This window comes from Microchirus variegatus (genome assembly GCF_963457635.1).
Source record: "Microchirus variegatus genome assembly, chromosome: 9".
Taxonomy (NCBI): domain Eukaryota; kingdom Metazoa; phylum Chordata; class Actinopteri; order Pleuronectiformes; family Soleidae; genus Microchirus; species Microchirus variegatus.
In genome coordinates, this window is record NC_139810.1 from 14294139 (window position 1) to 14425996 (window position 131858).

The 131858-nt window shown below is 41.4% G+C and overlaps 5 protein-coding genes and 1 long non-coding RNA gene across 6 annotated transcripts; 1 reads left to right on the top strand and 5 right to left on the bottom strand.

The window, feature by feature from the left end:
- Positions 1-6062: 6062 nt before the first annotated feature.
- On the bottom strand, positions 6063-28184 carry epha2b (eph receptor A2 b). Its single transcript, XM_083895056.1, has 17 exons — positions 28055-28184; positions 27367-27446; positions 25140-25788; positions 14900-15055; positions 13691-14050; positions 13367-13497; positions 13044-13215; positions 12854-12953; positions 12169-12224; positions 11947-12072; positions 11079-11276; positions 10919-10980; positions 10303-10512; positions 10057-10206; positions 9757-9950; positions 8704-8859; positions 6063-7270 (listed from the first exon to the last, which is right to left on the bottom strand). The coding sequence occupies exons 1-17, from the start codon at positions 28137-28139 to the stop codon at positions 7162-7164; spliced, it is 2994 nt and encodes a 997-aa protein (XP_083751182.1). The 5' UTR covers positions 28140-28184; the 3' UTR covers positions 6063-7161.
- An 18992-nt stretch (positions 28185-47176) lies between these two features.
- Positions 47177-48438, top strand: LOC310931357. The gene is made up of 3 exons (XR_014592917.1): positions 47177-47390; positions 47954-48059; positions 48142-48438. It is a non-coding gene; the product is annotated as an uncharacterized lncRNA (long non-coding RNA).
- Positions 48439-58674: 10236 nt separating this feature from the next.
- spen (spen family transcriptional repressor) lies at positions 58675-85960 on the bottom strand (the record flags this gene model as incomplete). The annotated part of the gene is made up of 15 exons (XM_083895764.1): positions 58675-58840; positions 58963-59121; positions 61130-61324; positions 61408-61752; positions 61888-69694; positions 69823-69923; positions 70022-70135; positions 70221-70334; positions 70420-70545; positions 70631-70782; positions 70887-71087; positions 71207-71364; positions 74667-75281; positions 81464-81784; positions 85878-85960. The coding sequence occupies 15 exons, from the start codon at positions 85958-85960 to the stop codon at positions 58709-58711; spliced, it is 10623 nt and encodes a 3540-aa protein (XP_083751890.1). The 3' UTR covers positions 58675-58708.
- Positions 85961-91399: 5439 nt separating this feature from the next.
- On the bottom strand, positions 91400-93599 carry tmem82 (transmembrane protein 82; the record flags this gene model as incomplete). The annotated part of the gene is made up of 6 exons (XM_083894631.1): positions 91400-91550; positions 92078-92265; positions 92404-92818; positions 93027-93225; positions 93323-93395; positions 93506-93599. The coding sequence occupies 6 exons, from the start codon at positions 93597-93599 to the stop codon at positions 91482-91484; spliced, it is 1038 nt and encodes a 345-aa protein (XP_083750757.1). The 3' UTR covers positions 91400-91481.
- Positions 93600-97732: 4133 nt separating this feature from the next.
- On the bottom strand, positions 97733-102800 carry mad2l2 (mitotic arrest deficient 2 like 2). The gene is made up of 8 exons (XM_083894487.1): positions 102628-102800; positions 102343-102461; positions 101718-101789; positions 101534-101634; positions 101297-101391; positions 99963-100036; positions 99017-99109; positions 97733-98203 (listed from the first exon to the last, which is right to left on the bottom strand). Exons 1-8 carry the CDS (start codon positions 102665-102667, stop codon positions 98165-98167), a joined length of 633 nt encoding a protein of 210 aa, XP_083750613.1. The 5' UTR covers positions 102668-102800; the 3' UTR covers positions 97733-98164.
- A 4214-nt stretch (positions 102801-107014) lies between these two features.
- LOC310932129 (solute carrier family 35 member E2A) lies at positions 107015-116801 on the bottom strand (the record flags this gene model as incomplete). The annotated part of the gene is made up of 8 exons (XM_083895422.1): positions 107015-107243; positions 110207-110352; positions 111120-111192; positions 111271-111324; positions 111404-111524; positions 113394-113521; positions 114861-114996; positions 116522-116801. The coding sequence occupies 8 exons, from the start codon at positions 116799-116801 to the stop codon at positions 107015-107017; spliced, it is 1167 nt and encodes a 388-aa protein (XP_083751548.1).
- Positions 116802-131858: the final 15057 nt, after the last annotated feature.

The window sequence follows — 131858 nt, forward strand, 5'->3', positions numbered from 1 at the left end:
CTACAGATATGTGATATAATGCTTTAAATTAATCAACTGTATATTTGTTCAATAGAAGACCAACAGTTAAAAACTGAGCTCATTTACACACAAATCAAAGAATAGCAGCAAAGTGAGAGGATTTAACCAGGGGATATTTTTTTTAAATGACATAAACTGTGATTAAAACTGTAGTCAACAAAAATATAAACAAATGTCCAACTTTTAAATGACTGTCAAATGATTTCTCACAATGCTAAAGACTATCGCACGACTCACTCCGTGCTTCTCAGTACACCAGTGTTAAGATCTCATGGCAACCGGAAACATTCCAGTGCTGCACACAGGAAGTGATTCGTCTTATGTCAAGTCAAACGGAGACAAAAGCAACATTAACCAAAGAGACTGCAGCAAACAAGCTGGAGTGTGAGTGAGGACACAAAGCACAAACCCAGTCGTCCTGCAGTTACACTACACGACACTCAAACGCTCCCCCAGTCAAGTCTGATAGTTTTGCTTGACAGAGCCTGTTTACAGACGAAGGACACAGAATGATAACAACAAAAGTTGTTCCATTAATTACTCCTGTTGTGCTACACTTTGAAACAAATGTTATTGTGTTAATAATGTTTGTATTGGCAGCACAGTACTTACAATAAACTCGATTCCGTTAATAATAGCACAGCAGTCACCAGATGGCAGCCTCTGTTGATACGCAGCAACAATTTGACCTATATTATATTTTTCCTACTGCTGCTGAACATACATACACTCCTCTAATAACTACTTGTTTATATTTGATTGTCTACAACAGCGATGCATTCCTTGTTGTCTATGTTCTTTCTTTCTTTATTTCTTTATTTCTTCTTAATGATATGACTGTGAAAAACCCTATAGATGTTTACACGTGGAAAAATCGCTCGCTGCTTCAGTCCTTTCTTTACTGTGAGGAGGTTTAACGTCACATAATATCTTTGAGAACATCTAAAGGACTGGTTGTTGAGTCTTTTTGACTTTCTGAGATCAGTGTGTCTGAATAACTGTGTTTTATTTTTTTAATTGTATTTTATTGTTTTATTTGTGTCTGACGTACAGCACTTTGTTCCAGCTCTTGTTGAATTGGATTACAAAGCAAAAGTGGGAACAATTTTATTATAAATGTCATAATTTTAAGACAGAATAAACTCACTTTTTTTTCCCAGTGACTGCTACTTTAGTGCTGATTATTATAGCGTCCTCTTGTCTTGAGTGACTGCAGCTGCAAAAGAACACTATATATTCTCTTGTTATAAAGCCTGTACATATTGTTAAGACTGACATTATACGTGCGCAAGACAGGTTTTTAGGGGTAAAAAGCTTCAAATGTGAACCATATGACTTTCTTCATGCTGTAGCCTTTAATCCTGTCACCTCGGTTTTTGGACCCGAGACTTTAAACAAACATCTTGGAGAAGATTTTAGGTCTGTTGTGGCCAAACAATCAGGTACAGATGTTTTGTTTGAAACAGTTGCTCTAAATGTGGAGCTGGGTGATTCACTCTTCCTTGAAAATGGTCTGAAATGACTGCTTAGTAACAGTAGTGGTGACATGCAGGCTTTTTAAAGACAGACCTGTGAGAATTTTAATGTGTTGAGTGACATCAGGGCTGCCATTAGCAGGAATATGGGTTGAATTAGGCTGCCACTGCAAAATATACGGAGGGTCTGCAGAGAGACGAGGCTTGTGTCAACAGGGGCTTGTGTTTCTGCTTTGCTCTCCCCCTCATGTCGCCTCGTGCTGACATCAAACAGATCTCAGCAGTAGTTTGGGGGATGTAAGATGCTGGAAACAATTATTTGCTCCTCACTATCTTATTAAGCAAGTTTATTACAGCATTTAGGTCCTGCAGCTTACTTTGTTTCTACATGGAGTAAACCTGGAGAAGAGCTCTGGCAGCACTCAGGGTGTAATCTTGGATATGAAATCCTTTAGTTGAGAATGTAGAGGAAAATTGAGGGGCTTGAAGGAGACTTAGGGAGAAGAACAATCTGCGAAAAGCCCTGGAGTGCTGCAGGGTAAGAGAAAGAGCAGCGGAAAGACGCAAGAAGACCAATATAGACAGAAATTGGAGGATGTGTTTTCTGGTCAGGAACCCATTGCTAAAATTAGTGAGGATGTAAATTCCTCAGCGTAGCCGGTTTTCAAATCCGCACATGACACTGAGAGTTGCCAGGAGAACATTAAACAAAAAGAAGACATAAAGAAAGAAATGGGAGGGCAGCGGTATAGGGAGAGGTCATACATGAATAGAGCCATGGTTTTGTTTACTTTGTAAACCTTATTTCTTTTTAAACTGACCTTCGCCCTGAGAACAAAGGCAACGAACAAGCCACAAGAAGGAGGAGAGAAGCTCTCGAAAAGCAACGGCCCCCGCACAAGAGTCCACAGGGGGAGGCTGGAGGCCTGGACGCCAAGCCTTCAACACAATCACCACACATGATATTGTGGCCTCACAGTAAAGCCCTGGCATGGCTCAAATCTCCAGTTTACCCCCCTGCACCACCACCACCACCAGGCCTCACTCGGCCCCCCCTGCTCTTTCTCTGTCTCTGCATGCACCCCTGTCATTTACAGTCCAAAAGACAAGACACAAAGTTGCACACATTCATCCCCCGCAGAGCACAGATAATCTTGTTACAGCCGCCGACGGGGACACAAACCAAATTCCTGCAGCAGTCACTTTGGATGCACTCAGACGTGGATTTGCATACATTCAAACACTACAATCAGCAGCTCAACTGTGTGGCTCTGCTCCTCTTTTTCCATCACGGATAAAAAGAAATCTCCACCACGCTGTGCAACACTGAGGGAATGGATGGATGGAGATGGAAAATAGTAGAAGGCTCTCTTGGTTTACAGTTGCCACACAAAGCCAGGACTATTTCTAGGGTATCCATTGGTTTAAGAGGCGAGAACACACAGCCAGCTGGAAGTCAAGGACAAAGAGCCATGAGGGAGTTGATGGCAGATCCAAGTTCCCATGCTTTGTCCACACAGTGTGTGTGTGCACAATATTCTTGCTGCTTCTCTGTTTACCTACAGATTAATTCAGTACCTAAATATTGACATTCTTCTTTCTTGTGTGCTGCTCTTATCTGAGGAATGCATTTACAGCTTTGTCACTCGCATCAATCAACCAAAGCTGATCATTTTCGAAATGCAAGGCGCCAGTGATTTCCTCGCCACCACAGGGTTGTAGAGTGAGCGAGATAAGGCAAAGTGGATGATTCAGTGCAGAGTGTGTTTGCGCGGGGCCATGTTTGAATGAAGGCTCTCACTTGTACTGCTACGATTGTTTTTTAAGCATATTTTATCCTCAGCAGGTGCGAGCTATGAAACCCGAGAATGTAACCGATGCAACACGCCAGCGCAACATTTGCCGCTGACATTTAGCCACTCTGCTTCCTGCCCGCCCGCTGCTACACTGATGCTGACCTCACATAAAAATATGAACCCACAGGTCGTCTGCGAAAGCAGCTCATTACGATCTGCGAGACGACATCAGTCTTTTCAGCAAATGCTAAAACAACATGTCGACATTTATGGCCGCGCTCAGACTTCGCTCAGACTGCACACGTGTAATTCTAAGTGATCAAATAGGATTTGTGCGTCCAGACACGACCATTTGATTTCATGTGGGTGTTTTTACCTCCGCCAAGGAGGTTATGTTTTTGCCGGAGTATGTTTCTTTGTTTGTCTGTTAGCAACATAACTCGAAAAGTCATGGATGGATTTGGATGACATGAAATGTCCGCAATGGGACTAGGAACAAGTGATTACATTTTGTGCGCGATCCGTAGACGCTATCACTGGTTACAACTCTCGCTGTCTGACCCAGGCGTGCCGACAGGGTGTATTTTGTAGGCACTGAGCTGCCTTGGCGGAGGTCTGCGCTCTCCGAGTGCTTTTCTAGTTTGTTTTGTTTTGTGGATAAAATCTGGATACAAAAATTAAATTCAGAGTTTTTTCTTTTCTGTCAGTCTGAACCCTTTAGTAGCCAGCTCTAACAGGAGCAAAGGTTAACATCAGCTATTACAGTGACAAAGGGGTCGTGAGTAGATCAGTTTTGGCAAAAGGGTTGACAGGATATCGGCCTTTTTCGCCCTTACAACGTCAGGAAACAAATAGTATACATGGAAATGTACAGCAGAGCACTAATGACATCTTACTTTTTGTGCATTGTTATTATTAGAGCATAATTTAGAAACCCTGGACCCTACTTAGAAATAATAAGCTGTGTTTAAATGGGTTTGTCTCCCATATCCATGAGAGAAACTCATTCCAATCATCCAAGTTTTCTCAAAGTTTTCAGTTCAGGATACTGTTTCCATCCCATGTTCCAAGCTGAATGCAGCAATAGTCAGTGAGTAACGGGCCTTTTCCTCCTGGACTCGTCAGTAACTTGATGCATGCATGATGTGACGTGACTGTTTTCATGGTCGATTGTGCTCGTTACGTTTTTGAAACGCTGCTGCACACTTTGCATTTGGCACCTTCTACTTCAGAGTCCACTGTTTGTCTCCTGTTTCAAACCTGTAGTCATGATTGTTTCTCGACCACAGGTTTATTATTGCAACCATCACAAGTGACCTCAATTTGAGTAAATATTACATTTTATCCAAAACACGATTTCACTTGGCTCAGACCTAACAAAGCCGTCTTTGTGCCTGAACCTGACCACACCTTTACCACAACATCGTCAGACTACAAGTCATTTATTTTTGACAGTTAATCTTCTTTTGCTCTGAAGGATTTATAGTCATGCAATGCTAAAAAAATTATGTATAAAAAACAGTGAAGCTCGGTATATGATACCATATAGAAAAAAGTCTTATTTTCCTCCTTGTAAGCATTGCACACTGCGTTGGTCTTTGTGACGCAACAGAAACGTTTGTGGGAGAAGAACATCTGATATCAAGCTGGAGGTCATTTTCCCAGGGCACGAGCAATCAAAGGGCATATCACAGTGTGATCTCCATCTAAAAAAAACACACACAAACATCAGAGGCTACCTTAGAGATTTCCAAGTTAACTTTTATCTCACACTTTAATATCTGCTCAATTTGATTAGAGACTATAAAAGAAGTATTAAATGAATAGTTGCTGAGAGAGAAAAGTGTACAGAACTTACAGCACGTACAGTTTGTGCCTGCACATCAGCTTCCCTCCTGCGCCTCAATGAAGCGTGCACGTGTTTATTACAGGCTCAAACTGGAATTCAGCAGCATTATGAGGAACTCTAGGTGGAAGTATAAACATCCCAGTGCCTTTTAAAACAAGCAACGACGTTCATCTCCTCTGTTTTGTTTCAATCACACAAACAAAGTTAATTTGAAGAATAATTCAGGAACAAAAGAGACATTAAAGCTTTTTTATTATCATTATTATTATTAAGAATGAGAGAGAGCAAACTTCAGTTATAATCCCAGCTCAGTGTTTATCAGGATAAATAAATACAAGTAAAAAATAAATAGACTATTAAATACAGTATTAAACAACAGGAGAAGGGGGAGGAGTTTGCTCTTTGATGAGGGAACTCTCAAAATGTCTGGAAAATAGGAGACACCACTTTGGAGGAAAGTGATGTTAACATAAGAATAAGAATAATCATGGTGGTAATAGGGCAAAATGTGAAATCATACAAAACCAACAAACCAGCATAATAACAAAAGAAAATCCCTTTTTCAAAGATCTATCAGCTAAAGCAGAATTACAGATACAATTGAAAATAGAGTTAAAATTCAAGTAAAGGAAGGTGCACATCAGTAACACAATGATTTGCAGTCATCAGTGAAGAGAAGATCCACTCCATGATCCCCAATATTCTGTAGAGCCATTTCATTACAGAAGAGACAAACTCCTGCTCCCACAAAACAAACATTTCAAAGTTTTAAATGTCAAAAATTGTCAAAGCTTGTAGTTGAATTTACAGTTTAGTTTGATGAGAAACTAAACGTGATTTAAACCAACAGAAATATGAATGGATATTTGTAAAAGCCGAGTTTCTTCCAAACACACTAGGACATTGAAATTGCAAACCAAACTATTATTAAGTATGAAATCATTTCAACCACAATGAAACATTTTTTTCTTTCTCATGGTGGGGCTAATTTCACCATCTCCCTCTTCATTACCGGCTTCATGCTACGAACAGATCTACTGCACTCTAATTGAAACTTTCATTTTAATTTAATCCATACAGTTACGTCACTTTGATACCGTTCCTTTAGCTCAGCTAGCTTGAGTGGTTTTCTTTTTTTTTTTGCAAATCAGTGACAAACCAAGAAAGACCATGTGATTCTTGATCCAAGTGCTACATTTAAGTTTGCAATATTTTTGGTAATCAACCATATATGAAGAGAAATGAGAGAAAAAGAACAAAAAATGAATATATACACAAAGAGTACCGCAAAAAAAGTTCTAACATGAGTATGAGTTTAGTTTATGACTATAGCTTAAATTTCAGCGTGGCACCAGCAGACAGACGGTCTGTAACAGCACCAGGTCAGTTTGTGTTTACACACCTAAGCAGCACCATCATCTCTTCAGCTCCAGGCCAGCTCAAGCTCTTTTTAGCTCCTTCCTCATTGGTCCGACAAGAAAAGGGACCAAAGTGCCAATTAAAGGAAGACGCTATGACATCAGCACCCACCACAAACTGAGCTGGGCCTGGATTCCACTGCAGCCATACTAACTATCACGCTTACTGTGCTTCTCTTGTTTGTTTGACACAGGAGGAAACAAGCTCGGGACGCCACTGGAGCAGTTCCTAGAGCTGGATTGATTGTTGGTTTTTATGGAGCCGGAATGCGAAATGAAGGAAAAAAAAACAAAAAACAATAAAAGCACTGGCGCTGAATTGTATCTGTACAGAAGACATGGGTAATAAAAATAGATATCTAAATATACAGAGTCTAATCGAGTCATCTTTTGCTGAATGTTTGCTCCATTCCTGTGTGGATAAGGTGAAGAAATACAATGTACAGTGAGTGAATGTGTTTCAGACGGCCCCAAAATATGGCAGGATATTTCTCCTGGTTTTGCCGATCCAACGCCGTCCCTGCAGTTTTGCTCCAGCTCAGCTTTGAGTTCAAAGGGCTTCCTGCTTCAGTGCCTGATTATAATGTCCACCGTTGCCAGGATCACACTGCAAACACACTCAGGGTGCTGGTCTGGTCCTTTAACCCCAAAATGCTGTAGGCAATTCTTTTCAAATGGCCAGGGAGCCTCACCCCAATGTTCTTGATATCCCTGTGAAAGAGAGACAGGACAGTGTATCAGTGGAGCTGCACGTGCGTTTAAATTTTGGACTCGCTCCAACACTTTTCACGCACATCCTTCCTGCCTCTGAAGCCTCGAGATAATCACAGACTCATCCAATGAGCTGAAATGTTAGCCTCAAGCTCACGCCATTCATGTCTGACTCGAACGAAGAACCAGTTCATTTGGGTGGAGCATCTTTAAGTTTGCTAAACTGCCAAGTTTTCAATTGATCTTTGCAATTAAATGTTAATGCTGGGAATTTCACTCTTCACAAGCATACAATGCAAACCTGCAGAAGCTCTGCGACACAGCAAAGACCAAAGCCTTAATTACAGCCTTAATTACTTAACGAGGATTCTCCCTGTTGGCCATGAATCACTTGTCTGGCAACCAGAGGGTGGGCTGTAAATAACTGCTGGTTTTTCAAGAGTGCTACCAGATGCCCTGCCATGGAAACATGGGGCCATGAAATCACACCATTCTGTATGACAAATACTTCAAAAGAGTTTTGTCGTCTGCTTCACAGTCTGCCCATCTTCCCGAGTCTACTGGGATACGTTTACCATGGCAGAACGGGGGGGGGGGGGTTCCTTTTGGCTGGTCATGTGGTTAGGAAAAGCTCTGGTGCTCATTATAGCCCCAAAACAACCTTATATCATGTGCTTCAATAAACCTTTTTTCTAAAAGGTTGAGCCCGTTTTATTAAATCAGCCACTTGTAGCTACACTTCTGAGAAGATCCAGTTGCCCTAAACTAAGCCATAAGTTCAGGGGGTACCCTCTGAGTGCACCTCTTCAATCTTTCTACATGCACAAATACGCCGTCAGTAGGGCTTCAAATCTCATCCATCTATTTCAATTCCTTAATCTCCTCAAGTTGCTCCTGCTCCACGAGTTATTCTCTCCTCCTCCTTCCCTCCTTTAATGTTGAAGAAACCACAGAAGGCCTTTGCCCTAAACAGGCAAAACCCGTGGTTTTTGGGGGCTCAAGCAAAAGTGCTGCCCAGGGTAGCTCGTGTGTGAGTGAAGGGAGGGATGAGAGAAAGAATGAAGAGAGGATAGAAGAATAAGGACTGCAGTGACCACAAGCCAGCACCACCAGCCAACCACAAATGAGCCCACTCCTTCTCCTTCCATCTATTGCTTTTTCCATCTCAAAACATTTTTCAAGTTGCAAAGTGAGGGCAGAGATCATATTATGCACAAACTAGTCTGCTTGCTGTTAAAAAGCAAAATTTTTTGGGAAAACAAAATACATAAACTATGAGGAGGAAGTCCATAAAAGACTTTCGTAGGCGGAAAGCAGCATATTTCATGGCATGCGGTAATTTGACAACAAAATCTCCCTCCTGTATGCCAAGAAAAAACAATTAAACAAAGTAAACATCCGCATTTTTACTGTCGTGTTATAATTCTACTTACTCGTTCTTCATCTGGAGAACCTGGTCCATGGTCACGATCCCAGCACAGTTGAAGTTCTCGCTGTACTGGCTCATCTTAATGGACTCGAGCCACTCGGACACTGACCTGAAGGGGGAGCCGTCTGAGCCGCTGGTGCTGGGCAGGCGAATGGACACGCTGCAAGCAAAAAAAACAAAAAACAGAAGTAGAATCTTAATAGTAGATCAAAATGATAATAATAAACAGGCTTTGCCACAGCAAAGGGTGGATGGCTGAGGACTGTAATTACTGTGTACGAAACAAGATGGTGGAAAAACAAGAACCAGTTGGAGCAGTCAGGGTAAGAGTCGATTAAGACACACGCAGGAGAGCTATTGTCCGTTCTCACCGTTTCTGGCTTTAATGCTCCGTCACAAATGTGCAACTATGCATTTGCGCTTTCAATCCTAAACAAAGGGGGTTTGAGTGTTCGCACACAGAGAGTTTGCACACATTGCTTTCATTATCCTGACAGGCGAGGTGTCAGTATGTCTTTTTAATGGTTTAAGTAGACCTTCCTCGAGCCATTCCCCATTTTCCACCCCTGAAACCTAGACCTTGATACGCCCTGTTCTTTTTCTTTAACTTAAGGTAAATAAGAAAGCTCTGGCAGAGCTGTTTCATGTCAATTTGAGCAAGTCCAGGTCAAGTCTCCGCTAAGTTATTCAGGCTACAGTAAATTTAAGTTGCACGTTAGGTAAGACGAGTCCAAATCAAAATAATTTAATCACGGCAGCAAGTCAGAATCAAATTCAAACAAGACGAGACCAAGCTGAGTCAGTGTTGCATGAGACAAGTGCAAATCAAATTTCAAGCCAGAGGAGACAAAGAGCCAAGTCTCAGTGTTTTTTTACACTGTTGTTCAGGGGAGTTAGCAGAAGTGAGATTAAAAGTGAAATATACTGTATATAATACTTGTATTGTGGGGAAACACCTGTTTCCAAGAACTGGCAGCTGATCGTGGCAGCTACTGGAGACTCAGCACTGTAAAAATATGATCTCAAGCCCTTAGTCTGGTATGTAAATAAATCTCACCGTGGGTCAAAGTCTGCGATTGTCTTCAGGGAGTCCGGGCTCCGCAGCAGCTTGTCCAGCAGACTGACGATGTCTCCAAAACGTGGCCTCTTGGAACGATCCTGAAGCCAACACTGCAGCATCAGCTGGTAAACGGCTGACGGGCAGTCCATAGGTGCTGGCAGCCTGAAAGCCTCGTTGATGGCTTTCATCACCTGTGAGCAGATTAAGTGAATAATTACATCTTCTCTCACTGATAAAAACCTGTCAGAGACTCTCTGTGTTCACTTAAGCGAAATGCCCAGAGGCACCAACACTCACCTCGTGGTTGCTCATGTCCCAGTACGGTCTTTCACCAAAAGCCATAACCTCCCACATGACGATACCAAAGCTCCACACATCGCTAGCTGAGGTGAATTTCCTGTATGCTATTGCCTCTGGAGCCGTCCAGCGGATGGGAATCTTTCCTCCCTGTTGAATAAACTTCAGTTAGAAACAAAGACGCATACTTACTCTTTACACCATGGTGTGGCCTCATGCTCTGAGCGTGGAGTTGTATCTACTCACACTTGTGGTGTAAGTCCCTTCGGGATCGTCCTCCAGCACACGAGACAGGCCGAAGTCTGACACTTTGCACTCCAGTGTGTTGTTGACGAGGACATTGCGGGCGGCCAAGTCGCGGTGGACGTAGTTCATGTCAGAGAGGTACTTCATTCCTGCCGCAATGCCGCGCATCATGCCCACGAGCTGGAAAGAGGAGAACTCACCGTCGTGGTCCTTGTGGGAGAAAACAGGCACATTTTAGTCACCACAACACAAACACATAAACATGACAGAGAAGGAGCAATATTTCAGTATCATCATTGTGGAACTGATACCCCATTTCCACCAAGTGGCACAGAGATAAAGTTTAGTATGTTGTGTTTTGAAATTATTTGCATTTTGATTGTCAAAAATATCTATGCTGTCCATTGTCTGGTCAACAGAGAATCAATGACTTCCTAGTGGACTGGAATGGAATGGGAAAGGAACACCATGTATTACAACAAAGAGATGATTCAAGGTCATTTGTTTTCCCTTTTAATTAATAATTTTAGCATGAAGCAGTGTTTTAAGTGAAAAACCTGGTGAAAACAGGTTTGGAGACATGTCCATATGCACAGACGTTATGTGGTGGACTCACCCTGAGGTATCTGTCCAGTGCTCCGTTCTCCATGTATTCAGTCACAATCATGGCATGCTTAACTGTGCACAAAGAAACACAATTCGATTATCTGAGTGAAAAGGCTGAGAGAAAAAATGTTAGAATGTGATGAAAGAGCAAAAAAAGGGGCACAACTCACAGAAATCCTTACATTTGGTGACCACCCCCTCTAAGTGAATGATGTTCTGGTGGGAGAACTGGCCCATGATGGAGGCTTCACTCAGAAAATCCTGCCTCTGTTTCTCTGTGTAGCCGGGCTTCAGTGTCTTGATTGCCACCGTCACCTCTTTCCTCCCTGGCACCTTCAGATTACCACGGTACACCTCTCCAAATTCTCCTGCAGGAAAAAAAAAAAGAAAACAAAAACACAATGAACACAATATCAGGTGCCTGTGTGTGTTTTTCTTGTTCTGCTTCCAGCTGAGTGATAGGGGGGGAAGTTTTGCCTGGGGCTGTCCTCCAGAGGTGTGTTCTAGCTGCGTGTTGAGAGACACCGCCAATGTTGCTTAATTGGTGGATGGCCTGTGGTGTGGGAGCATGGGAATCAGCTGTCACATGAGGATGAAGGAGGAGGGGGGGGCACGGTCGTGAGAATTAAGGAGGAGGGTGTGGAAAAACAGAATCCTGGTTCAAAGGGTAAAGGTGGTCGCGCCTGAATAATTGAATCGTGTCGGAAAGATGCGGGCAGGGCCGAGCGTGGTGCTCTGATATCTGTCCAAAGTAGTGTTTCTGCAACAATTTCTTTTGTGTACTTGTTAGTCAACCTGAGCCAAAACACACAGGTACAGCAGCCAAGAGTTGCGACACAACAAAATGCCTCGACTTGTTTTGTGAGAAATGAGAAGGCAGCCAGATAGACGTTAATCTCGCTAGAGTAACCACTGTCAGTCAGCGTCTTAAGCTGTGAAAAGAGCTCAATATAAACAGCAAAGTTGGGGATTGAAAGATCTATCAACATCTCACAGTTAAGCCTCACAGCAGATTGTCTCAGCAGGTTCGTCACTCACCAACTCCAATGACTTTCTGTTTGGTTATATGGCTGGGGTGGATTTCAGAGGCAAACTTGAGCACGGCTATGTTGGGGTCCTCGTAAGTATGTGGATCCACGTAGGTCTTCAGAGGCTTGAGTTGATCTGAGAGTAAAAGATGAAATAATTGTTTACCGTTATAAAATTAAACAACTGAATACACAGAGATAAGAAAATAAGCGAGATGTTTTTTTTGTCTACCTGAGCTGGAGAAGTAGGTGTCCTCTGGTCCCTGTCTGGCGTGAGAGTTTCTTTTCCTAAATAAAGAAATTTAAAAAAAATTATTTAATATTCCACTTTCAATCAACAAAAGAACTTCTTAAATTATCTTCCTACTTAAAAAAAAATGTGAATAGCAACTTTCTAACTATTTTTCTTGTCCTGACAGAACTGCTGTGTGTCTATTCAGAGGGAAGCAGCCCTTTGAGAGAGAGGCTGAGGATTACAGACTGTTTGCCAAGCTGATCCAACAACCGAAAGACAGACAAGCAGGCGGGAGGGAGGTGGACAGACTGTCCACAGGCTGTTAATGTGCACATTACGGGTCACCTTCACAAAGTGCCTGAAGTCTGGTACAGAAAGAAACGCCTCTTATCACAGACAATGCACCACAGTTTCCTTTCAAAAGCCTCAACGCTCACTAGAATATAATCATTAGGTGCATTCGAGGCAGCGTCTCCTCTCGTGAGTGCTGGGACACAGATACAGATAAAGAGAAAGGTGGCTAAAGGAAGAGAGAAAACAGGAGGTGACGAGAGAGTGAATGCACAGGCCATTTGAAGGCCCCACAAAGGAAGAGCAGAAGAATTAGACAGGAAGCCAGTAAAAGAGGGTGTAAATGGACAGAGAGACAGGGAGAGCAGGAGAGGGGGGTGCAGATACTGACCGTCTGCGAAGGAACAGGACCACGAACACTATGAACAACATGGCTGCTGCTCCAACTGCTGCAATGAAGATGATTGCTGTGTTGTTTTGAGTAAGGTGTCCTAGGAAGGGGGAAAAAAAAACATTAGAGAAATCCCATTCTTGAACAAAGCAACAAGTGGAACTTTTTGCAGAGTGTTTTCACTCTGTACCTTCAGAAGAAGTCTCAAACTGTTCCTCCATGCTGGAGCCTCCAGGGCTGCCATCACTGCCCAGGGCCTGCACCCTGAACAAGTAGGCTATGCCCGGGGTCAGGTCATTGATCTGGACAGAGTTTTTCTCAAATCTGTGCACAACGTAGGTCGTCCCGTCCAGGTTATCGTCCTGGCAGACAGAGGAAGAAAAGCAACAGAGAAATTAATTCATGTGTTCCTGCTGAATATAAAAGCCTCAGTTCTAGAACAGACAGTTGTCATAAAAGCATTAAATAAATTCTAATTAACAAACAGCACATGAGTAAAAAAGAGTGGGGCACCTTCTTGCGATAGGTAATTTCATAGCGGATGGCTCGATGCTGGGCCCGTGGTTGAGGTGATATGTCCCAGGAAAGGGACAGACTGGTGGAAGTCCTCTCTACCAGTCGTATAGATGTGATTTTGGGAGGATCTGTGAACAGAGGACAGGGAATGTTTCAGTGTCTATGACATGAGAAAACCTCGACAGAGGTGACGTAATTCGTTCACTTCTCAATCCTGCAGCATGATTCTACTTGCAGAGCGGCCGCTGCCTTTCAGATAGCATCTATCATTACTGCAGCACAGATATCATCACTCCACTGCCTGATATCACCAGCACTCACCTGTGTAGTGCAGATATGTAGTCAGAGCGCTGGTGGAGGGCGGTTTATAAGCCCGCGGCGTTGCCTGACTCGCGAACACCGACACGCCACTATGTGCCTCCACAGTGAAGGTGTAGTTGAGGTGAGCGTCAAGCTCGCTCACTGAAACCTTGGTGTCAGTCAGGCCCATGCTGGCAGGCTCATAGCGGATTTTTTCTCCACACGGCTGACACATGGTGCCCTCACAGCGCTGGCATTCAACACTATAGGTGATGTCGGTTCGACCGCCGGTGTCTTCAGGTGGGCTCCAGGAGAGCAGGAGTTTCCCTGCAGAGAGCTGGGTGGTCGTGGCCACAAGATCTTGTGGGGCAGAGGGCAGACCTGGTGAACACAGATTTGGAAAAGAATGTGAGATAAAGAGAAAATGCACAGGCGGCAACACATCGGGTGTCTCAAGTGAATGTGAATGTCACACCATCCATCATTAAAATCAAAAGCTTTACACAGTTTAATCTGGGCAGAGAAATAAAGGACAAAGGACAAATGAAGAATATTTAATCCTGGCACATTAGGCTTCAAACAAAAGTCACTTCCTGTGTCACTTTCTGATTCACACTAAGAAAAGGTGTGACATTACTCAGTAGGAAGATAAAGCCGAAAATGTTTTTTTAGTATAATAAATTAATTAATTTGATAATTAATAATAAAGCTACAAAGATAGGGATAATTCTCAGGTGGTATGTGATGCCCATGCAACATTTGAAGCCAATACCTGCAATACTTTGGAAGATACAGGCGAAAATATGGTTTTTATATCATTAATTAATTAATTAATTAATTAATTAATTAATTAATTAACAATAATAGTAGACAGCTCAAAATCAATAGGGATCATCTACAGGGGGTATGTGACCCATAAAAATGTTTTAATCTCAAACGCCTTTCCAGTTATCGCGTTAACGGCTAAAATCTGCAGACACGGCACGCGAGACCGATTCCATAATATCCGTGCGCATTTCTTGCGGATATAATAAACACACAATTTTAAAGACTAAGCTTAGTGAAGTGTTTATAAATGGTTTGTATTTATATGTAGAATTTAGGAGTTTGTTTGCAGTGATTTTGACCTGCACCAATTAAGAGAATAATACTGGCTCATCCCTGCTAATGGCTGGTATTTTCATATTTTCTAAATGAGCTGTTCTTCTTCTGATCAAGGGGAGTCGTCACCTGAGCAGGGTCCAGTAGTGGGATCAGTAGGGGCCCGGTAGAAGCCATCCATGCAGGGACAAAACAGCGCCCCGGTGTTAAGCCTCTGGGTGTTGGCAGGACACAGCTCACACTTGCCACTGACAGCATGAGCTTTGAAGAAGCCAGGCCGACATTCTGCAAACACAAAACATATATTTGCATGAAGAGGAGAACAAAGACAACAGTGACTGCAGGGAACATCACATATGACACGGCACGTCGCCACTTCATTCTAGCAAGAAAGATCCGTCATGGTGTGAGTGAACTTTTCACCTTTCTGGCAAGGCAACAAGGTTGAGAGGACGTGTTATTGTGTCAAGGCTAAAGGTCAGATTTGGACAAGTGACAGAGATATGGGAGGAAAAACAGAGGCACGGCTCTGCACAGTGTTGACCTTACTCATTAAAACACTGTCCACTCCAGTGAAGAAGCAGGAGTCCAGCCCTTAAACAAAAACATGGCCGGCACTCCTACTCTTTACTTTTTCATCCAACAAATGCCTCACTGCTGTTGCTTTCTTACTGTCTCAACAAACAAAACCAGTCATCCCACATTCCCCAACAGCAGCCTGTCTCCAATGCTGCAAAACTATTGAAGTTAAGACAACAAGAGTCGAAAGACTCCAGTATTTGGAAGTGAAGCTCTTTTACATGTAGCTTCCGTTTGCACTCAACAGTCCATTATATTCTTTTTCCGTCGCAGACCCACATGTGGACTTTTGAAACTGTATCGCAGAGATAAGATGACACCTAATTTCACAAGTCCAGCACGGGTTCGAAGGAATGCAGGTAGAGGCTCCAGCTGTGTGTAACGGTGGTGAAATATGAACTTAATACAGTGTGAAATTTCTGAGGGGGCACACTATAAAGGAGACTGAAAACGAGACAGCCCTGACCCAGCCCCCCACCACCCCCACTGCCCCAACTTTGCGAGAGCATTCCAACGGCTGCTGCTCATGTCCTCACACCATCACACTTTCATCCACACATAACACACATACATACACACACGCAGCCACATGCACATGTATTCACAAAATACACATACATGTATGCAAAGCACACCCATGGACACTGGTCTGACATCACAAGACGGATTATGTGCAGTGCCCGTCACCTGTTCTCATTTCTCTTCTGAGTCACACACACACACACACACACACACACACACACAGATATATATATATATATATATATATATATATATATCATATATCATATTGTGTAAAGCACTGTGCTACAATGTATATTTGTATGGAAAGTGCTTTATACATCCAAGAACTTAAAATGTAAAACTCTTTGAACTGGCAGTAGTATAAACTCAGTCTCGTTCGTCAGTTTAAAACATTTACCAGTCTGTCTTTCCTTGCTGTTGTCTTCTTCTGTGTAAAACCCTGAGGACAGGAACGGTGGAACATGCACAGAGAATCTTGGCTAGTTTTAGTCCGACTGAATACGCAAATGTAATTCAAATCCAATCCCTATTGTCTGGGTGTGTTTGTCTGATTTTGAGAAAGTCTATTTGGTAAAAAATTGAGTCAGGCTAACACAATTTTCTTCCTAACATAAAGTAAACACACTGAGTGTGAGATTAGATGATAATGCTTTGAGAGTGATCGATCGAGACAGAAAGAGAACTTGATAACCAATCTGAATGGAGCGTGCACAGTGAGGGATTGACGTTCATACCAGTGACCAGGGAGAAGCAACAGCACTGAGTTATGAGGCAAGCAGGGAGATTTAATACCTAACTCCTGCTGAGACTGGAACGAGAGACTGGGGAGATTTTAGCGGCAAAGTCAAGGACAAAGATAATTTACTCTGATACGGTCTTGGCCTGTGGTTCCTTTAGGAAGCCACAAATGACCACACACACAAGACAGAAAACACGCGGCTCCTTCTCCATTTAAGTTGTATCAAGGGGATTTACTCAACTGACCATGAGGTTCACTTCGACGGCAGTTGGGTTCGTTCTATCATTGTGGTTGACCGTTGTGGCAGAGCTGCTGTGAGGAGTTGTGTATTAACTGAAGAGCATGACAACAATGGTGGAGGGAAACACACTCTGCTTGAAAAGAATTTGTAAGTCTGTCCAATCGCCGTGCATGCTACTCAATCCTCCCCTAACGACAACATCTTCTCTTGGCCAGCTGTTTCGCTGACAACTACTGCTACTCATTAACAGATTTGAGGCAGAAGATGGGCGAGGCAGAGCAGAGGAGGCATGAGGGGACAGAAGGTTCAAGAAAGAGAGACTGCAATACTGTATCCTGCTGAGGACTGAAGAAAGGGGGGAGAAAGAAAGGAGACAGGCCAGGGTGAACTCTTTCATTGAGAAGGGGCAACAGCTGCTACCTCGAACCCAGAGCACCCAGATTCATACCCCTACCTCTTCTCCTCGTAATCCCCAAATTCCATCCTACCCTCCTTTCGAGCCCTCCCAGTCCTCTCTAAAAAGGCTCCCAGCTAACCCATTAACATTGCTATTCACCACTGACCAGCAGGCAAGGAGAATGCCATGCCATTCAAGTGCTGAAAGAAAAAACATACACACACAAGCACTGCAGATGGGAATAACCAAGATGCCACATGGCAACTGAATAGAGGAGGACTAGCCTCTTTTTGGCGTTACAGTGCCGGCTGCAATGCATCGTGGTCAGGCCTGTGGAGACGATGGCCTTACACTGTGAGCTGCCTCTATAATCAAGATACATTCCAGTGCACACCACCCAACAGGAGGCCTGTAGCAGAGCAGCCTCACTGCAGCTTCATTTTCAGAACCACCTCTCTATTGTAGTGAAGGTGAATGGGTTTGTGTACCATGAAAACATGAGTCACGGGGACAGTAAACTGAATTTCGATGACTCTTCGCTGAGGTATTTAACAGGGGGATTCTTCGACAAAAGGGCAAAGACCAGTGAAAGGAAAACTTCCTCGTTTTCATGGGCAAAGTGAGGGGGGACTTTGAGTTGTTGCTGGACACAACAGGAAGCAGGAAGCGTGAGGCTGACGCAGCCTTCCTTCCTAAAACAGCCAATCAAAGCATGGAAACATGAAGGAGCGTGACCAACAGAAGAAGCAACACAGAAACTATCCGAGTCCTGAGACAGAATAATAACCTAAAAGGAAGCTAGGACGTGTTGAGTCAGAATGAAATGGGTTTTATACCCAGGGGGAGGGGGGGCATTCTGTGTCAAACTCTTTCCTTCTCATAAACAAAAGTCTCTCAGCCTCTTCTAAGTTGAAACATCTGACAAACTTCGAGCAGCCAGTTGTTCCCTCCCTACTGCCACAAAGCAAGGAACTGTTTGTCATTTGAGAGGCCCCGTGCACCTCGAGTGGCTCCGTGTTTGTTTATTGAGAGTGTGTGCAGGGGCCTGTTACATTCTGGGAGCCTGAGTGGCTCTAGAGACAGAACGCCCAAGGGCCCCCCGGTTTGCCGGCAGGAGTTAAGATGGATGAGATGGCGACAGTGATGAATGTATGGTCGGATGGATAGATGAATGGGGTAACATGGTGGCTTGACAACAGCAATCACCCTCAGGACTGGAGGACTAAGTGGTTGGGGGGCGCTCCCACAATCCCCACAATCAAGTCCGGCGCTGGGGTTCTAAAAGACAGAAGGGTCATGTCTGCCTCAGGGTGAGTTACACTGTGCATGGTTTACAGGAAGTCAGTGGCCAAGTAAAACAAACACATGCTCATACTGAGGAGGAGGTGGAAGATGGAGAAAGAGTTGTAGCAGCAGTCGGTAAATTGTCTCAGTGGGAAGGAGTTTGAATTGAAAAATATGGCCGTTGAAACATGAAAACATCTTGGGAAAATAAATCCTTCAGAAATAAAGGCAATATTTTTTACTTATCGTGAAAACCCTACATTTATTTGGAGGCAGGCCATTTTTTTTCTTTGACTGAAGCCTCACCTTGTTCACTTATCCACCCCATCCCCCTAGTTCCTTCCGCGACCTGGTCAAACCCGTAATTGCAATATGTCATGTCATTTTGTTTGTATGCAGGGTGACAACATGTCATTAGCATTTTGGGGGAGTTGGATTGGTGGTGGAACAAAGGGGGTCTGTGATGGGGGAGGTGAACCGGTAACATGAGCCAAGGGTCACTGAGGTAGAGGAGGGGAGGGCTGGAGGAGTCAACAGTAAAGGTGTAGGGGCTGATGAAAGTGTGTGCATGTGGGAGCAGGGGGGAGAGAGGGGGCATTAGTCAAAAGGATTAGCTGACCGATGGAGCAGCTGTAAGGGCATTACATCTGTTTTACAATTGCACTCAGGCTTTCATCTGGGTTGTTAACAAACATAATAAATTCCCTGAAACCCCTTCTCCTTTCACTTGGTCTGTCCACTCAGACCGAGCAGGGACACTGAGTGAAAGGAGGCACAAAACATCCTCAACATGTTCTAAAGCAATGTGAAATAAAGCAGATGCACTTAAGGGAGGAAAAAAAAGTTTCCACAGGCCTCAGCTGGACCACAGTCATGGTCATCCGGTCACGTTTCTCCGTGTTGCCGGTCAAATCCAGACAGCCAGGTGGGAAATACAGCACCATTTTACTAGACCACACTGAGCCAACAGGTCACAGACTGGAAGCCAGTCCACTTCCTGGTTAGAGGAAGAGGCCAAAATGGGACCAAATGCACCAATAAATGTAATGACTTATCAGGGTAGGACAACAGAATGGAAAGTGGCTGAGCATTGCCGCTCAGCGTGGAGCGACAATAGAAAACCCTGATCCAACGGGCTGCGGAGTCACCAAGGGATTAGGTGACCTCCGGTTTCCGCTGCATGCTTGTCCTGTTAGCAGTGAAGGGTGGGTGGGTTGGTGGAATGGGCGGTGGAGGCGGCTGACTGACACAGTGGAAGGAAAGTGCTGACCTCACACACCAGCGATACAATACAATGCGCTTAACATTGCCCTGGACCCCACCACCACAACACACACTCACATATATAGCCTCCAGACTCAGGAATGTCATCAAGAGGAAATATGTCCCAACTTCCCCACCACAACCAACACTCGCTCTAAACAGCCAAGAATTACTGAGCCTCAGTTATGTGACCAATGGCAAATATTTAGAGACCAAATTAGGAAGGAAGGAAGGAATATAAAGACAATACACTAATATTTGCTGATAAGTTGGTCAATCTCAATAAATACAGGTTTAAATATATTTTGTGTTTAGACTGAAAGTACATGGATTCACACCATGTGTGAGGGTTGATATTAACATGTCGGTCTCCACTGTTAATGATCCAGATTCAGATTCAGTGTGAAGTGCATCCAAGGCCAAAACCCAATCTCAACAGTGGTTTTTGTGCACTCTGACATCTCAAAGTCTCAACCATTAGACCCATCACACTTTTTAAAACCACAACAGCACGAATGCTTACATTAAACAGCCATGAGGGCCTCCACATCTCATCTTTGCTACATTTCCTGTCACCCGACTCACAATAATTGCCAGTGTTCTGTTCACTAAAACGTGACCCAACATGACGGAGCATGACACTGCTCCCCCATTATCTAACCAACTCCCTCAAGTAAGTTCAGGCTGCTAGGCAGACGTTAGCCTGGCACAAGATCAGACAAATCCACAAACTTGAAGTAATCACAGTAGCTTTATAGAGCTGAGCAGCAAAAATAAAGGTTATATCCAGCCTGTGCATGTAAATGAAAGTGAGAAATGGAGCAATGTCCAATAACTAAGTTGGTGACTTACGCCTTAATTTCACATTTCTCAGAGATCACAAGCTCAGGGAACTCGAGCAGAAAATCTCAATGTGGGGATTAACCCTGCCGGAGTGAGATGATTCCATTATGTGAAATCCACCCTAATCCAACTTAATCAAATCCCTGAGATGCTGAGGTGTGGTGCCATGTTCATGTTTCTTTGTATGCTCCTCATCAGATAAGCTAAAATTGCACAAATCCTTGGTCTTAAAAGGTTCTGGGGTGATTAGGATGAACCAGCTGACTCCAGGTACAAACACACTGCAGGTCCATGAAACACTTGAGCTGTGTTTTCCATGAGCAGCAATCAAAACCAATTCAAAACCATTCAGCAGCAAAAACAAAAATGTAAACCTTACATTTCCCCTTTATGTGTATATGCATTAACCACTATGTACACAAAGCCGGCTGTTTTTCTCATCCATCTCCATTAAGAACTCTTCTTATCTAGCTTCCATTAGCTTCCAAGTGTGCGTACAGTCGAAATAGATCCACCAGGACCGTGTGAAACGGGATGTTTAACTGTATTAGTATCATATTCATGACCCGTTCCAAAAATTACAACAGCTCTGGGATTTCACAAACAAAAAGAACACGATACGAGAGGAAAAAAATTGTTTTGTTTGTAGTTGGAAAAGCTTGCGCAACAGTGCATGCCTCTTGAGTGAATTGCATTTAGCGCTGTAAAATGGTCATGGGAGTTATATGTTGAGATAAGAAACTATCAAATAAATACTGGACAAGAGGCAGAAAAATAAGGCTGAAAGAGAGAGACTCTTCAAGGACAGAGAGGATGTGGGGGAAGACGAGGGAACGGCAAAAGGGAGAGATTGCACAAAGGCAAAAAAGCAAGCAGAACCAGTAGTTACTTTGCTTGAAAAGCACAAACACACCCAAGTCAATTACTACCCATACAAATCACTCACCACAGTACGCAGTCACAGAGCTACAACTTAGTCCCCAACTGTTTGTTACATCAGCTGAGGATGAGTATGGAGACACGGGCAGTGAGGGAAGGAGGGGAGACTGAAAATAGTTTACTGGAACCTCTTTGGCGAAGGGAATAATAACTTTACTGGAACTTAGTGGACAGTTGTTCCACCAAGATGCCATTTTCTCCAAGACTGCCCTCAGCAGTTGAAATATTCCACACTCATGTCTTCTTTTTAAATACAGCCAGTGGAAACTAATGTGGGATTAAGCTCTGTTTGTTGAGGCTTCAGAGCGACTGATGAGGTGTGGACCTGGACGGTTAAATACAATCCCGAGGACCAGCCAGGGCAGCCAGCAGTCTTTTGTGGGGTGACACACAGAATGCTGGGCTTTTGTGGCAGGGAGGATTATGGGTAAGGAAGGGCGTGATAGGAATTGGAGGAAGACTTTGTTAGTGTCAACACTGAGTCACACGTGGAAACCCACAGCGCTGCTGCCAGACTTAAAAGCCAACAAAGTAATTGTAAATATGAAAAGATTTATTTTTTCCAGAATCCAAAAAAAGATTATTAAAATCCCTAATATCACGTGTTTATGTGATTTATTTCTTTAAAAGTAATTACTTAAATTACATACTGTAATGTTGGTATTTAACTTTTTTACCTGTTGCATTTAATTTAGTGAACATTACAAAATATATAAATAAGAAATAATAATACTGAAATAAGTAAACTTCAAACTTTTCTACACCACAAACAGCTGCTCAAAATGCAGTTTATATGGTAAATAATTAATATCAAGTAGTCCACTTTAAGGCAAAAAAGTATAACTGATAATACATGTGTACTTGCACTAAAGGAGAATTTACATTTACTTTTAATGTAGTGAATTTAATTAAAGATCTGAATACTTTCACTGGAGAAAGATGCTTATCATCTGTATTTCAGCAGATTCTAAAAACAAAGGAAGATTTATTGCTAATTAAGCTGGCGAGGTATGAAAGCGGGCGGGCGAGGAAAAGAAAGCAAATACACATCAAAAAGGAGGACAAACATAAAAATGATTCATTCGAGCTCAGAAAACACAAAGACAGCATTCATCAGCCTGATGAGGATCATGGTAATAAACGTGAATTTTACAAAGCACTTTTCCAGGTGCTTTTTCCTTTTCAGGTTAATTTTGTAGTTGAGGCTAATGTATTGTGAGAGCAAATATAATTCTCTTTTACAGTAGTCTGTAATGGCCTGTTTGGGGTCTTTGCTTCTGCGGACCTATATGATTAACAACCAGTTCATAAAAGCTTTTACATTTGTTGCTCTAAACACTCATGTAGGTCTGTAAAAAGCAGGAAGTGAATGTTTTATCTGTAGAGTTTGTTTGTCTGAAAGAAGGACGGCCTTCGAGAGAAGAGCGCCACACGCCACCTTCAGATACCTCAACAGGGACTTTAAAGAAATATAGAGCCCAAAAACAAAGTTTGACGGACGAGTGATCTCAGAGCCAAAAACACCAGAGCGGTGAGCGCTGATGACTGGACGGGAGACGAAAGCCAGATAAAGTCACAGATTTCTACTTTAACGGGTCCTGTGGGGCAGAGGAGCCATAAAACTGAGCGATCACATCACTGAACATGGAAACTTTCAACCCACGTCAGAAAAAAAAGACCACAATTGAAGTTTTGTGGTAATTCCCTCAACAGCACACAGCACAGGAAAGAAGTGGGGGAGAATGATTAACTGTGTGTCTGCATTAGATTCCATTTAAAGCCCTTCGAGCAATACACTTCGAACCTGCACTGCAACCCTATGATTCATTCCATGGCCACCTCCATCTTCTCCTGCCTCGTGCGCCTCAGACCTGTCATGTGACTTCATCTTGATAGTATTTTTGGTAGGTCGGGGGGCTTTGTTCAGTAAATTTAATGTGAAGGCTTAATCTGAAGCTGCTCTTCCTCCCATGGGAATTCCACAGGTCTGGAGTAATGTTGGGAGGCTCCTGCTAGGCAAACTCATCAGGAATGTACCAACCAAATGGGAGAGGTGGAGGAGGAGGTTGAGGTGGGCTCTTCCATCCTTGCAGGAAAACACAGCTCCTCATTGTTCCCCCCTACCTTTACATTCCATTCCTCACCTCTCTGTGTTTTTGAAAAAAAATCACACCCCTCCCCTAAACACAACCTCGCAGTTGCCTTTGTATGACTTTTCTCTCATTCCTTCCTGCCTCTGCTCCTCCTTCACCTCCTCCCTAATCACCTTACCTGACACTTTCCCGCTGCTTAAAATGATGTACTGACAGAAAACTTCATCTCTTTTATCAGTCTGCTAAAGCAAACGTACCTTAGGCTGATACATGTGGTTTTACAACTGTATTCCAAGGCGTGTGTTCTAAGCGTGTATTTCAGGTAAAGTGTGCAATGTGCATGTGCATGTGTGTGTACATACAAGAGTGCCAACAGAGTAGAGGAGAAGGAGGAGGAGTTTGCACTGATGGAAGTCTTTAGGTGTTCTGTCATGAAGCAGAGCTGAACAGGCCCTTGCATGCCAGCCTGTGTTGTATGTTCAAATATGCTTCTTGAGTCACACAATCCACCCCAGAGCCAGGGCTCAGCAGATTTGTGAAATCACAGGGAGAGCTGGTCGGGCAAACATGCAGTCGACATGTCCCATCAAACGAACTCTGTCTTCTGTGATGCTTCCGATGAACAAAGTCAGTGAGGCTCACCTTCTTCCTCTTGCACCCCCCCCCCCACACACACACACACACACTGCCACATGCAGGCCAGTATTTCAGATGCTAATCCATCACAGTACAGTAGCCTCCCGACTTCTTTCATCACTTTCAGCCACTCCGACAGGCCTTGCCACAACAATAAGAGCCTCACTTTAAACTGGGGGGGCTTAAAAATACAACTACGCTACAACTACACAGTAAAAAAACTGGAGGTGATGGTTCGACCCACTCTGTAGCACACGTACATCCACACAAGGTCGGAGAACAGGAGATAATGAGAGAGAGCAGGAAGTCACCTGATGCAACAGGCTGTAAGTTATGAACTACACAAGGTGTTAGGTTTTGGAACATGACTCATTTAAAAACTTAAATACAAAGTTTTAAAGTCAAGTGATGAAAAAATAAAACACTTATGAGACAAATTCTGTAAGAAAAAAAAAATGTAAAGAGCAAATTTATTTGCACTTGTACACAATTTTCCACCGAGTTAACAATCTTCAGCTGAAACTAAGTAGCATATTTCCTAATTTTATAGGTATCGGTTCAAGGTCAGGGATGATGCCGGGACTTGTACAAGTAGGCCTAAGCATTCCTTTCATCGCAGAGGGGCTGTGTCAGCCGAGGGCAGAATTCCACTGAACAATGATAATAACACCTATGATAAATATCCACAACTGCCATACAGGCTTGTTTTACAACCTACGACAATTGGATTAAAGGTAAAAAATGTGACCGTTGCCAAATGTTCTCTTAAAAGAAGACTGTGTAGTGGCTGTTAAAGAGACCTAACAAAATGCTGATGGGCAAACTCTTACCTTGACAGGCGTCTTGGACTTCTTCATAGCCTGGTCTGCACTGGCACTGTCCAACTTGCACCACCCAATCCCCATCCGCAGAACAGTAGATGCGAGGCAACTCCTCACTCACTGCGTTATCCACGCACACCCCACTCACTTCCCTGAGGGTAGGGTTTTCACCTCCGGCCACAGTCTCAGGAAACGATGCAAGGCTCTTCACTGTGGCGGGACAGGTTTTGTAGTAGACCTTCACAGAGAGGAGTGCAACGCAGGCCCCAATGTCTTGGAAAGCCAAGTAGAAGCCTTTTCGGGACAGGTTCTCCACCACTCGTGTCTCTGTGTTGATGCGCATTTCATTTTTGCCGGTGATCTCATCAGGCGCTATGGTGGCCACTTTCTTAAACTGGCCCTTGCGGAAGGTCGTCCCCACGTCTGCGTCTGACTCAGACGTGAAGAGGTTGAAGGTTTCTTTGCAGGTCAGCGAGGCGCCATCGAAAGAGTTGCAGTCACGTACAATAAACTGGAGTTCAACAAAAACCCGTGAAGCCGACGGGTGCCGCTGGATGAAGGTGGTGCGCAGCCAGTTGTCCTGCTCACGTTCATCAACATTGCAGACAGAGTAGGTATAGAGCTGAGAGCCATTCACAGTCCTCTGGACAACCTCCCACTGAAACAAAACCACACAAAGCAACAAGTTTAGAGGTACTATCACTGATCCCTGGGGAGCTCCGAAGCATGCCGAGCTGAGCCAAAGCTATAACAGAGGCAAAAATAAAAGGGACACCATGGCACTTCACATGAGGTTTCAACCACTGTAATCTGAACCTGGAAAATGAAAACAGTGTGCGTGAGGGGACACCCATGGCTCTACACAAAGGATAATTATTCCAGTTCAACATTTTTACAGTCCTTCAATGCAATCACACATTCCAGCAACAGGGAACTTCACTTTATCAGCATTTACAGCATAACAATACACCAAGGACCTTGTGTGACAAAGCATTTCTGACATTGCAAAGATACTAAATGATTTCCTAGTCTTTCACATGACATTGCTTCTGTTTGGCATCTTCCCCAAAAAGCGCTGCAGCTCACACACTAAATTATGCCACAAATATTTCTGAAATAAAAGTGACGGTATGTTTTAACATGGCCTTGGCTCTTGCAGAACAACTGGCCCTGACAGGGGCAGAGTCTGTGGTTTGCTCTGTACATGCAGCCACAGTGCTATTCATTTAAAAGGGGGGAGAAAAAGTACTTTGTAGGCTGAGTGTGTGGCTCTGCGTAAAAAGTTGATGGACAACAGCAGAACCAACACTTCTATTAAACAGCTGGTGAACCTTTTTTATGAGGGGCCTGTAAAACTTGAAATAATAATTGTCATAAGTGGTGCTAGTTACACGACTTTACATCACTATAAAGAATGTTTCTGTCCACAGCAAACGTGAACATAACAACACACGATGCTGAAGTGAAACTTGAGTTTCAACGTGATTATTTACTTAGTGAAACCTCCTTTGGGAAAGTTGGACCACAATAAACATCACATCTGCACAAGCCTTGGAGTCATCGGCACATTGACTGAGGCTAAAAACAGTGCATTTGCATGAGAGTCACTGGTTAGTTTCTTTGAAACCGCAAAATGGACAATGACACACAAGCCTCCTCTACACTGGCAAAGAGATAACCAGCGCATGTGGCTGCACTAACAAAGCTGCTTGTTCTGTAGATGCATCTTTGAACACAGACGTTTCCAACATGATTTAAGGAAAAGGGAGCTCGGGCTGATTCACGCCATCTTAAACCCCTCCCCCTCTAAAAAGAGGTACCACATGCTGCAGACTTTAAAAGTTAATTGCCCTCTAACATACAATTCTAAAGCTGAAGCCTTAAAACCACAAGAAGCCACAAGTATTTCCAGTTCAGTGCTAGCAGCTATTCTGTCTGCCTAAGGTTTGGTGTAGCCCAGACATGCTCTGAAGTCAACTCCTGAAAGGATCCTACAACTCCTTCTCATATCCATACATCCAACAGCAAACATTAGTATTTAACTGCCAGGTTTTATGGAAACCTGATGTGTGTTCACACTGCAGCAGCCAAACGCACAGCTTCCAAGCGGTCAAATAAATTTCCCTGGAGTTTATCCCAGGTTCTCCTTGAAAGTTTTCACCGTGCACATTTATCCTAAGGCAAATTCCAGGTGAAAAAACGTGGGAGCTGGAGGAGGGGATGGAGCAATACTCACTCCGGGCTTGTCTCCCTGTTCCAAAGGCCATGTCAACCAGCCCAGTTCACTTCCAGTTGTCATCATATCCAAAAGAACCTCTGTGGGTAACGAGAAAACAGTCAGTCAATCTTTAAAAACACATGAAAAAAACAGGATTTTACATGTTTACTAATTGAACTATGCAGCATTTAAATGGCTGGGTTAAGGACTGCTGTTGCATTATACCGGATATTCTGTAGTTACCAATCTAATTTATTACTATGACTTATTAACTTTTTTTTTTATATGTAGAGAATAAGATGTAATTTAAAAAGTTATACATATTAATATATAACTTTTATCCTAATTAATTTCGTTATTACATATTTTGTTGAGAATGTAAAATATAATTTTAAGGGGGGGGGAAACATTTGATGTAGAACTTTCAGAAACGTGTTAAACTCCAATTCACCTGCTCACAGCTCGCAGTCTACTTTACACACAAGCAGCTCGTTTCTTTATCAACGACAAACATTTGTAGAATGTTACCGTGTTTTAAAAAAAAAAAAAAAAAAGACTTTGACACATTGTGTCAGTGAAGGAACACGGAATGTTTCCTGGTTGTAAAAGTTTCTCACATGAGTTCCCCTCTCCCGTGGCAGCCCCCGCTTTACATTAATTTAAAAGGTATTCATTTAAAAAATAAAAAGAAGAAGAAGAAACTCACCTTCTTTAGTCTGTAATGTGATAAGTATGCCGTTAATGAGGACATAGGAAAATAATAAAGGTCTGACTCCACCCGAGAAATCCATTTGGCCAACTTTTCCTCTCCCTCTCGTAGTCTCTGCTGCTCCGGGACTCTGCTCTCTGAAGTGAAAGCTGCTGCTGCTGCTGCGACACTCACTCATTCACAAACGGGCGGCGTCACGGACTCCGCCTGCAGGAATGTGTGTGTGTGTGTGTGTGTGTGTGTGTGTGTGTGTGTGTGTGTGTGTGTGTGTGTGGGAGAAACTTTTATAACCTTTAGGGAAACTCGCCACTTTACTCTTTACCTACATTTAGCCGCCAATGTAAGCACTTTTTGAACACGTGAACAAGATGTAAACTGTTGTTGTAAATGTCTGACCACTTTATTCCGTTTATTGAATAAAAGTGTGTCTGTTTGACAGTGGTGTGCACATGGAGGGCAATGGCCCCCCACTGGTGCCCTAATGCAGCCATTCTCAACCTTGGGGTCCCGACCCCAATTGGGGTCACGAGATGATTTCTGGGGGTCACCAAATCATTTTGGAAAAATATTAAAAAAAAATTGTTTCTTCTTTTTTTTTAAATCAAAATTAATGTAGCGTCCAATCAGACGTTAGAATGACGAAGAGCGGTTGGGCCGAAAAAGTACACTTGATAGCCAGCTTTTCACCACCTGACCGCCATCTGGAGATACATCCGTGACAGCGGAGAGTTTTTTTTTTGCCCCTCGCTTTGATGGTCAATATTGGACAGTACAGCCATGTTTTTGAGCTTAAAATTAATTAGCACAGTGAAGAATATTTTCCACCCCCACAAAAAAAAACTAGACAAAATATGACACTAAACCTCGCCAGTCAACTCTCAAAATGCCGTGTAATTCCCATCCCTAGTTATCGTTTCATTTCATTAAAAAGAAAAAGAAAGTTTGCGTTATTTGTTTACATTTTAACCGGCTCAACTACCAGCAATACGATGGGATGTAGCGACAATTGTCGGTCTATTACTCGCGTGAAAAGTTACCCTCTTGATGCTGCTGTATGTTTTTCAAAAAATCCAAAAGTGTTTCTAAATAAAAACGAATAGCTAAAGTGTGTAAGTGCTTGTCTGATATGTAAATGCGACGTAGCCAACGGTGTATAGATCCGGCGTTGTTTCAGCACCGTGGACAGTGCTATATCCATCATACCCATCATGCGTTCACACCGGTGTGTGTGTGTGTGGATGGCGGGGGGGCGGGGTCGCGGACAGCTGTGCATGTTAAATTTGGGGTCGCGACTCAAAAAGGTTGAGAACCACTGCCCTAATGTACTAAAACCCCTGCACACTCAAGTGAGTGGTAAGAACATGAGGAACTGCCATTTATTTGTGTTTCCACTGAGAGGTACGGTTTGGTACGTTCCATTGTTTGTGTGCGTTTCCCTTAGGAATAGTGAAGTGTATGAACCAAAGATTAGTTCATACACTTCAATAGTACAGGGGTGTGATTGGCAAAGGACAAAAAAAGAGGAAAATATACGGTGCACCTACCATGACGCAACGGCATTGTGTTGTTTCAAAAAAATAAAATAAAGTGCAGTAGCCTGCATGGAAAAGAGTTAAACCATGTTTAAAAATGTAAATGCTAAAAAAAAAAAATCACAAAGCTTGTATTAATTGTTAAAAATAATAATTAAAAAAAATCTCTAAAATCGATTAATTCATCGTTGCAGGCCTACTGGCTACGTAAATGTTTCAAGAATATAACTTGATAACAAAAAAATCACAAACGAAATATTTATAATATATAGTGCTGGGCACTATACGGTGCTAACGTTAACGCATGACGTGTTTCCATGGTAACTGACCGGAAAAAAGACGCACATGACGTCATGTTTACGTAACTCCCGATTGTTAAAATGAGTCTCTAAAGTAACGCTAAAGTTTAAAAACAGAGGCGCACATATGCAGTTACACAGGTACACTGGTTAGTTGTAGCGCTGCTCTTTTCCTTTAATAAACAGACCGCTCCAGTTCCACTGTAGGCGTGTTAAACGACACTAAAGGAGCTACCGGAGCTAACGGACTATGCTGCAGATGACACAAAGACTTTTGGCAGAGGCACTAAAACCGCTGCGCACCCGACCACGCACCTGACCACCCCACCCCCCCCCCAAAAAAACTGCGGATCTGCATGATTCACGTGAGGCTCATTTTCAGGCCGAAAAAAAAATTGAATTTGAGGTCATTTTTGTAATCATAATGGATAAAGTGAAATTGTGCCGTATTCAAATTAGCATTAGCATTAAAGCTAACATTTTGGGGGGAGAGTGAAAGGCCATGAACCAGGCCACAGCTGGTCGCCATTTCAATTGTTGTCGTTCAATCACATTGTACGTCATGACATTTTGAACTTGTGTTGCACCTGTAAAACAGCAGCTGTAATATGCCAGGTTGTAGCCTGAGGCGAATTTCCACCTGTCGTCCCTTGGCAATCCCTTGATATTATGAGCGATAAAAAAAATGAAAATACATTCACGGAAACAAAAACATAGGAACATGAGAGCTGTTAATAAAGTGCCAGTGATATTGGATGGTGATAGTAAAGTGCTAAGGTTGAAGACAGGTCAATTATAGAAAACACAAAGCACATTTTTGCATAATAGCTTGATTGCACACAGCCCCTTAGAATATTGCACACATAAACCTATTGCACATCATTGCACAACTTTATATAGGTCACATGTTTTGGAAACCACAGTTTCAGCTGCTTTTAAAATGTTGCGGTGCTTTAGGACCCTCCCACTGATGTTTTATGAACTCCTTGAACCATGTATGAATATAAGGCAAGCAGATTTAAAATGTTTAAAATTAGTAAAATTTAAAAAAAGACCACAGAATGTACCACAGAATGTTGACAAACAAACACAATGTGTTTTTTTCGGGAAGGACTCACCTGTCATGTCCACCTGCAGTCTCAGGGAGGGACAGGTGTGTGTGTGTGTGCGCTTGTGTGTGTGCGCTTGTGTGTGTGTGCGCTTGTGTGTGTGTGTGTGTGTGTGTGTGTGTGTGTGTGTGTGTGTGTGTGTGTGTGTGTGTGTGTGTGTGTGTGTGTGTGTGTGTGTGTGTGTGTGTGTGTGTGTGTGTGTGTGTGTGTGTGCGTGTGTGTGTGTGGGGGGGGGGGTAAAGGAACCATCTGGACTCGTCTGTTCTTGCACTTAGTGGAGACGCAGCTCTTGTGACCTGATTCATGCGATTATTTTTCATTCTCGTCAATCAGTCATTTTCTTGTAATTTGCTCTTTTTCCATATCCATAGAAACAACAAGCGTAACATCACGGACACAGAGTGTGGACAGTTTATCTTCAGTTTAACTCAGGGGTTGAAACCGGAATGGAAGTTCTTGTTGTTGTTTTTTCTATGAGGCATTTGGCATCGTAAGTGTTTAAATCAATAGAGAAATATGTTAATAAATCAGCCCAGAGGACATTTTATTGAGAACCGCACTAAATGGATTACTCAGTTGGAGGATGATTGATAGAAAAATAATCACCAACTGTAATTTACTATTTAATTCCATCTATTAGGCAAAAATGTCAAACATTTACTAGTCTGGTAAGGAGTCGAGACATGTGCTTTTTAAAATAAATTACAGGGACAAAACTTATTAGTCACAACCCCAGTTACCCTATATACAGTAGACTTCCTTGATAATCTTAAATATGGACTTCTTTAGATCCAAAGGAAAGTTTAGAGCGAGCATTTTTGCACCAGGGGTTAGTTTTGCTCACCTGGCGTTTAAGCTGCCTGCAGGGCACAATAATCATTTGCATGGGGGATATTTATTTTGAATTGTTTGTCACACTGAATGGGACAATGAGACGTGGCTTTGTTCACAGCATCTACACATACAGGGATGGAATCATTGTGACAGGCGGAGAGAGATGTATTCATATCAGCATAATAGCGACCCTGAATACCAGAATTCAAGTGTACAGCTGGCCTACTGATAGCCCGTCAAAATTTATGGGAAATATCCAAAAAATGTTGCACCCTGCATGGCAACCGTGCAAATAGACAGTGGTCATATCATGAACAAAAATGTTTAATCTGGGTTCTCGCTTTCCATGGGGTGTGTGGGAGTGGGCGTGAGGGGGGAGTTCTGTGTGAATATAGGGAATTAAAACAGTCTTTCACCTAGCAACTAGTGCAGAGTGGAATTCGCTTCACGTCCAGCTTTATCTTACTTATTTTCCTTGTGTGTTGCTCAGTGTTACTATGGTAAAATAATGAGCATCAGGCGATGGGAATGATGCTGTGATTTACATCTTGTTTGGTCTCAGGCCAGAGGCTTGTACCTGGAGTTTATTCCCACTGGTGTTTACCTTTGAGAAGCGTCCTTGTCGCCACAATAGATGATTACAATACAGTGTGTCAGTGATTAGGCACGCCCCCTCCCCCCCATCTCACACACGCATTGTCACTCACACACCTGTGACGCTGACACTGCGGGAAAACAACTGGACTGAGACTGTGTCCCGCTCAGACCCCTTCTCCTCCCACAGCTCCAGCCCCGCCTCCGTGCTTTCTGGGGGTCTCCTGTTTCACAAAGGCTAACCGCAGAAGAACGCCACGGCTCTCTGTGAGTTTGTGAACCCCCTTAAAATCCAACCACTCACCCACCCACTTTCGCCTCTGCAGCCGCCCTAAAGCCTCAATTATACTCTTTGTGAACACACACATGGACAGCTGTGGACTCCATGGACACATAGTTGTTCTTATTATACTCACTAGTGCGCTTGGTGCCCAACAAATCGGTGGCATGACAATAAAGTACATACGTACATCAGTGTGACCTGAGAGGAAACTTGTCTTATTATGGAAACAGATTTATTTGTAATACATAGAACAAGATGTTAAGGGTGAATTCCAATTCCTTGCTTAACCCTCAAACTTAACCCTCAATCTCAAAAATGCGCTCCAGCTAGTGCAAGTGCTGTCCCGATTCTCAGAAAAATTAAGTTGAGGGGCAAGTTTAAGGGCTGTATCGCCCTCAATATTGAGATTTTCCGCAACCACCCTTGGGAGCAAGGGCTACCCAGAATGCATTGCGTGTTTTGACAGAACAAAGATGGCGCCGAAAGCAGCAAAACGAGTCAGCTACAAATGTAAGCATTTTCTTTGTTAATAGAGATATAAAAATTATGAAAAAACATAGCATTATCTTAGTTTAAATGTAAATGTAAATGTGCTGGAAATGCCCAGGTCAAAGTATAAACACTGGGGTGATCGAGCCTTTGCTGTTGCTGCTCCCAGGCTCTGGAATAAACTCCCTGTTGAGATGCGTCATCTCTGACCTGGGCCTCTTCAAATCAAGGCTAAAAACCTATTTATTTAGGATGGCTTTTAATACTGAGTAGTATGGTGACGCGTTATTCTGCCCCCCACAGTCTGAAGACGTATCTGCATTTAAGGGGTGTCCCGTTTCTAAGTGACAAAATAACCCTCAACACTTGGTTTTGAGGGCCAATTAAGATTAAGGGTTGAGCTTGAGGGTTAAGATAGGAAGTGGAATTGGCCCTTAATGTCCCTAAATTAGGTCGCATGAAGGCTGCCAATCATTAGTGGGTAACAGTGTTCATACTATAGACTTTATTTAGTGTCCACTCACTTGTCTTTTCATCTGAAGGAGAACTTACTTTACAGAATCGATCATGTTCTATTGAAGAAGACCTGGAATTCACTATTAAAGACTACGTTTACTGACATTATGAATCAAATGGGAAGTCCACTCATTTTCCCATAGACTTTCATTTAAACAGAGTTCTTTGTGAAACCAGCAGTCACCCCCTGGTGGCTAACTGCTACTTCTGTCCATCTTCCCGGACCTCGCTTTTTAAACCAGAAGACTACGTCCAATAAATGAGTCATCTGTTCTATTTACCAATTTATCTGCATTTAAGTGTTCAATAACTGCACGACTATTCTCTGACTATCTACTTACTAATTCATTTGATTGCATGCTTTATTAATTAATATAAATCTAATTCAATCAAATTAAATAAATCTTAACCTAGGTTAAGTTAGGTTAATATTTTAGCACTTATATCCACAGCTCAAGGAGATGTTTTAAAGGTCCAGAAGGAGTTGTTATTGGAAGAAATTGGACATACTACCTTGTAAGCATATATTCACACTAATATAAAAGATTGCTTGGTTTTTGTAGCTGGAATATAAGCTTTATATGTGTACTATATGCAAGGAGCTTGCTTTAAGGAGTCTGGCATATTTCTACAGGCTCCACCCACATAAATCAATGCAATCAACAAAGAAGGAGGAAACGGCAGAGAGAGTGGAGAGAGTTATGACAGACTGTTTATATCTTTCCCTGACGTGTGTGGGAAAGGGAGTGGAGGACTCTCGTCTCACCATTAGATGTCACTAATTCTTTCACACTGGACCTTTAAAGATATGACCGATCACCTCACCACAAAGTATAAAAGTAGCCCAACACTCCTCTCCTCAGGCCACTACCACTACTTTATGGATGCACATATAAGGACAGCTGTGGACGCCACAGACGTACAGATGTGCGTAGTTCTTGGATGAGCAGATGTGCAGTTTGAGGGTAAACAGACACTCCCTTGCATACATAATCAGATGAGGAAATTTCAACTCATATTAACCTTAGCAGATCCTCAACAACTCATGAATGTACAAGTACAACACTCTCGCTTCACTCTTTGTCCTGAGCAGGAGTCATGTGGGTTTTAGTATAGGATGAGTGGAATTAGGAGAAGGTGAGTAGAGTAGGGGAAAGAAGAAGCCCTTGATATTACCCTGATCCCATGTTGATATGAAAAGATAAGATGGTCCCTGAGGGGCCACGTGTGCATTATCTGAGCAGGTAAGCCTGTTGAATATGCATTGTTCTCTGTAGTGCACCACTAAAAGCTAATGCAGGACGTAAACTGAGAACAAGAGTGGATTGGGTGGGGGGGGGGGGTGGCGAGGGGGGGTAGATTGGGTTAGGGGCCGGGGGCTGCTGGGAGGGCTGCCAGGCACAGGTGTAAGACTACCACAGCAGCCATGGCGGACGGGCAAACAGCAGCACCATTGTTCCAGCACACACGCTCACACACACACACACACAAAGCACAGCAAGTGTGGCCGGGCCAACATGTGTGAGAACAGGATATAGACTCATCTGTTTGTCTGATTAGCTGCTGCTTCCAAATAACTCCCCCCCCCTCCACACACACACACACACGTCGCTCCACCACCTAAACAAAACCTGATCCCATTGACAGCAGCTATTTTCAGTCCTGAGAAAGTACTTCCATGTGCCTTGTCAGATTTACTGCTACCTGATGAGGGTGCAGTGGAACTAAGACGCAGGTTCAAGGTGCATCAGGCCGATGAATCACGGGGCTGTAAAGCTGCGTCCACCATTCACAGTTAAAGGAAAGATAACCATCGTAATCCATAGGGTTTTTTTTTTTCCTCATTCTACTTTGAGCAGCCTGAAACCACTCAATGCTCCAGGTTCTCATTAGTCACCACCGTGGCTTCACACATGCTCGCTGGTTTTTCACAAATCAACATAGAGGGCCCTGTGTGAGTTGTATATATATTATGCATCCGGACGTGTATGCGGTAATGAGCAAATGTTGGTGGTGAAGTGGCACTGGTGTGTGTGTGTGTTGAGGTGAGAGGCTTGAGGGCATGTGTGACCTACGTGTTGAGTTGTAATGTAAATGATCCATGTGTGGTTGGCTGCAGTGGTCATTTGTATTTCAAACAATGAAAGAGAGCCGAGCTGAAGGGAAACATTCAGTGACAGCTGACACTGAAATTAATCTGCTGCACTTTTAATGTTTAGCCTGTGATTCTTTTGCACGGTCAAAGGTTTAGTAACTTAGTAACAGAGCAGTTTACTTTCAAAATACTAACACTTTTGTAGGAAATCTTCACGTTTATTTCCCTTTTTTAAACACTTGTCAAAATATAGGATTCATGTTTTTTCGATGAAATGATCAAAATACTTGTATACTTGTTAAACTACCAAAATAAGGGAAACATAACAGACAGTTGCAGGAGGAGTTAAATCATAAAGTGATAGAGGATATAAAATCCTGCCGTTTAGTCCACAGAATCCAAAGGTTAACCTCCAAAAATGGGCTTGGTGCCCTTGGTTTAAACCCGAGATTAAACAGGTGTTTTTTTTTAGTACAAATAGGTTTAATCAGCATCCACTCCTGTGTCAAATGACTTGTAATGCATGTAGGTTTTTATAGGAACCTAAGACCCAGAAGAGAACTATTTTTGCCAGAGATTTGCCTTTACAGTGCTACAACATGCATTCATCTACTGTTTGTATGCATAGCTCTTATCGTAGCCATTAGCCAACATTTATTTATTTTATCAAAACAATTAAAGTTGTGAAATAGAAACCATTATAACTTTATTACTAAGGCCTATGGTGGTCGTGTTGTTTTTTTCTTCTCCCCACACGTTTTGTTCCTGACACGTCACTATTCACACATGGGTGATGACGGATTTTTTTTTTTTTTAAAGCAGCTCTGGGCAGAATAACCATATGAATGGTGTTAAAACACCTTTTTTAGCTCCTCGACAGCGTTTTAAAACCCCCAGGTATACCCACAAATTGTAGTGTGAAAGAGGCTTTAAAGTAGTTTCTTCATGTCACACTCATTTCACGTCAATTCTTTTTTTTTTTTACTTTGCACACTTACTTTAAATCAACACAAGATCTTTTTCACAGTTTCACAGTATAATCAAGTGAACTCTAACCGAGTTTGGCTGTGATGGATATACGCTCTTATGATAACTTTAGTTGTAGCCCCTAAAGAAAACATCTTCAGAGAGGTTTTGAATTTTACATGTTTGTTTTAAAAATGTCAAGTATGCAAGTGTGATGATTATGAAGTAAAATGCACTGCTGACCTGTGTGAAAAAACATACTCTCATATATCTTAAAAATGGAAAAAGTTGCAAGTTAAGATGTTTTAACCTTTAACCTTCTGTGAATCAGGCATTTATTGAATGTAAAGGTTATTCATTTATCATACAGCAGGAAACTAATGTGTTGTTTTTGTTTTATGCAGTAAATAAAGATGGTTTTAGTTTTTTGCAGAAATAGGTCATGGCTCATAAAATCTAAGATTTACACTAAGGTTAGGACTTGACATGAACACGTCTGGCACTGGTGTTGAGACACTTTGATCATCTAAAAATCCCTGAGCAATATGTCAGTCTGAACTTTAAAATAATGTATAGTGTTTTATACTTCATATTTTGCGAGTGCAAGCTCCTCCCCATGTTTTGTTTTGTGTACATTGAGGAAACAAGTCAAACAGGAGTGGCAGATGTTCCATTTGCTGACCCATGGAGAATGACCTGCTCCTCAAGGCGCATTCTTCCTCTCCTCCTTCCATATCGAGTGACTGTCAACCTAAAGACCATTGTAGATGTTTAAGGAAGCGCAAAGAGAGGAGTGCAAGGAGACAGAGCTTAGAATAAAGTTGTGGTGGATTCCTGAAGGGCGGAGGAGGGAGGTCATCCTCCAGGATCTGAGGAGAGCCCACATCCACCCTCAGCCCCCCCCCCTCCTCCTCCTCCAAAGGCTTCTCAGTGCTTCCATTGAAAGCCACCTGTTGATTCAGTTCCAGATGACCCTACTGGGCTCACTGATATCAGATGAGATGGAGAGAGGAGGGAAATGGAGACGAGTGTTTGGAAGAGTAGTGTGTGAAAATGAGAGTTTATGTTAATCCCGTGCATGCCTCAAGGTTTCTTTGTTTCTTTGTCTGGGCCCCGTATTTGATCCCGTTTGTCAAAATTAGACGCCAAAGGCAGAGAGAGCAAAAAGTTCAAGAAGTACACTTAATATAATAATGAAAGAAAACAAAGGTTCATACGACCAATAAGAAACCAATAAGAATGATGTGCTCGCATCTTTTACTTTTATCGTGCAAAACTCCAATTACAGCTTGAATCCCAGAGAATACGATTTGTTGCATACAATTACAAACACTGAGCAGGTTTTTGTTTTGTTGTTTTACATGCAAAGTCAATGCAAAGGGGCAGGTAAGCACATGAAAATGCAACAACGCAAATGCATAATTGTCTTGTTGTGTACTTCGGTCTCTGAAATTGACGCAATGTCATGAAAGCCGATCAGCGCAGAGATTTCTTTCAATGCTGTATCAAAAATGGAAGACTGTTAATATGAAGTAAGTGAGGATGGACTGCTTTGTAACTTCTAAAAACATGTGTGTGTGTCCCTTGATTGCTTGTTATGTGGTTGTTAGCTGGTGGTTAGCTGGTTATTTCTTGCATTACCCCCAGACAAGTAGTTGTGTTTACTCGCATGAGTAATGCAAGTAAACACAACCAAAGCCTAGTCAACCACAAGTAAACAGAAATGATCCCGTGACATGGATCACACGAGTAACGCAAAAATCACTTCTTGTTTTGTGTGAATGCACCTTTACAGATATAAAACATGAGAGCTGGAGTATTTATCTGAGTTTACATTTATATTTACGGATGGTGTGCAAATGTATGAGAAGATCAAATCTGTGATACATGCATCTGGGAAAAAGAAAATGTGGCCTTTAAAGTTTGACAGTGGTTGAGGGGAAATAAATCAATGATAATAATTTAAATAGGCAATCCAAACATGTTCCCATCATATAGAATATCACTCCAGCACATTCTGGTTTTAGTTTGCTCCCAGACGGACATGCCTGAGGTACCTCCAGAGAGAGAGGCGTCCGAGAAGCATGCTAATGCCCAAACCACTTCAAATGGCATCCATCAATGAGACCGAGCAGCAGCTCAGCCCCAACCCCCCTCCAAATATCTGAGGTCCTCGCCCGACTTCACCCAGACACCCTGTAAAGAAAACTTATGTTGGCCACTTGTAACCACGACATCATACTTTCTTTCGGTCATGACCCAAAGCTCACAACCACAGGTTGGATTGTAAATCAGCTGGTAATTTGAGAGTCTTCAACCTTGTGCACCATCACACCCTCCCTTCAGCGCATCGTGGACAAAACGTCTTAACTCCACAGCTACCAGCAGCCTCTGCTCCACTTCCAATGAAAGCTCCAGTATACCGAGTCCGTGTGCTTTCAGCTGGATTTTGACAAATTTCCAACGGCTCAGTGACACACTTTCTGAAATTGCTTTTCCTGTTCCAGCTGTCTGAATATAATTTGCAGTCAGTCTGTGAGGAACCTGCCTTAAACGCTGCCTCGATTGTTAAAAACGGTGGTAGGTAAGTTTAAAGATCAACAGAAAGATAAACATTTCTGGTTTATGTTCCCCTCCACCATCCTGCCACTGGCAATTAGCTAACAGGTGATTGACAGCACAGAGCAGCTTTCATGCTACACTGATCCTCCTTGGTCTATTGCCCAAGCTACTTGCCATGAAATCAAACAGAGAACTAAAGATTATGCCAGACTGCTGACATATTAAAGTACTTTAATATAGTTCAGCATAGGACTAACAATAGCTGAGCTCACACACAATATGAACTTGTAAAGCCGCACTGGAGGAACTTGAACTCTTTCACAAAAGGTTTGATCGTTGATTATTTTAGCAGTTGCTCAACCATTATGAACTTCAGTTAATGTTTTGAGGATGACTCAGCTATCATTTCATGTCTTTGTGATCCCATTAAAGTCCTGCTCTTACTCATAAATCTCTTGCCGTAGCGTCAGTTTATCTCCTCTGTTGCTAAAAGCTTAATGCCAGCATGTTGTGCTAGCACTTGCAGAGCTGGTCACACTCTTTATTATTATATCTGCATTATCTCACAGTTGTAGCTGTCATCGCTGCTCGGTGCAGGACATGTGAGAACCTTTTTTTTCGAGCAGCGACGACCCACATTAGGAACTGATGTCACCTCTTCAGCAGCAACTGTCCTTGCTGGTTAGAGCCCACCTCCCCACTGTGGTCTGTGGTTTGCTGAGGTATAAGTATGTGAACCATTTCTAACTCTGACTCCAAGTAATGAAGGACTGTTATACCAATGAAAGTGTCGGGACAGCTGTGTGTGTGTGTGTGTGTGTGTGTGTGTGTGTGTGTGTGTGTGTGTGTGTGTGTGTGTGTGCGTGTGCGTGTGTATTACTAATGTTGTGGGGACCTATATCTGATGACACAGTCACATTACTGGGACTTCTCTTCCTTATGGGGACAAAAAGCAAGTCCCGAAGACAAGTTGAAGACATGTTTTAACCCTGTAAAGCCCAAACCATTAAATAATCAATAATAAAAAATTCCAATTCTTTGAAACTGGAGCCTTTATTGGTCCTTCTGAACAAACAAACACATTTTTTTTTTTTTTTTTTTTTCAAATATCAATTTCCATATAGGGGTTTTAATTTGTATCATATTTGATAAAGCAGGTCACAATGCTCAAAGATTCTTTTTTTTTCTTGAAAAAAAAATACACAAACCAATCCAACAAATCGAACAAAAATAATGCAGCAATGGAACTGGCAGGGTGGAAATCTGGAAGACATAACATTTCAGTTCATTTTACTCATTTTGCGGTTCACAACCTTTTTATTTTGAGTGATGGTAGGCTTGAAAACAGTTCAGACAAAGATGCACACTGCATTTCTCACAGTACACATCGGCAAAGTGGCCCAAGCAGTGCTTGCATCTCTGTCGGGATAATTTTATACATCAGGAAAAAAATTGTCACACTGCTCATGTGGGGGGCTCAAAACGAATCTATCACATATGATACGTTTGGCGTTATAGGGTTAAGGTTAAGGTTAGTGTTGAGGTTAGGGTTGAGGTTATGGTTGAGGTTAGGGTTAATGTAAGTCAATGCAATGCCCCATGAAGTTATGTAAACCTGTGTGTGTGTGTGTGTGTGTGTGTGTGTGTGTGTGTGTGTGTGTGTGTGTGTGTGTGTGTGTGTGTGTGTGTGTGTGTGTGTGTGTGTGTGTGTCTTTAAGAAATCTAGGTGACCTAATCTCCTTGATATTTAAGAATTTATAGAATTGTTAATATGTATAATTGTTCATATTGATCAACCAATTAACCAACCCTCCCTCAAAGAGCCAACTAATTGATGAACTGACAAATCACTCAACCACACAACCAACCAATCATTGAAGAAACCAATAAACTGACCAACCATCCAACCTATCACTTACACAGCCAACTGATCGACCAATCAACCAACCAACTGATGAATGGACCGATCAACCAAGAAAAACAGTATTATGTGATTTTTTGGGGGGCATTTATGCGCTAAATGACATGAATAAATGTATGACTGTCTTATAGATGTAAGGCCAGATATAAAACCATACATAAGCATTAACAAACAGCATGTCAAAGGCTTAAAAACAGAACAGTCTCATAACTCTGGACTTCACAACTCTATAATCTCTGTGCTACTTTTTCTTTACCTTAGGGATGTAATTATGAATCTTTTAAATAAATGATTGTGGCATTTGTTCCTTCATTATGAATGATTTTCCACATAAACTCTTAGCAATGAGATTTTTTCTCGATCCTCGACCGTTACTGCAGCCAGTGAAACAGCAGGTCTGTGCAACACTTTCATGATAGCATGCAGTGAAACAGTGAAAATCAAAGCTTACCATATGACATGATGCCAGTGAAATAACGTGACAGCACAAACATTGGCAAGTTCACAAGTTAAGCAATGCTCATTAGTCATCAAGATAAGTGACTCCTCATAATCGCTCTTGACAGTACCCGTTTTTATATGCTACTGGCTGACATTTTTTATTTATTGTGTATGTTGTAGACTTTGAATCCTGTTCAAAAATCCCCCGCTGTGACTCAGAGAAGTTAGGCCACAGTGCAAAACACATAAACATAAAACCTATCTATAAAAAGATGGAACAGGTGACAGGGTCACGTAGAGGAGGCCTGTACACAAATAGGCCTTTACCTCTGCGGCCTCAGGCTGCGGGTGATATTACCTTCAGAGCAGACACCTCTCACGTTTTCAAGACTCCTACATCCCAGATGATTGATAATCATGTACTGACCGAGGAACTGGTCAGGTTTACAGTGGACCTGAACAGCTGTGATCACATTTCACATGCATGTAGATTATAATAGCAGTTGTAGAAACAGCAGGACCGTGGTAACACAGTTGTAGCTGTGGTGGTGGTTATAAAAGTATCCCTGGTTCCACTGAAGGGATCTGTCATCAGATTGTGTAAGCCCAGTTTCAGTTTTCCACATCGCAAGCACAGAATTCCTGAGGTAAACGCCAGATAGTTGCAATGTTTTTCACTATTATTTCTGACATGGAAATGGTAAGAAATTGAGGAAAATCAGCGCTCGGTGAATCCTCACAGGCTGCCACACCTTGGTATGCCAATAACAGAGAGCAAGAGAGAGAGAGAGAGGTTGTGGTTGCAGATCAGGTGATATTGCAAGGTGAGGCATGCATATGTGTGGGCAGATCTGGAATGCCAGCATGAGAGAGGGCGTCCTTTTCTTTCTGTTACACAGCTGATCTCAGGTGCCACCATGTAACATGCCACAAAGATTTAAAAAAAAAAAAAAACATATTCCAAAGGTGTTTCACCTTGTGCCACAGTAAAGAGACTTAAAGTGACCTGCCAGATGGTGAACGCCTATAAACACACACGTTCACTTTCACTTGGCATTGTCACAAGAGGCTGCTGCATTTCTGCTGTGTTTAGACAGCCTTCCTGCAGCTGTCACCTCCATTCTTTCAAGTGTGGGAATGCAGAGTGTGTGTGCGTGTGTGTGTGCATGTGTGTGCGTGTGTGTGTGTGTGTGCACTTGTAGCCGACCTCTTTTTTTCTAGTCCTCAGAAACCAAAACATAAAAAAAACATTATTTGGATTGTGGTTTGGTTAAGGTTAGGGTTAACTGGTTAATGCTTTGGGTTAGGTTTTCAAATGCATGGATGTCTATGTCTTAACAAGAATAGCTGCCCAAACCTATGTGTGTTCTGGTATGGGTATTTTTGTGAGGACCGGCGTACTTATAAATCTAAGGGAGAGAGGACATTTTGGCAGATCCTCACGTTCTTAAACCACTTGAAAGAGATTTTTGAGGGTTAAGACCTGGTTTTAGGGTGTGTGTGTGTGTGTGTGTGTGTGTGTGTGTGTGTGTGTGTGTGTGTGTGTGTGTATGTTGTACTTGTTTCCTACCTCTTTAGGACATGTTCTAGTCCTCAGAGACCAAAACCTGGTCCTGTTTTTTTTCTTTTCATCTCTTTTTAATCAAACATGAATTGAATTGTGGTTAGGTTAAGGTTAGGTTTAACTGGTTAATGCGTTGGTTAGGCCGGTCAAATGAATGGATGTCAATGTAGTGTCTTAACAAGAATAGCTGCACAAACCTGTGTGTGTTCTTGTATGGGTGTATGGGAAAGTGAGGACATTTTGGAAGATCCTCATGTTCTTTGACCACTTAAAGGGGAAGTAAGTAGTTTATAGTGCCATCTAGAGGAGAGGCTGAAATTTACAACAAAGAACTGCTGCTCTGCTCACCCCCTCCCTTCCCCGAGCGCTACGGTATCCGCAGCTGGTCAAATGTCGTCCTCGTCGTCTTTCTCCGTGTCAGCAGATGAGGTTTGTGAGGTGAGGGAGAGGGCGAGCTACCGTGGCCGTAGCAGACGAAGCGGAGAGAGTGGAGGCGGGACTTCCGCTACAAGTACTCTTGTTGTTCTCTCGCGTTTGTCCTTACAGGCTCCGGTAGAAACATGGCGTCTCGCTGCTAACAGTGGCTATGCAACCGCGGCCCGCGACCATGTAATTTTACATGACTTTTTGAAACAGTACGAAAATGAAACAAAAACTATTATACAGCGACTAGACAATGCAGGAGCACATAATATGTATAAAAAGTGGATTTTGGGTTATATAAACCCAGAAATACTACACATTGTCCCTTTAAAAGGGATTTTTTTTTTAGGGTGTGTGTGTGTGTGCGTGTGCATGTGCGTGTGTAAACAGCAGGAGGTAAGGACATTTTGGAAGAGTGAGGCCTTTTTTTTATTTTTTGGCTGGTCCACACAACTGATAAGGGCTTTTCAAACTTGAGACTTGGTTTTGTGGAGTGAGGGTTAGGGTTAGGGTTAAGGTTGGGGTGAGGCATTAACTGGTTCTAGTTAAAATAAGTGTTCATTAAGTGGTGACAGTTATGTTTGGGAATATGGTTTCGGGTTGGCTGTCCCAGTGACTGGAAGTCATTACAAGAATATGTGTACCTGTGTGCATGTTGATGACAGGCAGGTGCGTTCATGTACCAGCCTGCGTCTTTGCCATATTACACAGTCACAGGTCATGAGTGCTGAGGGTGCAGCTGCATGTGCTGGTGAATGCGGTAAAGATGGTTCAGAGGAACGATGTGTATGACAGCTGTTTTTGGAATGGCAGTTCATTTCAATGCCCGTCTGTCACGAGGGCTTCGCCGAGAGCCTGTTCCTGCTTGTTGTTCTCTTTCAGCAAACAGCAAAATACTACGGCGAGTGCCTCTTTGCACCTGTGAGGCTGAGGAGGTCTGTGTGCTGCCACATGGGTGTGAGACAGGAACGAAAGGGAAAATATTCCTCTTAATGATGGTGATGAGTTTTTGTGAGATGCATACTTTTGTTTTCACTAACTCCGGCCCACACATGTTCCCAAGTGAACAGAGCTTAGACATGTGACTAATTACTTTTTCACACAAGGTCTCTTGAGGCTAGACTTTTGAGTTTCCATATTTCCAAAGACTATATAGAGCGGGGATCTGTAAATTATTGGGGGGAAATTTTCGGGAGGAAAAGTCAGGAAAATTCATCAAAATGACTGAAATGTCTCCTCTGGTGACTATAAAACCACAAACCCTGCTAATGTGATAATAACATGTATGTAGCTTCACTTCAGTCCCCCACGGGCAGTGGTAAGATGTGAGTGCAGCAACTCATTTATGGTATAGCTTCACTGGAAATACATAGGGTACTCTACTCCTGAAAACTTAAATTTCACACAAAGAAAGTGACTCTTACTGATGGGAAATCACTTTATATCCATTATTTCCTGGTCTCGATGTGATACTGATGCTGTGTTTTTGTTCATATGTGATTGGAAATCTTTGGAAGGAGGGTCGCGGGGGGTGCTGTGCAATAGGCGGGGTACACCCTGGACAGTTCACCAGTCCATCACAGGGCCACATATAGAGACAAACAACCATTCACTCACACTCTCACACCTACAGTCAATTTAGAGTGACCAATTCACCTAATCCCCAAATCTGTATGTTTTTGGACTGTTGGATGAAGCCGGAGAACCCAGAAATAACCCATGCACACATGGGGAGAACATGCAAACTCCTTGCAGAAAGGCCCTTGTTTCAAAGGTGGCTCGAACCAAAGGACCCCGGTTCTTCTTGCTGCGAAAGTGCTAACCACGACACCAACCGTGGGCCCATAAGAATTTACAATGAAAGGAATTTCAGCGCGCATTTTCCATCTTCCTCAGAACTCAGATACACGCCGAAACTGGTTAACAAGGTAAAGGAAAACTTACTGAAGTAGAATTACGACTGCTGGAGTTCAAGAGTATTCCTGCTCTGCTGCTTCACTTAAAAAAATTATGACCTCACACACCCTCATGAGATGTAGCCGTGCAGATAAAGTCGTCTTATCTGATCTGATATACAGTACATTTCTTCCATCACCAAAACATAATGGGGGTTAATTGTACTATATTCTTCACAATCAAAACACCAAGAACCGTCTTGTGATACAAATCAGCAACAACATCTTTTAAAAATAAAAAACTGAATTAGAATCATCAGCAGAGACTCGATTTTTTTTGTTCAGATGAAGTCATGTGAGCTCAAACAGGTCGAGGAAATGAAAAACATCTCGTGAGTGAAACACGAGTCCGCTCAGTCTGAACTTTATGCTGCAAAACAAAGGGGCGATAAGAATAATTGGAACGTTTCAAAAGAGGTTTAAACAGTGACAAACGCTTTGGAGCCGAACATCTGCGAGCCATTAGTGGGACTGCACCTTTAGGCGGCTTTGCTCTGACTTTTGGCCATGATGGTGGCAGCATGATTGGTCCAGAGGTAATTGTGATGTCAGGTACGATCGGCTCTCCTCTGTTCTGCACACGTGTTGAAATGAGATCTTTAACTTCGCGTTTTTCCTTCAGCTGGTAAATATAATGTAGGTCTGTGTGCAGTTCACTGACGACATCACCTGCAGCGTTTAAGTGTTAACATTCCAACTTCTAAAAAACAAGTAACGTCCTGATGGCAGGTTTTATGACCGTAAAGATTCCTGGCATCTGAGAAAACCAATGACATCAACTGTAGATGGCTGCTTTTGACTTGGTCACTTGTATTTTTTTAAAGTAATTTTTAAAAATGTGTAATTTTACTTTTACTGAAGTATGTTTTTTTTTTACTGTTCTTCACTACGTTTTTAAATCACATCAGTCACATCAAATGTTGGCCTGAATTAAAGGGGAATTGGCGTTAAATAAGGTCCCTGAATGAGTGAGAAAGTTAAAGCATCTGTGACCTTTGACCTATGTTGACTGATACGTTCAGCGTTTACATATTTTATTTTGTCAGTACATTAATTTTAAAGGTTTGCCTTTAACTACAAACAACTCATGTGAGATTTATGTCCCCTTGTACTTTTTGCACAATACAAGAAAGAACCCCAACCTTGTTAAAAAACTATGAGTACATTTGAGTAGCTACTTTTGTACTTTAAAAAGGGGACATATTATGCAAAATCAACTTTTTAAATAATTTTAATACTTACTATTTAATACTATTTGGGCTCTATATTGGCGCTTTTCCACCGGCCCGACTTTAAACGGCACTACACTACACGACACGGTTTAGCGAGTGTTTCCACTAGCGTAGTACCTGGAACTCGGCACTATTTTTAGTACCTGCGGTGGTGAGGTTCCATTCAGTGGTGCCGGTACTATGCGCAGGTACTATGCGCTGATTGGTCAAAACTGCCGGTAACTGATTGGCCAGAAGTGTCGTCACTGGGTGCGTCATGAGCGCGACATAAAATACAGGATGCAGGAGTCTATTTCACCATTTTTCAAAAAATAGTAGCGCGCAAATACTTGGACATGGCGACTCTGCATAAGAACACTCCATGGTCCAACGACGAGGTCCAGACTGTCCTGTGTTTAGTCGGAGACGACAAAATACAGAGAGCTGGACGGAGCCGCCCGTAACGAGCAGGTCTTGCCGGGAGTCGATGTCCGCTCACGGCGTACACAGCAACTCCAATAACTCTGCACACGCCAACGGTAAGTTTTTTATTTTCAGCCTAAGAGCAACGTTTAACTACTGCTGAGAATAAACTCGCTTAAACAAGACATTATAAAAGTAACATCATGTGTGTCGGTAATCTCTGTCCGTCTGTTTACACGAGACAACGTAGTTGGCTAGCTAGTTAGCAATGTCGCTATTAGGTGCTCAACCTACAACAAAACATTACGTAAACCTGTAAAAGAAACCAGATTTGTACAAGTCATGAATTACACTTACTACCGTGTAACGTTTTGTCTTTGCGTGTTAAAACAGACTAGACCAGAATATACAGTATGGGTTCTATATTTACATTATAGACAGAGAATGAGCATCGGATATTATATGTCTATATTACACTTTTGCAAAAAGACAGTATATTGCACATGGGATGAGGAGCCTGGTTATATGTTGTCTACTGAGAGCTAACAGCTGCAGGGAGGAATAAAGGATAATAATAATGATAAAGCTCCTTCATTTAGGGTGTTTCAGTCTGTGGCTGAATATATATATATTGTTATGCGTGTAATTACAGCGTATGTATACACTTCTTTTGTTCAAGAATCCCATTCCATATGTGAGGAGTGTTCATCCACCCCAGCAGAGCCATCAGCTGCTTCGTTATCGGGGGCACCAACTTCGCCACAGACCACAGATCTGTGCAACTGGTAAGAAATAATAAACATGATTTACAGCATTTGTGTATTTCCTTAATGGTTTGATTAATAACCCCTTTTCTCTTCTCTATAGTGTTATGTAGGGAAGAGAAAAAGAAGCACACAGCTGTCCTCGCAGAGCTTCAGGTGGAAGATGTTCAGTAGCAGAAGTGGAACCGGACACAACGTAACCGCCACACCACGGGAGTGCTGCGTTCAACCACGCATTCCTTTGAGTGATTGGGCAGCTTGTCCAGGCAATAGGTGGCAGGAGCATGTGACCTATTTCCTCCCTCCTGTCCTAGGACTCCACCACCTATGTACAGTTTATTTGATTTGCTGTGCAATTTAACTTTGGTTTGCTGTGTTTTTTTGTTTGAATAAACAACAATGTGACTTATGTGATTACGTCATGCGTATTTCTTTTCTTTTAATTGTGGCAGCCTTTACAAACAAAACGTATACAGACAAAAGGAGACATCTCTGCAGAAAGTACAAACTTTTATTTGTAATTCAGTGAAAAACAGTACAATAATAAAGCATTTTACAAATTCACAACAAGTGACACATCAGGCCCTCACCTACATCTCTGCCATCCTCTACACCCTGTGCCACTGCCACCACAGGTTTAACCACTGTAGCTGCTGTGTGTGCATCTCATTCAGTGTCATAGGTCTCACCATGATTTTCACACAGGTTATGCAGAGCACAGCAGGTCATCACCACCATGGATTTCACCAGCTGGACTTCACAGTCATTCCTTTTCAGGAGTGACAGAACCATCTGAAACACACAGGCAGCATGCTTACGTTAATACCAGAATACCAAAAATAGAGATTGCTTTCGGTCATTACTACGCTGTACAATTGTACAGTACTTTGTAGAAGTCTGAGGCCACTATTAGATTGTTGCTATAATGACAATAGAGGAATCATTATTTCTATTTCACTTTACTGGAACACAATCAGAATATATGTATGCAGTTTTTTGTTGTTTTAAAAAAAACATCCTCTACAGGTGTCCAGTATTTAGTGTGATCGACCCTTACACTTGAACAATAACACAACTCTGTTAATACTCGAGTGGAACCTTAATTAATGTTTCTGGTTCAAGACATGCGTGAGTATTACATACTCAAAAAAACAACATCGTTTCTGCACAGTACTGTATATGAGCTAGTTAGCGATAGCAACTATATTAGCTTACCCTCACTCGTCGTCTCGTAACATCTCATCTTCAGTTTCATGATGTATGACTTCCCAAACTTCTCTGTACTCCTCCACAATATTTCTTCTTGCCGCCTGTAGCTTTTTCTGGCGATCTTCTCTTCTGTGTGTGAACAAATGCCACAGACCGAGCAACAGAACGAGTCCACGTCCGTCATTGTTTATGTGCGTGTGTGTCTCGCGTATAAGACGTCATAGCAGTTTCGCGCAGCCGGGTTGCAGCCGTGTTGTGATAACCACGCCCACGTTGAGAAGGTACGTTCTCTGTAGTGGAAACACAACTAAACCGTGCCGTTTCGTGTCGTGTCGCTCAGTGCCGTGTAGCCCGGAGCTAGTGGAAAAGCGCCATATGAGTAGGCACAGTGTGAAAAAATATGACTCACTCATGTTTTTGTGGTCCTCCTCAGTCTAAGTACAGGAGATAAAATATGCGATGTTGACTTCTGTCTCATTGTGACGTCACGACGATACAGTCCTGGAATTGTTGTCTCGTGGAGCTCCGCTTTGTCGGAAGTACGCAAAGTGTTCTATTCTTGGCTGCACAGTGCAGCATTGAGTTCTACACAAACTTCCAGCCTCAGAGGATTTACGTGTCCAGTGGATACATCTATATATAAAGCAAGTTGTGTCTGTGTCTGTCTGTCTGTCTGTGACGGGCATATCTCGCTGACCGTGAGATCGACCTAAGATTGGTGTGCATCCTTGATTTTCGCTGATTTGTCACACTACACCAGGCAGGGTCGCCGTTAGGATTGTCAGAGTGACAACAACAGGTAGGCTCATCAGCAGCAGCTGCGCTGTCTGGAGCAGGGAGGTGGGAGTGAAGAGGCTGTCCTCACGGTGGGTGAAACATTTTCACACGGTTCAACGCAGAACATGGTGTTATACTGAAACGACGATGTTGGTGTCCACTCACCAATATGCGAACACATATTTATTTAGCATTAGCATGATACTATTTTGTGGCTAACTTGGCGAACCTGTTTCCAAAGGTAAGCTAGCGAGGCTACGATTAGCATTAGCGTAGCTAGCTGTTTTGTGACTGTCAGCCACGCTGGAATCTCTTTACAAGGCGCATTTGGTTTGCGTTGTGCCTTATGAGGTTGTACAGTGTTTGTATGTATACAAAATATTTTTTAAGTGTCCGTCACTCCGTCAAAGGACAACGGAGATGGCAAGAGCTGCGATTGGTCCTCAGGACAGGCCGAGATAACGCTGCTCTGTGCCGGCTCACAGTGCCCACCCGTCTACAGAGGCGGAGCTGTTCACCGCCGTTAACGTCGTTGCCAAACTATAAATACGTCATATCTTAATACACACAGCACATGTTTAGACTCTAAATGGCCAATTTCTCACCTCAAATTATCTAAAAACTGCGTTCCGTGACACACACATCCACGGAACACATGGAACCCCCCCCCCCCCCCCCGTGGGAAATTGCAGCGCGTATCCGTCACCACGACGCAGAAGTATGAAGGCTTGAGGGGTCTCCGTGGTTACGCAGTCGGATAACGCATTACGCAGTCGGAGAAGTGTAATGTGGCCTTCAGTGACGCTAACGTAGTTTCCTGTGTTTCATTTGCATTTAAAGAGACAGGCACTCAAAACAGAGCATTCTGAACAGGGCTGTTTTGGCAGGGTGATTGAACTGCTGTGGTGCTTCATCCTTAAGGTATTTTGACCAAAGTATGTCACAGACATGTTCATTAGGACACCAGGGAACTAGGTTAACTTGGAGAAATAGTGTATAATATGGCCCCTTTAACTTGAGTACATTTTTAGACCAGTACTTTTACTTGAGTAGAATATTTCAGTACTCTTTCTACCTCTGCTTAAAGCTGAAGTGGAAACTGCTCTGTACTTTAAAAAAAAAACCACATATTCTCAAGGTAGAAATTTACAAGCAACTTCACGAGAGGGTAATAAGCTGAGTCTGGGAACGACGGGTAACTTGAAACAACCACCTCAAAGAATGCAAAAATGACCAAATATTACTATTGTCAGGAGCACTGCGTTCCGGTTTACACAACTTAAAAGGCTCCACAGTCTCTCACAAGACATAAATCTATGTGAAACTAGACTTTGGTAATTGCCTAAATCTCTGGTGAGACCACAGTTTTCCATAAATCATAACATGGTTGAGGTTTGAGGGCGGCAGCGATATTCTTGTAAACAGCTTATAGCTGTTAGTGCCTTGGCTGCTTGAACAGAGAAGATTCAGAAACCAGCAAAGCATAAAGAACAATTAGCTTTCCAGCAAACACAAACTCACACACAACCCTGGAAAAGAGTCCTGACTGTCCTGAGTACAAAATGGCTACCTTTGTTTGTGTTGCTTCTTTTTGGTTCCAGTTGATTGTTTTCCAGTATTACAAAATTCCAACCCCATAATTGTCCCCACAAGTGTGCTCAGCACTGACGGGCCAAAGCGAGCCGAACAATCAACACATCCTGACAGGAATAATAGGTCTTTGTTCTCTCTCCCCCACCCCACCTCTGGAAAACCTTTTCAGAATGAGTCAGGCTCATGCTCACTGTTTTCAAACCTGCACCCACTTCAAGAGGACTGAATCTAGTTTTGCCATGTGAGCGCTCAAGGCACAATCTTCTCTCTCTCACACTTATTCACACTCACTGACAGACTGGCTTCTGGAGGCGAGAGAGTGGTTAAACCTAAAATAGAGCCGAGAATTATAAAAGAAAAAAAAAGAGAAAGAAAACAACACACAAGCATGCGTATTATTTTCTCTCAAATGTGACGGAACCACAAATCAACTTCGCATCTCCCTGGAGCCAGATCACGACACAAAACCCCTGACGCTGGGGCTGAGGACAGAGACAGTGCTGAGTCAACATGTTCATGTGGACTCGTTTTTTGTTATAAAATACAAAAATGTCACAATAATAGTTTGTTTTTTTGTGTATGTATATATATATACGTATATATATATATATACACATATATATATACACATACATATATACATATATATATATATATATATATATACACACATATATATATATATATATACATATATACACACATATATATATATATATATACATATATACATATACATATATATATACACACATATATATACATATACATATATACATATACATATATATATATACACATATACATATATACATATACATATACATATATACATATATACATATACACACATACACATATACATATACATTCCATTTTTTGTCCTGTCTTTGCACATTGAGAGATTTTTTTTATAAATATATAATAAATCTGGTGTTCATGTTGTGTTTTGCACGACTGCAGTGTTTTTCCTCATTTTGAATTGATAAAACAGTATTTTAACACAGTAAATTGTAAATAACTGCCAGATATTGAAAGTTATTCTGGAAAAATGGACAAAAGCACTTAATTACTGGATATTCTCTGGTCCTTATATGGTTCAAATAAGCACACACAAAAAAATCCAGATGGACATTTTGAGGGCTAGGTGTCCTCAAAATGTAAATAATATCAGGAAACAGGTTTTCCAGAAGAGTTAATGTCTCAATCATTAGTTTCAAGTCTTCTTCTTTAGACCATGATGTCAGGAGAACAGCTCATGTGAGTGGACGCCATTGTGATTGAGTGGTTACAGGTGACAAAGAACAGCTCCTAAAACAGATCTTGAGGTCTCTCAACAGGGTGTTTTTTTGTTGTTGTTGTTCTGTTTTGTTTTACCAACAGAAGACTACATCCATCATTATTTACAGTCTGTGACTTCATGGTTCGTAGTGTCGCGTGTGCGTGTCTTCTTCTTACCTAGCAAAAGGTTATGTGAGACATTGTTGTCCTTCTCTGGAGATGGTTGTGCGTGAAAATCCCAGCAGGTCAGCAGTTTCTGAAACTCTCAGACAAGCAACAACAACATTTCTTCTCCAAACTGATGCTCAGTTTGAACTTCAGGCCTGCATGTGATTGGCTAATGACATATGTAACAGGTGAACCTAATTAAGTAACCAGTGAGAGCAGATTGCTGATATAACCTGGAACAGCAGACAGACCATAATGTTATACCAGGGTGAGCCTGTGTCACCTGTGTCACACTGTGACCTGCCATCAAAACACCAAACAATCACATCGTCGCATTTCATTCACTGGTGTTTGCTCGACACTGACCTTTAATCACATTCATCCGGGGGGGAAGCATTTTCCCATCATGTGGATGTGTGTGTGTGTGTTTAAGTCATGTGTCACATTGTTTGCACAACAGCTCATTACAAGACGGATTTAAAGTTAGAGTGCATTAAGGTGCGTTTGAGAATTCAAAGACCGATTGGAAATTTTGCAGAAAGTGCACTTCGTAAACATTTTCTCAGCGACTTAATCACATCCTGTCTATTTATCTGCGTGACCTTTGTCTCTTTTTTCTGTCCGGGCTGTAAACGCTCCGGTGGGTCAAATTAATTTCTTTGCACAGCCTGTGTAAATCTCTCAGATTAAAGCTTTTACAATCTGGCTCCGGCCAGTGTTTATCTCCCACACATTCCCCTCATCAGTTATTTCACCACGGGTAAACAGTAATGAGTCTGTTTGAGTTGTTCTTTTATTAATGCTGCAGTTTGTACTTTGGACAATATTTCACTCTGAATCACTGTTGTGATGACATTAACACAGGCCCTAACAACACTTTGAGGATTAAGTTAGTTTAAGGGATAGGATTAGAATTATGTTTAGGTTAAAGTTAAGATAAGGGTTCAGGGTTAAGGAATATATCTTGTATTTAAGTTGTTTCAGCAGGAAAGTAACAGCAAAGTCCTGTTACTTTCCTCACTGATGATTACTGGGTTAGGTCACCTGTTGGATACACACTTATCAAAATTAGTGACAATGAGTTGAGCAGGACCAGAATACGCGTCAAAAACAATCAAAGAAAGCATCCGTCTGTTTTATTATGGACATAACCTTCTTGTTGGGTTTGGTCCGCGCCGCTCGCTCCCATCTCCAGACAAATTGTCCAAATAGCAGCATGAAATGTGAGTGTTCAGTGCCAAAAGCACAGCGAGCACTTATCAATGCGAAGCCAACCTCGGAATTTTCAGCATTCTTGTCATTTTCCAACTAAACTCGGGGCTTTCAAAATGTCATCTTGTGGCAGCAAATTTAAGGAGGAGAATAAGCTCAGCAGCATGAGCGAGGTCCACTTTAAGGACAAGGGCGCACGACTCCTCTTCAACTCAGCCTGTAATCTTAGAGGAACCCTGGATGTAGAGAAGAGTGAGGGGGAACAACAGGGAAGTATCTCTCATTTCTTATCAAGTTACTCCTCCTGTGTCCCCAGGTTTTGATGGGCTTCTTCCCACGCTCTTGTGCGTCACTTTACGGTTCTTTTCTTGTCGCCATAAATCATTTGTGCCTCACCTTTCCTGCGTGGTCGGACTCCTTTCTCTCTACTGTAGGCATAATGAGAGGGCAGAGAAAATGAGTGAATCAAGGGTGTGACCCTCTTCACCCTCGCACAACTGCAGCTGCTGTTTCTCAGTGTCGTCCCTGTGACTGGCCTTGATCTATCTGCCTCCGACTTGTAATGATGAGAAATAAGTGCACATAATACATTACAGCTGTTGGTTTTTCGGCTACACAAACAACGGCATGACTTCATGGCAGAGACTAAAAGTCGTACAGTAAGTTGGCGTCTCTCCGCATGGCCGTATGTATGTGATTGTAATTAATTGCACTCAAAGGAGTAGGTCCAAAAATAAAGTCGGATGCTGCAACTTTGACCACCAAACTTCCCCCAAATACTCTTCTGATTGCCACTAAATCCCTATTGGCCTCTTCTTGAGGAATCTGTCAGCTCGTGTTCACTTGCATTTGATGGGTGCAGCCGGAAACCCTAATGTTCAGGCCACAGACTTCAAATTTCTGAAAAACCATGGAGCAGTTCGCCTCAGGGATGAGTCCATAACTGCTGCTGCTTTGACAGCACAGCCTCGCTGCTCATTTTGCTATTTCGTCCATGTCCATTTCAACACAAAATCCTGAGCCACAAACATTGTTTTATAATGTGTCCATGACATCAATGCTCATGTGCGAGACAGACTATAAACAAGACATTAAATAACGTGTTTTATAAATAATAAAAAAATGAGAGTCTATGAGCCGTGCATGCTCCCATACACTAATATAAAACAGATAGAGCGAGCAGATCTATACATATAATTCTTCCTCACCAAGACAGACATGTCCAAGACAAGATTTCCCACAATCCCCTCTGTGGCAGACCACAATTAAAAAGGATAAGTGGGGTTGTATAAGATATTTATGCCAAGTCAGCGTGCTGCATGTACAGAAGACACAGCATTCACGGCTTGTTTAAAGAGCACGAAGGGAGAACCTGAGAACAGTGATTTATGTGTTGTTTTTCCTGTGAATGTCAACCGAATCAAATCTGTTTCATTTCTAGAGACCAAAATGCACAAATCAGTCAAATTCTTGACGTGGAAAAAAAATGGGAAGAAGATTCATAAAAGAGGAGGAGGATACTTCTTCCAGGATGTGCATTAGATGTCATGATTACAAGGCAGATCACAAAGGTAATACATTACAGGAGGGTCACGGGGTGATGTGCCAATCTCAGCTGACATAGGGCGATAAGCGGGTCACAGCATGGACAGTTCGCCAGTCCATCTCAGGGACACATATGGAGACAAACAATCATTAATTCTCACCTACGGTCAATCCAGAGTGTCCAATTTATCTAATTCCCATATTGCATGGGTTTGGACTGTGGGAGGAAGCCGCAGAACCCGGAGAAAACCCACGCACACACGGGAAGAACATGCAAACTCCATGCAGAAAGGCAATTTTTCCAAACGGGGCTCGAACCCTGCAAAGGCAAGAGTGTTAACCACTTCACCAACCGTGTGGCCCTAAAGTAAAAAGGTCCAACTGTAAAATATAAATAATCCATCCATATTCTTACAGACAATGCTGCCTTTTAAAACACATTGTTACACAATTATCCACAATATTGTCCCTTAGAATATAGCATTCGTTTGTGTCATTTTTATGTGGTCCTAACACATTTTTTATCTACTCAACGTGTTCACATCAACGCAATGCATTTATCATAATTATTCGCTCTCCTAACAGACAGTGTGCTGAGGCCTGTACTGTGTGTAACACACTCTTCTCGAGGTCCTCTGCTGTAACTTTAAAGCCAGGATGTGTTTTGTTCAAATTAAGAAAATAAAAGTCAATCAAGGACAAAAGCTCATGGTTGCTGAGGTCCATTTTTAAAAAAAAAAAAACAATAAAAAAAAAAAAAGTGTTTTGCAAACTTTTCTCTAAACAATGAAGTGAAGTCGACCAAATGTGTCTGTGACACAGCTGTCATTTACTGACATCTTCTGACGGCAGAATGAACTGCAGCACTGAATCAGGTAGTCAGTGCTGCAACTCTCAGAAACACGTAGCAAATGCATGAAAATTAGAATTTCTCAGAGATAAAACATACTTCACAAAAAAAAAAAAAAACACCAAAGCAGAGTGACTGACCATTTAATGATCTTCAGAAGTAAGTTAAACAACAATTTATTTTACAGTTTAAAATGTCCTCATGGAGGAACAGCAAAATACACTGAAAATGAAGATTGATCAAAAGACAGCTTTCATATTAATCACTGTTGTTTTGTTTTTTTTTGTATTTTCTTTCCATTTGTTTATCAAAAAATTATAAGTGCCTTCAACACAACCATGAGAGAATTCAGCTTGCAGTCATAGAAATATTTACAGCACAAAAACTGACAAGCATGGTTTTACTTTCAACATCGGTTTCACACGCCTCTCCCTCCCGTCTCTTTCAGACTACACAAAACAAAAACAAAAATAAGGACCCTGAAGAAAGACGAATATATAACGGGGGGGGGGGGATACACGAGAGCACAGATTAAAGACAATAGTATTTACAGCTCGGCTCAAGGAGACATTTAAGGGATGGAGGCAGGTGATCAACACATCCATTAGCGGCATTATGTCAAGTTCAAGTCACATTCATTGCCTTTTATGATTTTACTTGATTTAAAAAATAAAGCATGCTACAGTAAAGACGTCATGAAGTCATGGCTTAATGACCTCAGGATGCACAGGATGATTTCCAGACAGCAGGGGGCAGTAGAGGACCACACTACAGGGACAGAAACTCGAACAAAACTGAACATTAACAAAATAATAAAATGGAAACCCCTGACAATACAATGGGTTTCTTGAAAACATGGACACAAAATGTAAAGCACTGTAGTAACAGAGTTGGGCTGATGAACAATACCAAAAAAGGAATCAAGTCTGCCCTCAGAGGCAAAATACAAAGTCACATATGAAAATAGGTTCTGAACAAATTTAGTTTTAGATACAGAGTGAGTGTTTGCAAAAGATGTTTTGGCACAGAATTTAAAAAATATTTTTTTCATGAATATCACGCCTGGATCCTGAAAAGATCCTTCATCATCCCCTCCATGCCCTCACCTAAAGAAACAAACAAACAAAACAAACAAAACAAAACAAAACATTGAGATTTTCATGATCTTGTAAAATAATTCACTTGGTCTCTTGACATTGCTTCAGTCTTTAAATATTTATAATATTTACAGTTTCACAATTGTCCACAATACCCTTAGGCTTAAAGAAGATGCAAACAAAAATAGACAAATTAAATATTCTTTATATAGTCCCCTGTTGAGGCATTGAGTGTAAACTGTACATCTCTTAACGTCCCCTCATGAGTTCCTGGGGCAGGGAACTCGTCGGGATGGAGCTGAGTCTGGAAATGAAGTAGAAGTTGGCTGATGGTGAGGGAGTAAATGCAGTTTGACTGATCAGGCTGAAAAGATTCTTGATCAAATATTTCCAGGCAATGATTCCTCATATATCTTCTGCAAGCATGGCTGATTACAAGATTCATTCTATAACACGTATCATATTATACTCAAACCTGTACAGAGTTCACAACGTTTTTTCCCCTAACATAGTGCAATGACGTCTCACATTGTTTTGTCTATTTAAAAAAAAAAAAAAAAAAAATCACTTTTATGAAGGTAAAAAATTATCCCACAGGAAGGTCTCAATCCATAGCCTTTATGGATGCTATGGATAGAAAAGGCATTGCACAACACCTCCAAAAAATGGCAAAAAATGAAATGAGTAAACAGAAATGATCAAAAATCCTCCTTTGACCCTTCTTGTCCTTTCCACTCAAGTATAGTTTTTTGGAATTCAAAGGTCTCTGGGCGATTTAAGGACTTGGTGAACTGAAGATAGCAATGGTTGAGTGCATGCTAAACTGTTTGTTTGTTTTTTCTTTCAATTCAAACTCAGAAAATATGAGGCAATCCCAGTTTACTGGAGTCCAAACGGGCTGGTGTTGGCTTTGTTGAAGAAAGCAAAAATGCAGGTAATTAAACAGAGGCGATGACAATCATGAGGTGAGGGGAAATGCTGGAGATGCTGTTGAGAAGATCTGGCGCCAGACGAGAAAGGTGGCTCTCAGAGAATTCACATGGTGGGAAAATCTGCACCACATAGGCTGGCTGTGAGTGGAAAGAGAAAATAATCATTAGAGTAAAAGAAAACCTTTTTTTTTTTTTTTTTTTAACATTCTGGTAAACAAGACACGATGAAAGAAGAGCAGGAAAAGCTCTGGTGGCCTGACCTGATTAGAGCCAGGGTTGGGTACATTGATGATTCCAGCTGCCAGTTTAGCTTGCAGGTAAGTGATAAAACCACTTTTCAAGGCTTGGGTTTGACTGAGGACGTCTTCTTGATCTCGACCACAGGGTAGAGCCAGCAGCAAACAGTAGTCATTCTCCACCTGTCATCAGTGATGTGTCTTAATTATTTAGGTAAACATAAAACACACCCCTAAAACAAAGCTGCTGAGTCGCATGTAAGCATTCACACACATTTGGGGGAGAAAGTTGCTGCTAATGCAGACCTAACATTTCACACAGCTGATACTTTGTCAGTGAGGTTAGCAGTCACTGCTATTATTCATCAAAAATGCATACAAACTAAAACAATTTTTGGCATTTACTGACTGCTGATGTGTCATGGAATGGTAAAGCTCAAACTAAAAGGGAATGAGCTGCTGATGAGCAGCTGTACGCCTGCAGATCATCAGCAAGCCAACCGACTCCTCTCTGTGTGCCTCTGCCTTTCACAGGCTTATGATACATGCAGCCAAAAACAGATTAGTTGCTCACAGAGTGGTGGTCAAATGCCACGCTTGCCTGACTTCTTCATTAAAATGACAATAGTTTGCTTTGCTGCCTAGAAACCTGTCCCCTGTAGTATTAAAACCTTTACCGTTTGTCACTATTTGTGTTAGAGATAGACCCATATGTTTTTTTCAGGATTATACAGATTATATCGGTAGGAGGTCAATAACTAATAATAATAGACATATAATAATATGTCTATTAAGCAGTTTTTCAGATTTGCAACATGTTAAAGGTTTTTTATTTAACTGAGACAATAGACATCTTTGTTTTAAAATTCTAAAAGTAAAATTTCAAAAAGTGCAGGAAGCTCCCAGGCTCAGCAGCATGTCTTATAAAGTTAAATGAAAACTTACAGGTAAATTATGTCATAAATCTAAAGCAACTGGCCATAAAATCCTCCTTATATGTCACAGAGGACCAGGAATAATGTTCCTATAACATACTGAACTCACCAACAACAACAGTACAGCCAAAATATTTGCATTAAATATGTATGTTTATGTTTTGAAATCATGTTTTGGCATGTGGCGCCACCTACCACCGTCTACCAATCATTGCAGTCAGTAGAGTCTTAGCTACCGAGCAACCACGGGTTGCCAGTTATGTCTCAGCTACAATGGAAATGAAACGAAACAAAACTTAAAAGACCTAAAGGACATACATTTGGACGCTGAGAGGAATTTCAAAAACGGATGCAGAATTGGCAACTCTTCTCCTAGACAGTTAAGTTAAGCTTGACTAACTAAGTTAGCATCATATATCGACTGTCGGAGTTCTATTTTGAACTGTTCCCTCGGTTTTGGAGGCCGCCGTCCTATAGCACTGAAGCGGGTATGGCAGCCGCCCCCCGGCGCCACGGGGCGGTTGTGGTTGTGGCTCTAGGCGGTTGTTCTGTTGGTGGCGGCGGCTGCGCGCTGCCATCCCTATGTCAATCCCTAGTCAACAGCTAACGTTACCATAAATTATAATACATCTTGATCTTTACTGGGAGAACAGAATTGTGTGTCTTAGAGCCACTCATTTATGATAAAACAGTCGCTATTTGCTTGTTGCTGAGGATATGCCAACCTCGACTCTGGAGGGGAGGGGAGGGGAGGGGTGGAGAGGGGTGGAGAGGGAGGCAGATATACTCGCAGTGTTTTGATTTTGAGTGTAGTAACCGTTTTTGGCAACATTGCTACAGATGGCGCCTTTAAATAAATATATAGTTACCTAAAGTGTTCTACATTAAATAAGGTTCTCCAAAATGTCAATACAACCGAAATGCTATTTTTACTTTCACTTATCTTTGTTTTAAGTTCAAACAAAACGAAAAGAGCGGGGATTTGCCAGGGTCAGCAGCATCTCTTATAAAGTCAACTGAAATTTTAAATAAAGAAATAAATAGATCTCTTATTGGCCGAATTATTATTATTTTTTATTTGTTTATATATCGGCGAATATCGGCCTGGCCAATAATGATAATCGGCCCAGCTGATAATCTGTCTATCCCTAATATGTGTCCCTGTGATGGACTGCCGACCTGTCCAGGGTGAACCCTGTATTTTATAGAAGACGCGTGAGTGAATGCTCAAAGGCGATCAATGCCAAAGTACTCACAGTCATTCTTCGCGCCACACTGTCCAACTGGGAAGCCTCAAGTCTCATTCTCTGGACAATACGGAGCAGAGCACCTCCCTCTGGAGGTGGCAGAGAGCGCTGCGCCAGCGTGGTGTTGCCAGACACAAAGTGCAACTGCACAGCAGCCTGATCGTTTTTCAGTGCCAACAGGCCTTGCCACACAATAGGATATTTCTGGGAAGAAGAAAAAAATATGATTGGTTTAGGTATTGTCTTTAAAAAATCTTCTGTGAATGCTGGTCTGTTTGTCTTCCTACCGTCAAAAGCTGCACCATGTCAACAGAACGGTGTCCTGAATGTTCCAGCTTCGCATTAGGCCGTGACTGCAGTGAACTTGATGGAGGTACTGCTGGCTGAGGTGTTGATAAGAAGGCTGGTGGGCCTTTCTGTAGAGACAGATCTGCCTTGTGAGTGAGACTCATGGGGGAAGTCATGGGAGACTGGTATGAAGGCGAAACTGTATCCCCTTGTATTCTAGAAATGTGGGAGATATCGGTCGAGGTAGCATGGTGAAGGTGAGAATTCTCGGGTTTCAAATCACTTCCTCCTCCATGTGCCTGAGACATTTTTCCCCTGTGACCCAGGTCAGGCTCTGGAAGGACCTGAATTAAAGAAAAAAAAGTACATAACGAATCAAGAGAGCTATATTTTGTATGAATATTAGTAAAACATGATGCTAATATACAGTAGTTGCACAAAGGTAGATAATTAAAGACAGTAAAAGCATATCAAGTGACCTGTGATGGTGTAATCCCCTTGTTAGCCAGACTGTGTCCTTGTGAAGGATGTCCTGGAAATTGAGATGGGAAGCCCCGCATGTCCCGATACACTGGAAAGGAACTGGCACCTCCTGGATGCATCAGCTGAACTCCATGAGGCAGAGGAGACCCAATGACTGGACTAGAAGAATGGACTCCCCGGATTCTACTTTCATTGGCAGGTGGATGTATCAGCTTTCCTTCGAGTGGTTTGAGTGACTCTTTTGTGGAAAGTTCAATGGCCTTCGCCACAATAGGACTCTTGGAATGTCCAGAGATGTTGCCTGTAGATATTCCAGTCTCCGATGAGCGTGACTGTCTTGCATCTACACTGGCCTGCTCTCCCAGTTGCTGGTGCATGAGGATGCGCTGGTGCATATCCCTGTACTGATCCATTCGTATGCTTGAGTGTAGCCCTCTGTGATCACTGTGAATCACCATAACATCAGACTGAAGTTGGGGCACAGATGGTCTATGGGTTTGATTAAAATGTCGGGTGTCTTCTTCTGATACACCACTGCAGCTGCTACCTGACAATGACCGCTGTGGACTTGAATGAGACTGTAGTACCATTTCACGGATAACATTAGGCTGCGGTGTGTTTGAGCGCTGCGCAGGTCCTGGGTGTGGGGAGGAAAGAGCGTCTCCTCTCCTTCCATAGTTCATTACAGAAATTGGAGGGGTGTTCATCCTGGCTTCATGACTCATTGACTGTGTGACACTGTGAGGTTGAATTATAACAGAGGACTTTTCTGAGTGTTGATGATGCATGCTAGAATGATATGTAGATATTGGTTGCATGCTATGACCCAGAACAACAGACGTTCCAATAGGAGAACCACTCGGAGGACAGGCTTTGGCAAAGGGGGAAGAAGAGTGAACAGCTGTTCGAGGAGACTGAGGTTCTTGCTTAAGATGTAGAGCTGACCGGTCAGATTGTCCACCTGGACTTGGGCTCATGCGAGTTCCAGACAGTGATGGATGATGTGGACTCATGACTGGACTGAGATTAGACTGCTGAACAGCTTTGCCAATGTCCATCTTTTTCGATAGAGATTCTGTCCCCAGTCCTCTCTTGCTGTGTTGCTGTTGTATCACTGCTTGGTTGTACATCAAAACTTGAGGAGAACTAACTGGCTGCTGGAACATTTTCACCACACCACCCTGGGACGATGTGTGGTATGGAGATTCAGATTTGTCATAGCTAAAACTCTCTTGTTTAGCACTGGAAATAACAGGCTGAGCATTGTAGGACTTACCAGTCAAGAGGACTCCTGTGTGCCCATATGCTGATGCAACTGGAGCTACTTTAGGACTAGGAGACTGGGATGATGTGATGACTGGCTCTTGTTTTATCTGAGATTTGGACACAGATTGCTGAAACTCTATATCGCCAGCACTAGCTTGAGGGATTTGACTAATTTTGGCTCTCATTCTGTGGGGCCCCTCAGTTTTCTGACCTGAATAACTCAGAACAACAACACCCTCTGATGTATTCATCCTTAGGCCTTGACTGGAGCCTGTATTGTAGGGTGTGGTCTCAACAACAGAGCGCCCTCTGGTTCCATCCTCAACTATATCCATGCCATGGTAGCGATTATTCTCATTGGAATTTGATCTAAATTTCTGCTTGGGAATAGTTAGGCCAATACTTCTGTTGCTTAGGGAAATCCGTGGGGTTTCCTCTGTATCATAGGGCATTGGAATTCGACTTATTACTGAGGTAGCAGGAGAAATGACTGTATGCTGCGTCTTCTCCCCACAGTTCTGCTGGGACTCTGTTAGAGGATATGGTTTGCGGTGTATGGGCTGGATGGGGAAAGGTGGTCTCTCTACTGGATGCAACTGTCTTGAATTTACTGTATCAGAGCGAATTTCATTCTCTGACATCCGTAAAGGATCTGACAGGACAGATGTCACAATCGTTGTAGGTATAGAATTGCTATTTGATGCAGACACATATTTGGGTTCCATTAAAATTTTCCTTAAAGTACTTGCACTTGGGTCAATATCTGAAGCCTTGGTGTCGGGGGGCATTGGTGGATTTGTTGAAGGGGTTCCTCCAAGTGTAGTCGGTGTTGGTACAGTGGGAGTAACCACTGTAACATGACACGAAGGTGCAACATAGATTCTACTTTCTTCAGATCTCTGAGGCCAATCAGGTGAAAGTGGCATTTTGGCTGGCCGCAGCAGAGGTACACTGAATTGGGATACAGCCTGTGGGCGTGCATGAGTGGGGGTAGATGGTTCTGCTGCTCGATTGTGGTTTTTAAAACTAGAGATGTTGCTTGTGCCTGAATGGAAGGCAGATTCTTTGGGTACAGGTTGCTCAACGTCTGGCTGTTCTGCCTCTTTCGGTGTGTCTACAGTTATAGCACTTGTAACATCACGTCGACACGTTGCAACAGCGGTGACGACAGAGGCTGCTACAGATACCCCAGCTGCAACCGTGACTGCTTTTGAATTAATGGTTTCTGGGTCTTCTGGAATCGACTCGGGTAGCTTGACTGGAGAGGGCTCTGGTTGGGAAATTCCTTCAGCAATATCGCCTTTCTTGTTAGGTCCACCTTTACGACTTCTCGACTTCTTTGGGGTCTTAGCTCTAACTTTTCCTGTTTTCTTGGGTGTTTCAAGAAGTGGGGGGACTTCAGTTTCTTTAACGCCTGTTGCTTTTGGGCTGGGTGTTAGGGGACCATCATCTGAATCTGCTGCAAGGATACTGTTGATCACCATGTGTGTTTCAGGTTCCATAATCTCATTAGATGAGGATGAGGATATCAAAGAATCAGGGGTAGGAACAATAGCAGTGTATGTAGGAGGAGCTGTGAACCCATCAGTATCTCCACTAAGTTCTTCTGCTGTAATGGAATCAATAGCAGCTGCAAGTTCAGTTTCACTTGCAGGATTAGCTCGTTTTTCCTCCTCAACCTCACCTTCTGGCTCCACTATAACAGGAGGCAATACAACGGGTGGATCTGTTGGTGGTTCCTTATATGGCCGAGGAGGTTGCTCAACTGTAAGTTTGGCAATATTTTCCACTGCCTGCTCTAATTCCATCTGTCGTGCTAAGAGAGTAGCTGGATCAGCAGGAGGTTCGGGTTCTAATAGTGTGTCTTCATTTTCCTCTGTATCATGCTCTTGTGATTCTTTTGTGAAGTCAATTACCTTTGTTTCCTCATTCTCTTGTACCACTGTCTTGGTTTTAGCGATAGGAGGAGTTTCAAATGACTCAGGCGCCTTGTCCTCTGCACGAAGTAAACCTTTTACATCATCAACACTCACACGGATCTCAAGATTTTTCAAACTGTGTGACATATCTTCGGTGACCTGCTTGATATTCCTTTTCAACCTTGGAGTTTTCATTTTAACACTCTTTTCTGGCCGTCTTCTCTCAGAAGAGCTTGTGTCTATCTTTTCATCGTCAGTAGATTTCTTTCCATCCGAATCTTTTAAATCTTTTTCCTTCCTGTGCACTGGTGGACTTGTGTTTTCTGTTAATTCCGGTAACATTATGAACAGGTCTGGTTCAGTTTTAGGCTGGAGGTCTGAGTCATCATGACTTTCCACATCGGTTTGGTCGGCCAACACTGTAGTGCTACCAGGCTGTTTATCTATCCTATTTCCTTTCTTATTAGCTGGAGCAGATAAAGTCAGGTGTGATGACTGCATTTTCTGAGTGCGTGGTGAACGCCATCCTTCAGAAGCTTTAACCACCTCTATAGCGCTTGAGGTGTCTTTAACCTCTGCATCATCTTCCATCATTTTCTGCAGATCCCCTTTTGCTGGTGATGAATCATCACCTCGTTTGATGCCTCTCTTAGGTGGACGCCCTCGCCTAGCGTTGGTGGCTGGAACTTGAACATCTTGCTGTGTTGGATCCTTGTCAGTGCCACGTTTGCGCATGGAGCGTGATGACTCAACTACCTCTTTTCCTGCTTGTTCATCTTCATGTAACGTGGCATAAACTGATCTTACATTCCTACGACGTGTCCTCCCATGAATCAAACTTGACTCAAGGCTTTGTTCAGAGTCTGAAGCATGAATTGGTGATTTGGATGTGGTTTTAGACTCAAACGATGTCTTTGGTGCTTCTGCACGAGGAGATGAGGCCCTTTTGAGTTTCTCTCTGTCAATCCGTTCACTCTTGCGTGTTGCAGGTTTCTCAGTGGCAACATTTTGGGAAGGCTGTGTGCTTCGCAATACTGATAGTGGTTTTGCCCTTTTACTCTTGGGCTGTCTGCGGTTTGGTATTGGTTTTATTTCAGCCTCTAGTTCTGGCATGCATGCCTCACTATCTGTCTCAGTCTTCTGAGATTCCTCAAAGTGTTTGGTTTCCTCATTTTCTATTTTAGGTTGTGTCTCAATTTCAGATATGACTTCAATCTTTGGATAGTCGGAGTAATTTAACTGTCCACTTTCTCTTTCAAACACACTCAGGGAACCACCAGGAGTTGGGGGCTTCTCTCCCACAGGGAGATTATGTTCCATTGTCAAACTGCCACAATTTTTTAGTTTAGGTTCATTCAACTCTGATTTTATTTCCTTTTCTGGTTCTGAAACAGTAAGTGGAGAGATTACTGTTAGCGTAGGAGCAACAAGTGTGATGTCTTCCATGGGAAGAGGATGAGGTGGAGAGACATCAAGAATTGGCACCGCTTTTTCTTCTTTGACAATTATCACAGGTTGATCAGAAGATGGAGAAATTAAGTCCCTCTTGTCTTGTGACATTTCTTTGGGGGAAGGAACAAAAGGTGAAACAGACAACATTAAAGGGGGGCTGTCTGATATGTCATCAACCTTTAGTACTGGATCAGATTCCCTATCAGACTGCTCACCCTCACAATTCTGTACAGGATCTCTTTTAAGCTCTGCTACTACTGAATCATTCTCATGATCAGGTGTGGGATGGTCCTTGTCCTTTTGTAGCTGAAGCTCCAAAAACCGACTGTGGAAAAGCACAGTGGGTTCTTGTGGAATGTCACCTCCCCCAGATTCAGCCGGTGGCTCAGTAGCCCCTGGCTTACCAAAAGGCCTAACAATTCGAGTCTCTAAATCTTGGTCTTTACGTCCAAGATGCTGCAAACGTCGAGAATCTTGCTCAAAGATTGAACTGTGCAGGAAGCGAGAGGCAAACAGTTCCTGGCACTCTTGGTCTTGTGGTTTAAGTTCCTCCTTTTTATCGTGCAGCTTTTCCACAGAATCAGTGCGTATCTTCTTCTTTTTCATATACCAAGAAGGAATAGGCCGAGGTGCTAACTCTACTTTGTCTTTATCTGAACAGCTGTGGGAGGTGGGAAAGCGTGAGGGAAGAAATGACCAATTATCTTCCCTGGAAGAATACAGCGTCTTGGCTCTCTCAAGGAGTGCTTTTGTATCAGGAGTTATAGTTTTGTCCAATGCAAAAGAATAAAACTTATTCTTTTCCAAGGAGCCTGACAGTTTCAGGTCTGTCATTCTCTCATCACGTTCCCTGAGGATGTAAGACAAGGAGCTATTGGACCTGTGTTTGTTTTCCACATCATCATCTGAATCAGACTGCACTTCACCAGGTTCTAAGTCCTGTCCAGGGCGTTTGCGGATACTTTCTCGTTTTACAATGTCGCTTGGAAAAGTCATTTCCATTCTTAATGTATCCGACTTGATTCTTCTTTCCCAACGATGCATAAACTCCTCATCACATCCAAGCAAGGTTGCCTTGAGTTTTGGGAGCTCAGTGTCACAGGACTGAAAACGCCTGCCCATCAAGCCCAAGCTGTGTTTTATTGATTCAGTGGGTGGAAATTTGTCATCTGCTGTTGGGGAGGATTTTCTTTCTTTCTTATTAAGTGACACCGAATTTGGGGCTGTTTCATCAGGCTCATTTGCAGGTAAATGCCCAGTCCCCATTGAGGATGTCATACTTTGATAAATAACTTCATTCAACTTTTGCGAACTTGAAAAGTTCCGCTCACTTTTTGCAGTCATAATTTCAACGTCACAATTCTCCATTTTCTTCCGTATACAGGAAGGTAGGTCGTTGGACAATTCCTGAGTTGGTTTTCCAACATCATGTATGACGTAATCCTTTTCAAAGTCATGAGTCTCATTATTTGGGGGAGTTTCAGACTTGATTTCATCAGGTTCGCCTAGCTTGGGTTGGAGCCACTGACTCTGTTCAATTGGATTTGTGCAAATATCAGTCTGCTCAATGTGCACAAAGTGTTCGTCTCCATCATCAGAGTCTCTGGACTTCCCTCTCCCTGGTTCATTTTCAAACAAGCCTCGTTTCTGTTGTTCTCTTAATTGATCCAAATCCAGACTGCTGCCATCGGATATCTTTGCGAGACTTAAGCTGTTTTCACTTTTTGAGCCCACTAAATCCATTTTTGGAGAGGCAGAATCCAACAATTGGTCTGCAGAATCTTCAGAGAGCTCAGCTAACCTTGACTGTCGCTCCAAAGAAAGGCCTCCAGCGTTGCTTTCACAGTCTTGTGCATCTTTAGGGCTGTTAACTGTGACCACCCGTATACATTTATCCTTGTGGTGTTCCTTTTTATGCATCCCTTTTATCAGAATGTTCTTATCCAAATATGGCTCTTTGGCATTGTTCCACAGTTTATGATATCCAGGTCTGCCAAAGTCATCCTCACTAGTTCTCTTTTGTCGATCAGTTTTACCAGAATCTTCAAAGCGCCTTTTCCTTGCAGCTAAACGGTCAATATCCACGGAAATACTGTTATCAGATCCCATTTCAGATTTTCCATGTTTTCTAGATTTTATTTTAGCATCCTTGTCAATAACCTCCACTAAGCTGTGCATAATTTTGTCTCTGGGCACCTTTCCATGTTTAGAGGTGTCACCTTTTGATGGCTCTGAGCGGAATGGAGGACTCCTCTGGTCAGCTGAAGGTGATGCCAATCTAGGACTGTCATTACCACTCCTCTGATTTAGTTTTTCTTGGACAGCGTGACCAATTAATTTTCCTTCTTTTTCTTTGACACGTGTTAATTGCACAACACAAGGCAGAAGGTCTAACCTTCCTTTACTTGAGCTTTCTTTTGTAATCTTACTCGCTTTACTTCGTAGAACAGACTCAGGGCTCACATCTCTTTCAGTCTCAGGTTCAGTCTCACATACTTGGATAATAGGTGATGTGACTTTGAGCTTCTTAACCCTCTGTTTTTCACTTTTGTCCTTGTCCCCTCGATCCTTACATGCAGCCCGCTTCTCCTTATCCACCAAATTCCCTCTTTCAAAATCAAAAAGTCGATCCTTCTCAAGTTTGTCAGATTTAGTATACCTTTCAGAGCGAGTTTTTTCAAGTTTTTCAAATCTGGGTGGAGAGATTGAACTGCAGCTACCACTTCTATCAGAAGATCGACAACGAATACGCCGGTCTGAATCACTTAGTATCCTCTCAGAGAGTGCGGGAGATGCAGTGGGGCTAGCAGGACGGCGGGTGGCAATGTGAGATGGGCTTTGACTTCGCTCAATGGTCCTTCTACCATGATCCCGTCCACGATCCGTTTCAAATCGCTCCCTCTCTCTTTCCCGTTCCCGTTGCAGATAGCTGTATTTGCGAATGTCCTGCTCATAAGGGTCAGCTCTGTATTCCCGATATTCCCGTGGATCTTCAAAGTATTGTGGATCAAAGTAATCTCCCTGATATGGGTCCCATTCAGCGTAGAACTCCCGACCTCTAGCAGTGTATTTTCGACGTGGATCTTCAGTAAATGTTCCTGGTGTTCGTACATTTTCATAATATTGTCTTTCTGTTTGAAATTCATATTGAGTTCGTCGGTCTTCCCTGAAAGGTAAAATAAAACCAAAACAGCAAGGTGTGAATTCATCATACTTTGGAATCAGTATTTTTGTTTTAATATTAAGGCAGGATCAAGGTGAAATATGATTATTCCTTAAGCAATCTACACAAACCTTCTTTCCGAGAGAATGTCATAAAAGTCTCGAATATCCTGGCCAGATGACTGCATTGAACGGTAGAAAGCCATCTGACTTTCCTGATTGGCAAAGTCCACCTAAAAACAAATAAAAGAATGACAAGTTGCTCTCTTTTCACAGCATTTAAGGCAAAGAACAAATATTACAGAGCACAGTTAAGCAATGTCTCCCTTGCCTTGATTTTACTGCCTCCTATCTTCCAGCCCTTTGTGTCTTTGACAGCTGCTTGTGCACATTCAATGTTATTATACAAGATAAGGGCCATTCCTTTCATTCTGTCAAACACAACCTGTGGAGGAGAGAAAAAAACAGAGTTACCAGGTGCCAGAAATTAATCAATGGGCAATTTTAAGGGAGGAAAGAAGCAGACTTACCTTAACAACATGTCCGTATCGACAGAAATGGCGGGTAAGAAACTGCTCAGTTGTATTCGATGCTAATCCATCCAACCATACGCATGTCGTGGGCATACTCTTCCCAAAGCCCAGCTAAAAAAAGTAAAACTCAACAATGTCAACAATTTAAGCTAATTGCACTGAAGTATGCAGCAGTTTAAAATGAACTTATTTTAACCTTTAGTCTGTTGTTTCCAAGGTACTCGCCATCCATCTTCTTTATGGCCTTGCAGACACTGGCAATGTCACAGTATTGTAGAAATGCATACTGTGGGGCTCCGTTTACTTTCTTGATGTCAATATCCTGAGGAGAAAATGAAAACGTAAATATGTATGCGCAGCACGGAAACAATTCTCTGATTCTCAACCACTTCCCAATATTAACATACCACTATTTCTCCAAAGCGCTGGAAGATGTTAAGCAGGTCATGGTATGTGGTAGTCTTCTCCAGGTTTCCAATGAATAATGTCCGCGTGGCCTTTGGATGAAACTCGTCTATCCTCTCATCCAAGGGTCGAAACTCATTTTCACTTTCTGTCTCTGAAAAAGAATTACGACTTGTGACCTTGTGCACTTTCCCAATCATCACATTTTTTTGCTGTAGTAACATATACTGTTATACTGTATTTGAGATGTGAACTTGCCTGGTCCATTCCAGGCTGTGACCTCAATTTGCATGCCAAAAAAAAGCTTTCCCTTTGATGCTCCAAGGGCTTTCTCTTGGTCCTCTTGCTGGCGGAAAAATACAAGCCCATATCGTTCCTCTGAAGCGCCGTGGATTTGAACAGATGTGACTTTTCCATGTTTCTTAAATTCATGGAACAAACCATCCTTCAGGCTCGTATCTATTGTAAATGACAAATGTTTTCGTATTAAAAAAACGGAACAAACTATTTTCATTGGTATTTTACGGCAATATAGAATTGCAATGCACCAGTATTCTTGCAAACACCACATAACTAACCTGTGGAGCGTACGGGAAGATTTTGGACCTTTATACCAAAGCTTTTACGTGGTTCATCCTTGTCGAGGGAGGATAGAGGAAGTGCTGAGGGTGCAGGAACAGCAGCAGACTGCACTGAACGTGCCGGAGAGTCGTCACTCGAACTACTGCTGGAATCACTGTGGTGAATGGAAAACAGAGACAAAACTGTGAAGTTAGTAATATCCTTTTAATGTTTTATTACAGTGGCTGGTATACCTATGCAATACTTATGAACAAAGTCATTATATGTGATAATAATACTATACTGTAAACCAACTGAACCAAACTTGGTATTTTCTAGTAATATTTTGACATTATTCTTATTTTTTTGCTAACTATTCAGAGCCTTTGCTGTTGACTCATGTCCACCTGTGGTAAATTCAATTAGAAAGACACATTCAACAGTCTTTATATCAGAGTATATGATAGGAGCTGCAGAGCTCAGAGGCAGGTTGTGTTTAGGCATCGATCTGAGGGAAGCTATAAAAATTCCTCCATAATTAGTAAATGGAAGAAATGTGGGAGAAAAAAACAAAACAGGGTTCTTTCTAAAGTCGTCTGCCCAGACTGAGCAATCATGACAGAAGGGGGTAAGTCAGAAAAGTGACCAAGAGCCCCCTCACTCTGGCTGAGCTCCAGAGATGCTGTGTAGAGGTGGAAGAAACTTCAAGGAGAAACAACCATCACTGCAGCACTGCAGATGTGAGTGTTGAGGCAGAATGACCAAACAGAAACTGACCAAAGAACACGAAGAAACACATTGAGCCGATAAGCGTCAGTGAAGCACTGTGTCTGCACCTTCATGCTGTCACGGTGTTTGGTCTAAGTTAAGGTAAAGCTAAACAGGGTGAAAGAGATTTCCTCAATGATAACCTGGACCATAGCTCTCAGGACCTGAGACTGGACCAAAGGTTCACCTACCAACACGATAATGTCCACAGCACACGCCCAAGATAACAGCAAGTGTGTTTGGACACACTTGTGTGGATGTCCTTGAGTGGCCCACCAAGAGTCCTGACTTGAACCAAAACTAAATGTTTCCTTTTTTAATACATTTGCAGAATTAACAATAATTAATTACCTATTTTTTAAAAAGGCTGCAACCTAAAATGAGAAAAACAGTATTTTCTGAGAGCTCTGTAATGTATAGCAATGCATTAGCAACATGAAATGTGTCATTCTTCCATTTGAAAATGGCAAAACAGAGGAGATACTTGGAGGAGACAAACGCAGCCAATTTTCTCCTCCTCACTGCATATTAACGTGCTGCATCTGGTTATCAGCTTAAAAAGATGGAGCCGTCAGTGGAAAATCCATTGCTGCCGCGTGCACCCTTTTTTCGTCAAACCATTCCCATGCCTGTCTGAGCTTTCTAGGCCCTCTGCTGTTTGTTTCCCTCTCACTTTCTCCTCCTGCGCTCAGACGCTCCCGGAAGTGCTGCTGACGGAGCCTGGCCTGTGGGAGTGGGCAGGCAGCCAGCACTGGCCAGAAATTTCCAGTTCCAACTGGATCTCACGGAGGGGGGGAGCCATTACCCATACAGAGAGGTAGGCAGTGAGAAAAATAGAGCAGCCGTCGTCTATTGAATTTCCCCCCCGCAGCACTACCTCGTGAAGCCACATGTGTCGCTGCATGTCGACCACAGCTGTGGACTTTGTCCAAAGGTGAGGCCGTAAAACAAAATACAAACAAGTGCACACGGTGCTTAAATTATCCCAGGGAGAGAAATGGCTATGTTTTGTATGTATGTTATGCATATATTTGATTTTCCCAAACTGGTAACTGTTGATTCCACTGCTGCAAGTATGCCACCAATCATTCAAATACTATAACCTATAATCTAATAAATAAAATAAATAAACCAATAATAAAATAACTTTAAAATAAATCATCATAATAATAAATCACCATAACACAACAGTGCACAAAAAGCAACAGAGCTGCCATCACATGTATAAAAATGTCATTTAGTGCTAAGACCAGAATTAACACACAGCCATCTTAATTATTTCCATGGTTTGTGGAGAGTGTGTGAGCAGCAACAACAACAGTAATAATAAAATGATTGAAATCAAATCCTAATAAGACCAAATGTGTTTAATTACAGCAGCTACGTTCCACAATGATCATTTTACAGGCTTTAAAATCAAAAATCACAGAGAATACAAATGTGTGTTTAGAGAGGTTCACTGACGAGCACGACCACATTCAGCTCTTCTATGACGACTCTTTTACATCTGAATACGATACAATGGAGAAAACTCGTGTTCAATGACGTCATCCTTTAAGGAGGTGCCTCTGCCCATATATGGCTTGCTTTAAATTCTCAAGATTCATGTAGGCAAAGAAGAGATCAAAGCCAGGGTATTAGATTTCCCCCGTCATGGGGAGTCTTTCACAGCATGAACATGCAGATACTTGCATGCAATTGGTGTTGCCTGCAGGGCGGAGTATGGAAATATGTTCCAATTTTGAAAACAGAAAACCAAACCTCTTTGTTGCATATACACACTTTTACAAAATGGCAATGCTGCGTGCGTCATTTGCCCGAGTGATATTTGCATTCTGACATTTTGCAACAATATCATAAACCATTGCTTGTGCAAATATTGCGTAAGAAAGTGGTGAGAGTCCACTAAGCAGGGCTTGATATTAAACAAACACGGTGTTTAAGCTTGTTGATGAACTGGTGTACAGCTTCAGAATTCAAAAATGTCAGTATAGCCATAAATATACAATAAAAATTGTGTAATTACGTATTGTACGCTGGATAACAGATTGTTACCTCTGCCACAGCTTTTTAGATAGTCAGCAAGTGTTCCCATTGCAGTTTTTGTTGCGTTTAGTTGCTCAGTAACATTTGTTTATATACACATCTTTAGCAAATCTAGAAAGGTTCATTAAAATGATCTTAGAATATACGTATGTTATGAATAGAAGAGTAGCTATTAAGTATGTAGTGTATAAAAGCAATACACTAATCCCAGATGACATAGGGCAAATGTTGGAGAACAACCTGGCCTGGACACCTGTCCATCACAGTGTCAACACACAGAGACTAACAATTACTCTCACATTCACACCTCCAGTCAAGTTCAAGTCTTCAAGTAACCTCTGCAGGTAACTTCTGCACGTACACATGGGGAAAACCACCAAGCCCTCGGTCAAACTGGGATTCAACTCAGTGACCATCTTGCTGGGAGGCAACAGTGCCCAGGAATACACCTAAACCATAAAATGGACCTAATGAAAGAAGTTCCCATCATGCTCCACTGAATCCTGGACTCAGGCAGGAACCAGAATGGTATAATGAATGTTCTGAACTGGTTGAATGAACATTTGTAGCATTCAGTGTTCTCTGTCCAGCTCTCCTACAAGATAAGGATGCACAAAGCTCGGCAACATTCATGCACATGACAGGGAGATCAGCTCCACTCACCTGCCACTTGTACTGCTGCTGGTACTGCTGACCGAGTCTGAACTCGAGGAGCGGCTGCGAGAGCCAGACCCGCTGTGGGAGCGTGGAGGACGAGTAGCCTGACTTGCAAGTCTCTGAGGAGAGGGATTCCGCGAATGCGTCGAGTGCGGAGACCGGCTACGACTGTGGCGGTACGACCGCTCCCCGCGCCGGCCCCTGTCCTCACGGTAAAGATCCCTGTGAACAACACTGGCCAAAGTAAAGGGTTCCCTGGTACGAGACTCATATCGAGACTCGGGTGTCTCAAAGCGACACGGGCTCCTGCTGTGGGACCGGTAGAAGCCAACCCCGCTGGATGACGACCCTCCACTTCCTCCTGTTGTGGCCCCTGTTGAACCACTTGCTCCTGTGTTGCCAGCAACAGCACTAACGATAGTTCCAGCGACTCCTGACGACACCGTTGTACCACTTCCACTGGAGGTGCCAGACCCACTGCCTGCTGTGCTTAGAGTCCTCTCTCTTGCATCGCGATAATAGTCTGTTTCATAGTGCCGCTGGCGCTCGAAACTGCTACCAGGACGCTCGAGGTGTCCGTAAGCACTGTGATCGTATGTCCGCTCCCGACTTTCAGTAGTCCTACCAAACAGGAAGAGAGGACAACAGCACATTACACTTACATTAAGGACACTCGAGAAAGCTGCTAGCATAAGACAGAAGACAAACTAAATGTTAAGGTGTCTCTGGTGGGATAGTCTTAATGAGGAAGATGGGGCAATAGTTTTTTGGGAGAATAATAATTTTAAGACCCTAGAAGCCTACAAACAAGAGGATTTTAAACGATCGACCATTTGAGGTAACAGAGATTAATTGATGTTTCTGCCACCAAACCAAACACTGATTTTTTTTCAAAGAAATGCTAATTTCAGGCATTTCTATTAGATTTGAGAGATTCCAATGATGCGCTTAGCCAGGGTTTCCCAATCCTGGTCCTGGGGAGCCACTGTCCTGATTGTCCTGCTCAAACACACCTGATTCAAATGATCAGCTCGTCAGTAAGTAAGTAAGTATCAGCTGAAGCCTGATAACGACCCATTTATTTGAATCAGGTGTGTTGGAGCAGGGACACACTTCAAACTTGCAGGACAGTGGCTCAAGACCAGGAGTGAGAAACCCTGTTCTAAGCAGATTCTGTTGGAACTTCTTGTCTTTGGACGATTTGAATGTGCGGGAAGCATTTTCTCAACAGATTTCCAGGTTTAGGCATGTCATGCAACATGCTTTATAACAGCAAGGTACAAGTAAGTAAGTGAGTTATAAAAGTAAGCATTCAGAGATTAATAGAGTGAAAATCTACGGCTCATTTAGAGTTTGACGGCAGATATAACAGACTTGCACAAGGGCAACTTCAAATAAAATGAACTAACTCGAAAAACAAACACTTAGTAAACTGTCAAGTGATTCTCTTCATGTCTGTCCATCTGTTCATCTGGCAACTACTGTATGACAAAAGACACTTTTTGAGGCATTTAGTCTGTGAGGGTTTGTTGAGAAAGTTGACTTGTGACAAGCTTTTTGTTTGTGATGTTACACAATTTGACACCACTTGTTCTCCTGAAAAAAGGATTTAAAAAAGAAAAAAGAAAAGAGCACAACAAGATTCTCAAAGCGTCTTTTATGAAGACGCACATTAAAAACTGTGGGCTTAAGGACATTCTGTTCAGACTGGTGCAAAACTGAATAAAATAATCATTTAATTTGGGTTCATAACTACTGTGACATTAAAGCAGTCGTATTACTCAACTCCTCGTAATGAGCAGGACAGGACAGTAATTACCATTGTTTGAATTCATATCAAATTATCACCAGCAAATTGGCCATGATGTTTGAGCCCAGACATTTAACACAACCACGGTTACAAACCCTCATTACACTGGTAAATAATATCTGTATATTTGATTCTTTGCCGGGTTAAAAGTTCGGGGAATTCAAATGTTATATAAAATAATGAAGCTGCAACAAATATTGTATAATTAATGCATACCTTATGCATTTATGCTGGTGAAAGCACATCAGGATATGGGCAGTCTAATTAATAGAATGGTGGATGAAACCAATCAGCATCATCTTGTTGGACTAGTGCTATAATGTTCTTATCATGTAACTGTGACATTCTTGGTTTGAATCTGGGCACGGATTAAAGTCGCCTGGTACAGAAATGTGTCAGGTCCTCATCGCCTCCTCAAATACTTCCTCCACATGTTCGCGATCCAGTTTAAACGAAAAAGAATGTGAAAGAATGTCTCAAAGGCAGAGTGTGTCTCACAGACAGAATTTGTCAGAAAACACCTTTAACCAATTCCTTGGCATATCGCTCACAATCGTCCCTCGCTGATAAGTAACACAAGGAGTCAAATCATCAATCTGAGAAGTTCGTTTAGCCTTCATTCGTGTTAGGATGTGGGTTTTTTTTGGTCTGAATTGTGCTCACCACGGTGCTAAACTGTCTACGCCAACAAAGATCAGTAAGGACAAATCAAAGACATTTGCAACAAGAAGACATGTCTGAAACAGTTTATGTCACTGCAAAGACCTGGCAGCAGCTCTGGGTTAGTATTTTATTAATACAAGTGCAAATGAGGGCACAATGTGTTGTGCTCCGAGTCACAAGGGAATGTTTGTAATTAGTTATTTTAACATCGCACATTTTATACGCACTCTCTTTTGACATGAATTCATTTCTGTGAATTCTTTTAAAAACACACAGCATGGTGTCTTCTCTACAACATATCTATAAGAGGTTTTGGTTCAAAAGTCTGGTCGTGGTGTGATTCAAAGCAAACTGAGGATCCCAGTGTGCGGAAACCAAAACAGTGAAATCCGCAGCGTGCATTTTAATCAGAGCTGTGGAAGCCGACATGTGCCAGACCAGGTGCTGCTGACAAAGGGCTGCTGCCATTTCTCTCAAGATATACGACACAAGCCTCCTTCTCCGCATCACTGATGCCCTGTGCTAAGCTGAGAGGTGATAAATTACCTATAAAACAAATTCTGAAAATTCACTCTGCTGACCTTTGAAGGAAAAATGTTGCATGCGTTCAAGCTGACATTTTACTGCTAATCCACAAAATAAGACCGGCACTGCACTCATCATGAAGCTTTAGTCTTTGTAGCAAACAATGAAGGGTTTTACCTTTCACCTAACAACAACAATACATGCCGTTTTAACCTCGCAAAAATAGGTCTAGATTTAATGGCAGCTACCGACAGAATTTAATTGCAGGATCAATCACGGACAAAAGAAACCTGCATGCAACACAAACACAAAAACTCATGTGGATTTTAGGATAAACTGGTTTCGGAGACTGGGACTATGTCTTTGTTTCACGATACTGAAATTACAGCAAGTCAGGTCAGGTACAAATTCTGTTTCGGCTTATTAGATGTAATCATCTGTCTGCAGGATTCATGAATAACATCTATGGCACTGCGACGTCTGCTGTGAAATTGATGGATTACCTTGACCCCTAGATGCTCTCAAAAATGCTAATTTGGTGGCGCAGGCTCACTGCTCAATAGATAGCCTTCAATTTCTCTTAAGACAAAACAGCTTCTACATTATTCATGGGGCTTAAAAATAATTCAGTTAGACTTTTTTTCGGCTAAATTTCCATCAGTGTTTCATTATTAGTCTGCTCCGGTGCATGCTAAGCACATCAATGCATTTTGGGATTACGTGAACAGCATAATTATAAGGACGCATTCCAGCAGCATGCCAAAAAGTCGTCTTATGTGGAGACTCAGTCTTGTGGGGACAAAACATGTGTTTCAATTTAATTCAAAATTTCCCCGAGTGTTATGTGTGGTTTATTGTTGAAAATCTTTCCTCCATGCAAACGAACAGGCAGCTTAGCGGTGCAGCTGTGCAGCACCCTGTTGTCTTTGCAGCTGAAGCACAAAGCATGAAGCTCAGGCAGCGCCATGAATAAAAAGTCCCTCTCTCACACAGCGTGAAGCTTAACTCTGATTATTAAAATGGACTGTGGTATAGATTTTATTTTCTGATAAAATCTGGAATGCAAAATGTTTGCGTTTGATTAAATCCAGTAAATTTAACACCTGGCAAATCAAGGAAATCCATCAAAGTGATGCAGCAATCCTTTAAGCCCAGTGCTGGGATTAATCAGTTCTGCTCATTGATTTGTAACCGAAATTAAAATGGAAAGCCTCCAAAGTATAAATCATTAGGAAAAAATCTCCGACATCTGACAAATTTCTACTGTCTCATGGTAATTATCGTTTTATTGACCAACCCTAAAGGCAGCTGCGACATCCTGAGTACGAATCCAATGGTGGATGTTAGACATCTCTCTGCAGACGTATTCTCTGCCACCTACTCTGCTCCAATCTCTGAGACGGACATGCTTTCAGTCTGCACCCTGTGTCTGCTTTCACACTATTTCAGCGACACTATCCTGCAATAGATAAGTGACATTTTTTTTACAGCAACTGTGAAGCTGAAACAAAGAAAACTGGTGCTGGAACTAAAATTTATTTTTTGTTTAATGAATGAATCTTATTTTTGAAAGTTTTTTTTTTAAAAAAGGGAAACAAAGACCCTGGATTAATGTAAGCTTTGTATTTGAATTTCTTTTCTATTTTTTTAACTAATGTTTTAATGCACAGTGCATCCTCTCTGGCGTTTGTTGTTCCCACATTTCAATGCACATATTGTAAAAAAAATCTATGTATGTTAATTAATTCATCTTTGCACCACTCGGTCCTTATATTATGGTATGCCAATGTTTGCATATCTAAAAATAAATGTCTTTCTTTTTAATCACTCAACAACTGTAAAATGAATCTATTCATCAGGAGAAAAAGGGACAGAAGCTGAAGGTTGAGAGGAAGAGAGGGGAAAACAATAGGAAGAATAAAGGGAAATAATACAAGGTGAGGTAAAGATTTCTGCATTTAGACACACAGGCAGTAATAACAGTTTGTATTCCAGCTATGTTGGTTAGTGGGGGAAATGGAGAGAGACAGGGGTTCAAACTAGGGGGTTAGAGAGGACAGCTAATATTCGCAGGGCAGGACATACCAACCTTTTGAGAGAGTGGTAACTTGACCTATACTTCCAAATACAATCTAGGGAGACAGAACTTTGTGAGCAGAAAAACTGGGCAAAAATGTTGAGTGGAGGGGTAAAAAAAAAGAGAGAAAACGTAATCCTCATGTTCCGGGGCAGAGGACCGTGTTTAACAGATGAGCTGCTGGAGCGTCTGTTGTAATGAAAATTAACAAATGACAAAAAAAACTTGGTCTTTTACGGATCCAGGTCAGGGAAAAAGTCCACTTCAGTCTTTACATCCATCCAAAATATGTGGATTAAAAAATATGTATTAAAAAAAAATCACAGTAATGTTTAAGTCCAGTACGATAAACGTGTGATATCCAAGTGTCCTCTGTCATATGTCCTTCTGCTGTCGTGATTTCCCATCAGCAATAATGGAAGTGATGGAAAGATTAAGTCTTGGATCTTATTTTTTTTTGTGTCGTGATGCATCTTAATGGTAATCCAGTTGTTGTTGTTGTTTTTCACAGGATGGAGAAGATTCAGTTTTGAAGCTCTTGTACGCTCATGTCTCCAGTATGCAGTTCAAACTTGAATGTAGTTCATGGATGCAACTTGGTTCTCTAATTCTGTGCGATTGTATCCAAGGTTTACTTATAGTTCCACATTCAGAAACGACGAGATAATCCACAGTTGTTGAGGTTATCTCCCAACTGAAAGGACGACACTGTCAAGTCACAGTTTCCTGCATTCTTTTTTTTCCCCCCAACTGTACGATCCAAAGATAGTTGATATCTTGTCCCCAGCGAATCTCAGTCTATAAAAAAATAAAAAATAACTTCCACAAAAATAAGGCAGGAAAAAAAAAAGTCATTTGCTCACTTGTTTTGTGGACTCTACTGACTTTGATCACCAGCAGAGGTCTCCCAGCACTCACATTGTAAAGCCCTGCTCTCAGACATCCAAAATAAAACAAAAACCAAACAAAAGGAACAAAGTAACCCATACCTTTGTCTTGACAGCGTATCCTCGAGGTGTCTTGTCAGTGTTAATCCAACAGTGGGTAATAAAAATCCTGAGTAGGTTATCCACATGACTCCAGCCCACGAGAGAGGGAACACCTCACTGAGGTGAGCGTGATAAGTGAAAACCAAATTGGACTAATCCAAACAATGGTGTCTGATACATGTAATTTGTGCTCTGGGTTGTTTTATCATATGAGGAAAAAGGGTGATTTTAATCCATCAAGCAGGGCATGTAACTCCAGATTAGGGGAATCCCAAGGATGGCAGTTGGACCACTCTCTCTTTTTCTCTCAATCTCCCTCTCTTTTCTCTCTCTCTTTCTCTCTCCAGCTTTTCTCCAACAATCTCGAGAATATTTTAAACGATATCCAATCTCTGCCCCGCATTTTCCACAAATGATGCATCCACCTCACAAAGACGCTTAGCCGCTTACACTATTGACTATTTGTTTCAGTAACGGATACATGTAGCATAAGTAAGGAATCATCTCTTTTATGGAATATCTCGGTGTCTACCTGCGCGTATGAATCCAGGAGCACTGGCCACACTCCAAGGACTTTAGAGGGGGATCCCTATGAGATTTAACTCTTGAGCATGAACTTGTTTTCTCCTCATTAACCCCCAAACAAGTAAATGAATAGATGGTGGTAAGATGCTTGGAGGTAAGGTGTTTACCAGAAACCATGGTTCTCCCTGCCTTCAGAGAAACTTTGTCCACTTACCCGTCTAGTCTGCGTTCATAGCGTCCCTCTCTGCTGTGGAGCGACGTGGGGGGGACATATATGGCCCCCCCTGCCGCCCTTGTGAACCCTGATACATCCCGGCCACGAGAGCCTAAGGACAGGCTATCGTCCAGCCCCCTTGCGGCACTAGGAATTGTGCCTGGTTCATTGTAATCAGTGCGCAGGTCTCTGTCCCCCATCTTGTTGATAGCATTGTGAGCCTTCTGAGCACTTTTAATGTCCACAAAATCCACAAAGGCTGCGACTCCACCCTCTGAACCCCGCTTGGGCAAGACCTTGACACTCTCCACACGTCCATATCTGAAGAGAGCAAAGGGGAAAAACAGTGATCAGCAGAGTTTTAGCTATATCTATACGACTGGGTGATCACTTTTCATTTCTGCAATGAAAATCATGTCATTTCCTAAATCATGATACATTTTCAACTTGATTTGTACAGAATTCAGTGTGTGTGTGTGTGTGTGTGTGTGTGTGTGTGTGTGTGTTGTGTGTGTGTGTGTGTGTGTGTGTGTGTGTGTGTGTGTGTGTGTGTGTGTGTGTGTGTGTGTGTGTGTGTGTGTGTGTGTGTGTGTGTGTGTGTGTGTGTGTGTGTGTGTGTGTGTCAGAGAGAGAGAGAGGAGGGGTGGGAGGTAAGGTGGCTCGGCGGCTCCTATTTTCTGCTCTATGGTGCTTTCTTTCAAGGCAAGGTAACCCAGCAACTGGACTTGAATCCTCTGCATATGTTAATATATTTCCCAGTATTAACATGTTTTGTGGAGGAGGGCGCTCACATATGCACATATGGTTTTGGCTCAAAAAAAAGCAAACATGAGATTTGAGTATGATTAATAAAAAGACATACTGTTGCTTAATTTGATGCCCTGCATGTTTATGTGGCTCCTTCCGTTTGAATGTAAGGGAATAAAGGACATTTTGTGCAGCAGACAGTAAGTGGGTTTCCATCAGACTGTTTCTATGCATATTTTCAGTTTGTGCATGTTGTGGAGAGGGAAAAAAACTGATGATGATCACAGATGTTGAAGTAACCTTTGCGAGGATGAAAATGAAAGAAATTAAAAAATGTATATTAAAATATTGCATGGAATCTTTGGGCTTTAGGGAGGTGGAAAACGTCCCCATATCGATAAGACATGTGCAAAAACGTGGAAACAGATTAAGCGAATGAAGGACGACATTGAGAAACGTCACTCCATTGCCCACATTTCACTGTACAGAAGAAATGGTGGAAACGGCGGATGGAGAGGAGGTATGTGTGGTCTGATGGACAAACCACATTCCTTGAATCAGTGCACAGAGTAAATATTAATCGATGGAAAGCAGCCGTGAAACATGAATTAACAGCTACAGCACACTTTCTATTATGTCGTCATTGTGCCTTCTTATCCTTCTTCTCTGGTGACCCGGACTTTAAAGTTAGCACCAACTAAGACTTATCTTGGGGAACTAACTCCCACTATTTGCAATAAGGACCAGTGTGTGAGAATTAGTGACATCTAGTGGTGAGACTGCAGATAGTAACAAACAGAGGACTTCTCCGCTCACTGATCCATTATATCCATTATTAGGTCTCTGCACACCAGAGAGGACATCATTATTATTCGTTTGAGTCTTAAGCTTCCACTTAAAATGTGAGAAACCCACACTCTGACTGGTTTTTGCAGCTGTAGAAACACGGCAGCACAAGCAGGCAAGAGCCCTGCCTAAAGCACAAAGTGCTTATTCTAACGCTGTGTTCACAATAGACGTGATGTGAATTTTTCACATGGCTAGTTTACAGACAAAGTCAATGTGCAGTCATGGGTAGATGTAGATGTTTCTGCCATTGGCGATCCAACACTCTGCTCAAAATGAAGGGGGAAACGATCATTTATGACACCTGGAGATCTACGACACACTATGGACTCTATCCTTTGTGGAAATGTCTGCAAAAAAAAATACCGTAGTGTGTGGGTCCACAACACCTTAGGAGGCGGATTCAACTTCACTGCTAACTTCAGAAGCTCCGTATCTGCTTCCAGCCATACTTTGACATGACGAGCAGCTAATTCGACGACTTGCTAGCCCATATCTATGCTAGGCCAGGACTTTTGACCACACTCGACCATGGTTTCTTCTCTAAAGACGTTTCCACAAGCGATAGAGTGCAACAATGCATCTGATATTAGCCATGGTTGACGGTACTTCTCATACGGCCAACATACGCCGACTTCCAGAATGACGCAAATGCGCGAAAATGTACTAAAGTGATCCCACGGCATGAAAATTTGCATTTGTTGTGAACGCAGCATAAGTCTATGAAAACCAGACGATGTTTTTTTAGATGTAATTTCTGACAATAAACAGGACACACTGGACCTTTAACAGCATTGAGGGTTAGCACACATAAATGCACATTTTATTTTACTCAACTGGTCAAATGTTGCCATACATTTTCATGTAAACCATGCTAATATAACATAGCATCCTTTTTAACTTTGAACATGAAGTGATGAAGCTACAGGTTTTAAATGGATACGTTTTAAATAAAATAAAGATGACTAAGTGATGGGGAAAGCCTGTTGGGGATTATTAGTGAGCCTACTATCGTCTTCATGCTCTCACGGTCTCCCCCTCCAAAGAAAAGAGAGTATTTTCTGTCCCACAGAGACAGAGTAGAGTAAGGTGCCCATCATTTTATTTTCATGCCAGTTCCCAACACTGAACAGCCTTCGACGCCATTTTAGAAAAGCTGTTCACACACTGCTTACTCATTGTGCCGTCCCCCATCTTCAATGACTTCTATCACACGTCGGGGGCTGTCATGCACCTGCAGACTCCATCCACCTCTGGAGCTCAGACAGCGGGGCTGAACGTCACGGCTCCTCCGCTGTGTCCGTCACCATCCTCCGCTCTGTCTCTCCGCGACATAACGTTATTGTTCGCCTTACGTTTATTATGCTGCGTGATTTAAGACAAATGTGGACGCTCGTTTCGCCGTCTCACTTTAAAATAAAATAAAAAAAACCTCCACACGTTCTTATGTGGTGAGAGGGGTTATGCCTCCGTCGTTTACCGCTCTGTTAAACGGACATTTATGATTTATGTTGGTCATTTAGCAGCTTTTTACCCCGATATGTCGACGCCTGTATAGCTTTTTTTTAACGCAGCGTTGCTCATATGCTCACATGTAAAGGTGCATTAGTGTTTTTTAGCTGTCTCGTCTCCAACACACACACACACACACACACACACACACACGGATGAAGAAAGAGAGGCGGGCTGCTATTTCCTTGACAGCCACGACGAGAGGTGTGTGTGTGTGTGTGTGTGTGTGTGTGTGTGTGTGTGTGTGTGTGTGTGTGTGTGTGAGCGGGGACATGAATATCATTTTATTATTTATTTAGTCTCTCAGTGTGAGGAGGTGAAAGACAATTAAAAAAAATGATGTGTACACGTTGTCCTCGGTGTGTCTCAGCAGCCAAATACACAAATACATGAAAATGTGGAAGCGCGTGTGTGTGAGCTCGTGAGGGAGAATGCAGCGTGCATTTAATTTTATGTGTGTGTGTGTGTGTCACAAACAGCTCGACAGTGCTGCATTATGAGCGGGGACACACATCATCCACACAGTCAGTCCTGCTCAATCACAGCCCAGTCTGCTTCTGTCCTGCAGCGTGGACGGTGGTGTTGTATCTGTCCACTGTCCACGCACTTATGAGCACTTTTGTATTTTTATTTTTTTTTTTTAAATAAAAACCTGTAACAACTGCAACCGTGCATCCACACAAACAGACGCAGACAGACGGGCAGAGACGATCAGAGACTGATCACCACACTGTGACCTGGAGAAACACCGGGGTCGCTGGTTCCTGCTCAGACACAAGAAGCACAGTCGTGTGTGCGTGTGCCAAACAGATGCATGCTGCTCATGAGTTTGTTTACACTCTCTCTGCTTCTTCAGCTGCACACACACAATGTTATCCTTGAGTCTCGCCAGGTGGGAAAGGCTGAAAAGTTCGCCTAGTATTGGGGGTGGGTGGGTGGGTGGGGATACAATCAAAAGAAAGTAGGTAAAGGTGAAGTTATCACGGAGCCTAACAAGTTACAGGAATAGTGTCGAAATGGCCAAAGCATATGTGCGTTGTGCTGGAGGGCTTACAGCGTGTTTGCTCAGTGCTTTTCTCCAGTCCTTTTTTTGTAATGAATGTGAGCTCAGATGCAGCACAGTGTTGTTGCGTGTGACAGATCACAGATCACACTCGCATCACAGCTGCCAAACGGGACTTTGTTACGGGGGGGGGGACCTCCTGCTTCCTTCATCCACACTTCACTAAAATGTGACAACAGAGATGAGATGCTGCATGCACACACACACACACACACACACACACCTTCATTATGAGTGTTTACTCACCGCTTGAAGTGCTCAATGATTTTCTCCTCTCGTACATTTTCGGGTAAATTTCCCACCCATAAATGTCTGGTTTCCCGGACCATACTGTGAGCTCCTGCTGCCCGATCATACAGATGAGTTTGCTATGTCAGTTTCCTCCCGTGCAAAATAGACAAGGGTTGCAAAGCAAAAGCCCGAGCGACGAGGTAAAAAAAAAAAAAAAACAACACACACACACACTCACACATCACACACACACACACATTGACTGCTTGTTGTGACCCAATGTAAACCATTGGGCTGAATCCCCGCACGCTCTTTGATACTGTTCACTGTTAAAGCGCGATCCTGCAGCTCATGAACGCGCCCCGGACCGTTCCCGTGACTAGGCGCGTCCCTGACACCATGCGACCTTTGGATGTCGAAAGAAAGCATGTAGCCTTCCAAAAAGATGCAGCAACTTCGCTTGTAATGAGAGGCGCACGGCGCAGGCGTGGCTTTGTGTGTGAACTTACTCTCTCTCTCTCTCTCTCTCTCTCTCTCTCTCTCTCTCTCTCTCTCTCTCTCTCTCTCTCTCTCTCTTTCTCTCTCTCTCTCTCTCACCGATGAGCTAGTCCACCGTCACTGCGCATGCGCAAGAAACCCCTGCTTGAATGTTGATGCCTTGACATGTGAGAAGCTTTGACTCACAGGAGGATCCATCAGAGCTGCTGTACTTGTGTAAGACAAGGTGAGACATTAAGCATAATCTGAAGTTATTATAAGTTTTTTTTTTTTTTTAATCTATTTTATTATTCTTTTATAAATAGAAACAATGCACATTAACGAGTAAGGCGTTTCCATATCTCGAGGCCATAGATAGTTTGATGTAACACATGAATTCACTGTAATATACTCACCTGCCACTGTGGTCTTTCTGCTGCATTATTTTTTGAGTGACTGTTGCCTTCCTCCCCGTCGGCCACTCTCCTCTAACCCCTGGCATCGACAGGACATTTTTCTCCTCAGATATGATCTCTTTATGGACCGTTCTCAAAGTGACTTCCATCGTAGTCACTGAAATCCCCTTTCTACACCATTCCAATGCTCTGTTTGGAATGCAGCAGGTCGCCTTGACCATGTCTACAGACCATGTGATTGGCTGATCTGATATTTGACCAAGGCTGCACAGAACAGCCACCAAAACAAAACAAAAAACATAAAAAAGGAAGAAACTGAATACTGCATGTATATTGCAGATATAACGTGCATGGTGGTAAGACATGTCCTCAGACCTGGTTTGGCATCTTTAGATGTGTAGCAAAGGTTTTGAAGTTGGAGCATTTAAATGCAGAAAAAAGAAGAAGAAAAAGGGCCTAAATGATAAATAGCACCATAGGTCCACAATTTACAGAAAGTAACAGAGAAGCATTGAAAATTTCTCCATCTCTGCCGATATTCTGATGAGGTGTATTAATCACTAATCACTAACAATTACAGCGTGTAATTGGAGTAATGGCTCCCGCGAACCTGAACTGAATAGCTTGTTTGAGGATGGATGTAGTGATTACTGATGACCGTCACTAACGGCTTCATTCATCTGCAGAACACAGGTGAACATTTTCACACAGTAACAGCGACACAACATGCAGAGGTTTGGTCATGTGCAGGAAACAGGAAACGCAAGGGTCTGCTGTCGATGTCTGAACGTTAAACAGAAACATTTGTGCCTGTGCTGAGCTTCAGTAATGCTGTAACAAGAGAGAGAGTCTGCAGAGACTCTATTAAATATGAATCTGACTGTTATTTTCAACAGATTAATTACTTGGAGTTGATATAGTAGCTTTGTAGTTATAAAAGTACTAATATTAGTCTTAATGTCTCCGTTTTTCTTTTTTGTGTGAAATTAAGTAGTTACAGGACAGGTGTGGGAGAGGTAAAGAACAATAATGTGGACAGAAAACAGGACAAGACAATATAGAAGTGCTCCATTTTTCATCCCTAAATCACCTCTTGGCTCACAACATTATCAGAAATTATATATAACTGATGACAAACAAAAGGTAAAAAAAACATAATACATATAAATGCAACCACACATGGATGAGTATGAAGGGTTGGCCTGCCACTTATGTGATATTCTGGTGTTCAACAAAGCTCTCTATTATCATCATCATCATGGAAAAAGGAAATGAGGAAATGTATTTTTGTTTATCCATTCATACGTCGTGGAATTGTTTTGTGAGCGTCTCTATAATAGTAGACCGCTACGTTTTGGGGGAAGTGTCAAAGGAATAGTGTGGAAAAAGTAAGAATTAAATGAAATAACTTCCCTGCTAAATGTCAGGGACTTGATTTTGTATGAACAGTTTGGAAGATGAAGCCGTGGAACTGCAGAAACCACACAAAATGAAGGACGTGACGACACAGCTGAACGCAGGTCTGAGCAGAAGAGAAATGGAACACACACAAAACCCATTCACAAACAAAATTGTCATAAATATCTGTACAAAGCCATAGTCATATCACTTGTATGATTCTATTTATCTCTTTGTCTTTATCTGCCGTCTGCAATATGCTTGTAAATGTGTTGGTCTTTCGGGGCAAATAAAGATTAGACTTATTTACTTCTGCAACTACTAGTGGACGGCATAAAAGCCTGGAGGCTATTTAGTGAAGAACTTTGACCCGATCTGAGCTGTGTTTTAAGCTAATCAGTAACATGAGGTAATCAGGCCCATGTCCTTGGGTCCAAAAGAGCAGCGGTGATAAGAACTGCCCACATAAAACCTGCACTTTTATAAATGTGCTTACTATGAAACACTGTCCCTTCACAGTTTTATGATATTTGCCTGGAATAACGTTGAAATACCATGCCTGAACTACCTTTTATTTCAAGGTCCATTGTGTGAGAATTAGTGACATCATCAAACTTTTGTTGTCTCAATTGAGACAGCCCTTTCGTCAGAAACTACATACTGTGCATTTAACTTTGTAAGCAACAGGTATGCATGTCAAATATTAAGTAAATAATAATGTAAGTTAAAGGTCCAGTGTGTAAGAATTAGTGACACCTGATGGTGAGAGTGTAACAAATGGAAGAAGACTCCAATCAACCCTCACTTTCCCAAGCGCATCACTGCTACAGTGAACTATGGTGGCCCTAGGATACCAAAAAGGAAGTATTTCAAATTAGTTATTACTGATTTAAAACATGTGGAAATTAGGCTTCTTATGTTGTGTGACTTGTGTCCGTCTGTCTTTGCAGCTGCGACTTTTTCTTTATTACTTTATGACTGTTAGTTTTGTTTTTAAAAAATGTGTTTTTTAATGTTCTGATAGCGTGTTTTTCTATTTTATATAAACTGACCAGAGTTATACAACAGTATCTCTCTTATTCTATATAATGACACATACAGATTTATTCTGAACAACATGGTAGTCTCTGTGTGGCAAAATCTTACCTAGATTACATTTAAAAGCTTTATTCTAAGGCAGTGGTCTCAAACTCGCAACCCAATCAATGTCATGTGGCCCTTCACAATAATAACAATAATGAGTCATTTATGTATTTGATTTTACTAGTTCATTCATCATAAATACTTTTTTATTGTGAACTAAAGTGTGAACTGAGTGATGCATATTAAAACACTTTCGTTTTTAAATTCTATCTAATTTTTTATGTAGAGCACTTTAAAACAAACACTGTGGACCAACGTGCTATACAGAATAATAGATAAAATACATAAATGCAATAGAATAGAATAGAATATAAAAAAAGGAATAAAAATGGCATATTATATTATAAAAGATAATAAAAACCAAATGGTTTTATTTTAAAGTGATTAAACAAACCTATTTTATGTATACATTTATATAGGTGTATATTTGATTGGGGGCTTTATTTGCTCCTCTGTACATTATGTCCTTATCTGAATTCAACAAGTCGCCTATAGGAAACAATAACGGAATTAAAGTTGAGTTTAAAAAAGCTCTGTTACTATACAACTCTGCTTTTGTTGCTATATTAAGAATGTCACATTGAAGAGAGAGCATGCGCGACAATGCGGGACACGCAAGCCCGATGAGCGCATGCGCGGGGCGAGCCTATCAGAAGAGGGCAGAGGAGTCTGGAGTAGTCCGTCCACAGCGCTCTCACTTCACCACCACACCCGGGTGATCGTGGAGAACGTCCGTATGTGGGATTTTATCCAGTCACTAATACAATAAACCCCGTGGGAGTACAATTTTCACATTTTGGTGGATTGACAAGACACCAAATCTAATTGTTCTCTTCAGAGATGTCCAAACCTGGATTATTTTCGAAACTGGACCGCCAGGCCAATGTGTCCACTCTAATTCCACAAGCCTTTTTTGTCACTGGAAGACGGAACTGATATCACAAAAAAAACCTCTGGTGGAATATGTTACTGTGATTAAAGAAAAACATACCGGCGTCTGTGTGTGGATATACTCTTGACGTGGGTGTTCACAAAGTCTCTCCAAGTTGTCACAAGAAGCTGAAAATGTTAACGTAACTGACACAGATATTCCCTTTACTACATTATAACCGTGTTTGCGTAAATACGCGACGAATATTTGCGCTTTGTTGTTTTTATCAGAGAGGATAATGTTTGGCGGAGCAAAGTTCAGACTACAGTCATTAAAGTCACCCAGCCTTTCTTTGTCTAACGCCATTTTGTGTGACTTTACAGCACTAACGCTGTCGTCAGCCATTTTGCCCTTTTCTTCTCAACGAGCTCGAACACGAATGTGGTTCATTATCGCGGAAATAATCTGAACGCAAATAAAATGATAAATAAACAAAGCTAAGCTACTGTGTTGGTTGTTAGTGGTTCAACGAACGTCTTTTCACGTTAAAAGAGAACAAGCTACGTTTGTTCGGGCTCATGAGAACCATTTACAACAGATACATGTATTTATTCTGCTTCATTTAGTCTCTATTTTATCTGTTGATGCGGTGACTAACTTTGCAGTGTTAAAATACCCGTTTTATGTTAAATGTTTTCAGCGTTATTAGCAACCTTTGAAAAATAAAGCAAATGAATGACATAATGAAGCGGTGAGGTTTGTTTCTTCCTCCTTAATTGACGCCATTTAGTGATAAAACATAATGACCTCATACAGATGATTATAGCAGTGGAAGCCTCATTATAATAATGTAGATGTTTTTATTTTCATCTGTATGTTGGTTATAGGAAGCACCTTGGTTCAAATGTAAACTCCCTAATTATTATTGGACACATACAAAGGAAACAGGGACAGGTGAATCTTGCATGAATTCATCCAAGACATCAAGCTGCAGGTCTGTCACTGAGACATGTCGGAAAGGAAATACTGTTGACATGAAAATGACGAAACTCTGGAATAATGTTAGTGTGTGGGGATTATACAGAGGCTTCTCTGACTGCTCTACACTGAGGGAACAATTGTTACCTTTCTGCAAATAATCTGAGATTAAGGATTAAAGTCACTCACTGGTCACAATATGCTTTTTTTTATGGAAAAACATTACACAATCTCAATACAAATGCAGTCAGTCGTTGCTAGTGTGGTCCTAGTAGGACCTACAGTAAATAACTGGACTAGAAAGAAGTGCCTCAAGTTTTACATTTCACTGAGAGGTCACTGCTCCTTTTCCCGTGGCCTTTGTCGACGATCCCTCTTTGCATAGTCCGTGTCATCCTCTTCATCCTGTATGCACACAACAAACACCACAGATGAAGTGCGTGACAAAATATGATATGAAAGTGTAGCTGTGGAAAGTCAGGATATCTGCTCTGTTTTGTAACAATAGCAGCAGAAAACTGAACCTTTGTCCTGGTTTATTGTGTACTATTTGACTTTTCTTTAGAGTGAATCTGACATAAACTCGTTTTATCCTTGCTTTTATCTGCTGAGTAGATTCAACCTCTGTTTTGTGCAGCCAACATTAAGTGCACACAACGCAACATTATTTGCTCTGCATCAGCTCCATCGTCTTTCATCTGAAAGTGTACAATCACCAGGGAGCTCGGTGAGATTAAAAGTAGAGCCCTGTGTTCTGAATCAGAGAATATTTTTGACCTGAATCTGTCGTGGGGTCTTAAACCTTCTCCACCTGGGATAATAAGTTTGAGAAGTTCAGTCTCATCTTGGGACCAAGAGTAATGAAAGCTTTGCTATTCTGCCCCACTTTTGGAGTCTCAGAAGTCCTTTTGCCTCCAGGGAGACTGGTTTACCTGATATAATGCTGCATCCAGCAGATCCATGGTGGGAATCAAGCAGCTGGCCTCACCCAAGAAACAAATTAGGATGTGGATCACGTCAGCCCAGCGTCCAACAGTCAACATCAGGACCATCAGCCCCCCGAGGCGCACCACCACTGCGTTGAGGACAGCCTGGCTGCTCGGCAGACGGTGCTGCTCCTCTGCAGAACCACAGTGCATCATTGCAGGGAAACATTACAGCACTTATAACTTCAGCATGCTTAGATTCATGACAGACGCATTCTGATGGAACACTGTTCGAGGCTGCACTATTATTGAACGTGTTGCACGATCCTCACCCTGCATGTACACCACCAACAGTGTGTAACAGATGGTCAGTGGTGTCCAGAACTTCAGGGCCTCTGATGCAGAGAGGAAGTGTTGATTAATGATGGACACAGCAGCGACCACAGCCACAGAGAAGGTGATGATGGTTGCTCTGCACAGCGTGGGCAGCAGGCGACCCCCTGATGACAGGAGGCCGATGCAGATGCCACAGTAGCGCTGTGAGCTGTGGAGTTTGTAAAGAGCTGTGACATGATGCAGCAGGCGTGTGGCCTGCTGAGCCAGGAACCAGCTGAGAGCTGCTGCCAAGAGCAGGGATAGCCAGCGCTGGGACGCTCCCTCGTGGAGAAAGTGTAGACTGCAGCTGAGGGCACAGCCCAGAGAGAACTGGCCTTGCACTAGCAGCTGCTGTACAAATTTCCTGGAATCCTGGGGGAATAAAGTGGCACATGGAGAGGAAAAAAAAATGAATGAATCAAAAGCAGATGAAGGCTGTTTTCAAACAGACATCATGCGTCATCATCGTGATTTAATCCAGATAGTAACTCAGCAAAAAAGAGTAGGTGCAGCAAACAAATCAATCGATTCGCTTTCATATCAGACATTTTTTTTTTAAATCAGATAATTGTTTTCTTACTGGTCCAGCCGTAACCCATCCAGAGACGGCCCGGAGACAGAATTCTAGAACCACCAAAGAAGCCACACGGGTTCCCACTACAGCTAGTAACAAAGTCACAATGAAAAAGTGGAGCGTCCCACTAAGTCCAGATTTACTTCTCCTTGGATGAGTGGATCTGCTATGGCTTGACAATTCTTTATCTTTTTCATCCCTGCAACTGTGGGTTGAAAAAGACAAATGGAAACAGCTTTGATGAGAATGTGGTCAGAATAATTAGTCACATTCAAGTCCAGATGTATTCACAGTTCCCTCACCTTTCATCCTCTAATAATAAGTGCACTCTTATCAAGGAGCACAGAACAGCGATCCCACACGAACCTACAAGTCCTGCAGGTCACATAACATGGTTCGAATTGTAAAAAACACAGTGTAGGCACATGTGCCGTTTAGAAACAGTCTGTAACACTGATGACACAAGAGAAAATGTGTAAGCTCACCTTGAAGTAAACTAATCAGTGGATTTGAATCTAGAATCAACCAACCAGGCAGGAAGAAGGAAGTCGGAAAAAGTGAGGTGATGAAGGATAACATTGTTGTCTTTGACTGAGAAGAAGAAGAAGATTTAATTTAAAGCTCCCACGTGACTGAACAATCCATGGAGGTAAATCCAACTCAGGCGATCGCACAGTCAGGAGCCATTCTTTGCTGTTATTCCAGATCAGGTCACAGTCGTGTGGAGGATCGTCTCAGCTCCTCTGTTTATTTCCCTGGCCTCAGTTTGAGCCTGTTCTGTGTCCTGTACCAAAGGTCACCTGAGCGCCATAACACAATCACTGCTGTCATTGCACCACAGGAAGAAAAAGGCATTCGTTTTACACTGTCTAATGTTCCACAATGCTCATGTTATACATTTTTAATTGTTTACATTGTTGATTAAATTGTGTATTAATGTTAAGAATATGCAAGCAAAGGCTAAAGGTCTAAAGGGTGGAGAAGGTGGAACTCAAATACACCAGTACTGTCTGTGTCTGTCTGATGTTTTTTTTAAAGGTGTATATCAGAGAGACAATGCAGAAAAGATATAGCAGGTGTTTATGTCCCTCCACTGGGTGGCAGCACTGGACAACATTGTCATCAACTGCCTGGTAACAAAATAATCTAATCTGTCAATCACTTTACAGCAACTCAGTGGACTTAGAGGTGTAAGCATGGTGAAGACGACCTGCTAATAAAAAGGAGAGGCAATTTAAGTGAATTTGAATTTGTCTGAAAAATGCTGATTGACTCAGGTTTGAATGATCGGAAAAAGAGATGATATCTAGTGAGCTGCAGTTCTCTGGGTGGAAATGCCTTGCTGGGGTCAGAGGTCACAGGAGAATGACCAAAGTAACTAAAAGAATGGTTTGGAGAAGAACACCTCAGAATACACGAGTCAGAAGCAGAAGACCACACCACGTCACTCCTGTCCTCTGGTCTCTGTGTGTACCAGTGTCTTTCAGGTTCTCAGTGTAATCTTAAGCTCTATCAATGTTAATATTGATATAACGGGTAGTGTGTTTTCTTGTTAGAGTAAAGAGTACATTCCACACTCACTGAGTTTCCCCCACTGAAAACACGCTGTATGAGACATTTTATGATGGAGCGAATGTTCACCTCATGCTACATTAGCATATTTGCAGTAATAAAATGGGGCGAGCTGCTAAATTTGCTGGATTTCTTGACATCTTCTTTACATAAGACTCCACGCTCTGCACTAAAGTAATGATTAATGAAACAGGAACGTGTGCAACGTTGCTCTTTATCAGAGAGTGGGAGTCATTTAAAGAGGTGAAAGACAACATGTGGAATGCGGCCCATTCATTTATGACAGGGCGACTTCAGTGAACACATGAACTATGAACCAAGCAGAAGGAATGGTTCACTCACGTCTCAGGTGTGTCTTTAAATGTCCTGGAAACCAATGCGCTATTTCTGACCAAGGTGAGTATACAAGTATACAATCAATCTTATTTCATCTGGATTCTTCCTTGAATGACGTTCATTAACTCACTGCTTTTATAAATCTGATCGTTGTTTGATTAAACAGTTTATTGAGTGCAGCCGTCATCCTGGCTTTTCTCCAATGTCAGTAGGTGTTTGCACATTGCTGTTTGGTTTCTCTGTAATGCTGTGATTGTATAAATTAAAGGGCCCTCGACATAATGCATGTTGTCATATGGCACCAAACTTTATTGAAACTACTTTTAAACGTTGCCTATCAATAGCATGGGTCGATAATGCTCTGTCAATGTGGTTCAAACAGTTACAAAGTAATAATGGTTACCTTTATGTTGCAAAGTGACGATCCATTATGACGCCTCATGAAATGTCACAATGCCTCATAAATAAAATATGCTCGCCAGAGTTGGAGACATTCTACTCATGAACGTGATTCCAGGCAGCAGATAAACCCTCATGGACTCCATCAAGGCCGGCAGTGTGCAGTATGATCGCTGGAATGAGGACAACATCGATATGAACGTGGAGACATCACAGACTGCTGTGATGAGGTGAGCACATGAAGCTCCAAATACTAAATATAAAATTTTTACTCAGGGCATGGATTACTATGATAATACTGCTTGAGTGTGGCTTGGGTTAGATAAACAAATAAATATTGTTTGGTGTCCGTAGCCTTCGACACGTGATTTAGGCAAGGGTCTTGCTCTACAGAGGCCGCCATTTTTGTGTCACCCTGTTTCTATGGTAGCCTAAATGGACAAACCACCCCAGCAAACAAAGAACGAGGCTGCGAGGAGTGAGATTAGGAGTCCTAGTCTGCATTCTCGACATTAGATGTCGCTAATTCTTGCACACTTGACCTTCATTATATTCTTAGATCACTTGATTGCATTGCCATCACTAACTGGATGCATGGTTTTGGGGTGAATTACGCGCATCCCACCAAAATATGAATTCAACAAAATACAAACAAAATGTTCTCCCTGTGTGCGCAGGTTTTCTCCCACAGTCCTAAAACATGCAGATTTGGGGATTAGGAAAATTGGACAACCTAAATTGACTGAAGGTGTGTTTGTCTCTATTTGTCCCTGTGATGGACTATCAACCTGTCTAGGGTGTGACCATATCAGCTGGGACTAGCACCAGCGACCCCCGTGACCCACATGTGGAGGATAAAGCGGTAGAAAACGGATGGACTGATGGATAAATTCAGTATCAGTCCATGCCGTTAGACCTGACCACCTCATGTTCTCTTACATTCACAGACTCTACATCAGAATTTGTGCGGGCAGCCATGGAACAGCAGTGAAGACAGCAGGTTCTCTGGCTGCACTGGTTTCCATCTACATTATAGGATACGTGACAGGATACTACATCCACAGATGCTGATGGGAGGAGGAGCGACGTCAGGGAAGAGTAGAACTTGCACATTGTGGATACACTTTGAATAATATATTTTATAGTGTCCTTTAATACTGAAGGAAAATCAAAAGAACCATATCGTCATAGGAATTGACAATAGTTCAATCTCAATATTGCAAATATAACATTTGTATTTTGTTTAATGCACAAATGTTGTTACAAAATGAATAAGTTCAAATTTTATGTCATGTGACAATGTTTTATTAAACATTATCTTCATGCGACTGTCATTGATTTTATGTTGCAGGTTAAGTCCCGTTAACCAGTCTGGTGTGAGTTTTTCAAAATACTGAGATCGAATCTCCTCACAATTGGTGAAGGTGTTCCACAGGGGTCAATCTTAGGTCCACCACTGTTAACTATCTACATAAACGACATTATATCCTGTCTATAGAATGATAATTCTGTACAGTTTTGGCCACACTCCTGCTCTCACCGTATCACACCTGTAGACTGTTTTTGATCAATTCAAACGTCAAAAGTCTCAAGGTTGTCTTAAATTCTAATAAGACTAAATGGAAGCTATTCTAAAGATCCACCCATTCCAATAACTGCCCCAGTTTGCACACCCCATCCAATTACTATATAAAATTGAGGAATTCTTGTAGCTTTTCAGGGTCTCTGCAGGTTTCAACAAGTCAAATTTAAGACTTTTTAAGACTTTTTTAAGACCACAATGAATACAATTTAAGACCCATTACAAATCCATACTGTCAAAAAAGTACAAATACATGAAGGAAAATTGGAGCCACAAATCGTTGAACTTGCACTTTGGTTTAGCTGTGGGCTTTCTTTAAGTTTTCTCCACTGCTAAGCTAAGCTGTAACACACCGCGACCCCGTGGATACCCTGCTTTTATATTTTTAACAGAATAACACACACACAAAACAATACTGAACTTGTTTTCTTCAAAGTTGGTGAAAGAAATAATAATATATACAGTATAATCAATATATATTTGAAGAGGCTAAAGTAAAACAGGATTTTTAATACTTTCCTCTATTGATTGCAAGATACAGCATTTTCAACATTTGTATTAATTTTTCATGAACAGAACACTGATCATTGCGTAAAATGAGGTTATATCTACAAACTGGTAAACTACATTCATAACGTGGCTGGATTATTTGGGCTAATTAAATAATTAATTAATTAAGTAATTTGTAACATCACTTCTGCCGATAAGAATTAAAGAGATTTGTAGAGCAGATGCATTTAAACACATTGTTTTTAATAATAATGTAATAATGTTTTTACATGATATCAGACTAAAATGGAGGAAACATTAATAATGATGGTTGAAAAAGTATACATGAAAAACACAGGGATCCTTGTTCTCCACAGGAACTCTATGTAAACGTAAAACGTCACAGCTTTGACACTCGTGTGTCAATGTTGTCATTTTTGAAACCAGTATTTTTTCAGTATGTGTACAACACAACTGAGTCAGGGTTCAGCTGCATACAAGTGGGTCGATCTGTTCCACAGGACGTCCACTTCCTCTGGATGTTTTGTTGACGTGGCGTAATAACCATATTAGATGATTTACAAAATCAAATTCAATGCAATATGTGCTTAAATAATCGTTCATGAATCATTTTATGAAACTCAAACTGTGTTCATTTCATAAAACGTGTAAGAGAAGCATCATCTCACTCATCTTTCTTTCGGACGGTTGAAATGGCTACATTATGGACACTGTTCATGGTTCACTGTTGCTGCAGATGTAACACCTATGTTTTCTGGGCTCTCTCCTCAACGTAGAGCTGCATCTGTGACAGACAAAGAACAAGCAAATATCACCAAAAGGCGTGGGAGGATTTCAATGATGATGATATTAAAGCTCCCATAGAGTGGTCCTATCTCATATATATGTGAGTTATGGAGGTCTACTTACATACATTAACTTGTTGGTGGTACATTAATTGTGGATACACTGCTACTCAAAACATTGTTTTAACCCGGAGTCAGAAGACACTGTCGCAAGTGAAACACCTCCACAACGGATGTACGCAACCGTTTGTGCCCGGACTAGTGCCCGGAGCAGAAGGATCCGCTGTTCAGGAGACGGGATCCTTACGTCACGATTCCAGGCTTTTACAGATACACACCAAAAAACAGCATTAATTGAAACTTCCAGTCTATGGGAGCTTTAACAATGCAACAAAACAGAGTCCCGGCAACATATAGTGTGTGTGTGTGGGGGGGGTGCGAAGAAGAGGCTGCAGAAATAGTCTGTGTCCATACTAACATGCCTAAAAGGCGACAATATATTTTACATCCATTGTTTTATTATTCACTGTTTACTGTTGTTATGACATGTCCAGCATTGACATTGTTGTGACATGGATGATTTTTTCTACATATTTTAAACGGCCCATTTGTTGACCAGATGGTAACAATAGTAGCTAAACTTAAATGTTTCCTATCAATTACCTTTGCCCATAATCACATACATTATTAATCATTCATTTTAATGGCCTCTCCTGGCTCACCAGCAACACCTTCCACCTGCTGAGTGTTAAAACGCTGCATGTCCATGATCTTTTTTATCTTTTGATAAAAAGAAGGTCATTTGTGCTCACTTTTACGATGTCAGATGTCATGGTCTTCAGTGGGATGAGTCTTGGCTCCTGCATGTGAACTTCCTGCTCATCAGCAACTATCCATGGGAAATCCTGAGGAAGACAACGCACACATTTGTTACACAGCACATGCATGCACAGTAATTATTCTGTTCTTGGATTCAGGTTGTATAAACTGTGAAACTGAAGTGTCTTCTAATCATTTTATGCCATAACTATATATATATATATATATATATATATATACACATATATATATATATGTGTACATACACATATATATATATGTATATATATATATATATATATATACACATATATATGTATATATATATATATATATACACATATATATGTATATATATATATATATATACACATATATATGTATATATATATATATATATACATATATATATATATATATATATATGTATATATATATATATATATATATACACATATATATGTATATATATATATATATATACACATATATATGTATATATATATATATATATACACATATATATGTATATATATATATATATATACATATATATATATATATATATATATATATGTGTATGTACACATATATATATATATGTGTATATATATATACATATACATATATATATATATATACATATATATATATACATATATATATATATTATGTTCTATAGTGCAGATTAATACTGAAGACATCCAAACTATGAAGGAACACATATGTAATTATGTAGTAAACTAAAAAAAATTAAAGACACCAGAAAGTTTTACATATGTTTTACAACTCTTGGCATTCTCTCAATCAGCTTCATGTAAAATAATTACAGTTCGAACAATAATCACTATAAGCAGTTATGTAATATACAAAGAAATCATTGGTAGTGATGACAACGCACAACATACTGCTGTGTTAGTGCAGTGTTGAAAACCCCACCTTGATAACTTGAACTTTCTCCATGTTGCGTGTGGCAGATTCTCTGGTATGTACAAGTACTGTGAATGAACACCCTGTAACAAAATAAGAAAAAACAGTCAAACAAATAGATCTATGATCTCAAGCTTATCATTCATGTTTCATAGAATCTCCTTAAAGTGACTGAACTTAAAGGTGAAGTAAGTAGTTTATAGTGCCATCTAGAGGAGAGGCTGAAATTTACAACAAAGAACTGCTCCTCTGCTCACCCCCTCCCTTCCCTTAGCGCTACGGTATCCGCAGCCGGTCAAATGTCGTCCTCGTTGTCTTTCTCCGTGTCAGCAGATGAGGTTCGTGAGGCGAGGGAGAGGGCGAGCTACCGCGGCCGTAGCAGACGAAGCAGAGAGAGGGGAGGCGGGACTTCCGCTACAAGTAAAGCGACGCTTGATTTGTTCTCTCGGGTTTGTCCTTACAGGCTCCGGTAGAAACATGGCGTCTCGCTGCTAACAGTGGCTATGCAACCGCGGCCCGCGACCATGTTATTTTACATGACTTTTTGAAACACTACGAAAATGAAACAAAAACTATTATACAGCGACTAGACAATGCAGGAGCACATAATATGTATAAAAGAATGGATTTTGGGTTATATAAACCCATAAATACTACACAGTGTCCCTTTAAGCATTTGCTTAATAAGGATTACTGGGATAATACACAGGTCATACAGCTACGTACAGTCACCTGCAAACCTGTTGTATGAAAGGTGATTAATGTTACAGATATTTATGTTCCAACCAGCTTTACCTGGAGATCAGTTATAAAAACACTACTTCATAAAGAAACTCTGTTTTCATGAATGAGGAGCTGGGACAAGTTTCACAACCTCTGTCCAAAACAGCTGTGACAGCTGTTTCGTTAACCAGGTCAACATCAAATATTAGGAAACATAAAAGAAAATGAAAAACCAAGAACACCCACTGCATTTTCATAAGTTTTCTCCTCCAGAATAGTGACGCTTCAACTAGTTTGATGAACGGAAACAGCTAAAAGTAGCAGTTGCTAATTTACCTCAAAAAGTATTGATTCTGTTAATCAGTGTTATCTGAAAATCAGGGTTTTGGAAATAAATTTTTCAGATTCATTTAAAGGCGCAAATTTGTGCTCTGTTGTTCATGTTTCCATTCCATTTTCTCATTTCATTTAGATTTGTCTGACTAACTCAAATTACAACATTCAAATCCTGAGGATGAGGATTGTGAAGTGTTATAAAAACACTATAAAAATAGCAATAGAAAGTATGTTGTGTGTTTGTATATTCCATTGTAATTGCATGTCATCACTGTTGATGTTACCTGGTGGGTTATTATTTAAAATGGCATCACACACACTGATTTTCAGGATGAATGCCCTCAGCAGCTGCTCCACATGTGAGAGTAGAGTGTCAGAGCTGGAAAACAAACACACAGGTCAGGACCATGGTCAAACTGACAACATAAACACAAAACTAGCAGGTTCATTTGGCAGTAGTACAAGAAAGATATATGTTCATAATAATGTCTAATTAAGTAATAAATATATCAGGAGAAAACCTTATGGACAGCAGTGGAGGTTGGGAAATCTCGAACACAAATCTCTCCACTGGATGATGCTCTTTGTCCATGATGACAACCACCACCTTCTCTGCATCATTCTGGAAGTTAAGAGGGGGAAGACGTCAGCACAGGTGAGACATGTTACCCGAAATCCATCTGTCCCCTTCAGTGTATGTCTTACCTTTTCAATGAGTGGCTTCACACAGTGTAGTGTGTCTTGAATGTACTGATTTAGTTCTGGGTGGCATGACATCTGGAAATAAACACACCACACAGACAGAGGTATGAGAGGTAAAAGTGGAAAATTGTGAGCATGTAATAAATATACAATGTACACCAGCTTGCCACTTTATTAGGATAAAAATAATAATTAGGATAATATGATAACATAATTAGGATATAAAAGACATGGTCATGTCCACCTGCTGAAGTTCGGATAAGAAATGGGAATGCAGGGTGATTTAAGTTACTTTAAAAAGTGGTATAATTCAGAATTTACTGAGACAGATTTCCACACACAACTATCCCCAGACATATAGGGAACTAGTAACGATCTGTCCAAAAAGAGAAAATGTGAGGCGAGTGCCAATGCTATGGGTAAAAAATGCCTTGTTGATGACAGAGGAGAAAGATCAGACTGGTTTGAGATGATAGAAAGACCATCGCTGATCACACAACACATCGAGCTTTGAAGCAGATGGATGACAGCAGCAGAGGACCATACTGGGTACCTCTCCTGCCACAGTATTAGGACTCATGACTCATGTGTATAATGAAATGGCTGGTGGGTGTGAATGTTTGCGTACCTGCACAGGTACGTTGTATTTCTTTCTCTTCTGGAATATTCCAGAGGGATAAACTTCACGGACATACAGGATAAGATGAATAGCAACCTCAAGGAATTCACAGAGGATGTCAGCAACCACTGAAAATAGATAAATCCACAGGGTGATGTCATTTTGCTCTATAAGGACTAACTCAACATAAACCAAATACAAATGTAAAGCAGGTTAGTATTTACTGATATTTCATATTACAAAAAAAGGGCATACTATAGAATACAAACATGATTTTGGTTTTGGTTTTCTTACCTTGTCCAAAATTGAGGTCTTGTCTCGTTAGAGTTGTCATATTTTATTCCAAATAGAAAATGTCAAACGACTCAAGGAGATAATTGTGTGGGTTGCTAACGTTAGCAAAGCAACAGAGCGTCACACCTTCATTCTCTGTCTTTACCGTTCGAGGACCGACTTTATTCGGGTGTGTGAACACAAGACAAAGCAGAGGTAAAATTCCAGTTTGATAAATACAATCACACAAATTAGACTTCACGACGAACGAATGATTGAAAACAGTAAACGAGCCGAAACGCCGCTTTACGGTCCTTCGTGTCGCATTTCACCGACGTCACTGATTATTTACATGCAGATTGCAGTCCATTTATGATGACGTTACCTTTTCTTTTGTTTGTTCTTCTTCTACTAGTCTCTTGATGGCATTTGATGCTGCCTCCTATAGGTCCACTTCAGAACTACACACCGACTTCACAACGACATGTATGTCAGTGAAGAAATGACCGTGTCCACTGTGAGATCGTTTTAAAATGATGATACAGAGACTATTTAGATATGTTTTTATTCATTATTTTAGTAAATAGAGCTATTCTCTCCACTTTTTATCCCCCACACTGCATCAGAACATAATGTACAGTCTTTTGATTTTAGCAGATTTCATTTATTTTATCAGCGTTTTAGGGGCTACAAGCTAACCAATAAGGACCTCATCAAAATATAGCAATAATATTCATCACTGTGCCAAACTGTATATATAGCATATAATCCACTTAGTGTATGTGACATTTTCTTTCTTCTACATATTATGAGGCTATCCTATGGTTACATCAATAAAACAAATGCCACTCTCTTATTATATTTGCCATTTTCTTTGAATTTGAGTTAAATAAATTAAGATTTCCTATATGCAAACAAAGGGCTTTGTATGTGTAAGTACTACACCTTTACTACAATAATCCATCCACTTGGCAGGTGAGACATATGCAGATGTTGATTAAAGAGCATGATTATTGTAAAGGTGTTGACTTGAAGTGGTCACAAGAAAAGGACTTTCTTAAATGTGCACTTCTATCAAGCAACACAGATGCCACAGGTTTTTGAGGCAGCTGTTGTCTGTGAACTGTACCCTCATGTCAGAGAATTACACTTGTTCAGAAGAACTTCAGACTGTAAGCTCACCAGCGTAGGAATCCAGTGTCTTCGCCTAAGACGGATTGTCTGAGATCGGCCGTCCACACAAAAAAGCAAACTGTTAAAGAAATACTTGACTGATTTGCATTTTGAATCTTTACACTACGAGAATAGGGGGAGTATTTTTTTGAAAAATTGTGCTTCCCAACCTCAACCTTTGCTGACAGTTACGCCAACAGGACCAAGTGTCACTGGTGGGCACGTAACAAAAACAAGAAGGAAGATATTTTGCAATTCAGGGGAAACCGAGGTTGGGAAGCACAAATTTATGTGCTCAAAAAAATACTACCTTATTCTAGTAATACAAAGCTACATGCTAATCAGTGAAGTACACCTTTAAATGCATGGATGGAGAATGTTTGCACCAATGGTCAGAGACCAGCTCAGGGAAGCTCAGCTTGTCGGCCACAGTGACGATGCTACTGATAATGATAATGCACATGAAGCAAATGTGAAGCATTACTAAAATGATTGAAAACAGCAACTAGACAATAATGAACAGATATTTGGACTTCGTCTGAACACGCAGCGAGCAGAGTCGGAGAATTAAAGCTGTGATTGAAGCCCAGGATCAGGTTAACATGATTGTTAAAAATATGACAAAGAGGCATGAATCCATGTGCGTGTGTCTCAGGAGGGAAGACGCAGGGAAGGAAGCACAGGTTGCTGGTTTAATTCCCTACCAGGTCAATGGCTGTGGAAAACCCTGAGCAAAGGTACCTAATCCCTAATGCTCATTGTTAATTGGACACTCTAAATTGACCCAGCCTGCTGCTGGTTATAAGCCGGGATAAATGAGAGGTTTGTGTGAGGAAGAGCATGCGGAGTAAAAATCTCTGCCAAATCAAATAATGTATGTGGATCCTCCGCTGTGGCGACCCCTAGTGCAGGAGAAGCTGAAAGAGGGGGAAAAAAAGGTAATAGCAACTTTTATCTCGATGCATGTTGTACAAAATAGGTCATAGAAATGTCATACATATCCAACAACAATAATAAAAAATACACAAGCCATTTTTAAAGATGCCATGAAGATTTCTTGTTTAATTAAAGTGGTCAACTTCAACAGGATTTCATATTTGTTAAGGACACAGCAATCACCTGAGAGAATGGAACATGGTGACATTGGACCCATCAATAAATCAGTCAACTACTTCACACTCAATTCAATTCATTTATGGATAAAAACAATTTAATCACTCGTAGTAAGCAAATGCAAACATGCAGAGTGGTTCAAAAATATTCATTAAAAAAAAAAAAGAAACAAAAAACACACACTCATTAAAACCTGACAAAAAACGTTCACTGGACTCTTTGTCCTGGCCCCACACTGTTCGCATCAAGTTTAAAGCTATTCCTCTGTAGAAAGTTAGAGAAAATTAAAGTCAAAGGCAGCTCAATTGTCCATAACAGATATCTGGAAATTCCCAGAGTAAAATAATAATAAAAAAAACCTCTTTAAATAAGTGGGAATGGATTCCTACTCCTAACCATCCCCACAGTCCAAATTCAGAGAAGATTTAAGGAAAAGGCTTAATCTCTGATAATGCTAAGTGCAATTTCCTACTATACAGTATTTATATTAAATAAAAAACTGTATTTGTCTCGTGTGTATTGATTTCACCATTTATGTTATTTAATGAACTTGGGCTTTGTTTAAAACTTCTGATTGTCTGGTCGTCGGTTATAACTGATTCAAGCAAAAAACTCCCCAAAACAAATAACAGCAAAAGCCCCATATTATTATTATTATGGATAAACATCAACTTATAAATCATCTCTAAGCCTGTTTAACTAATCATGGATGCCAGGGATGCCATTCCAGCATGCAGTGAGGGGTATGTCAGTTTACAAAAAGAATAGGCACATAAATGCCTAAATATGCGCACAACAGTTCAAGGTAGACGAAAAGCATTCCTAGAATGCAGTATGTGGTTAAAAAGTGTGGACCGGCCAGTCGAAGCCTCCTAAAACCTCATACCTCTGGCACTTGTGTCCTCATCACACGATGTGACCATTCACGAGCGCATACATTCAGCGGCTGCTGTACCACAGATGAGAGACAAAATGAGCGAACACTGAAAAGTAAGACAAAAACCTTACAGAAGTCACTTCCCTCACAAGAACTGAAGGACACCCTGAGCTTTCCCTTTCACTAACTAACCAACTCACAACATAGCACAGGATCGAGAGTGGATTTAAGGTCCTCCATCACAGGGACCAATGAACATTTCCACAGGACCAGTGACTGCTTTGGAAGTCTAGTCAGACCAGTGACTTTTCTTTTACCAAGCCAGTCACATAAGAGTCACAGAATAGAACCTGGGGGGGGGGGCTTTGGTGAGTGGGTCCTCTTTGAAGCTGGGATAAGCAGAATATTTTTGTGTTATTGTGCAATTACTGCATATTAACATTTTAGCATAATCAATCTAAGTCACCTGAGCGGCACCTAGACTTCTGCACCTCCTCTTATGACTGGAGGAACTGGCCAATCACAGGGCAGCTCAGACAGAGAGAGAGAGCAATGGCAGCAGAGTCATGTAGTGAGAGATATGACTCAACATAACAACATGCAACTAATTTCATTTTAAATAGCAGAGAGTGGTGCCTCTTTGTTCCCACGCTGCCTGTGAGAAGAGTGACTGAATTACATCTGCAGCTGAAACTGGCAGAATCAGGCCCAGCTAGTTCAGGGGTTATATAACGCCAAACTGTAGAAATGTGCTAAAAGTCTTTAGAAGTCAGTAAAACCCAGACACAGTCCTGATGTTTATCTGTACAAACTATATTTGTATGATGCCATGTTTATTATAGCGACAGCACTTCAAATCCAGGAACGATATGACTGAAAATTCAGCGCTCTGACGAAGTGACAATGGATTAAGGTCTAATGTGAAGGACTTAGGAGAAATCTGTTGATGGAAATATAATAAAAAAATATACCATCACATTTGTTTTAATTTTCACTATAAATCATCTGATACCTCAGATCGACGTGTTTCCTTTACAGGTGAGGTAAAGAGCATCCTATGCACTGAACCTCTACATGGCTTGTGGTCAGAGTCCTGTTGTTGCTTGTCAAAGTTTGCATTGAGCTGCTTTAGCTGCAGTGTGTAAATATCCAGTCATCCCATCTAAAATGAAATCGTTTTTGTTTTTTTTAAATAATCACTTGATCCCTTTCAAAGCAGCACCTTTGTCTCAGGTTGCCCAGTCGTCAGTGAGATGACGTGGGATGGAAGTTCTGGTCCTCCGGCAGTGGTTTATGGCTCTGCTCAGCAGCCAGTGTCTGTAAGGTTGCCCTCTGGATCTGTCTGGCCTTGTTGTACAAGAAGACGCCGATGAACACCAGGATAGTGCCGATGGCGCTGAGGATGGTGATGTGGTTACTGAACACGATGATGCTCAGCCATACCGATAGAGCGTGCTTGACGGTACTGGCGACACTGATGAAAGGACAAGGAAAGGACAAGGTGATTTCTGTTTGTCATTGATGTTATTATTCTACCTCCGTTTGGTCTTTGTGAACATTAACAATGTTATGCTGCATTGTTCACCTGACAGAGGGAGAGTTTGTGTTTACAACAGCAGCACAGGCGGTTGGGGACAAGGAACTGCCAAATTACTTTTTTTTTTAAGCATTGAAACTCACTTCTGTAACTTTTCATGGGTGCTTCTTTGTGTTTTCACTCATACTCCAACACCTATGTAATTGTCTGGCTTTACTAGCACAATGTCGTCTGCCTCGACTTAAAACAAATCACTTCCTGTGTGCAGCGAGGCAACACCAGATCTCAACACCACTATATTGAGAAATACAGAGAGAGTAGTATGGAGCTGATAGACATTGGTATGAATGTCATAGAAATCCGTTTATATTTAAAAGTTTAAAGGTCACATAGAGTGGTCCTGTTGCACATAAATGTTAGTTATGGAGGTCTATTTACATACATTAACTTGTTTTTATGGTCAAAAACCTCCTAGTTGCTGTAAACGAGCCGATTGAAATCCTCTTTTCTGACGCTTTTCGTCAGCCGCGATGTTTCAGAGTGAACTTTTACCCCCAGAAGACAGAGGCTTGTGATTGGCCAGTACTATTCAGCACACCAGCTCTCAGAAGCTCCCCCCTCTGGAACGGTGGATGCACTGCTCCTCATTATCAAAACATTGTTTTAACAATGTTTAAAAATAGTTTCGTCACGACTCCCGCCGCAGTCCCTTTTATGACTTTGACCCGGAGTCAGACCCAGAGTCAGAAGACACTGACGCAACCGGATGTGCCCGGACTAGTGCACGGAGCAGGACGATCGGCTGTTCAGGAGAACCGCTGTTTACGTAACTACGGGATTTTCAGAGATCTCGTTGAGCCCTGAGATTACAATAAGCACAGCGTTCTCAGCAATGGCTGAACTTTTTGTTTCAAACCTTCGGGGCTTCATAAACAAGGTAATGACGCAGATACACACTAAAAAAGCAGCATTAATAAGAACTTACGATCGAGTTCCGCTTTAAATGCAAGACTCACTCCCACTTTAAACTAGTCAATCGGTAACACTTACCATTATTATATATTAATAAAGATTATTGGGTATTTTATATACAGTACAGACCAAAAGTTTGGACACACCTTCTCATTCAATGAGTTTCCTTTATTTTCATGACTATTGACATTGTAGATTCACACTGAAGGCATCAAAACTATGAATTAACACATGTGGAAATATGCACTTAACAAAAAAGTGTAAAACAACTGAAAATACGCCTTATATTCTACTTTCTTCAAAGTAGCCACCTTTTGCTCAGATTACTGCTTTGCACACTCTCTGCATTCTCTTGATGAGCTTCAAGAGGTAGTCACCTGAAATGGTTTTCACTTCACAGGTTTGCCCTGTCAGGTTTAATAAGTGGGATTTCTTGCCTTATAAATGGGGTGGGGACCACCCCAGAAGTCAGGTGGATACACAGCTGATAGTCCTACAGAATAGACTGTTAGAATGTGTATTATGGCAAGAAAAAAACAGCTAAGTAAAGAAAAATGAGTGGCCATCATTACTTTAAGAAATGAAGGTCAGTCAGTCCGAAAAATTGGGAAAACTTTGAAAGTGTCCCCAAGTGCAGTTGCAAAAACCATCAAGCGCTACAAAGAAACTGGCTCAAATGAGGACTGCGCCAGGAAAGGAAGACCAAGAGTCACCTCTGCTGCGGAGGATAAGTTCATCCGAGTCACCAGCCTCAGAAATCACAGGTTAACAGCAGCTCAGATTAGAGACCAGGTCAATGCCACACAGAGTTCTAGCAGCAGACACATCTCTAGAACAACTGTTCAGAGGAGACTGTGTGAATCAGGCCTTCATGGTAGAATAGCTACTAGGAAACCACTGCTAAGGACAGGCAACAAGCAGAAGAGACTTGTTTGGGCTAAAGAACACAAGGAATGGACATTAGACCAGTGGAAATCTGTGCTTTGGTCTGATGAATCCAAATTTGAGATCTTTGGTTCCAACCACTGTGTCTTTGTGCGAAGCAGAAAAGGTGAAAGGATGGACTCTACATGCCTGGTTCCCACATGAAGCATGGAGGAGGAGGTGTGATGGTGTGGGGGTGCTTTGCTGGTGACACTGTTGGGGATTTATTCAAAATTGAAAGTATACTGAACCAGCATGGCTACCACAGCATCTTGCAGCGGCATGCTATTCCATCCGGTTTGCGTTTAGTTGGACTGTTTTCAACAGGACAATGACCCTAAACACACCTCCAGGCTGTGTAAGGGCTATTTGACCAAGAAGGAGAGTGATGGGGTGCTGCGCCAGATGACCTGGCCTCCACAGTCACCGGACCTGAACCCAATTGACATGGTTTGGGGTGAGCTGGACCGCAGAGTGAAGGCAAAAGGGCTAACAAGTGCTAAGCATCTCTGGGAACTCCTTCAAGACTGTTGGAAGACCATTTCAGGTGACTACCTCTTGAAGCTCATCAAGAGAACGCCAAGAGTGTGCGAAGCAGTATTCAAAGCAAAAGGTGGCTACTTTGAAGAATCTAGAATATAAGGCGTATTTTCAGTTGTTTCACACTTTTTTGTTAAGTATATAATTCCACATGTGTTAATTCATAGTTGTGATGCCTTCAGTGTGAATCTACAACTTTCATAGTCATGAAAATAAAGAAAACTCTTTGAATGAGAAGGTGTGTCCAAACTTTTGGTCTGTACTGTATATATATATATATACACACACACTATTGTTATTACAAGTTAATACTTGATATTGAATTCAATAAGACGGTATACATCCCTAAATCCATATTATTACACACACAACAAAAAAACATTGACTGGGGTAACATTTTAACATTTATCCATCGAGTTGATTCCAGAGTCCTCTTTAAAAAAGGGTTTGTGTCTGTCTCTTACCTAAAGGTAACGGGAGAAATCCGGCCCATGAGAGCGTAGGCTGTGACACTCTGCAGGTGGAACAGGAAGCCATCAAAAAGCAGCAACATGATAATGTCTTGACTGAAGATGAAGCTCCGCCTGCTCTTCCCAATCACCGGAATGTCCTGAAACCACGGACGCACACAGTGCAACATTTAACAACCCTGCATTTTTAATGCGTTGCTACTCATTTGTCCCTGATGACAGTCCTGTACATGTAAACATTGTGACAATGAGTTTCCATTGTCAAAACATTGAGAAGAGCAAACACGGTGGTCTGGCTCCTACAGGGTGGAGCGAGACTCAGTGTCGGCTGTTGATTTGTTGACAGAGAATCATCACTTCAGTGCGATGGTATAGGAAATATACGGTTTTCCTGTGCAGCCTTCTTTCAAACCAGACTCGTCTTTCACTAGTCATAAACAGCTGCATGCCATGAAGACAGAAGACGGAATGCTGGATGTCCTCTATTGTTAGCCTCTGTTAAACGTGTCTTGTTCTTCTTCTTAATGCCATTTAATTGCACGCTACACCGTGTCGTGCTTCTTTGACGTCTTTGTCACTCAGAAATTATGTATCCCACACAAACTGTGGTGGAACCACCACCCAGATCAGGGTTTACCTTTCCAAACGACTGTGTGGTGAGGTGCTCTTTGGATGGATTATATGAAGAAAGAAACACCTCGCCGTTCAAAACAATTAAAATGCCTTCAATGTTATGCCATGGTCATGTTTGAAGTGATGCATTTTGGCCTCGAGCCAAGGTTTTGTATTTGAGAAAATCAATCTAATTAATAACTTTTAATTCGATCTATGGTAATTACACTAGGGAGTGGTGTAATTACCATAGATCGAATTAAATAGATTGAAAGCAATTTCTGTTTGTACTCACCATGAGGAACACCCAGGCAGGAATAAGCATGATGACAGCTGCTGCACTGGTATAGAACTGCAGCTCAGGAGGGCTGAAATAAGATGACTACATAATTAAACAATTATAGTTTCATTTTTACAGCTATAAACAGAGAATCTCAGGCCTGTACCTGAATTTGTATCGGTCTCCACTGAGCAGCTTTTTGGAGAATACATTCTGCAAACTGAAATCAGAGATACAGGTTGTAAAGGGAAGTAGGAAGCACTGTGTTGTGGAAAAGCTGTGTTTGAGCGCTGCAGTACCAGTCCATGATGTTGGTGGAGAGAGCAGCGCAGAAACCAAGCATGTTGAAGCTACTCTCTGTGGCTGTGCAGAGGGCTAGGCCGGCCATGACAGGGAACAAGGACAGGTTCACCCACAGGCCTGCACAGTGGAAAACACAACAGCACACACAGTATGTTTATGATAAATAGATAGACCAAATTCAACTGGGCTATTCCTTTACCAACAGCAATGAAAAAAATGTATTAATGAGCCCAAGCACACAGTGCACAAATATCACAACAAAAATTATAAGATTTGATTTCAAGAAGGCAAAAAAAAATTTTATGCCAAGTAGAGAAAACCAAATCTAAAATATTCTTCTTTTTTTTTCTTTAATCAATTTTACAGAAGAATGTTGCTACAGATGGCTCTCAGAGAGTAACGTTCAGACAGCAAAAAAGTAGCAAGCCGTGTGGCCGTGACATGGAGAGAAAAGCTGAACTGAAAACCTGTTCACATAACAAGGGAATAAATATTACATTATTAAATATTATTCGCTAAATGTCTATGATTATTTGTGGAAATTCTTTTTAAATCTCTCTCTCTAATCTTCAAATCTGCATGTTTTTGGACTGTGGGAGGAAGCTGGAGAACACCCAAACACACACAGGAAGATCATGCAGGAAGGCCTGGAGCCCCAACCCAGGGCTGGAACCCACGTCTTCTTACTGCAAAGGCAGAGTGCTAACCGTGTGACCAAGTGCAAATATTTGACAATTGTAATTGTTTTTTTTAATCAAACCAGTTAAACCAACAAAAACCTTTATTCCATCAGGGGTGGAGTAGCTCAGTGGTTAAGACTGATAATCCCATGTGCAGAGAAATCAGGGTCATAAGTTTGACTCCACCCCTGGCTGGTTGTACTCAATTGTATGTCGCTTTGGATGAAAGCATCTGCTAAATGACATATAATGTTATATAATTCCACCGTTGGAGCCGGATCTGCAGCTCCAGTGCAGGAGAGTTGATTGGCACAGCTGAATACCTCTTTCCCTATTCTACTACCAGATCACTTATGGTCTCAAGAAAATGGATACACAAACGAAAAGAGAGAGTAAATATGTCATTTATAATCAGTATAAATCTAATTAATTTAGGGGGACAGGGGCCACAGTTCAGATTAATAATAGGATTTATAGGAAACACTGCAGGTGGCCACACTGGTAAAGTGGCTAGCGTTTCCATGTTCTGCCCATGTGTGCATAGGTTCTCTCTGAGTGCTTTGCTTCCTCCCCCATAACCTGTATGTTTGCTCTGCGATTGGACTGGCGACCTGTCCAGCATGTACCCCGCCTTTCTCCATTCAGACCTGGCCTGAGGAAGCATTCAGGACAGACTGGGTGTCTTCAGACCCAAAACCCACTTCAGCGCATATGTGACTAGACGTCAACAACAACTCCAGCGCCTCTGGAGTTTCTCAAACTGGAATTTCTAGCACATAATACAGACACACCCAGCTTACCTCAGCATAGCATGTTCTTTGTGTTAAGAGCACCACTGGTTTCATTTCATGACACATTTTTTTGTGTGTCACCAAACCCATGATACTGATAAAAGAAATATCACATTTACATTAAAAGGTCCAGTGTGCAACATTTATAACGTTAGGCAAGAGCCTTGCTTTACAGCGGCCCCATCGTACACCGCCACGTTTCCACAACACACTCAACGGACAAAGCAGCCAGAGTGTGCTGGTATGTTAATGCCACTGTATTTCCCTCACACACTGGGTAAAGAAGTACAGTATGTGAATGGTGTCCCTAATTGGACCTTTGAAGGATAAGTTGATTGTTATCATTCTATATATTTTTTTTTTTTTTTTACAAATTCTGTGAAAAAGCAGAGGGTCGTTTGCATCATAAAAGAAAGAATGCCCACCATTCGTGTGTCCATTACAGCTCTGGACCGTTTACACCTGAGCCCCTCTGACAGACAAGCATCAATGTGCCACCTGTCGTCAGTGTTTACCTGTGTACTCGCCAAGGATCAGCCTGGACATGATGACAGTGAAGATGGGTGCTGAGCTCTTCACTGTCTCTGCAAACGACACTGCCACATTCTTCAAACTCACCAAGCCCAGAACCACTGTGGTGAACCTGCCAAAGATGGTGAAATGTTGTGTTTGGAACCTTCAGTACTCAGTTTGAACTACATCCTTAATATCTTTGCCTTTCAACAGTGAAGCAAAAAAAAGAATGAGCAGGTGAAATTGGACACGCTTTCATTGTGTAGCAATTCTTGTTGCACAATAGGAAAGTGTCTAGCAATGGTGAGCTAGTGCTCAGTAATTGTACTTAATAAAAAGAAAGAGAAACAACACACCTATACAAGATCAAAACATAAGGAGAGATGAGAGCTTAATAGTGCTAGTGATTGATAGAGCATAAACATGATCACTTCACTGCTTCCACAGACTCCAGGATTCAAGGATGTTTGTCTTTTAGATTCCAAACTCTCCCAGCAGGGCATGTATGCTTACGGAATTATTCTGTCACATCATCATGACACACCGGTCTGGGTCTGCCCCATACTACAGGATAACTGGCTAGTTTTCGGTCCCAATTTGGTCCTTCCACATCTGGCCAAATTATCTTCCGCTGGTGTGGTGGATCTAGAAATTTCTACATGGGGTGGCAAGAGGTCTTGGCAGGGTGGCATGGGAGGATGGTACGCAAGAATCCCCAAATGTAAACATAACAAACTTTAAAAATACTTTAAAACTAATTACTGTTTTATTATGAACAACGGGAACAAGCCCAGTGCATCTCTTAACAAGTAAGTATTAATAGCAAAATTAAAATCTAAAAAAAAGTGCAAAAATCAAAAATAATAAAAAACTTAAAAGGCAGAGGACCCTCTTCCTCCCTGTCAGTCCCTGCCTCTGTCTCACTTTCTGAATCTAGAAAAGTAAAGGATGTCACCTGGTTTAACTCATTGCTATGATAGGTGACCGTAAGTGGTTTTATAGCAGGTCTACTGCTTAGCTAATCAAATCAATATGATCCATCTAGCTACAACTACTGTGTAGCTTGTTGTGACGTATAATTATTGACTTTTGGTCAATTTATTGTGTGTTTGTTGTATTAACCAATGACAACGAGTAGACTGGGAAACTAGTACAATCCAAGTTAATTCAATCTTCTCAGCCATGGCTACATCAACAGCTTTTTTTGCGTTTCCGAGCACAAAACACGGCGCAATAGCTACTAACAGACGATGCGATAGTCTGCCTCCATGTTTGTTAGAAAATAATTTTCCACCTCTCTCAAGCATAAAAACACATTTCTGTTTCCATTCTGGTGTGCAATGTGCAAATTTAAAAAATGTGCTGATGGAAACCTACATATTGACATATGGATACAGATTTGAAAAATATTAATGTGCAAGTCAACACATGAGGGAAGAAAGAAGCAACTATTGACCCTTAAAACCCACCTCATGAGTCCAACGAACAGCATGATCATGATGAAGTTGGAGGGATACTCGGTTCTGGTCTTGTGCGTGTACAGGCAACAGGGAATGTACATCTTTAGGCAGCCAATGATTGTGGTGGACACCATCTGTACAGCACCTACAGAAACATGTGAAGCAGATGTACTGTACATGCTATTTAATCACACATCTGTCACACACTGCCGCCATGTCACAGCCAACACTCTACATGCTGAACTAGAGTAGAACGAGTGTGTTTTAAAGCAGACCTAGACCAGAAGTTCCAATTAACGCTGTTTTTTAGTGTGTATCTGCGTCATTACCTTGTTTACGAAGCCCTGAAGGTTCTAAACAAACATTTCAGCCATTGCTGAGAACGCTGTGTTTTATTGTAATCTCGGTCCGGTTACGTAAACAGCGGTTCTCCTGAACAGCAGCTCCTCCTGGTCCGGGCACAAGTCCAGGTACATCCGGTTGTGTAAATACTGTGGCTAAGGAACGAACTGACACACAGAGAGCTGGTGAACTGTCACCGTCACTCACTCTATGACCCGCAGCGCAAACGTACTGCACTCAGGGAGGAGGTGAGTCACGTAGCAGGGCACTGGGCTCCTGCTTAGCACTGAACGATTCGGTGAATGAATCTTTTCAACAAATCATTTTAATGAACTGATTCAAGTGATTCAGTATACTCAAATGAACTGCCGATCCCATCACCAGCGCCTCTGAGAGCGGGTGTGCTGAATATGTCACTTCCAGGTATTGGCCAATCACAAGACAGTTGGGAAGGCTCTACGCTGGCTGGCCCATCACAACACACTCTGTCTTCTGGGGGTGAGATTTATTGTCTGAAATATCGCGGCTCAGCACAGCGTCAGAAAAGAAGGATTTCTACCGGCTTGTTTACAGCAACTAGGAGGTTTTTGACCATAAAAACAAGTTAATGTACGTAAGTAGACCTCCATAACTAACATATATGTGCAACAGGACCACTCTTTGTGAGCTTTAAGGCTAGAGAAGCCTTTTATTTTTATACTGTGTTTTACGTTCATGTACAACAAACAACGTGCATAAACAATTATTACTGAGTAAATTATTTGATACCACATGATGTACTTAATCACAGTTAAAGTTCCAGAGAACCGTTGTTTACGTAACCGGACCGGGCTTTTTCAGAGATCTCGCTGAGCCCGAGATTACACTACAACACAGCGTTCTCAGCAGTGGCTGAACTGTTTGTTTAGAACCTCCAGGGCTTCTTAAACAAGGTAATAACGCAGATACACACTAAAAAACAATGTTAATTGTAACTTCCGGTCTAGGTCCGCTTTAAGACAGTGAGCCTGCAAACTGCTGCATGTGTTTTTGACCTGTGTTTAAAAGTCTGGTGCAGAATAAAAATGGTAAATGTGTTCACTGTGAATAGTAGGTCATGTTTACACAGTTGTGTCCTGTACAGTGTTGTATGTCTCTGCAATGCATTTCACATGGCTGAAAGGGCAAAGGTGAGGGAGACATGTGACGCTGATAGGCTTTATGAGCATAGTGTGAACTTATTTGACTATAGTTTAAAAAAAGCTACAAGACATGTTTATAATCAAAAATTTCATACAAGAGTTTTAACATCAGTGGTAACACAAGGCGTGCATATGACTTTTCCTTACCCAGCATGCTGGGCTCCCCCTCCAGCAGTGTCAAGATGTACTTGTTGAGGAAAAGGGTGCAGAAGCTGAAGAAGTACCAGAAGCTCAAGTAGGTCAAAGAACGCCAGTTCCACACCCCAGACTCAGCCTCGATCACTATGGTCTCGGTGATTGTGACTTTCAGTACCTGCTCTCCTGGCAGGCTCTCACTGCGGGCCAGCACCACATGCTCCTGGCGGGTGCGGAATGGTGAGAGGAGCTGCAACAGCATGTGTCTGGTAGGTGACCTGTTGCCGGACATCACACCCGCTTAGCTTGTGGCCCTCAGGGGCCCGGCAGGTGGGTTGAGAGAAGTGAAGGTAAGGAGCTGATGGCAAGTTTAAAGGCTAGTCTATCTTCTGATTGGTCCTAACATTGACCGGCGTCTCTCGTTGTGCAGAGGTCGGCAGGAATGCTCCAAGGACTGGTTCTCTGCTGCAGCAGCTGGAAAGAATAAAAACCATGTGGTGAGAAAAGTGAGAAAAATTGAAGGATGATGATGGATAGGTAGTTTTGTCTCGTACCGGCCTGACAATTCACATGCGATCACAATTACATCATATATTCACCAATCAGCCAAAACATTGAAAACATTTATCTTAATGTTTTAGCCGCTCATTCTCACAAATTAGGTCATTTGAGGTCATCTACATTTTGAATGAATCATGAAGAATAAAAACACTGGTCACAATTCCTCAGGTACAGAAAGCGTGCATACCACAGTTTGAGAAGCAAAGGTATGAGACAATACACGTTAAAATGAAGTTCAAGTCAGAAATTTCATAAATGAAATCGCAATATCTGTCAGGGAAAAAACCCATCACAGTTACATTATCACACACTGCAGTGGTGTGTCTTTAAGAAATGAATCACAGCAGATGTGACAGACAGAGCTGGTGATGTGGCTCCAACTGCAGATAAGAAGTGAGCACACGCTCAACAAATGCTCACGTACAACAATGCTCACGCCCATGTGTTCAACAGAGACTTTGTGTTTATATTCACATTACTAAGAGCCAAGAACGTTACCTTAAAGCACGAGTTTGGTGTGTAGTAGTTAGCTTCTTCTCACAGTGTCCTCACATGGAGCCAGATACACTTAATTTCCTTGAAGCGAGACACTTCAGCTTGGACCGATAAGACAATAAACAACTAAATGTTTTATCGGTCGCTCTACGAGACAGTGACTCCACCACGACAGTTAGCGACAGACAACAGCAGCATCAGCAACAAGAGCTTCGAAGTAGGAAGTTACACACACTGATGTTTGCTAGCCGCCGTTTGTTAGCACGAGCGGAGTCGCCGACAAGGGAGTGCTACTATCGGCCATTGCTCGCGGCCACCGAATACTACAAGACTACAGCACGAGTGAACATAGACAGCTAACATGACTCCCTCTCTACACTGTGATTGTACCTGCTAATCATTCTTGTACGCAGACGTTGCATTGGCCTCTCGAATCATACGTCAACGTCGTCGCCATATTGGTCCGGTCAATGCAGTAAAAAATATAATGTGCATTAGATGGCAACATCCAAAACAAAGATAATAAAAATAATAATGACCATAGAAATTATACTATAATTGTATGTTTTAATGTTGTTTCAATACAAAAACAATAATAATAATAATAATGATAATAATAATAATACACTGTTGTACCATAATAGATCTACACACAAACATTAGAACGTATTGTTGTTGTTGTTTTTTTTAAAGTTGTTTTATTACTGCGACCTACTCCACGCAGATCGTACACAAGATAAATAAATTGTTTGAGAAGTGTAAACATTGTGGTTTTCATTCACCCACTGTTTACTTTTATTCGATCGTCTTGCCCGGAGAAATATGGCGGGACAACTAACCTGAAATCATAGCCGGATGTGGACCAAACTTCAAATTAAAACTAGCCTACACTGTCGGGGGCCGACAGCAAGGGGTATATCCGCGAACTTGTCCAATCCTCAACTTTCCAATATACCCAAAGTATACGCACTCGCACCTGCCACTAACTGTTTTAATTAATTATTAATAAATTCAACAAAATAACTGTTAAATATTATGATATAATGCTGACTACACTTTATACATGTTCAAAGTATCCATATAAACTCGATATTGAACACAGAATACCTGAACTCATAAATTTCTCTCTAGTTAACCTATTATACCTTGTTAAATATTATGAATATTAAAATGCTAACCACACCTGCCATATCTTCAAAGTGTACAAATGTCATGAAAAAGCATAAACTATGTTTATTAAATGTCATGAAAAAGCATACAATATGTTCAAACTTTCCATTCAATGCATTAATAAAGAAATGGAGGCTTAACTATTTTTTATATGATAATTAATACATTTATATTATAATGTAACAAATATTATGAATAAGTGCTAAATAAACCCATGATATCCTCAATGTGTCCAAATGAGCTCAATATTAAAGAAAAAATGGCTTAACTATTTTTTCTGTGTTCACTAATAAGTTAACCAGTTAACTTATTATGTAACTATGACCAATCATAGCCAAAGTAATAATGATTGTACTTGTAGATAGTTGTTACATGAATCATTGTACACAATTTGAAGGCAATATCTCCATCAGTCTGGAAGATAAAGCCGAAAATGTGTTTTTAGCATAATAAATTAATTAATTTGCTAATTAATAATAAAGCTACAAAGATAGGGATAATTCTCAGGTGGTATGTGATGCCCATACAACATTTGAAGCCAATACCTGCAATACTTTGGAAGATACAGGCGAAAATATGGTTTTTATATCATTAATTAATTAATTAACTAATTAATAATAATGGTAGACAGCTCAAAATCAATAGGGATCATCTACAGGGGGTATGTGTATACAATACAATACAAATTCAAATAAACAAAACTGACCTAGTGATGAATATGGTTTATTTTTACGCTATGTCGTGCTGTTGAATTACCTCTTTTTTTCTTTTTTTTAATCTGAATTTTGAAAAAAAAAAAATCAAATCAATACATAGAGGACATAGTTGTTGTTTTTTCGTTTTTTAAAAAAAATACACATATGCTTTTAATTTTAAGGCAGATTCACCATGTTTCCAGGGAGACACACTTGAGGCGCAGGTGCGACGGGACAAAATAGGTAGTACCATTCAAAGTCAGATATCACTGTTTCTTAGAGTAGTCTGAATTATAATGTGTCCTATTTATTCAGATTATGTTGGTGTTATTTGTCTCTAATGTGATATTCGTTGTCACTCCAAACACTATGGAGCTGAAAGTATGTAAATATTTTTTTCCCCCCAGGTATTGGATGATAGAATCTACAGACATCCAGCTTCAATGTACCATCAGTGACAATAGATATCATTGTGGGCAAAATCACACCAGAATAATCTAGATGGATACAAAGCACTCTGAATAAGAAGATGTTTCATTGCAGTTATCATCCTGCATATAGCAGAACGATGAATGATTAACATTGAAAAGGTTGGGGATTGACAATGTTACAAAATAAAGATGCATACCCTATTAACATATATACAATATTACCTCAGTCTTGAGACATTACAGACATCTCTGCTTAACAACTGAGAAAACCCTGTCTACCTTTTCTCTCACCTCCAACACATCACTGTATATCCATTGTATTAATCTGACTTCTTCAGCTAAGACAACAAAAGCACACCCATTAATCCCATTTACTTACTTACTAAGCAAATTTCCTTGTCAATAGGAAGGATGTGTTTCCTTTAGTTCCAATTTGCCTGACTTCATTTGGAGATATAGACAGTCAACATAGCTTTTGACATTCAGGAATTCCATCTCAATCAGACCAAACTGACATGGCTCAAAAAGATCGAAGGTTAACCCATCCGGAGATGGCCCGAGCCAAGGAGCATCAAGGTGGATTACAAATCCACAGGGGTAATGGGTGACCCTCTTCATCTGTTGGTACTTCCAGATAGCATCTGCCTCCATTTCCAGCCCCCTCTTCATAGCTGCTGTCTGATATATCCCCTGCTGTAATTAGTCAGCAAGACCTTCAAAGCTCACTCATGCAGGACAGATCTCCCAGAAATGTAATGTCAGTCTAGGCCTCCTTACCTGTTGCCATTCAGTACTTGAACTTCGTGCCTTGGTGGCATATTCAAATTTGTGTGTCACATCCCAGGTAACCTCAAGTCTCTTATGGTGTAGCTGTTGTGGCTCACTACATGTGAAAAGCACATCTTGATGGCTGCAGTTTATAATCCTGAAGAGCTACAGTTCGAGGGAGATTTCACAGCTGATGTCAATGCTGAAGATCATCAATGCCTCAGCTGCATTCATGTCATTGCAGTCCCCACTGAGACCTTTGTCGCGGCTGTGTGGGGCGTAAAACTTGCATAAGTAGTATACAGCAACACATATTTTCTTTTCAACATTCACATAGAAAATAAAAATAAAATTAAATAAAATTAAATAAAATTAAATAAAATTAAATTAAAATTAAATAAAAATTTTGAATAATTTCCAGATAAATATAAACATATTTACAATACACAAGAATAAAAAATAAAAGCAATAAGATGCAATAAAATACGGATCAAATACACAATGTTCAATATCCAATATCCAATATTAAATATTCAGTATTCAATATTCAATATTCAATATTGAATATTCAATATTCAATATAGCAGCAATGTGGATTTGCGTGTGTGTGCTGTATTCACGTGGGAGGTTGAGAGTTCAGCATCCTGATGGCCTGAGGTAAGAAGCTCGACCTCAGCCTCTCTGTTTTGGCCATGCAGGAGCGGAGACGTTTGCCAGACGGCAGCCACTGGAACATTCTGTTGAATGGGTGATGAGTGTCTTTTATAATCCTCCTGGCTCTGCTGGTGCAGCACCGGGTGTAAATGTCCTGCAGAGTGGGCAGTGCTGCCCTGGTGGAGCGTTCAGCACAGCGGATCACTCTGTGGAGAGCTGACCTCTCTCTGGCAGTGCAGCTGCCGTACCACGCAGTGATGCTGCCGGTGAGCACAGACTCCACTGCTGCAGTATAAAAGGTTCTCTGCAGCACTGGGGAGACCTTGAATTTCCTCAGCCGTCTGAGGTGGTACAGGCGCTGCCTTGCTCTCTTTACCAGGGTGGAGATGTGTGTGGTCCAGGTTAGGTCCTCGGAGATGTGGACACCGAGTTACCTGTAGCTGCTGACTCTCTCCACCGGGGTCCCGTAGATCCTGAGGGGAGTGTAATGGCTCCTCTGCTTCTCTCTCCTGAAATCCACAACTATCTCCTTGGTCTTAGAGACGTTCAGGTCCAGGTTGTTTTTCTGGCACCATGTCGACAGTGCATCCACCTCCTCCAGATAGGTCGTCTCCCTGTTGTTCGAGATCGGGCCAATCTGCAAATTTCACGATGATGTTGGAGGGGTGAGTGGCTCTGCAGTCGTGGGTGTAGAGAGAGTAGAGCAGAGGACTCAGGACACAGCCTTGGGGGGCTCCGATGCTAAGAGTGCTTGGGCTGGAGGTGTGGTTCCCTATCCTCACCACCTGTGGTCTGTCCGTCAGGAAGCTCTGGACCCAGGAGCAGAGTGAGGAGTTCAGCCCCAGGTTCTTGAGCTTTGACACCAGTCTGTGGGGAACTATGGTGTTGAATGCGGAGCTGTAGTCTATAAACAGCAGCCGCACATAGTTCCCCTTCCCACTGTCCAGGTGGGTGAGGGTGGAGTGGAGGATGTGTGTTATGGCATCATCAGTGCTCCTATTTGGGCGATAGGCGAACTGAAGAGGGTCAAGTGAGCTGGGCAGTGAAGCGCAGATGAAGTCCTTTATCAGTCTTTCAAAGCACTTCATCACCACGGAGGTGAGTGCTACTGGGCGGTAATCGTTGTTGCAGGCAGGGCTGGGCTTCTTTGGAACAGGGATGATGGTGGACCTCTTGAAGCAGGCAGGGACCACGGAGTGAGTCAAGGACAGGTTGAAAATAGAGGTGAAGACCGGGGCTAGCTGCCCAGCACATGATTTCAGCACCCGGCCGGGGATGCCGTAAGGGGCGGCAGCCTTACTGCTACAGATATCAACAAAACTTTACCTGTAGTAAATAGCAGCCTACCATTAGCAACTACTACAGCAATCAGAATGAGCAAATATATTTTTGTTGATTTTTGGTGAATTTTTAAAATATTTCATTTCATACTGTTTCAACATAATGGTAGATATCAACAAAACTTCACCTGTAGTAAGTAGCCGCCTACCATTGGCAACTACTACAGCAATCAGAATGGGAAAATTTGGTCTATTTGTTGATTGAGAAAATGTCTTCTGAAAACGAATATCCAGCGAATATCAAACCTCCTGCTAACTTATGCACGCTGTCCCCCACACAATGTGGGGAACGCAGCAGTTCCCTTACCTCACTGTCTCCCTCACTCAACAGTCTTCACTTTTATTCATTAATCCCCTAATAAAATGACTGCAAAGCCATGGAATAGTCTGTTGTGTCACATATGATGTTTGGAAGTAATCGGTCAATGTATGGCGAAGTTATAGGGTACTTCCTGTTTCGTGGCGAAATGGCAGCTAAATTTAAAATGACCAACTTCCTGTTTGGTCAAGTTTGTGTCCGTGGACGTTATAGGGCCCTGCACAACCTTTCAGCAACTTTTTGCCAGGAGCAACCCATGAGTCTGGGAATTATGCCAATATCGCAGTTTCGCCAGACCTGACCTCCATGCAAAGTTTCAAGAGTTTTATGCACGTTAACCCCGTCAAAAATGGCCGCAATTACACGGAATAATAATAATATTTTTCCGTGCTAAGGCCCAATAATATTTCACTTATTTCACAAGACGTTCCTATAACTTATAGGAACCGCTGGTGAAAACATGTAGAACCTGACGAAAATAACGTCAACGTACAGCGAGCTGTAGCGGAAGAATTAGCCTTACGTCACTGCACTGCTGTGACGGCAGGTGGCTTTGTGACGTAGGTCTCTCTTGGAATGGCGCAGGTATAAATTCGCGTCGGTTAACGGTCCCTGCAGCGAAGTCCTCTCACAACCGAGAACCAGAGAATATCAGCGAACAACCACCGAGAAACCAACAGAGAGCGAAAGGAGACAACTTTTACACAGCAAGTATGTTTTAACTTTGTTTTGACGTTAGTTTGGCTGCTTTTAAATGAAGAAACCTCTCGGCGTCAACTATGTTTATTTTAAAATCACAGTGTACACATTGTTTTTGGACCTTTGGTTGAAAATATAAGTGCATTTTACTTCTGACATAGCTCATAAAGATAAAGAAATTCAGTTATTGCTTAACGTTTTACGACATTTGCAACCATGGCCCCTAAACAAGTATCACACAGCAACACAGTACAAGTCATTTTGAAAAAATGCGATGCTTGTGTGGAAACTGTCGTCAGTTGTACAATTTAAACATTTAAGAGCATTTATTTTCTAATTAAATATGCCACCCATATGTTATGTATACTTCGTTTTCGAATTGGTTTCCGTTGTCTTAGTGAATTTCCAGACTTAATGCATAGTTTTACATTAGACTTGTCTTGAAATAACCTCGTCTGCAGGTATAGGAAAAGTAGAGACGAGCAGAAGAAGCAATGTTTTGTTTTTTTGTTTACAAATTATACTAGTTATTTATTTATTTATTCATTCATTTTTAGCTAACTGCGCCAACAGTTAGCAAGTAAGTTTGCCCAGTTGAGTATTTTACAGGCCTGTCGAGGGCATCCATGTTTGTGTACAACGTTTGTAAAATGCCTCAATTTCCATGGAATTGTGTTTGCCTTTAATCTGTTTTGCGCTGATAAAAGGCAGCAACGTTCACACAGTATATTCTAACTCTCCAGAAGGAACTTCTCAAGCAAACCTCGTTAATGCCAAACATAGACTTTATACGAATTACGTATTTAACCGTTAGCCCGAGGAAGCGTTGCTGAACGTGCACGTAGGTATGATTTGATTTGATTGTGGGTTATATATCCTTATCCTTACCCTATTGCCTTCCTATGGGGAAGGTTTTTTTTTTGCAATTTTTATCAACACGGTTAATCAAAAGGTTCAGAAAAGTCATAGCACACATTTTGACGTATCATTTCAGGGGGGTTGTTTTTTATTTAATTTTTTGAAGATGCCATCCACCAAAGGCAATTCAACACACAATTGGTAGACCTGCTAAATGTTTATCAGCAAAATGACTGAAATTTAAAATGACTAATGATGACAATAATAGTGGATCATAAATGCTTTGTTAAAGAACAAACTACAGTTTAATATCAAATAATCCATCATCATTTTACAAGCTGATCATATGTTCTCTTTATCTGCAAAGTAACTTTATTTAGGGGTTTTGTTAGTGATGTTTTCTCTATTAAAAAGATACATTATTTTAATGCCATCTTTCCACCAATGTCACAGGATTCCAGACAGAAAGATCAGGAGAAGATCAGCAATCAGCTCAGCTAAGACGATAGGGACAGAGCAGCAAATACCTGCAACATCATGGATCTCAGTACAGTGTTTCAGTGCCTTATTGACCAGATGGATCCAGAGGACATGCTGCACACAGCCAATGAAGTCCTCAGTGAAATGTTGGGACCCAAACCACCTTCTGCTGTCCCTGCCAGAGATCTTGAATTTGACACTACTGCTCAGCCAGTGGAAGACTTTAATGGAGTTTATAACGCCTACCTTCCTCTGGAGGCAGCTCCACTTGGCTTTGAGCATCCTTTAACAGCTGCAGCAACACTAAATGTTCAGCAGCCTGCTCCCAACAGCTATTACATAAACACTGCTGTATCAGATGATCTGTACAACCAGGGCCAGGTAAGATAAAAGTGTAGGGTACAGATTGATTCATCAACAGCTAGTAATGACTGTAGTGCTTGAAGCTTTAGGTCAACTCGAGCACAGCAAAATATAGATTTTATCCCTATGTATTTTCACATGAGATGTTGAATCGAATTAATCGAGCTGTTCAGTGAATTTGTGAAACAACTGACTTAGGTTCAGCTAAACTGCTTTGTAGGAGTTTACTTTGTTGAAGTCTCTCACTTCCACCTTACCTTCCCAGAAACCGATTTCTCCTCTTTTCTCTTTCTTCACAGTTCATTCCATATCAGTGGCCTGAATATGATGCTTCCACAGCAGCCATCGGCGCTCTTCCACACCTGGTAAGACCCTGTTTACACATCATATGATATGTAATATATACATAACACATGCAGATGGGTCAATGACATTAGGTTTTTTGATAGGTAAATTTAAAAATATGATAATTATTAACTTCTATTGCAATTGATCAAAGCTTTACAATGTCATGTGTACATGCATACATGTTGAAATCAGGAATTACGACATTTTGGTGTTTTTTTACGTAAATGAATTGGTCATAACCAAAATGTCATGTGGTGCGACCGTCAATAATCTTAACATTTTATTAATTTAATCAACATATTTAACCTTTTTTCACAGGTTCTTAGTAATATGATGTGTCTAGAAACTAATTATTTGGATTTCTGTTGAATTGTCATACATACTGATATAATCCTCATTCCGATAGTCACGTTCACCGTTTTGTATGTAGTTTGCACGCTTATTTTCCTGTAAAATGCATAAAAATTATGCAAATGTAAACAATGCCACTAACTTCAGCTTACCCAATTAGTGATTAAGTTTCTGCCACAGAAATATTTTGCTACAGTTATTGCAATTCATGGTCGCACCACATGATGGTTGGTCGCACCAAATGATGAAACCAGCTTAAATCTCTTACAAATCAATAGAATAAGAGACAATCATTTGCATGGAATATAATAGACAAGCGGACAAACAGATTTTATTCATTTAAATTTTGAAAACATTTTATTTAATTTCAAATTTCATTCACAACACATTAACTTTCATTGAAATTCTTTTGAACGGTACATTCATGTATATTTATGTAAACATTTCACTAATCAGTAAGGAACAAGACGAATTCAGACACATCAAACTTGATAATATCGTTTGACAGCACTAATAACAATGTTATACAAACTTCTATAACAGAGTCATTGTCATCAAAACTGTGCTTTAATGTCCGACTTTGATGTCTGACTGATGACAAACTGCTCCAAACACTTAACAACTGCTTGCTTTCTCCCCGCTGAAAGTCTTCTCTTTGCTTGAGAGCGCCATCTGATGAAATAGATTTTTAAAAAAAAAAAACCAAAAAAACTTTAGAAATGAGGACATAATGGCAAAATGACATGCTCCAAATACTTTTTCTTTATTTTTTTTTCAATATTATCAATAAGGATTTAACATAAAGCATTGTTTCTGCAATTCATGAAGCTCCTTACCCTAACTGCAACCATCATAACTAAATGCCCTGAACCCTAAGATCAAGTCTTAACAATAAAAGACCCCTTTAATAGTCTACAGACATGCTCATACACATACATACACATACAAAAAGCATATTCACTGTTTGGTGTCAGAGGTGTTGTAGTAGACAGCATCAGCAGCACCACTGTGATATCACTGATATCAAACCTACCATTAAAAAATGCCACATTTTTGATCAATAATTTGTATCTACAATGTTATTCTGCAAGTGAATTTTTAAATACTGAAAGCTTAGTTCCATTTTGCTTCCTCAGGTTCAGGGTTCATAAAGCAGTAGATAATGAATGGGTGGATGAAGTTCAAGCAAAATGGACAAGATTTCTGGTGAAGTGACTGGATGTGAGACAGGTTTCACATTCAGAGAGTCAGTCATCTGTGTTTCATTTATAACAGAAACATCTAACACTGAATGTTAGAAAAATGATGATATAAATTGTGTACATTATTGTATATCAAAGAATATGTGCACTTGAGATCACATTTCTGTTGGAAATAATATTGGCAGTGATTAATTGTTTGCTGAATCGTTAATACTGTGAAGTGATCTTCACACGAAAACATACTTTTACACACACTGCTGTGTGAGTCTCCATAGCTCACTGACAGCAGAGAGAGATGAAACACTGACACCTAGTGGACGAGATGATGCAGTTTGTCTAATCACCTGTTTTGTTTGGTTGTGTTTTCAGAATCTGCAAGGAGAGACACCACAAGGTCTGGACCAGAACATTGAGCCTGTTATGTTGTTGTAAGTAATGCACACACAACTGTGAGCCAGTGTTTATATCCGTTATCTCCAGTGGTTGTACATCTTCTTGACGAGTTAAATTTGTTTATTATGTTCCCATTTAGATATTAGATGATAAAGTATATCACATATGTCCCATTGGTATTGTCCAATAGAAGCCTGGTTGCAGGTGACGCCTTTAAACTTCTTGGTCTAATGTGTTTGTCATATTTCCTTGATGTATGCACAGAGGGATGGTGTATGGGAACCCAGGAGTAACGTCATTCCCACCCATTGGACCTGTTTCTCCACAGTTCTCCCCACCACAGTAAGTCAGCTTTACCGGCTCCTAATCTGCAGCTCACTGATGATGACCGGTGATCCAATCACACTTAGGTCATTTTCATACCTAATAGTCCGCTAGACTCAGTACGATTGGGGACGCGGTTCAATTGGGGGTTGCAACATTCAGCCGCTCTTTGCTTTCACACTGCACTTTAGTGAAACAAAACAAAACTTTTGTTCAGTAACGTGTTCCCCTCCTTGCTGCATCAGGAATTACAGTAATTCTTCGAAGGCGAAGACAACAACAAGAAAACTTGCTCATCTGTTGGTTAATGCAGGACAACTTCTGTTTCCTCCACATAAGAGCAAAACATGGAGCTGCATCAAATCCTATCATTTTATGTGATAATATGACACATATACACGACCGTTCAAAAGTTTGGGGTCACTTAGAAATGTCCTTATTTTTTTAGGAAAAGCACTTTTTTTCCACCATGAATATAACATTAAACTAGCCTACGCTGTCGGGGGCCGACAGCAAGGGGTATATCCACGAACTTGTCCAATCCTCAACTTTCCAATATACCCAAAGTATACGCACTCGCACCTGCCACTAACTGTTTTAATTAATTATTAATAAATTCAACAAAATAACTGTTAAATATTATGATATAATGCTGACTACACTTTATACATGTTCAAAGTATCCATATAAACTCGATATTGAACACAGAATACCTGAACTCATAAATTTCTCTCTAGTTTTTAATAAAACTAGTTAACCTATTATACCTTGTTAAATATTATGAATATTAAAATGCTAACCACACCTGCCATATCTTCAAAGTGTCCAAATGTCATGAAAAAGCATACACTGTTTATTCAATTTCATGAAAAAGCATACAATATGTTCAAACTTTCCATTCAATGCATTAATAAAGAAATGGAGGCTTAACTATTTTTTATATGATAATTAATACATTTATATTATAATGTAACAAATATTATGAATAAGTGCTAAATAAACCCATTATATCCTCAATGTGTCCAAATGAGCTCAATAATAAAGAAAAAATGCCTTAACTATTTTTTTCTGTGTTCACTAATAAGTTAACCAGTTAACTTATTATGTAACTATTACCAATCATAGCCAAAGTAATAATGATTGTACTTGTAGATAGTTGTTACATGAATCATTGTACAATATTTGAAGGCAATATCTCCATCAGTCTGGAAGATAAAGCCAAAAATGTGTTTTTAGCATAATAAATTAATTAATTTGCTAATTAATAATAAAGCTACAAAGATAGGGATAATTCTCAGGTGGTATGTGATGCCCATGCAAAATTTGAAGCCAATACCTGCAATACTTTACAGGCGAGATACAGGCGAAAATATGGTTTTTATATCATTAATTAATTCATTCATTAATTAACTAATTAATTAATTAACTAATTAATAATAATGGTAGACAGCTAAAAATCAATAGGGATCATCTACAGGGGGTATGTGACCCATAAAATAAATATGAAAATTGAATCTCAAACGCCTTTCCAGTAACCGCATTAACGGCTAAAATCTGCGGACTTGGACGGGCGAGACTAATTCCGTAATATCCGTGTGCGTTTCTCGCGGATATAATTAATCAGAAATACACTATGAATTGAACGTCTGGTATTTAATGGAATATGTACATTGGTGTATAGAGGCCCATTTCCAGCAACCATCTCTCCAGTGTTCTAATGGTACATTGTGTTTGGTAATCGTGTTAGAAAGCTATTGGATGATTAGAAAACCCTTGAAAACTCTTGTGCAATTACAAGTACAACAGTTTTGCTGGTTCTTTGACGAAAGCAAAGTTTGAAGGGCAAAATTATTATTTTGAATAAAAATCATTATTTCTAATCTTCTCAATATCTTGACTATATTTTCTATTCATTTTGCAACTTTTTTGATGAATAAAAGTGTGACTAAAAGGGACACTGTGTAGTATTTATGGGTTTATATAACCCAAAATCCACTTTTTTATACATATTATGTGCTCCTGCATTGTCTAGTCGCTGTATAATAGTTTTTGTTTCATTTTCGTAATGTTTCAAAAAGTCATGTAAAATAACATGGTCGCGGGCCACGGTTGCATAGCCACTGTTAGCAGCGAGACGCCATGTTTCTACAGGAGCCTATAAGGACAAACGCGAGAAATCAAGCGTCGCTTTACTTGTAGCGGAAGCCCCGCCTCCACTCTCTCCGCTTCGTCTGCTACGGCCCCGGTAGCTCGCCCTCTCCCTCGCCTCACGAACCTCATCTGCTGACACGGAGAAAGACGACGAGGACGACATTTGACCGGCTGCGGATACCGTAGCGCTCAGGGAAGGGAGGGGGTGAGCAGAGGAGCAGCTCTTTGTTGTAAATGTCAGCCTCTCCTCTAGATGGCACTATAAACTACTTACTTCACCTTTAATGGAAAACATGGACAAATTTTATAAATGACCCCAAACTTTTGAACGGTAGTGTATCATATGCTGCAACAATGGGTTCAACCATTTCTCCTGGCTATCGTTCTACACACGCGTATGCTTTGGTTGTGTTTACACACAATGCCCTGTGTTGTAGTAAATCTAAAACATGTCTATCAAGTTGTACACACCAGTAACTCATGACTTGTGTTCTGTTGTTGTGTTTTCTCATAGAAAAAGAGAACGCAACTACCACCAGTATAAACGCCAGTCCTATTGCAAGAATAAACAGCCCTACGTGAAGAAGCCCCCGAACGCTTTTATGCTATTTCTGAAGGAGCAGAGGCCGAATGTCACCAGGGACCTCGGATGCAGAGATAATGCACTTGTAAACAAAGTCCTTGGCCAGAGGGTGAGTGTCTTAGGCTGCATCTGTTTTTTTTTTGTTTTTTTTAAAGCAGATATTCTGCTTGTCTCAACTCATCGTGGGCCTGATAAAAGAAATAATTTTTCTTTTCACCATTGTTTGTAATACTCTCTGAAACTCCAAACATCTGCAGGGGAGATAATCAACTTCCTGTTTACACATGTGCAGTTTAGTTGAATGGTCACATGATGTATGTTCGTGGGTGTTTTAGTATGAGGCAGAGAGCCTCTGCAACTGAGCTAAAATACTCATCTGTAAGCAGATTGTTGTTTTTATCTGAAAAATTTAAAAAATTCACCATTTGGGAAAAAGACTCAGGTTTTATTTATTTATTTATTTATTGTCATGTGACCTGACAAGAAATCCAAATGTAAAAACAGGATTCCTATTATTTACATGTCACAAATACACAATGCGAACCTGAATAATTATGTTCTTATTTTTGTATAAGTGTACAACTCTCTTTGTAGTTGCATGCAGTTGTGTGTCCTGTGGGTCCTGTGTGTGTGTTGACAATGTGGGTTTGTGTGTCCACAGTGGAAGGCAATGTCAAACAGACAACAGGCCAAGTACTTCAAGGAGGCAGAAATTCTGAGGAAAATCCACGCAGAGAAATATCCGTGGTGGTCCCCCAGAGACAATTATGTATGTTACACTATGCTCACACGCAACCTACACGTGTTTACATCATTACGGCAGATGATGCAATGCAGTCACTGCAGATAGATTTAATCAGCTGACATCAGATATGAAGTCTAATGTTTGTGTTTGTGTTTTTGTTCAGGGTCAAAAGAGAAAACGAATCAGGAGGAGGTGTCCCACCATGTCCAATGATGATGATGATGAGGACTGGGAACCGTGATTTTTTTTAACAGTTACCACTTTTTCATTATGGATTTGTTTTGTGTATGAAAAGTAAAAAAAATATATCACTGGTTTGGTTTTTAAGTATCAATCGTCAACCTTTATGTCATGTAAACATCAATGAAGAGAAATGCAGCGACTCACTTTTTAAAAAACTGAAACTATGAAATGTTTTT

Bases quoted from the DNA above. Each gene is read 5' to 3' on its own strand.
- epha2b (XM_083895056.1), bottom strand. From the start codon at position 28,139: ATGGATTTCTCGGGTGGAGTCAGACCTTTATTATTTTCCTATGTCCTC. The intron at 10,207-10,302 runs GTGAGTAGATAC...TTTATTCAACAG, and splicing joins AAGGGACTTACACCACAAGT to GGAGGAAAGATTCCCATCCG. The intron at 8,860-9,756 runs GTGAGATTTATT...TTTTGCTTGCAG, and splicing joins ATCGCAGACTTTGACCCACG to CGTGTCCATTCGCCTGCCCA.
- mad2l2 (XM_083894487.1), bottom strand. From the start codon at position 102,667: ATGACAACTCTAACGAGACAAGACCTCAATTTTGGACAAG. The intron at 101,790-102,342 runs GTACGCAAACAT...GTTTATTTCCAG, and splicing joins AATACAACGTACCTGTGCAG to ATGTCATGCCACCCAGAACT. The intron at 99,110-99,962 runs GTGGGGTTTTCA...TGTCTTCCTCAG, and splicing joins AGAAAGTTCAAGTTATCAAG to GATTTCCCATGGATAGTTGC.